Source organism: Rhamphochromis longiceps, linkage group LG12 (assembly GCF_057381845.1).
Source record: "Rhamphochromis longiceps isolate RC_006_pf linkage group LG12, R_longiceps_female_GT1.1, whole genome shotgun sequence".
NCBI lineage: Eukaryota > Metazoa > Chordata > Actinopteri > Cichliformes > Cichlidae > Rhamphochromis > Rhamphochromis longiceps.
This window is the reverse complement of record NC_140568.1, coordinates 18,776,893-18,921,071: the sequence shown is the minus strand read 5'-3', so window position 1 is coordinate 18,921,071 and position 144,179 is coordinate 18,776,893. Positions and strand designations below refer to the sequence as shown.

Below are 144,179 nucleotides of genomic sequence, written 5' to 3'. Positions count from 1 at the left end.
GGCACATTTTTGATCACAGATTGTAACAGATTATACCCCAGCTATTAAGAATTTATATTTAGAAGAAAGACAGGCTGAGTATTTTTAGTTTTAGCCTTGGCGTGCTTAAAATAATGTTTAAAAGACTATTTCCGCTAACATGAGTGAAACTGGCGAATGCTCGTACGACGGCTGCGAAGCCAGAAATGTAACTGGCTTCGAGGGGAACGGGGAGGACCGTATCCAGTCTGAGGGGAGACGACGAGCTCCTTCTCTTCTTCCCGGCCTCTGTGGAGCGCAGCCCAAAGCGGCTAGTGTTTAAACCACCCAACTGTCTTAGTGGAACCACAGCGCAGAGCCTCGTGGTGGTCTGGGATAGGGAGAGAGATAGAGCAGTGTTTGGGAGGGGGGTGGGTGCATTGGAAAGGGAGATGATGTGAAGAACATCTACCACACACACACACACACACACACACCATCCCTGCGTCTGCACCCCCTCTCATCCTCTCTGCATGAACCCCCTAAACAAACTCACACACATGCTGAAAGATGAATGTCCAACAAATGGAGGCAAGAGGTGAGTGAGGGCCGTATGAGAGGCGTATTGTGCAGCCCCCCTCCCGTCTGAGAGGCCAGTAATCAAGGGGGCCCAGTCGGCGGGGCCAAGGGGGTTATGGATGGAACGGGGTGACTGCTGCTGAGGTGGGGGCAGTCGCTGTCTCACTAGGATGTTATTTATTGGCTTACTTTGAATCCCCTGCTGCCGCCTGCAGTCTCTGTCACACCCACTGATCTTGTCCCCCCCCCCCAACGTTCTCTACCTCTTCCCCACATGAAGTATATTGTTCAAAAGCCTTCTGCTAAATACCAAGGAATCAAGAGTTATCTACCTTATGTGAACATAATTCCACCTCCACGGCAGCTGAGATCGAGTACCAGCCACCAGCGATGAAGATGGATGTATAAAGAGCATCACCTCTTACTGTGTAATATCCTCAGGTGAAAGTTTAGATACTTTTCAGCAACTGACAGAAACCTATCATCCGGAGAAATGCCATTAAAGATGGCATTTTGAAATAAACCGTCAAAACCACAGAGAAATGTAGAACACAATGCATCCGCCTTAAGCTCAGACCTACGGGGAAATTACTCCCAGGAAAAAAACACTTTAAGGTTTGTCATAACTCCAAAGACAGAGTAATATGCACTGCTGTGGAGAACTAAGTACCTCCCATGATTCAGTGGCTTGTTGCTTCAGTTCATTGACGTTTGCAGGCATTTGTTTATGCACAGCTCTCTTAAGATCCCGCTACAGCATTTCAGTCCGGCTGACGTCAGTGAAACATCTTGACGCTATAGACTTGCTGCTGTGCTTGGGATCATTGTCCTGTTGCATGACCCAATTTGGGCCAAGCTTTATCTGTGAGACAGCTGTCCTCACATTTGACCCTACATTATTTTGGTGTACAGAGGAGTCGACTCAATGACTGCACGGTGCTCCGGCAAAACAAGCCCAAATCCTCACCCGTCCACCGCCGTGCTGACAGCTGGTATGAGGTGTTTGCGCTGCTTTGTTGTTTGTTCGTAGCTGAGCTGCAATGTTCCTCTTAGAAAGAAGAAGCTTCCTCCCGGCAACCCTTCCAAAGAAGCCACACTTATTCAGCCTCTTTCTAATTGCACTGTCATGAACTTTAACATTTAACATGCTAACCAAGGCCAGTGGAGTCTGTGATGTAGCTCTTGGGGTTTTTTGGGTTTTTTTTTGCATTTTCTGCGAGCATTGCACGGTCTGACCTCGGGGTCAGTTTGCTGGGACCTGCATTCCCGGAAAGATTGCGACACTGTCGTAGCACAAACCGTTTATTTATTTACATATTCTTTTTCTGTGGAGGAAGCAATAGATTCACAACTGTGAATGTGTGATCTATCTACAAATGTGAGTCACAGGGACTTTTTGAATATAAAGGACAAAAAAACAAGATTCAGTAATTTAATCTATTCCTTTACTTTTTGGGAAACCTTATGCGTTTCATTCTACCGCTGATGGCTCGGTTTGTGTTTGTATAATTTATTTGTTCCATTTTTCCCTGAAGATTTTTTTTCAAGTTTAAAAATCTTTTTCCTGCTCTCCAATTCTCCAGAGTGACTGGGCAAAGTGCTATGAACTCCAGCTGTGTTTACGCACCTTGTATGACCCCTCCATTTGATCTGTACTTTGAGGAAAATACGAGACCACGTGAAAGGAAATAATCATCAAGAACTTCTTATTTCTGTGTTTTGTTCCCATGTTAAAAACCCAGTAAAATTAAGTTATCAGCTAAAACTTATAAATATGAGGTGCTCTGCAGAGGTTAGGGCTCTGATCATGAACCAGCCTCTCTGTTAAATGCATAAAACGCCCCTATATACACCCATTTGTATATTTGACCTGTTATCTGAACAACCAAAGTGCAAAGTACCACAAGTCACAAACAAGAGATCAGACATGGCAGCTTTTGTTTTAGAAAAAATAACCCTAACTGTGCTTTAGCTTTTCTTTCTGCCTCTCTGTTGGAGGCAGTGAATGTATATTAGAGGGATCCCAGAAGCTACAAAAATAATCTTCTCCCACACAGACGTGCCCAAGATGCTGGCACAGGAAACTGCAATTTGGCAGAAACGATCCCACACAATTTGTTTGCCTCCTGTGGCTCTTCATCGCGGGAGGTGACTGTTAGCGCAGTCGCTTCACAGCACAGAAGGTTCAAACCTCCTGGTCAGCTTTCTCCTTACTGTGTGGAGTCTGCGTGTTCTGCTTTCAGCCTGTGTGGGTTTCCTCCAGCTGCTCTGGCTTCCTCCCACAATCCAAAGACACGCTCTCCAGGTCAACCGGTGATTCTAAATTGACTTTACGTGTGGATAAAGAGTCTGTGCTTGTCTGTCTCTCTGTGTTGGATGGAGGTAGTATTAGGGATGGGCAGGTGGTCACTGCGTTACTTTTGCTGATGTTTTCCGCTACAATCCTGCAGCACATTTTCTGCATCTGCACAAACTCTTGCACCATCAGACGTATGAGGGAAAACCTGTAGACCAACTGATGGTGCAGGATAAAAATCAGGAAATCACAATGAGTGTCTGCGCAAAAATGTGGTAATCAATCTGCACTCAACAGAGCAACAGACCAACCGATCAATACACCCACTGAAAAAAGCCACGCCACAAACTGAAAACCACAGCACACAGCGTCAGTGTGCTGGTGTGAATGTGACCAGTAACCCACTGTAGGACTTTGGGGTGTCCTAAAACAAAGCATCATATTTATGGCACATTTCCTCCAAATATTCTAGATATTTGATCAAAATTACCCGTTTTATTTATTAGGGTTGCTATTTCAGCCAGGTAACAGCCTGGGCATCACTACTGGTTTCTTCATAGGCTGCTCTTTCATATAACCTGCACTACCTGTATACATTTCTACATTAATTAAACTGAACAAATAAAATTAGCCATTCCTTTCCAGTTCCTGTGCTCGGTACATGACAGATCTTTTCTTTCAGTGGAATTCTTTTCGTGGAATGATTGGAATGCCCCCAGCATGATAGGAAACATGTGTGTTAGATGAAGCAGTTGGCTGATTTTGGTTGTTGGGAGATAATGAGATAATGGGGTTCACAGTCACGTGGAGCGTACAGTACAGTGGATTACGGATGCATGATCCAAAAACACACATTCCAGCCGCAAACACTTGTGAAACGTAACACAGCAAGTTTGAGCAATGCAAAGGAACAGGAGCCATTAATCCGAGGATTATTATTCTGGTCTGGCAGGATCCACAATCTAATCTTCCACTGCCCCCACCATCAACCTCCTGGACAGCTACCATACTGAGGATTTGGGAATTCAGAAAAACTATACCTTATAACATTCCTGTTTCAAAATAGCTGTAAGCCTTGCACATGCAGCCAAAGTGCTTCAGGCTAGGGGGGGAGGGGGGCGGGTTGGCTTTAAGCTGCAACAGATTAACAACCAGCAGCATTTTTTTTAAGCCACACAGATGCAGGGACTCTAGTGATGGCAATTCCAGTCAGCTTTGGTCCAGACTGAAATATCTCAGCGAGTCTCGCATAGAGTACCACATTTTTTTCCTTCCCTGTTTCTATTTATATCATTTCTCTTCCGCTGAGGATAAATTCCCTGGTGATCCCTGGATATTTTTTTTCTGGGACACCATTAGCAGATCCAGCTCAAGATCAATGAAATATCTCAAAGTACCAGATGGATGTGTTCTAAACGCATTCATGGTTATCAGATGGTGCATCCTGGTGATTTCGGAGCTAATAATCACTGATGAGAATTCATAAAAAGCAATAATGGCCATCACATCTTCACTTCTCCAGCTGCACGCACTCTGCTTGAATCATTGCACATCACCTCACTGCAGAGGTCCTTTTTGAGTTTAAACGTGCTGCTGTGTTCCAGTATTATAGCTGATCCATAATGCACTCGATCATCACTCATTGCCGTTGTTGTGAGGCAGAGGCTGCACTGCTTCAGCAGGAACTGCTGCGGCGCCCGCAACTTCCAGCCTGCGAGCACGTCGATAACGAGCGGCGTGCCTCGCTGACAGAATCGTTTACTGCCCAGAGGGGTTGGAGACGAAAGTGGAGTGTGCATGCCTGCCTCTAACCTACTTAAAGCCTCTCGCTGCACAAATGGAAGTGTTGATATGCAACATGAGATCTCCTGGTGAATTCCTCCCTGCAAGTAGACTGACCAGAATAAATGTGTGAGATTAATGCCAGAGGAAGCACTGATGCGGTTGCTGTGCATGGCTGTGTGTGTGTGTTTGCCTTTTTCTTTGCTTGTGTCAGCATGTAAGTGTACAAAGATAATATTTAGCAAGTGTATCATATTTCAGGGGTATTCAGTGCACCACGCGGGCCAAATGCTGTGCGCAGTTCCTCTCTCCACATATACGGATGGCTGTTATGTAAAACAAAAAAGTGTGCAGGTATGAGAAAGAAATAGAAACAGGGAGGGGGAATGCTGTCCGTCCAGGGCGTGTACTCCTACTGTCAGCTGAGGAGCTATAGCATAGTTTCAGCTCCCTAATTCTATTTGCCTCTCAGGGGAACCTCCCCCCAAACCTCTGACACACATTTTTAAAGAGCTTTGTTGGGCAATTGGAGGAGGGAGAATGGAGGTGGTGTTGGTGGGTGGGGGAGGGGGGCAGTGTACTTCCAGCTCTTACTGAGCTGAGTCTGGAGAAGACATAAATCACACACGCACAGACACACGTACGTGCACAAGTCATGCTGCTTCATGAGGAGATGGAGTCCAGTATCTTGGTCAGGGGCCTCGTTCCTTGCCTGAAATGTTGGAAAGGGGCGGAAAGCAAAAAAAGGAAGAAGAAGAAGAAGAAGAAGAAGAAGAAGAAGAAGAAGAGGGAATGGAGAGAAGAGCAAGACATCTTGTCATCTTCTGAGTGCTGTTACTGGGTGTTGTGGTTTCCAGGACTGGGTTACAGTTTTTCCTGTGTGTATAATTACAAGGACACGGTGATTACTATGCTTATGTATTTATCTCAATCATGCAGAGACGGGGGTATATTTTGGTCGCTCCTTTTCTTCTTCTTCTGTTTTTTTAAAGCTCAACTTTAACTTGGTTTTCTCGTGACTTTTATACAGTTAGCTGTTTCCCAACATCCACCCTGCTTTGATTCCCTGCCTGTAGATTTTAGTCAGGAATCTCAGATGTTCATTTAGTACAGTCCAAGTTTTGTTGTTTTAATTTATCAAAGCTTCAATTTACAAAGCTGAAGCCAGCAGCTCTGTGGAGGACCCGTGACCTATACCAGCAGCAAAGCAAAACCAACACTAATCGGGTAATTGGCATCCTTTTATGCCCTGCTGCCGATGAGCCACACTTTGCTCATAACCTGCCAGAGTTGTTCCCACACTTTACAAAAAGACAATAGAGCATGTAAGCATGGTATTATTCTTCAGAATTAAAACTATTACCCAAAAGTGTCTATATACCCTGTATTTACATTAAAAACATGTAACGCTACAAATCTCAAAGGATACCTAAAAACCCCAATCATGTTTCCCACCCTGCCTCCTCCTCAGTCTCTCCCAGAGCCTTTAAATAGTGTTCAGACCCGCAGGGACACATTTGCCTGAACACCCTGGAGAAGACAAAGGAGAAAACAGGTGAGCGGTTGCGACACTACAAACCCACTTGCAGTAAATCAGCACCCATTTTTGCAATCATTGCACAAATAAATTGCCCTCATTTTTCCAAACTACGTGATAATCAGTTATAGTTGTGATTAATACTGTCTGGTTGTATTACAGCATCTGCTCACCATGCACTAAGCAGAGACAGAATCACACAATTTGTTAAACTTTACAGCAAATAAGCAATAAATATTTAAGAGTTTCTAAATGTGCAAATGTATTTCCAAACGTGCAAAGACCTCGTCAGACAAAAATACAAATTGCTGTAAATGAGTGATGAAGCGTCTTCATTACACCTATCTGAGAATAAGAGGGTCATGTTTTGGTCCTATAGAATTATATGCATGCAGCACTAAATCCATAACCTAAATCAGGTATAGAACTGACTGTATTAGCTCTGATTCTAATCTAACAAATGCTTTTAGAGTGTTTACCCTTCAGCGAGATAGTTGAGCTTCTTCTCCAGCAGACACAGAAGCTATTTACACACACCACCTATTTCCCTCCCACAGCCATTTCTGCGCTGCGCAGCGCCCCTCTTGTCTCGACACTCTGTCATAACTGTCAGCCTTGCATTACTAAGTGCACCTACACAACCACCGTGCGGGCGTTTCAGCATCACTTTGCTGAGAAATACTGATTATTACAAGCAGGGTATCCCAAAGTTTCAATGATTTAAGTGCCGGGGAGCTAGCACAGGACAGGAAAAATGCACACGCAGACACCTGTCATTAGTGTTTGTAATGTGTCTGTTCAGGACGTTATGTTAGTAAGGGTGATAATTGTGCTTATTTAGTAATATATGTCTCGACGCCAGCTTTGTTTGGCAGTGTTAGGGAGGCTTATTATGCTGTGGTGGCTATAACAGGAGAGAAATGCTCCTGTAGTCTGGTTCTGAGCTGCCAAATCATAGCATGACATGAACTGTGGCTATAATAAATTATTCTGTCTGTGTAATGCTCGAAGGCTTCATTAAAAAAAAGAAGCGCTACTGCTCCTTAAACTATTTAAGGGGTGAACTAAGTTTATATCTTAAAAATCCTGCTACTGTGGATGACCGCTGTGTAATCTGGTGTGGCTTGCATGCACTGAATAACACTAAATTGAACTTTGTTTCCTTTATAGAGGCACAGCTACATTTTTTATTGAAAGGACTAGAAGTGAGGACCTGTGTCCAAGCCTCCAAATCTTAAAAAGCTTAAAAAGGACAAACGGTGATGGAGTAAATAATATGCCTCTTGAAGTACACAACAGTAGTTAAATACCTCAAGGCCACACAAGCGTGCAGGTCCATTTTTTTTTTTTAAAGGATATTTGAGGGTGATATCTAATTCCAGTGTGATACCGAGAACAAGTTTGAGGTAAGCCGTTTTTCCAAACGTCTAGAAGGCAATAGGGGCCAACTTGGCCTCTCCTCGTTGTTTAAACAATCTAGTATCTGCTCAGATATTCATATTTAAATCTTAACTGGGCCTCATGATGTTTTATCGGTTTGGCACACTGTGGAAAAAGCTGCTCGTTCTCAGTTAACACGGCACACCCACAGTCCTACTTTTCATAATAGGGCGCTCATCGCTGGAGGAGTTCCTTTTACTTTCACTTTTCTTTAGTGGAGCAAAAAATGTAACCAGACTCTTAACATCTGTGACGAGGGGGGTCTTGGAGACATTCAGTCACTCGCCTATATAGTTTGAATTATCCTCCTCTTCGCTTTCCCTTTGCCCACAGGTTTGATCTTCCTTGCATGCTCACTGCGTAGCCCAAGGGAATCCTTTATGCATCCTTGAGCTCCATGTTATAATAGATGTGGCTGCTCAGAGTTAGTGATTTGGCCTAATATTGAACTTTTCTTGCGCTTCCCCCACGTGTGGGAAAGAGACCTTGACCATCACACTGGTGTAATGGATTGGTTTAATATCAGAGAAAACTAATTTCTTCTTTCTTTTTTTTTTAATACAGACACTACATTTCAATCCTGGAAGATGCCACCTCAAGAGACTCGCACCTATTCAGATGAGAAAAAGAAACCACATGTGGTAAATATTTATTTGATGCTGGTAATCCAATCACAGCTGCGGAAAAGTGCTTTTCATGCTGTATTTTTCAAAAATTGATCGCATTGAGTCAATCCCTTTTTGAGTCATTTTTGGCAAAAGTGACTATTATATTTCCTTTATTTATCTGGGTAAAAAGTGTCACTGACATTAAAAATGAATTTTCAAGAGCGATGCGGCCAAGATGGCAGCAGAAATTGCAACAATAGTAACATCAGTGTTCTATAAAGATATTTTTTAATGGGCCAGAAAAGACTGATTTGATTCTAAAGTAGTTACAATGACACAGAGTCATAAAGATGCTGCAAAACAAGTCATTTTTCATTTTATATCTAATCACTTCATAAATTCTGTTGACTATAGCCTAGTTCTTATTATAAGGAAAAATATTGCACTAATAAAAACACATAGAAACATCAGAAATCCCTCTTTGGCAGTTGATAGCTTTTTGGCACAAGACTGGCCCACTTGTCAACCAATCAGCATTCAACCAACGCACGGCGTCATCCACATTGAGCAATGTGCAGTTGGGACTTTGGAGGATGGCAGTTGGCTGAAAAACGCTTTCTGTAAGCTGTCCGTAGGCAGACACCTCTGCAAACACACACAATCACAGTACCATAAATGAAGCATCAGCCACAAGCCAACAGAGCAGTCCTCTGAAACCGCTGCGAAGAAACACTGGAGGGGAAAAGTGAAGCGACTATTGTGGGGGAGGTGAAGTGAGGAGGAGAAAGAGCATATTTGGTCTTAGCTGCAGTAGCTGATTCTAGACGGATATAAATCACTGGTGTTTATATGTTAAGCTTTGATCTGTTTATTCAGTCTTTTTTTTTTTATAACTTATTCAGATTTACTCTCGGTGAACAGGGGATTTATTCTGATTGGGCTGGTTTCTTCCTGCCTCTAGTATTTTCATAGCAGTCCACCCTTCACATTTATTACTAATATCACTCTGCAGTTGCCGAAACAGGATGTTAGTTATTCCATTATTCGGTTTACTGGATTAAATATCACATGAAATAACTTCACGGGGTGAAGTAAACACAACCCAAATGATTTCATCAATTGCCGTTCAGTGTTTGCACACCAGTGGACTCATTTGTAACTGCGTAACCAAAACATTCATCTGCTCACTTCCAGCCCGGTTTATCACACTTACACAATTGTTAATTGTTGTTTGCTCACAGTGCCGGAGCCTCAGCAGAATCGTTAGCTCCTTTCAGCGCTGTGCTGAGCAAATACTTCAGCTCGTTTCAGCATTTAAACTTAAACTGATACTGTGTAGAGCTTTGCCATATGTGGCACAGGGATCAGTGGTGTCCAGAGGAGGAATCCTGCCGGTGAATTTACTCTTTTGAATGTTTTTTCTCTTTCTTTCAACAACTGTTGGATGGATTAATACAACAATAATCAGTTGACAGCAAACTTCAAGTTTTACAAACAAAAATACTAGATACTAGATTTTCTAAAAGGGTCCGAACAGGGGAATGGAAGCAATGGCTCAGTTCATAAGGTCTGACCAAATGCATAATGTGGGAGCCCATGTAAGACTTTAAAACTATTATGTTTTTAAAAGTATTCTTGCTTTTATTAGAACAGTGGAGAGCAGCGTGAAGGATGAAGAGGAAGGAGACATGCAACAGGGAGCCACAGGTCAGACTTGAACCCAGGCTGCTGTTATAAGGCATATAAGCAGATGCTCAACCACTGAGCTAAACTAAGGTAGGCCCTAAAATAATACATACAGAGAAAAAACCCAACAATCATATAATCCCTATGAGCAGGCACTTGGGCGACAGTGGGAAGGAAAAACTGCCTTTTAACCGGAAGAAACCTCCAACAGAACCAGGCTCAGGGAGGGGCGGCCATCTGCCGCAACCGGTTGGGGTGAGAGAAGGAAGACAGGATAAAAGACAAGCTGTGAAAGAGAGACAGAGATTAAAAACAATATGATTCAGTGCAGAGAGGTCTATTAACACATAGTGAGTGAGAAAGGTGACTAAAGAAGAAACACTCATCATGGGAATCCCCCTGCAGCCTACACCTATTGCAGCATAACTAAGGGAGGATTCAGGGTCACCTGATCCAGCCTTAATTATATGCTTTAGCACAGCGGTTTTTTGCGCCATGGACCGGTTTATGCCCGACAATATTTTCACGGACCGGCCTTTAAGGTGTCGCGGAAAAATACAACAAAATAAAACTAGTACCGGTAATGAAAAAAAGAAGAGTTATTCATAACAAACGTGAAAAGACCGAGGAAAACCGAGTTAACGCTAAAAACGATAACAAAATAAAGCTGAAAACAGATAAAAACCCTGAAAACCACACATTTCACACCTGAGCCTCAACTCTCGCGGTACCAAACGACTCACGGACCGGTTCGAGGCCCGGGGGTTGGGGACCGCTGCTTTAGCAAAAAGGAAAGTTTTAAGCCTAATCTGTCTCCTAAATCCAAACTAGAAGCTGGCTCCATAGAAGAGGGGCCTCAAAACTGAAGGCTCTGCCTCCCATTCTACTTTTAAATATTCTAGGAACAACAAGTAAGCCCGCAGTGTGAGAGAAAACTGCTCTAATGGGGTAATATGGTACTAGAAGGTCATTAAGATGAGATGTGGCCTGATTATTCTAGACCTTGTATGTGAGGAGCAGGATTTTGAAAAAATTCTGGATTTAACAGGGAGCCAATGGAGGGAAATAAATATAGGGGAAATCTGCTCTCTCTTTCTAGTTCCTGTCAGTACTCTTGCTGCAGAATTTTGGATTAACTAAAGGTTTTGGGGGGAGTTTTTAGGACATCCTGATAATAGTGATTTACAGTAGCCCAGCCTAGAAGTATGCCAAAATGTATGCATTTCCTTCTAATGATGCTACCTAGAGGAAACTAATGTAAACACATCTGGTCCTAGCAGGGAACCCTGTGGAACTCCATAATTAACCTTAGTCCGTGCAGATGAATCTCCATTCATATGGGGATTCATATCGGTTTTCATAACTCCCAAGGAGGCAAGAAAAACTTCAAATCAACCATTTTCCACACCTCAGTTTGTTTGCAGCCTTTACAGTTTTTTACAGACGCTAGGACACATTTCCCAATACTTAGGTCACTTTTGCAAAACTCTTCACACAATCCTCCTAACTGACCGTCAGCTTGGCAAAGCAGTTCATTTCACATTCAAAATGCACTACAACTACCAAAACACTTTATTCAGGTCTCAAATAAACTCATTCTTCCAGAACACTAGCAAAGGTTGACAGCCGACAAACACACTTTGTCACCCACAAAACAATGACCTAAAAAACACTAACAACATGTAGCATTACACAGTGTTTTCTTGTGTAAAACAAGGACACATCTCTGTTTATAATTTCAATATATGTTACTGGAATGAATCAGACATCATGCAGAATTCGTCAATATTTGTTTATGTATTTTTATTTTTTTGCACTAAGTAATCCCAAAATACAAGAATTTGTATACACACCATCCACTGATACACATACAATAGTAATGCTAATCTACTCGGTCTCCTCCATTTGGCCACAGGTTCTCATCCACATCACATCTTATGTCATCTAGGGCAACACACCTAGGAAATAATATTCTGGCTGCCAGAATTGAAGGAGTTGAAAGATTGAAGGAGTAACACCTGTGCAGATGTTCATCTACAATGAGAATCAGCTGTGGCTGGTTAAACTGCATTTTTAGATTTAAAATATGTTTCAATAAAATATTGCTGTTGAATTTTGCTGTCTTTTCAAGTTTGCATTGTGTTATTGTTTTGGCCATAAGTTTAACAGTTTTGAAAACAGTATGTAAGCACATGCAAAATGTCCTGTACGTACAAAGATTTTTGGCAGTTGTTGCGTCTGAGTGAGAAAATAATTCATGAAATTTGAGAGATGTAGTCATTGAATGCATTTTGTGCCAAAACAATGATAACTGGTCCTCAGTTTAGCCCACATAGACTTCTGTTGTGCTCACTGTGTGAGGAGTTTTGCAAACGTGACCTAAGTATTGAGAAATGTGTCCTAGCGTCTGTAAAAAACTGTAAACCTTAGGCATGGACTAAGAAGAATTTTAAAACATTTTGCTCCTTTACAGAGGCATTGTATAAATGATACCAAAATGTCAGAGAAAAGACACCGCCTGAGACAAAAAGATCACCCCAGCACTCCTCAGTGCAATTATTTTAAAGCTCTCAAAAGAGCATTTAAGCATTTTATCAAGGAAAAACAACATTTGGAGAATATGGTTGAACAAAAGCAAGCAGAGGAAACTCAAGTGACAGAGAAGCCCAGAGAAATGCAGTGCAAACTCCAAAACATGGAAGAAATACATCAAGAGACGCAGTGCAAGCTCCTCAACATGGAGAAGAAAAACAAAGGGCTGCAAGTTATGTTTAATAAAGCGCTCCCAAGAAATACACAACTGCAAAAAGAAAAGAAGCAACAGTAGACAACAAACACAGAACTGTAGTGAAAGCTTAAGGAAAAACACCAAGGGATGCAGTGCAAGCTCATCACATGGAGAAGAAAAATGAAGGCCTGCGAGGGATTTTTGATGATGTGCGCCAAAGAAATGCATCACTACTGAAAGACAAGCAACAACTGGAAACATGTTCTCCAAGACTTTGAGAAGAAAATACAGAATTACCAGTATTTTACAACAAAGCAAAAGACAAAAACACTGAAATTGAGGACAAAAAACAAGAATATATCAACAAAAATGCAGAACAAAATCCAAGCAATGGTGAGCAAAAGACTTTGCAAAGACTGTATAACCAAGTACAGCACACAAACACTGAAATGGAAGAGGAGAAACAACAATAAAAGAAAAAACACAAAGACCTCCAGTGTACGTTTCATGAACTGCAGACATCAAGAGTTACTGGCCGTCCATGACAAAGTAGAACAAAAAAAAACAACCAAATGCACAAGAAAAAGAAAGTTCAAGAAGAAAAATACAAAAAAAAGAAAGAATAATTCACCTTAGTTGGACAATTGGACATAAATAAAGTTTCACTTTAACCATTTGCCTTCATTTTATGAAGAAATGTATGCGTTAGTGTTGACAAAAACAGGAAGGGGGTCAGTTGGAGCTACATATGAAGGCCTGCGATGTGTGGGGGGCTTTCACAATATGAGGAATAATTTCATAGATTGTGGAATTAATTCAGAATTAGTCTGGATCTTTGAAACACGTACCATCGCATGCATAAGAAAACTATGGATAAGAAAACCCCAAACACACAAAATGGAAGAATTATTCAAAGTTGGCGTATATTAACTTAAAATCTGACGCACACATCAACAGAATCTACATGTGTCAGAATGTTTTGGTTTGAGTGAACGTTTAAACACATTTTCTTGGTTGCAGCTGGTGGTTAAATGAGAATGAATAGAAATGCAAACGTAGACAGATGATGAAAAAATGACCCAAAGTGGATGTTTTTCACTGCAACTGAGCAAAAACCATGAAAAACATGATCCGTCTCTAAAAGCTTCTACCTGCCATCTGGGTGTCTCCTGAAAAGCAGTAAAAAATCAAAAAACTAAACAAAAAATATCTTGCGTGTAAATAGCGATCCATTCGGACTGTTTGAAGCACATTCTTCATCTCAATGTCTAAAAAAACTCTCCTAGTAGTACTTTTAGACCTAACGGTAGCTTTTGATACTGTCAATCATTCTATTCTTTTATCTTGTCTTGAACAGTGTGTGGGCATTAGAGTAGCTCTTGACTGGTTTAAATCCTCTCTGACTGACAGAAGTTTCTCTGTTAAAAGTGGTGTGTTTTCTTCTTCTGTGGCTTCTCTCTCCTGTGGCGTACCTCAGGGTTCTATTTTGGGCCCTTTTAGGTTTTCTTTTTTATATATTGCCCAGGCTGTCCATTTTTTAGAAATTTAGATCTTTTCATTGTTTTGCTGGTGACACCTAGATCTGTTTTCTATCAGGTAGCCGGCATAGTATAGCGAGGATGGGAGTGATGTGGAGTTTTGAAAGAGCTGAAGGTGAGAGATTGACTTTTGATTGAGACCAAATTATTGAGGAAATAGTCCAAATGTGACAAGATGAAGGCATGGATGGCTTTTTTAAACATCTGCTTGAAGAAAATTTAAACTTTTGCAACATTTCTTAATTGGGGAAAGCATGATTATCCAACCTTTGCAATTTGGAAGTGCAGAAAATAACCCGCTGCTCTGCCTTTACCTGAATATGATATGTTTGGTAACCCTCTTGACTTTCCATCCATCCACTAAATTTCTTAACCATTTATCCAATTCAGGCTTATTGTGTGCTAAAGCCTATAGCAGTTTTTGTAGAGTGAAAGGAGGGCCACACCCTGGACAGGTTGCCAGTCTATTGAAGGGCTGAACAAAAACGCACACACACACACAGATGCACACACACAGAGATGCACACACAATTCTGCGGCCTCCCCTCCAAGGCGCACAGAGCCATAAATCCTGTCACAGTTCCCAGACAAGTCTGGCCTTTGCTTGTCTTCTCTGTCACTCTGACTCATCCAGTGTACACAAAACTGGGGAGCCTGGACTTCGGCAGCTCTGTCTTCTCCTAATGTCAGTGGGGAACGTGTGCAAGAGAATGTAAATATTTGATTAAATATGTATAAGCTGGGGCGATGACAGTCCTTTGGGTAGATCCTGTGCATCTGTGAATGCATTCAAGCGAGCAGCTTGATCAGGAGCGATATGAGGGGAAAGGAGAGAGAATGGATTGACATTTCTCCTGCTAGAGCAAACACTGATGGGGCGATATGCGTGAGATAGCATATTTACATTTTACAGCCTTTGAGACTGAGTATAAAATGTCAGTCAACATTTAGTCACTGAGCCCGCTGATTCTCACTGAAGAAAATGTTTGCGCTCGGGAAATTATCTAATTTGCCCGTTGCACGACGGAGTCTTGTGCGTGATATTCTTGGGATGACTTGAACATGTGCAAGGTGTTAACCAGTTCTTGGATCATCCAGCGGCGGCTGACACTACCTCAAAAGAGCGTCATTAATTAACATGCCATTATCAGAGCTGAATGCTGGCTGGGGGAGATTAATGCTGAAAGGAGCTGCTAGTGGATTAAAGGTCACATCCTGTATGTTAATCAGCCAGCACCCCTGACCCCTGGAAGGAAACACAGTAGAATGGGCACATTATTGCCACCTGGCTGGGCACCAATCATTACCGGGATCAAAATGGGGGCCGTTGCTCTGGGCAGACACAGACAGTGAATGGATGGGATGCAGAGGTGCAAAAGAAAGGCTTTGTCATTATTAGGCCCTTTGCCCAATAATGACAGAAGAGATACAAATCTGCAAGTGTGAGATTATGGTTGAAATGTTGCACTTGCAGTGGTTGAGTCAATCCTTTATGTAGAGCAAAGGTCACAGAGTGCAATGCTGCTCCCAGGCAGCAAGTAGAACTGGTGTTGTGAAGTTACACAGCTGCACTGAGGCATGAGTTCAAGTTTAGGATATCACTATCACAGAGTTTTGGTTTTCTTTTCTCCAAACAATAGAATCAGTGTGCATCTTACACATAATCTTTGGTGTATATGGCGCAGTTTTTTCCCCCACTCCTTTACAGTCTCTATGGACACAAACACACAAAGACCCTGTTCAAGTCTGCTACTAACACGTTGCATCCTCAGTGTGAAAAAGCCTTGAGGACTTTCCAAGGTGGATGGATTAATTTCTGGGTGTTCAAGAGAGAACGCCAGCAGGCTGGATTGGCTCTTCTATATCATATTTCTGCAGCCCCCACACACACGCACACCTCCCACTATCCCACATCTGACACGAATCTCTCAGATCGGATGTGACTCACTAGCTCTGGCAGTGTAAGACTAAATTCTTCTTCTGTTACTCTCTCCTATAATGTCCACTCAGCTCTTTCCACTGCCTTTATTTTATTTTTTTCCTCTTGTAGTCACCCACAGCAGACTTTCGCATAGTTTTACAGGAATTTACACACAGCCAAAGCGAGACCTATATCATCAAATCCCTAAATCTATTAAATCCCTTTTCATTCACCAGAAGATGACAAAAGGCGTTTCGGCAGAAAGACACTTGAGGGTCTTTGCTAAAGGACAAAAATTCAGATCATGGGGAAAAAGGAATACTCGAAGTGGATGCTCGGGGAGCGACGTAGATGCTTACAGAGCAGCAGCTATTCTCAGAGGACCCGGTATTCCTGCATCAACGCTTTCCACGATGCAAGGCTTGGTTCAATGCTCGTTTGATGGACTATTTTCCCTCCTTCCTAAGCAGGGCTGTGTACATTTTGACCTTGATGTCAGCACAACCAAACAGAAGCTGCTGAATAGGATATCACCCTCTTCCTCAAGGACGCATATAGCAACATCCTCCTTTGTGTGTGTGTGTATTCATCTATTCTGTGCACATTGTTCTTTGCAAAGTACTGCTCAGATGTTTGGTTTGGTTTGGTTTTATTCTTATATCATATGTGAGCATGTTTGTCTTTTTTTAAATACATACAACAGCACAGGACATGGACATGTCACGTTGGAAGGGGGATAAATGGTGGTGGTGGTGGGGGGTAGTAAGATTTAAGTGAAATCAAATGACATAAGAATGCAGTATCAAGAACAACAATAATCATTATCCTGATATATATGTTTATCTACACATATATACCCACAAATATAAAAATGCAAAGCTGCAAACATACCGATATATATAATAGATTTACATACATACATATGTGCCGGCTTATATACACATCTGTTTACACACGGATACAGATGCATGTGTTTGGATATGCATATCGATACTGAACTTCAAGTTGTGAATGTCAGACAGAAAGCGCTTCTGTGAGTTAATGAGACATGTGAATGCTCAAAAGCGTTATAGAGCATTACATTAATATGCAGCAGTTAAGCTTTTTTGCTTTAGCTTTTTTGACCCAAACCGATTTTTTTTTTTTTAACCAAAATGTCATAAATCTCACTGAAGAGAAATATTACAAACTTTTATGGTTCTTTAAATCCATAGTGCCACCATCAGGTTAAGCTTTCCATTTCCACTTTAGTTTATGACCATATATATGTAATATGTATGCTTTGGGGTTTTTGCTAATTAGCACATATTAGCATACTAACACACAAGATGGCAAACATGACTCCATAACATTAACAGGAGTTTTGTTTGCCAGTATTAACATTTAGTTTAAAGCAGCATTGTGCATTAGCATAACCTCTCAGTGACACTAGTGTGGTTATAGACTGATAATAGTGCTGCATGCATTTGTTTCCACTGTACTATTAAAAAAGTGAACTGCCACCTAACCATGCAGTTCCTCACTGCTAAATACAGAACAGTTTTTATATATTTTCATATGTTGAGCATTAGTTAACGCAGTGTTGTTGTTTTCTTTCCAATTTCACCACTCAAAGTTCCTCTTAGAGCTGGTGAAGCTACAAAATAAAACTTCGCTAAAACATTGTACACTACCTACCCTGAATGACAAACAAGCTAATGTAACAGAAGGGCTAAAGGCTGGCAGGTACTAAAACCTGAGGGGAAACAAAAAGAGTAAGTACTGAGTATTACCTTTTTTCTACATTAGCTCTGTGAATGCTACTGTTGCTAATATTACTGGTGTAAATAGTAGACTGTTTGCTGAGACATTAACAGCGATATTAAGTTACAGACTGAGGTTAACATACTCTGCATCAAAGCTGTGTTTACTGTTTGCTTGCACAGCTAGCTTCTGAGAACACCTCACAGATGCTTGATTTTCAATCAGTTTGAAAGCAAAAAAAACCCATTCAGTTTTCAGCATGTCTGACAGTCCGGTAAGATCTGAGGGTTGAGGAATTAGAGGCGAATATGTCTTTATCTCTTTTGCTTTGTTTGCAGACAAGCCAAAAGTAAAAAATTAAAAATTAAAAGAAGAAAAGAAACAAAGATGCAGGGAGGCACGTTATAGGCACCTACAGATGGGAGTGGAAGTGTTAAATCTGTGTAGCTGTGTGGAGCAGCTAACTCAGTCTTCCACTGGCCTGTCAGGGCCTGAGTCCTGCTGCATTTCCCAGAGGAGCTACATCTGCATGTCTGGAGACGGTGTGTGTGTGTGTGTTAAAAGAAATGCCCCCTAAGGCTCACTGTATATTACAACACAGAGGTCGTAGAGTAATACGACAGATAAAAGTGTTCAGGGGTGAAATTCAGTCAGCTTCATTCTCTGAAAAGTTAGAGTTGCTTTCCCACTGCAAATACCTCATGCCGACGGGACGCGACCCTGGAGAAGTTCTCTTAGGGCAATTGTGAATTCTTGACTTGACACAAGGAGTGAAGTCCTCAATTTTGTGATCAAAGTCCAACGTTTACTTAGCTGACACTGGAGCAGCTGAGAGAGAGCGAAAGAGAGAGAGAGAAAGAGAGAGAGAGAGAGAGAGAGAGGGGAAAAAAGGGGGACTTCACAAGGATTTCATTCTGTGTCTCTGTGGTTTGAGTGTCGAGCTTCCTCCTTTTCAGCCACACTGCTAAAAAGCTACTCCCTCAGGACGACTTACTCAGCCTGCACAGACACTGCCACTATCTTGTGATCTCCCTACAAAAAGCACATGAAAGATATACAGACACGCACACAGACACACACACTCACATGCACAGAGTGAGGGATGTGTGTCAGAGATTACTTCAGTCACAGTATCTACTATTGCACTCTATTCTTATCTCTCCGCTGTTATCAACTCCCTCTAGACCGTAAGCACTGTTAACATTTCACCTCATTTCTAGTGTAAAACACTTCCAAGCCTTATTATCGTTGTCACGCAGCGTGTTTTAATTCCAAAAACCCTCTGTTAGACTAAAGAACTGTTTGCTGTGGCTTCACATTTTCAGTCCAACCTTTTGGGATCACTTTCAAAATCCCAGCACTGTTTATGGTACAGCACGATCTCGGGCATGAATGAACCTGTACTCTTCCAGTTTATCACCGGCATTGCTTATGAATTAGGTGAACCTTATCAATCATTTACGAGCCTCTCTGTGCTGTCATTTTCTTAGATCATAGCTCCCAGCGTCGTCTCGCTCAAAGAGTGTACGTTTGCACCTCACCGTCGACATGCAAGAAAAGATCCAAGCTGCTCCGTGTGACCATGTGGGAAATGCCAAAAGACTCCATTTCCAGCATGCATACAATCATGAGTTGGAGCAATGTGCTGAATAGTATTCTGTGCTGTATATTGAGCACCACCACTACCACCCGCACAGCTCACTGAAGTAACCCATCCCCCAGCTGAGACATTTATGTGACTACATTACAGCAACGTCCCATCCCCCCACTAAGTGAGCTTTTCTGAGCAGGTCCCTGGGGTGGGTGTCAGTGTGGAAAGCAGACCTTTTTCCCTGTCCATGGGATGTTATTGATGAGGTAAGGTAATGGATCCCCCTGCTGTGCTCACAGGGCCACTGAAGATAAATCAGACAGTGGGTAAGACCCAACCAGCCATTCCACCTATCTCCACACTGAACTGCCATTTCATTAGCTTTATTTATGGGGGTTTTGCACTCTTCTGAAGCCCTCCCCTCTCTGTCCTCCCACTGAAAATGCTGCTATTTCTCTTCGTCCTTTAGTGCTATGGCAACCTATATACACCCCCACCCCATTCTTCCTCTTCTTCTTTTTTTTTTTTCCATCGAAATGGTAGTATTCGACCTCCCACACATTTTTCCTGGAACTAGTGCTAGCCTCAGTCTAGTTTATGTAAAAGTCAGCCTACAGCCTGTTATCTCACAGTGGACAAAGGGCTGGAATGGAAAGTGAAGGACATCCTGGGCTTTTTACATTAGATCCAAGTCTATAGAGCTCAGCATTTCCTGCAGAGCTGTATTTGAGTTGGCTGATCAGCAGCAATTCACCTTTGGGCTTACAGCTCTCCATGTAACAACAACAACAACAACAACAAAAAGCAGCCACTTGAGTAAGAAAAGAAATTCGTTTTTGGACCTTGCTGGAAAGGACTAGTTGAACTCATATCATCATCACAGATCAAATGTAATATTATGTTTTTTTTTCTTTCAGAAAATGTGTCCAAAATTGGAAAGCAGGCACAATTCACTGCTCGAGCTGAACAAGCTCACTTCTACGCCCATGCCAGCAGAATATGACACTGATTCTTTGTAGCTTTTTCATCACTATTGCTTCTTAACTGCCAAGATTTATATCACAACTTTGATAGCACGCTTAGGAAAGTCCACAGCATCAGGAGCCGATTGCATCTGTACAAAGCATCAGTGTTATCGTTGTACGTCCTATCTGTTGATTGTAATGCATCCACTCAGAGGGCAGCTATCTATGCTGACTGATTTTTCTGACGAGCTTTACAAATGCCAAACCTCCATCCATATGCAAATGTATATTATATGCTAAACCATGTGTCTATCTACCTATGTACTGAAAGTGGTAAATGCAGTGAATCATCACACATCCTCCTCACATCAGTTTTCCATTGAAATTTTTTTTTTTTTTTAACTTCCTTTCATGGTGAACACTGATCTCATGACAGTCCTGCTGGAACATGTCCATACAAGGTCCACTTTAGTGTACTCCACATGAATCCATGCAACCTGACAGATGGTTGACTGAGCTAAGCTCCTGCAATTTTTGACTCGAGCCCAGTTCCATCGGTTGACTTGGACATTGGACAAGTGTGAATATGCCTGTCACGCCCACACCAGCCAGAGGAAATTCAAGCATGATTTGTCACATGAAAGCAGAGTGTGCATCATATAGATGTGTTTATACATATCTATCTATCTATCTATCTATCTATCTATCTATCTATCTATCTATCTATCTATCTATCTATCTATCTATCTATCTATCTATCTATCTATCTATCCAGCACTCTCTGTCTCTCTGTCTCTCTCTCTCTTTCTATATATATATATATATATATATAGAGAGAGAGAGAGCTGGTTATTTCAGTCAGGGGTTGAAATCACATTTCTGCCTTGCACAGATTTAAACTTGTACTCCAAACCAATATCTGTGATTTTGTTTTTTTAAAGCTGCTAAATTACATGGATGCATGATGTAACAAAGACACAGAGCACTATCCGACTTTGTATTACATGTGAGCGAGGCTGGAAAGATTCATATTATGTCTCAGCAGTGAGATTTAGTCTACACATGATCTTGATAAAAGGCAGGAAAAGAAAAAAAAAGAGAGAGAGAAAAAAGCGTTTGCTGGCTGTCGGCCAGGTGTGGACAGACTCAGGAAGTTAAGCCGGAATTCCAACAATGCAGGCAGTCGTTAGAGTCTTCAGCGAAGGTGCTGCCATTTCTGCTCTCAGTGCTGTCTTTGTTGTGGCGGCGAGGAGGCAGTTAGGTGAAATGCTGTGGCTGTGAATGCATTTCAGCCCTCGCTCTGAATTGCAAAAACCACGAGTGACGTGTGAATGATACAAAGCAAACAGTGGCATCAAAATCAGGCTCTTCTCTCACGCCTGCGTCCAGGGGGGAAAGATAATTTTCCCAGGCTGTTTGACTCGAGCCCAGTCGTGACAATAATAAATGCCGGCAGTGACAGGATGAATTATGCCTCAGCTAAAAATGTACATCACAGCAATAGGAAGAAGCTGGCATGTAATTACACCGGAGATATAAATAGCGACGCATGCCTCAAAGTATCCATCACCTTCATCTAGAAATCACATTAGAAATGGTACACTCGATTTCAATTAGAGATGTTTTTTTGTATTTTTTTTTTATTTCTATTTATTAGAACAGACACATTTCCCGGATTAACTGTATTTGAATCCAATTAGTTTAAGCCTAAGTGAACATTCCTTAAATACTACCCATGAATGCACTAAAAAAATAAAAATGCCAGAGTCTAATAATGTGTTTCTAATCGGCCACGGGTTTTTGAAGGATGGGACCATGCGGCATGAGAGTATTTGAATTTGTAATCAAAGCTGATCATTCAGAAAGGGGAGCTCCATTAATCTGGCAGACTCCGGGTGGCGGCCCATCTTTTAAGAAGTGCTGTTTTGATGAGGATTTTCCCTCCAGCCTCCTCTCACCTCTAAAAGGCTTTCTATGCTGCTGCTGTTTTCACCTTGTGTGTCTCTGTGTGCCTGCGATGCAAAATGTGCTTCTGGATACACCAACTGAAGCAATCTGTGTACAAATGATGTCACCGTGACAATGTCACACAAGTGCAAGATACACAACTTTACAGGTGTGCGGTTGAGATTAAAAAGCAGGTCAGCTCATACTGTTGATGGTCTGATCCAGAGGCGGAGGCAGACATTTGATACACCTGGGGCTTAGCCCTAAAGGGTAGTATGCATGTGGGATTGGGGGGGGGGTGTTGTTTATAGGCTCTGTTTTGAGTTTTGTTCAAAAGAGAATGACTTCATATAGGGAAAAATATATATCACTGATCCAGAATTAAAACAGGACTACAACAGCTCAAAATCAGGACTACTTAGGACTTAACCAAGACAGACCCAGAATCAGAACTAGATGATAGTAGCACTAAAAATCATCATAGACCTGCACTACACCTGCTCTTGTTCCTCTCTCCCTCTCTCTCCCTCTCTGTTCCTCTCTCTCTCTCTCAAACACCAACATCATCAAATATACAGTTGAAACCAGATGTTTAAATACTCTTCAGATAAAAACACTTTTTTAATTGTAACATCAAATCAGCATAATATATAAAATAACATCTACCTGAGCTTTTTCTTTGAAAGAAGCTCCTTATGTCCATTCTTGTATATCAGTGCATTAGTGAAACCGATTTATTTAGCCGTGGAGGGAAACAACTGAAAATATGAAATAAACACACATGTAAGCTGAGACTCTCTAAAGAAACAGCATTGTTGTTGTTCCACTTTTCATTCCTTTTCATTCATTTGTTGATTCACTCGAAGAGAAAGTAACGTAAAATTGGTCAAGTGATCAGTTTGATATCAATCTTTCGTGATTCACCGTCATATTTACATTATTTGTACAGTACGAATGATTTGCTTTGGTACCTGGTCGAACTTCAGTTCTCCTCTGTCTGCCTCCCTGCGCTTCTCCAACAGCGCACTCGCAGGCAGCAGCTGCCCCCGCCCCCTCGCTTAGTGCCTGAGCTCGGATCATACCAATATTAGGGGGGATTTACGCACAGTCATAAATTCCCACAGTGTGCGCTATGTGCTTCGAATATTGTGTGTAGTTTTTGTTTTATACAGTTGTCAGCCAGGCATCTAACTATGAAAAAATTACACTCCAAAAGACCCCGGGCTTCTGAAAAAACAACCCGGGCTTAAGCCCAGTAAGCCACCCCCCCGCTCCGCCACTGGTCTGATCTAAAAGAAAGGAGAACTGCACATTACAGTTCATTCATTTGTTATATGTGTCACTCCTTATTTGCAGAAATTTATCTGGTGATAGAAAGATGTGGGCTGAGAATTCAATGGAGTTGTGGCTGTTGTAATGTCATCACAGGATGGTGCTTAGTTGATGTTTTATTTCCTAGCCATTATGGATGTCTGCAGTGCATCTGCCAACTGATTGCCTTTAAAATCTCCAAAGTCTGCTTAGTTCATGCTCTCACCCCTGGTGGTGCCTTTCATGTGGGCTCTGGATCTACTGAAGCAATCCTTTAGTTGCACGAATAACTTGTAGAAAAGATACCCCAGAGGATCCAAAAGTGAGCTGCCGAATTTGCTTTGCATTCAGGAAAAAGTGCGCCCTGTCCAGATTTATCAGTTGTGAGAATTTGGAGAGAAAGGCAAAGAGAGTGTTGTGTCCATTTGGCCTTTGTCTGGAGCTTTGTTTAACATTATGAGGAGTCTGGCTGCAGATAAAACACAGCTGTTGACATCAAAACTGGCAAGTGAGAAACATTTGCACTTTATCAACAAGCTGATAAATTGGGCATTGCAGATCTGGGAGAGATTGTTCAGACAAACGGCTGGGTCCAAAAAACCCAGCTGAAATAAACAGTTATCTCTCCTGCTCTGTGATGGCTGAACGAAGAGATGGTGGTTATACTGATGGTTAGAGGGGGTCTCCCAAACTGCAGAGCAGAAAGAAAAACACAGGGAAGAAAGAAGAAAGGAAGAAAAAAAACAATCCCAACTGACATCATAGGAAAGGCTGCTGCTTAAATTTAGGGCGAGATAAAGCCTGGCTGGAGTGTGCCAGATAGTTATATGGCAAATACAGGTTGCCAAGGACTTGTCCAAGTGGAATAACACAATAAATAATCATAAAATTAACTGAAACTTACTACCATAGACTGTAAAAACCAGGATTACGTTTCAGCAGATTTTTTTTTTAAATGAGCCCTGCTGATTGAAAAACAACAACAACAAAAAAAACCCCACAAGGCAGCCAGACATTTTCCACAAAATCCTCTCTGTGACTCAAGTAGATGCAGCATGGGTGGTGACTTTTAGAAGCCAGTGTGAAGTAGAGAAAGCAGTTTCAGATCATTTGCAAGGTACCGGCTTCAGCAGAGTCATCAACTCAGTTCACAGCATGGCATGTTGTGATCTCCTGAATACTATCCTTCAATGTTAAGTCAGTGTATTCACAGCTTGTACTTCTCCATGGGAATCAAGCAGCACAGATGTAGACTTCCTGGAGTTTTAATGCTTGGGTTGACCCCCCTTTTTTTTGGAGGCTCTGGGTTCATAAAGGAGCAGGGAGGGGTGTAACTGGAGAGGGCCAGTGCGTTTGAGTCTAATGTGTACCAATAAGTCCAGGATAAGATGGAAATTCTTGTGGACTGTTTGTAGTGTGTTAGATTATGATGGAAATTTAAGCAGCTGTACCGTGTATGCTTTATACATATATATTTGTTAATCACCTAAATAGCACACCTACAAATCTATTTGGAAAATTAATCATAACATTTTATTTACCAATGAAAATGAGTCATGCCAAATTACTATAATTTTGAATATGCTGTGGGCATGGGAAATGTGCAGCGCTTTGAGTAAAGAGGAGGAGCGAGAGAGCTTATGGACCTATTGAGAAAGACAGAGGCGGTTCAGCCCTGCTATGGTCTCAGCAGCAGCAGCTCAGGGAGTAGTACTAGACCACTGTGTTGTGCAGGAACAGGCACGACGTATCCGAAAACCGCTAGCGGATTAAATGAAAACGAAAACTACTCTTTCATGTGGATTAATTCCGGGGAGAGACGTTTAGTCGAAGCGAGAAGACTTTTAAGCGAAATTGGACCGAGTGACGAGGATTTGGACGTTAGTCACAGTGCGATAACACCACCGAATGATTTCTTTTGCCCCGCCGCTAAGGTTAGTTAGCTTTCATTGCTCGCTGTGTCCATTGGTTTTTGGGGGGGGGGTCTGTTCTGCTGTTGGATGACGGGGTCCGGCTATTCTTTGGAGGAGAAACAGCAGTATTGACCTTTTCGAGTCTCTATGCTGTGCTATAGTTACATGACCTATCAGACCTGTATGAAATTAAATGTTTTAGCGGTGTTCGACTAGCTGGTTACCCATCTTGCCACAGTAGTGCTAGTTGGCTGGTTATTCCCAGCTAGTTAATTATTTTATAAATCCGGAACACGTGCTACATGGCTAGGCTAGGCTAGGCTGGCTAATGGCTAACCAGGGTAGCTTCCCAAGCTAGCTGTCAGAATGACCGAGTAGCCAGCGCCAATTTTATTCAGCTGAATTAATCATACACTGGTGGTGACTCGTTACTGACGCTATTCCACACACAACACGACCAATATCCGACAATATTAGTGATTGTCAACTTTTTACTATACGGTACCAGAAAATGGGTTCAAGCTAAGTCATTTAGCCTGCTAACTTGGCTATGCACAATAGCGCCCGGTTTGCGTTTGTAAACACTGGTTGTACATGAAGTGAACGTAATGCGCTGAATCGGCTTTAGCGGGGACGAATTGGTTTGTTGTCAGATGGCTGATAAGCTATATTTGGCGTGCAGTAGTTTTGTAAGCAGCTTGATGTCAAGTCTCTAAAAACAAAAGTAAAGAGGGACTGTAGGGAGTTTGCGTTAGTGTTTGGCTTCTCAACATTGCTGCTGAGTGAGTATACTTGCTGGAGTTGGACTGGGGTTTTTGGACCTCTGTGTATTCTCCGGTAAACTGCATTCCTGTCTCTACAGTCAGTCTATGTAATGATAGTCCGTCATAAAAACATTCTAATTTTGGTGGTTCTAAGTAGTTAATCGCTATTGAGACACACCTGTTAATTCTGTAAAGACTGAAAACACTTTGGTTGGATACCTAAGGTAGTGAGTTACAAATAGTTTAAAAGACGTTTTCCTAATATTGAATGCTAGGGAGGACGTTCACCTTGATGGTGTCCTTGTTGTCTAAAGTTATTTGTTCTATAGTGTATATCTTCAACTCTTGTAACACGTACTGTAGATAAAAGCCGATTATCGGCAATCAAATAATAGGCATTTGTCTTGTGAAATTTGTGTTGCTGTGATTGTTCCCTAAGAAACACAAACTCATATTTTGTCTCATATCTTACTTTTATGTGCCTACGTTTGAAACGTGTGGGAACACACAATTGCGAACATACATAGTGGTATGGTAATGTATATTTAAAAACTTGCAAACCTTAAACTGTAACTGTCTGGATATCTGGGATTAAATGATGTATTTACTGATCTGTCCTCTCTGGTTATAAAACGGGGTTTTCCCCTGGATATAGTTTGACCAAGTTGGTAAGCCACTTTGATGCACTGTATCACGGATGACCAAAGAGTCAATGCATTTTCCTGTTTCCATTAGTACATAGATTATGCACGTCACCAATGATAAAAATAGTGATCTGTGGTAAGACCACAGGTTTGAAGCAGAGCTAAAAAAAACAACAACAAAAAAAGGAGTTGGACAACAATATGATGAGTGTGTTTGTGTAAAGCAGGCAATGCCTTATCACAAATGAATGAAATGTGTTTCACTCAAAATCAATCAGTATTAAATGCAATCCATGTATTTATTTTGCATGTGTTATAGCTATTCCAGTGCCTTATAACGCTTGTGTGATAGGTTATGCTAAACAACTGATTGCTTTAGATTACTTCCTGTCAACTGAAACATCTAACTTTATCAGCAGGAAGTTTTCCCGTTAAACATCTGGTACAGTGCACAAGTCAAATTGGGACAAATTTCCATAATATCTAAAGATAGTTGGAAGATAAATAAAGGGAAAGACCCTCTGATTCATTTCTTTTTCACTCTGATATTTATACATCAGATCCCACCCCTCCCCCAACACTAGCATGGTTTAACCACCCATTAACCACCTACTGCTCCACATTGCTAATTAGCATAAGCAACATGAGCACATGGGTAGTTAGGATATTATGATGTATGTGTGTGTGTTACTGAAGCTATTTTTATACACATGCTCTTTATAGCAACAAGGAGGGTGTTTTGTTACTGAAAATGGCTAATCAGCTGTTTCGTTTAATGCCATTTTCACCACCAACGTTGGCTAATGTACAAATAATGTTCCTGCAGTTACCAGTAATGATGAAGCAATCCCTCAGTTTCTCCGCCATAGCTTTTATGTAATCTTGTGATTGTCTCATTCATGTAGTCATCCTTGTTTGTTTGCATTTACATTCATGTATAGGATTGAAGCCCACGCTGTTGTTAAAGTAATGACAGTAATGGCTGTGGCAGCAGGTCGGGTGGGGGAAATATTGCGCCGGTACTGCGTCATGACACCGTAATATGTTATTTCGGGGGCTTCAAGCTAAGTATTATTAGAAACAAATATCATTTTCCTAAGCTTCAGCCCTCAATTTTTCTGGACAGCTGCATATTAAAATCGGTTGGACTGGACATTTAATGTCCTCTAGTACAAATTCTGTGTGATGTTTGATTGCGCAGGTTGTTTAGCTTATTTAGTACATTAATGTAAAATCACTCAATATTACAAGCAGTTATAGTACTTGTAGACACTTGGTGTGTGATCAGGCAGGCTGAAAAGCTTTTAAACCTCCTAATAATCCATAATGCACTCAAAATCAAAAATCTAATTCTGATGTGAATCCTCAAAATTGGAGTCTGTATTGCATAGTGTCAGGATTGTAAAGAGTTAAATTTGAGTGAGGCGATATCTCCCCCTTTTCCAGAAGGGTAATGGGGGCAGGAGATAATCCCGTGCTCTGCATGGAGCCTCAGGGAGACCGTTACACCGCTAGTTCAATTTCTTCTCTTATTAAGAAACACAACAGAGTTATGAAACCGGAAAGGGGAAGTTCTTGCTCATTTCATTTTATTTCATTGTGAAAGATGAATCCTTACAGTAAATTCTTGTGGGAAGACAAAGCACATTGCATCGCCATAAATCAAAGATTTCCATTAAAATTCCAAATGTCTTTCTTTCATAATAATAAATGTCACAAGTTCTTTATTTTTTATTTATGTGACCATTAGCTGCCTCTGATATAGCAGGTAATCTTCCACAAACAACAAAATATACCATATACAGGAAGAGCATGTGCAACACATCTAACTCTTGTAACTAAAATCATATTCTAGATGAGTTAAAAATGGTGTTATAGTCAGAGTAATGTGAGCATTTGCAGTACATGCATAGTAAAAGACTGCCTCAAATTTGATTACATTTTTTTTTCTTTTTTTGCATTTGTTACATTTGAACTGTCAGATCAGTCTTGAATACACTCCAGACACATACATGGGCAGCTGGACACCTGATAACAAACTAATGTTCTGTTATACTACTTTGAAGTCAACTTGTTCATGCGTAGATATTGCAATGTACTGTAAATTTTCTATAGATTTTGCATGATTACCCCCCTAAATAAACAAACAAAAAACATGAACATCCACATGGATCTTTGCAATCAAATTCTAAACCTGAGTTGATCCTAGTGGACTTGTGGATGTAGAAAGTATATAATGAATGCTTGAGACTTGGGTGTAGTGCCTAAGCATGTTTTTAATTTGGGGAAATAAATATTAAATATTTGCCAAAACACCTCAACTGGGTGTTTTGGCAAATAGGCAACACCATGGTGGAGATGGTGAACCCAAGTGAAGCTATGCAAAATACCTTTTTGTAACTCAAATCATGACGCGTGTTTAAAAGATTTACAGCCCTAACCACGTTTCATTACAAGGCTTTGCCTTTTCCTATGCTATCATCATAAATAAGAATGTTTTTAATGGCTTGCTGGTTAAATATATGCTACACTGGCTCACTGTTCCTTCTCATGGTACATATTTGAATTACAGGAAAGTACGGCCTGGTTATAGTCCAATTTTAGTTGATATTTCTTCAGCACAGTGCACACAAGTTTTGAACTGAAGTCATAGCGGTTGTTTCTTCACATTCTGATAGTGGATTTAGCACAGCAGGCATATTAGGCAAAACAACGTCTGTCTATATACATCCTAACTGCTAGCTTTATATGCTGTATGTCTTCAGACTTGACCAATCCTTGTAAAAATGAAGAAATGTACAGATATGTATTCATGGACATGTATGAATGTATGTAGGTAGGCAAATGTAATTTTTTCTTGATTCGGACTCAGTTGAGTGTCCTTAGTGCTCTATAAGGATTTTATTTGGATTTTAGAAATGGTATTTGTGGTATGGGAACAACACTTGCCTTGTATTTGCTTTTTGTTGGCCAGTGTCAAACCATGCATATACATTCTTAATCAGATGTTAACAGCTTACTAGATCTGGTGACATTTGTCCACATGCAATCCAACTCATCTGTCTGCTTGGTGTGTCAGGGTTGTAAGCCACTGTTTTATATCAGCTAAAGCCTTGATTCAAATCTCTACCCGAATCTTGGCTATACAGGCCAGTTGGATGGGGAATTAAATCACAAGTTCACATGGTTTCTTACCCTCATAATGCAGCAAATCCAAGCAGATGTGACTTTTCCAACACTTAGCACTTGACACAGCAAATTAAATGTTTATTTACTCTAACTGCTGCACAAACAGAGTGATTATAGGGAAACGACACAAGTTTAGTACATGGTGCACTTCATGAACCCTCAAGTTTACATGTGGAAACCTAAGAGAGAAATATGAGGCAGTCTCTGTAAAACTGCCTCACAGGCTCTTTCCCTCCTCCAACCCAGTTTCCTTCTCACTGGATGAGTAAGTGCAGCTGTCTAGCATTTCTTGCTCACTAGTGGACTGCACCTGGTAGGTTTTGTGTGTGGAGAATGTTATGCATGACTCAGTGTGATAGAATATTATGATCAAGCACAGCTGGTCTGTTGCTCTGCTTCAGATTACAATCTAAGTGCTATTGAACTGGACAATGGTACCACCCCAGCTCTAGTGGCTACATGGGGGGGCCGAAGTTAGGCAGCTGTGCTATTTTTTTTTTTATTTTTTTATTTTTTGTGATTGCAAATGGAAAAACTTGTTGTGATGTGTTGTTCAAAGAAAATGTCTCTGATATTGGTTATCCTGCAGCTTCAGATTTCTGCCCTAATCATCTAAGTAATCTAATTTTAACATTTAGGCAGTTATAGAGAGGAGGAGGTTGGGCATGTTCTGTCTGCTGGCCTAGGGATTGAAAGGGTATGGAGGTCAGACCGATTCTGTGTCCATCACCTTGCAAAGTTTAAAAACGGGAGATCTATTCTTCAATCAGGAATTTGTGTTGCTTGAGAAGTAACCTGTAAAATTCCTCATATGTATAAACATTGAAAACTGATTGCCTATCTTGTTATAGTAGACATTTATTTTTTTTTTTTACACTCTTTAGGGTGTTCATGTTGACCTTTATTGTAAAGTAGTCTATCAGGGTTTTAAACAATACCTTATTTTTTGGCTGTTTGGCTTTTGTGTGTTTGTGTTACATACAAAGTACTTCCAGAATAATTTTGTGGTATATAGGCTGTAGATGATGTTGACAGTTGATATGGCGCTCTATCACTGCGTTAATGCACTACCTGTTCCTGTCAATTACAAAAACTGTATAAACAGCAGTCTAAACTGCTACTATTGTTTGTATTCATGTTGTGGCAGTATGCATTTCTAGTGGGGTTTTTTGGTATGTGGAAGAACACGTTTTATAAGCCCATGCTTTATCGTAAAACACTTGAATCTTAGGTTAGTAACAAGAATTTTTTTTTTTTTTTTTTTTTTTTTTTGAGCACCAAACTTCACTTCCTTTTGTTACAATGATCTATTACAGGAATCGTTGTATCTTTTCCTTTTTAGGTTAGCTTGCTCCTTTTTATTAAATGTCATGAGTTTCTCTTTTAGTCGGTGACTTTGAAGATTAGACATGACTGCGTTTTAAATACGAGAGAATATGATCAAATGTTTAATGTTGAGCTACTTAATTTACTCTTTTTTTTGTTTCATCGATACAATTATGAAGATAATTAAATGGTCAGAAAAGATACTTAGCACTTCTTATTGTGTTGTAAAACACCATCTCAAAACCTCTTGTGATACACCTGTGTTTGGATGCTGTTATTAGAAGGTAGTCATTTATTATTCATAAGGTGTTCTGTTTTGATTTCCCTAGCTATGAAATATTCTTGCTATTAAAACCAGTCACCCATATTTAAACGCTATAAAAGAGAGCCAGACAGCGGATTAGCAAAGATTAGAAATGGCTCTGTGGTAAGTGATTCACTTGACTCTCTTACGCAACACAGATGACAGCATGGTAAAGGGCATTACTCTTGTTTGTGTGTAGGCTACCAGTGTGGGTAGTGTTGCATTTGCCTCTCTGATTAGCCCAAGTTTTCTACTAAGAGTGTGTTACAGCGTTGTTATTTGTTTTTGTTTTTTTTCCCCCCATTAAAGGATGTTAGTTAGCCAAGCTGAGAGTTGGTGAACACATATCAGCTGTATTCCACTGTAGAAGTGAGAGGTATGAAAGTGTAATTACTGATTGCGTGTGCTTGTGTGAGAGGACTGAACTCCTGTCTTGACATGTACCTTGGATCCATGACAGTGCAGTTTGGAACAAATTAGTCCTTTTGAATGTGCCTGTACATCAAGCTGTTGATATGACATCTGGTCTTTGCTTTGTAATGTTTGGATTTATTCCCTGCTTAAATGGTTCCCTGACTGTAATTAATTCAAGCTTGTGTGTCATATTTGGGAGCGGTGTATTGTTTGTGCCATCTGTGTCAATACTGGAGGCATGTATGGACTTTAGTATTTGGCAATACATGCACGATGTCAGTGTACATGCATAGACACCTTGTCATGCACAACTGGAAGTTCTATGAAGCTGCTATCATGAGGGGCAAAAAGGCACTCGGGTTGCATGCTGCCATACTGAAGAACATTTCAAAGTTCTTGAATAATTAAGCAGCAGTGCAGGGGACGTAGGTCAGCTCAGCAGACAAGTGCACTCCTCAGTTTTATTTCCTGCTGCTTAGAATTGAGAGCTGAATGTCAGGTGGACTTTAAAGAGCCAATGGAGAATAAAGGGAGATTCATAAGTTAAAGCTTCATGTTATCATGTCCCACACAGCTGGGAAATAACTTTGTGTGTCAGTAACAGATAAATGATATTTTGTACTCTAACAGTAATGGCCGTACAACAATTTCTGCATAAAATGTAAACTGTTACATGAACAATTCCTTATCTTTACTTTGTGAACTTTACCAGACAAGTTATGAAGGCGGAGTTGGAGTATTGTTGTGCATTTTTTGACATTTCTGACCTGAATGAATAAGGTTTATCTAGACAACTTGAATTTATATTATTTAGTTCAGATTTTTGGATTTGCCTCACTTGTAGTGCATTTGCATAACTGTTAATTTTACAAGTATGCTCAAAGAATAAATGAACAATATAATTTAGCACTGTGATAGAGAACTTGAGTTGTTTCCAGTGGTTTTACTTACCTACTTACCATTGAATATCCTCGATAGGCCAGTTTTGGCTGATAAAATCCAGAATGCATGTGATAATACAACAGTCGGAAGCGAAAGAAAGTACCTTTATATCTCGGACATAATGCAAACACTTAGCAGAAGATGTAATCATTTAGCTTTGTCAATATACAAACTAAAACATGGCTTTACATAGCTTCCAGGTAGGAAACATCAAGCCAAATTTGAAGTGCCTTTGGCCTATTTTCTATCTGAATGCCACCAGATGGTGATAGCTGTGGTTGCAAAAAGACGTGTGTTTCTATGGAAGTATACGAGGAAAAGCTTTCGTATTTGACTTAGTAAACGATTTCCTGCTGAGTTTATGGTCTCAGTCTCTCATTTGGGGTCGTATTAAAAATTGGGTTTATCTTGTAAATCTTGGTCACACCGTTTTGAAGAGTAGAATTATTTGTGGTTTACTTATTGGGTCGTGACTTCTGCTTCACAAGCCGTCAACCAGCCAGCAAGTGGTTTCACAATCAAACCCTCCCCTGCCTGTCACATCTGAATTTTGAAACCAAGATGGCGACAGCAGAAATGCCAATCTTGAGGGTTCAAAACTAGACTTTAGCTTGGTTAGTGAGCTTCACTTTTAAAGACAAAAAAGCTGCTAATTAGTGCTACAAGACTATTAAAATGCTACACATGCAGGGCAGCAGTCCAGTGCAGTAGCTTGAATTGTCAGAGGAGAGGGACAGACATTGGTTTTCGTGGCCTTTCCTAGCACACCTGTCAGTCAAAGAAGCCATACAGATATCCAACTACCATGTATTTAGTTGCTTTACAAGGGGAGAAATAGTCATAGAGATCCAAGTTGCTTTTATTTTATATATATATATATATATATATATATATATATATATATATATATATATATATATATATCTCTCTCACACACACACACTTTCATTTTCATTTGTTTTGTATGTAGGCGTATTCCCGTAAACTCATTCTTAGGCACTTATTAAGATTTTTGTTGATTCTTCATAATGGAGTTACCAGAGAAATTACGTAAATTTTGCTTCCCTGGCGTCAGCATGTGTGAGTGAGCAGGAGGGGAGTATCTTTTAGATCCTCAAGAGTGTTTTGGTTGAGTGGCTTTGCTTGCATGATTACAGGGAGTCATAGTTGGCAGTGTGTGAAGGCCTGTGTTCTACACTGGGCAGCAGGGAGGGGGCAGGGCGAGCCTTATGTAATTTCACACAATGTCGCTGAAGCGGCCAGTAGCGAGGGAACAGGCAGGAAATCCAATAATGGCTCTACTGTACACCATAGACACAGCTGGATGACCACATCTGGAGGTTCAGGACAGCCAATCGCTGGTTCTGTTAGTCTCTCACCACCTCCTGGCTAGTCCTTTCCTGTCAGATTAGTCCATTTTAAAGTCTGTGTTGAAATGGTGACAATGATGCGTGTAGTCTATTGTAAAATACAAATGCATTTTTTCTTCTTCTTCTTCACATTCTTTTTACCTTATGTCTGATACAGCTATCCTAGTGGATTATTCTGAGTAGTTATATATTTTTCTTTTGGTTGTTTACTGTGGGTATAACAGTAGGTGAATCATAGTGGTTTTTTTTGTTGTTTTTTTTAAAACTACACCTTTATACTAATAGCTTCAGCATACCAGTCTCATAGAGGTTTCCCTTAAAGGTGTGTAGCAGAGCATCTCCCAAAGCTAAACTACTAACATGGTTTCAAACCTAAGTTTTACCTTTGGAAAAGGGGTACGTACTTTCAAACAGCTCTCAGGGATGACTTCCCTGATGGTTCTCTGTAGCAAACCTAGCAAATCTAGTGCTTCACTTAGCTTTTGGGCTAGGGTCCAACCCTAAATTGGCAGCAATACTGAACCCTAATACCCACCAAATCTAAATGTTTTAAGATTTATGAGAGTTCTGTAATTGGCTTTTCTTATGAGAACACAGTACTGGCACTACAGCCTGAAATAGACATCTAAGCAGCATTAATGTTAATAAGTGTAAAATATATGTGATGCATATGCAACAAATTAGGTGACCTACGTTTGACACATTTCTTTTCAGTGCACAGAATATCAAGGCTTTTAAGAATCGTATTGCATTGTATGGCAAGCATTATTTTTCTACTTTTCTTGTCAAACTAAATGGCACAGTAGGTTTGTGTTTTAAAGGACCTTATTTGGGTAGCATTACATTGGTTATTTTACCTAATAAGAGTCATATCAGTGAAGCTTCCTGTGCTGTTTATACTTGAATACTTTCATTTTCAGTCACGGCATCTGAAATAGCTTTGTTGTTATTTTTTTTTTTCTTTTTTTACTCATGTCTCATGGCTGCAGGTGTCTTTGTTTCTAATCATGCTGCTGTTAGTGTGATAGGCAGTGCTGTTCCGTCAGATTTAAAATGAAAGGTCTGACAGGCTGTGGTTAAGGGTCATTGTACCTCTTTCTATCAGGCAAATTACAGCTGTGTCAAAGTTGACTGTGGGTGTTCACACTTTTTGCACAATGTCTTCAGTTGCTGACTGTGTGTTGTGACCGCAGATTTCCTTTGTGAAAGTCAAGCAGGGGTAGGCTGCAGTGTTTGGGTAACTAGGGTAACTGCTTTCCTATGTGGCAGCTAGCAGTGTTATCATTAGGAAAGCTTCTAGCATCCTTGCACCTATTGCCAGATTAAGATCGAGTACATTCAAAAATAAAATGCAGATTCCGGCCTGATTTTCAGACATTTGAATGTTGACATCTTTGTATGTTATCTCTAGATTAACCAAATTTGCCACAGTGTGCGAAGTATACTTCACCTCTTAGCCTTTTTGTTCACAGCGCTTTTTAAAATAGACACAGAAAGCCAACATTAGTGTAAGTTTAACCTTATTTCAAGCTGAAAACTCTGAGCAGTCTTTCTGTTTTGATGACATAGGAGGGCTTCACATACGTGGTGGTCTGGGTGTTAGTGATAGATGGATATATCTTCATATCCCCATATTCATTACTAGTCCAAACATATTGAGATATGCCAATTCTGATGCACATTTCAAAGCCTAAATGCTGAACACACAAGAAATCTGTTTTTGACAATTTAAGCCACACTGGTGACTGCTTTGACGTGGTGTCTAATAGTTTGGAGCAGTAGTTAAGTAAATGTAAAATTCCTAATAAAAACCTAGCAGTTATTAATAAGTTTGGGTGAGTCCACTGTTGCGGAAAAGAGGGAATATTTTTCACAGGCGCGCTGTTCCTCGTGCTGCCTAAGAATAATTGAAAGCCTACTGATGTAGTACTTGTCACCTTATGAAAGCAACACCAGTGATTGTCTAACTAATGAGAACCGCACCAGCCTGAGTCTCCAGCTCTCATATTTAATTAATGCATTAGCACACCAGGCAAATACCCTCTTCATTGGCCAGATGCCGCTGATCATCGCATATCACACGGGTTGTCTGTTGGCACAAATCGTGCCTGTGTTCTTTTTAAAAAAAATTTTTTTATGGCTGTCTTAGATTAAACATGTACTTACAATAAGGTATTTCTTGCATCATGACCTCTTTACAGCATTGATTTTTATGTCGTCATCCTACTTTTTAATGGCAGCAGTCTACCTTGTCGTCATTGTTTTGATATTTCAGCCTGGCACTAGAAATGCTGGTGCACTTTGGTTTGGATCTTTTAAGTGTTTTTGTTCTGAGATTAACTGAAAGGTATTTACAATCACCTTCTCTCTTTTTCTTTTCATTTTACTTTTTGTAGTACGTCTTCTTCTTGGCGTTTCTGTTCATGACACGGGCCGATCAGAATGAATTATTTAAACAGTGAAACAAGGCAAAGTCATGTCTGGGAAACATCAGTGTCAAGAGAAACCTTTTTTTGTCTTTAAATATAAAACGAAGTTGGTGAGCTCACTTGGAAATAGTGTAATGATTTCCACTGTATCATCTTAGGATGGGCATTGACCTTCTTTATGTCTTTTGACCTTAAAAGATCTATTTGGGCCTAATTGTTAGGCTTCAGTGGATTAATTGCAAGGGCTCTGTTTCTGTGTTAAATTTCTGTGGATGGGGAATGAGGAAAAATGTTGGAGTAGAGCTGCATGAATGTGCAAGACTATGCTAAAGTTTCTCCAGATTTAGCTATAAGACTGCAGGTCCCCCCTGCCAAAAAAAATTAAAATAAAAAATAAGAGCACCAGAGTTGAAAAATATGAAATCATGTTATGACTACCACAAGATGTTAAGGGTGTCCAGTGACATTAACCAGACCTGTCTCAGATCACCTGATATGTCTGGGCAGTTCGTACATCTGAAATGTATTTTGCCAATAACCATTTGGTGCTATATAAAGACACAGGAAGTGCAAAGATGTGTGAACAGACTGGTTTTTCTCCTCTCACTGGATCAGCTGCAGACTGGTAAAGACCGAAAAAATACATGGACACACTCAGGTTAAAGTCCCGTTGAAACACAAGCTTACACCACTTGTAAATGTTAATACAGGAGTTTACCAAGACTGTAGGAGAGTGTGCTTTCAGTACCTGTAAGAAATCTTCTGCCATGTAGATAAAATGGTTTTGAAGCGTCTAATCAGGACGTCAGGGAAGCACAAGGTTGTTTTTGTTTTTTTGTTTTTTTTAGGTTAATGTGTAAGAGAATCTACTGTGTAATGGTAATCGAATTGGTTTAAAATTAACAAAAATGACAGTACAGCATCTAATTTGGATTCACAGAATTTTCAGAAGATGTAACATTTTTGTGATTTATTTAGTTATCGGAACGATAGAAGACATCTATCGGGATATGAGATTTTGGTCATATCGCACAGCCCTAGTGGCCACATTTTTCCTGTCACTTAGATGAATGCTGCTTTCACTCGCATCTCTTTAAAATACAGGAAGGTCCCAGAGAGGCACTCTCTGGGTGTCTGAGCCGGGTAGTGAGTATAACAGCCTCACCTACTTGTTGTTTACAAGTGGCAGCCAATCACAAGAAAGTTGGCATAAAGGAAGGGGTAAGGGAGCTAAAATGGCCTGTTTGAGATGGTGGATGAACTGAGGGGATACACTAAGACCCAGTTTAGGATAAACACAGATTACCTTGAACTGTAAATCATGCAAAGCTACTTCAGTTCAGAATAAACATATGGAGCTGGTAGTGAGCTTACTAGGTCTCTGCTAAGGATACAATTACAGCGCTGTATCTTTACATGGCAAATAGTTGTTTGCTTCTATTTTAGTATTCACAATCATGTATATAAAAAAATCCTTTAATTTTCTCAGGAATGAGGACAATCAATTGTGCTCAAGCTACAAAGTCTGAGCACACCGAGATTTGAATAACTGTTTATATCAGTAGAATGAAACTGTTGTTTGAAGTCTGCCTTCTGCTCCACTTGAAGACTGCAAGCCGTCTGTGTGCTCTGTGCTAGTATTTCCAAAGCCATTCCTAAAATGGAGAGGGAGGGTGGGGTGTGTGGGGGTAAGAGGATGAAATATTGGCTTGCACTGCTGAAGGTTGAGGCCCACTCTACTATGTGGAAAAGAAGAGAGTAAAAAGAGAGTGGGGAAGGAAGGCACGCTAGAGCGAGAGAGTGAGGTGACTGAGTTCATTTGCAGCATTGGAAGCAAGCCAACGACTTGCCTGTGGGTGTCTGTAGCAGTGCCAGTGCATGTGTTTAGCCCGTCGCCTGGAAGGCCCCTTTCGCTTCAGAGTGGATGTCAAAGATCACTCATTGTGTTGGTTCTCTCATCTTGATTGAGGTTTTTTGTTCTCTGCCGATCTTAGGGCTGCTCAATTAATCGAATTTTAATCACGATTACGATCTGGGCTTTCAACGATCATTAAAAATGACTGAGCCGATTATTAGCCCCTCCCTCATTTATCCGCGACACCTTAAAGGCTGTCTGTGAAAATATTGTCGGGCATAAACCAGTCCGTGGCGCAAAAAAGGGTGGAGACCGCTGATTAAGAGGACCCGAGGGAAGCTCGGAAAGCTAAGCAGAAGTTATTTGGAGAGTGACTGCCGTTGGTTGAAAAGAGAGTTTAAAAAAAAAAAAAAAAAACTTCAGTGGTGTTGCACACTATTTTATATTATTTTTTAAAAGTTATTGTTAACCCTTTAAAGCCGGTCAGAGCAGCACGCTCCGTTTTGCGTAACTATTGTTAAATCCCTGTAGAACCTGAACCGTGTAAGCTAGCGCAATAATTTGTTTTGCATATGAAACCGGAGGAGTTGTACTTACATCTTATGCCATCAGCTTGTCCTAGGTCACGGTTTCGTTCCACATATAGCTTTGCAAAAATTGCATAAAAAGCGCTTGCAGGAACAAAAACATAATATTCCAGAAACATGCTTTGCCGTTCCTATCAGCTGGTCGTAACACTTCCCACAGTAAAATGATGCACATGCTGTTTTCTTTGCAAATTTGCATCATAGGATTGTTTTTTGTTTTTCCTGCAGTATATAAAAATTGCTGTATCTCCAAAATAAAACTATGAAGACACTCAAAATTTCCTGTGGTGGGAAACTATTTTTTTGCAACTTTATTGTATTTAAAGTTTTGAGGGATAAACCTCTTAAATTTCTCCAAGTAGAAATATATGTAAACAAAACAAAAGCGATTTTCAATTTTTTTTGTAGTTTATTGCACTTTTTTGCAATTTATGTAATTACTATGGACTTAATGCATACATATTATTAAAATATGGGCTATAACAGTTGTATTGATGTATAGCAACTTGAAATGCTCCCACAAATGGCACTACAACATGTAAAAAAAATAATAATATAAGCTCTGGTGGACTTGGTTCTATGGTAGGTCTTAAAGGGTTAAATAAATATCGTCAAATAATCGTGATCTCAATTTCAGTGAAAATAATCGTGATTATCATTTTTGCCATAATCGAGCAGCCCTAGCCGATCTTGATACGGCCTGCAGACTTGTTTTCTCACTTCTCAGGGGAATCTCTCTGAACACGACAGTCATCAAAGAGAGGTTTCTGCGTGGGTAGGCTCATCTCACCCCGTTTAAGTCTTTCTGGCCTCTTTTTTTTGACCTTTTATTTTGAATAGTACACATTATGTCAATACAGTAATAGTGTCTTAAATTATTTAAGGGTTTCTGCTAAAGGACTTTCCCTCTGTGGTCTGTTTACTCAAGTCTGTCTGACCAAACAATGAGTGTGCACTAGTTTTGTGAAAATATTTGAAGCCACAGTTTAGACTGCGAGACACAAAGGCACAGTCTCTAGTTGGTGTGAGACTCTGAGCAGTGTTTTCCCATCTTGTGGCCTCTATGAGCCTATGTTTACAGAGCTCTGTTTCTTACAGTCAGAGCCATGTTCAGCCTTTCGTAATAGAGCCCTTTGCGTAACTGAAATCAAGTGACACTTTGTGTTTGTGACAGTTGAACAGGAAGGAAGGGTAGATAGTGCCCCTCTTTGTGCTGGGGAAAAAAGACTCAAAATCATAGTCAGACAATGGAGACTGGCACAATAGTACTCTGCCCAAAGTAGTGCTGTGATTTGGTCTCTGGTTCATTGTGCTATAAAAAGTTCTACTTTATTACCAGTTGCAAAGATTATTACTCAGCCTGTCCCAGCTGAGAGACTTGAAAGGAGCTCACTATGAGGAACTATAGCCAGTAGTTGCGGTTTGTCATGTGACGTCATGGCCACAATACTCAAGAGTTGTTCGCCATATTGAATGTGATACAACCACCGGCTGCTAGGGAACAACATGTATTCCCCAACTGGCTGGCAGCGGTTACTGAAGGCTTCTGGCTGTTGCTGGATTAAATCTATTGCTGCACCAAGTGATTCATTTGGTTGCTTGCAGATTGCAGTGATTGACTGTAGTTTTTAATGTTTGTCTGCCATTACTTGCTAACCTGCCAGCTTTTCTGGAGCAGCCCAGCACAATATCGTTGCCACTTTCCGTAAAATAGTGAACATTAATTTTTCGTTGTAGAGCCAAACAGCATATTAGTTTTCCTTATTATCTATTCTTTAATAATTTAAATCTAAAATTAGACTAATCTCAGTGTAGGCAAAGTGCTTCTTTCTATTACTCAAATTAATATTCCAGCACTAAAGAAATTAAGTACTGCTGCTCAGTTAACAGCCAGTAGCAGTAGTTAAGGCTCGATCTGTTAATGCAGTATTGGAAATGGAGGGTTCCACATAGGATATAGGGCATGTCTTTCATATGTGTGTCATCAATAAAATTGGGAAGTAACCAAATGAAACAAGATAATGTGTTTGTAGTTTCTGTTCTAATAGTCATTAATTTATCAAATCACTAAACATTGTTGCATATTAAAGTATGAATACATAGTTGGTATTGCTTATTTCATATGTTTAATAACTATTTATGTTTGTTGTTAAGTGTTTTTGCATAGCGTTTTTTAGACTAAAGTAAGAAACTACTCTGTGTCCTATCTTGTCGTCGAGCAGTGAAATGCATTTGGACTTGTTTTGAGCGTTTGGCTCAGTGACAGTGGCTTTCCCATTCAGTTTACAAAATTGCAGTGCACTTAAAGCACTTTGCTATCTTGTCAAGATTTCGATCAGTGCCCCTGTTGAGTGCCCATATTTCACCATGCCTCTTGTTGTGCGCCACACACAGCACTGAAACATGAGCTATGAGAGGGAGGCGTCATTAGCCAAAGCCCTGCAGAAATGGCAGGAGGCCTAATTTCTCTGCTGGCAGAAGTCACAGGGACACATGTCGCAGGCACTAGTCCATCCACTACTACTACTACTAGCAAAGCAGGCTTGTAAGTGTGCCTGAGAATGACGGTGAACATCATGTGGAGAGTGAAATCTCACAAATAAGACTATAAGTGTATCCATCCATCCATCCCACTGAGAAACAAATTATATATATATATATTTATTTTTAATTTTTTTAATTTTTCTTTAATTTTTATATTGCAAATATGTTTTCCAACATCTGCTATAATTTGCATGGTCGCTGTAATGAGGACAGGGCAGTTATTCCCTCTTTTTTATGGGGTTTTAAACCCAATTACAGGGTTGCGGCCAGTGCATTGCAAGTACTGCATGCTGCCACCATTTCTGAGCATTTGCATTGCAGTTAGCATGTCATTAGATGATTCTTTTTTTCCTTTACCTTGCAAAGTAATTTTAACTTATTCTTCTGTATGTCTGTCCTTGTGATTAACACCTGTTACCTTTAAGTAACAAATTCTCTTCACTTCCTTCCTTGTTGCAGGAGGTGCCTGAGGTCCACATATATGTTCATAATGATAACATATATAATATATTAATAATTAAAGTTGTCTCAGGCCTATGTGACAGACCTACCTATACCTCATTCTGTAGGTAGCACTCAGGGCTGTTTTTACTTGTATGTCCATTTTTTTTTAATTTTTTTTAATTTTTTTTTATTTTTTTGGGTCCATATATGCCATACTCCTTGTGGATGTGACCACTCTGGTTTACATAATGTCATCTGCAGTTAAAATCTAGTGGCCTGACTCCTGAGACCTACATCTCTATCTGGAAATGAGTTATTTATGTTGGTCCTAAAACCCCATCGCGCTTGGAGTATTTTTACTGGCTGGTTGCTTGTCTTGGCCGGTGTTGTCTGCAAGTCCTCCGTGTGTGGACAGTGGGCCATTCAGTAGGCTGTGAATGAGAGGTTGGGTCTAGCAGGTGCAAGGATTCTCACTTCTTTACTAAGGGTGGAGCAGCTGTGGTAGGGATGTGATGACATTCTAAGATCTCTAGTTTTTTTTGGATGTACTATCCAGAAAGCATCAAAGAGCTGTGCTTACAGCCAGTTTTGTGATTATTCTGTTGTTGAGAGCAATTCCACTGGCCTAACTTTCAAAACATCTAATCTTTTTTCTTTTCTTTTCTCATAGGTTGCAGGCTAAAAGAAACGGCCGATAATGTGCAGCATCTGCTCTACAGCAACACCCACTTCCTGCCTGTAGAGGAAGCGGCTGTGCCAGCATGTCCTCTCATCCCCAGACTGTGCCGCCGGGCCGGAGGACTGTGGACACACGGCACCTGCCAAACCCCGCCACTCTACCACTGCAGCTGCAACGGGCACACACGGTAAGGGGCCTTACACACAATGATTTTAATGGAATCACTTGTGTTGCCTTTTTGTTTTGTAGGGAAAAACATTTGAAAGATGAAAACTGTAGTTGTGGCTTGGCTGTTCCTACTTGGATATTTGGTAATAGAGCTGGGCGATATGAGATTTTTTCATATCACGATATGTTTTTTTCATTTCAGGCGATAACGATATCTATCACGATATAAGCCAAATAACTATATTTGTAAGATTTAAATGTGCCGTTGCTCACAAGTAAAATGTGAAATAATCAGCAGCTTGTTTTTATTTAAATATTTATTTCCCATAATAAGTTCAACAGGGTAGATGTACTTAAGGAACATGAGACTTTTTCAGATAAATAAAGGCAAATATTGCAAACTACACAAAAGGCAGCCGCTAAAGCGTTTAAGTTTCAAAATAGAACAAACGAAACAGACTAAATTGTCAATTCCACTTAGAGGCAAAATATTAATTCTAAAAATAAATCTTAGTTTGTTTTACAGAAGAACAGACAAAACTGACTAACTTTTGTCAATATCAAATAAACTGAGAACTAAAAGGAAATTCTCAATCTCTCCTTGTTGTATAGCTGAGCTTTTCAAACAGTTTTAACAGTTACTTTAGTCTGACAAAAGCCGAATGACGAATTAGCGCTTCCAGTCAGAGACTGAGGCTACGTCCACACGTACACGGGTATTTTTGAAAACGGAGATTTTCCGTTTTCGTTTTAAAAAAATAATCCCGTCCACACATAAAGGCAGAAATGAAGGAAAACGCTGCTATGAACATGCCAAAGCAGCAGGTGGCGCTAGATTCCTAACCGTGCAGAAATGTTGGCCAATCAGAAGTCTAGAAGCCTCGGTGGGAAAAAGTAAACAAAGCTGGGGCATAGAAGCAGAACCGAGTCGTGTGTGTGGAGGGACAGTAACTGTGTGTATTTGTAAGCATTTAAACACTGCAGAGAGTAGAATTAACAGTAACAGTATTGTAGAAATTAATTTCACCGAAACAATAACGTGGCGCACAGTGTGACGCATGCACCAGTTTATTGTATTTGCAGACTTGCTTTCGGCACAATTTACAGTGCATGCTACTCTATTTTTTGTCAGACTTGAAATAGCCGAAATACCTTCACACTACGGAACTTCTATGGCTCTTCCGTTCGACAATCTCTCCGGCATTGGAACCATCATCTGTTTTCTCTTCGGTCACGCTCGGTTGATTTTTCTAGTCGGCACACTCATTTCCTCCATTACGCGCTGGCTGCTTCCCAAACAAACACACGTGCGGCTTGGCACTTGTGCGGTACGTAACAAGTCACGCGACGTGACGCTGCGGCTGTGATTGGTTCGGCTCTGCGCTACTTAATTTGGATTGGCTGACCTTTTATTTATTTATTTTTTTTTTAAGAGGACAAGAGCGGCGAGGTCTATCGCGATAGCTTAATTTCTCTATCGAGTAAAAGTTATATCGCGATACATATTGTTATCGTTCTATCGCCCAGCTCTATTTGGTAAACAGGATTTTAGTCAGATCTACTGGAAAGGGCTTAACCCCAAAGACCCCCATAGGTGTTTTTCCAGATTACACTGCCGTAACCTGAAAATGGTCCCCTCATTAGATGTTTGAGTTGAAAGTTCATGTTTTTGTTATGGAGTCGGCATCAAGGCCTTCCGCATGATTTCCACCCACATCTCCTAATTATCAAGATTATGTTCTTCCACGCATCGTCGACAAAGCTGTCTGTGCTTGAAAGAAGAGGCCTCTGGCTGACGTAAAAGTTCATTCACTGACCTTTAGTGTTTGCAAGGCTTTTTTTTTCACTTGAATGACAGGAAGTTCCAAGACTTTAGGCCACCATTAGTTTAACCCTGCTGCTCCTTTATGTCATCATATTCATTGGACGATGAAAGTTGATGGAATGTGTGACATATCGCCAACTGACAGAGAGCTTAAGATAAAAGATAAGAAATTACAGGAGAACCAAGGCAGGAGACTTTTTTTGGGGGGAGGTATTTGTGGTTTTCTAACACTAACATTACGTGGTGTTCTAATGAGGATGGAGTTTCTATAAGATTTGTTGTCTCTGTTGTAGGATGTCGGACTGGTTGACTACCCCTCTCATCATAGCAGGGAATACAGTCCCCACCTCACCCAGCCCCATCGTCGTCGACCTTCTTTGCTTTCAGAGTTCCAGCCTGGAAGTGAAAGGTAAGGATGCCTTCTTCATGAATATGGTCTATCCCCTCACGAGGAACACATTTCTCTAATTTTGAAACCTACCAGAGAAGATTTCTCTTGGTCTTTTTTTTTTTTTTTTTTTTTTTTTTTTTAATTTAAACTGCGTGAGGTCACTGATTGCAATTGAATGTATGTGTAGATATAAAATTGGTGTCGGTGAATGCCCAACAATGTCTACTACAAAAAATATTTTAGGTTAACATAATTATAGCTTTTGCTGAACAAAAAAATGCTATTGATGTATTGTTACAGATCATTTCAGCATCTGCCACTGCTTTAGTTTTATTGGTGACACCATATTTTTATACTAGATGCACATTTCAATTAAAAAAGAAAGAAAGAAAAGTAATTCATCCTTAATAGTGTAATTTTAGAAATGTGGGACTGAGCTGTAGTAGTAGATGAAAGTCAGAGACTTTGTGGTGAATGGGGAAGATGTCACACATCAAGGGAGCGGCCTTTTGGGCCGCCAGCTCTGGATATTGGATGGATGGATGCTTATGTGGCATTGCCAAATTTGATGAATTTGTTCTTGTTGATTGCTAGCCACAGCCACATAGAGGCTTCTTGCAGACAGCATTTGTTATGCAGTATTATTCTGTTAAAGCCTGTGCCTGTTAACCCTCCCCCAGTTTAATCCTTATGTAATTGGCATCTGCAGCCGTTCTTCTGTAATGTTGTGTTAAACTGCTGTGCTGGGCAATGAAGCTTGCAGAGGTGGTTTTTTAAAAAAAAAATTTTATTTTTATTTTTTAAAAAAAAGCTTTTCTAATCGACCAAACAGTAAATTGGCCAAAGAATTGTATGAGTAGTACCTTGTCAATGCAGATGCAGGTCTTGTACCTGCTAATGGTCTTTATTTATATAATATAATCTCTTTTTGAGGATGAAACTTGATGAGTACTTATAAATAATTGATGTGCATGATATGAATTTTGCATGACGCACAGAGGAAGTCACAAGAATTTTTTTCCTCCTTCAGTTGTTTGGCAGATTTTCTTGCATGTATTAAAACATGCATGGAATACAAAATGTAGGCAGACTTTACTAGAAATCAGCTGACAGATATTACATCAGTCAGGAGTAGGCTGGGGTCTGTCTTTCAGTATATAAATCATCTTGTGTGTCTGACATGGCAGACAGCAGATGGCAAAATGATTCTGTAGCACTGTGGGGCTGTGGCATATTTTTTATTTTTATTTTTGGCTTATTTAAATGTCAGTCTGCTAGCATTATGGTCTTCACTGTATAACAGAGAGCTGTGCACTGGCCCCATTTAACAGTTATTAGCTTAGCCCGCAGTGCGGGAACATTGGGTCATGGTTTGATAAACAGATAAACACTGCACAGTTTGAATGCTTCCCACTAGCTTCTGATTTTCTGACTCTTCATTCAATCACTTGGCAGTCTCTCTGAGTTGACTCACTTGTGCCTTCTGCAGCTTTTACAGTGGCAATGAATTATGTTTTTAAGCACATAAAAATAACCTTCATATGAGAAGGAGAGATTACAGACAGGTAGCCCACATTTCTTTGTAGAAGCTGAAATAAACCGGTGGTCTTGCTGGCAGGCGTCTGGGGGTGGGGAAGCTTTCAGCTGAATATTTCAGGGCTTCAGCATTCCTTTAGAGATCTCAGAATTCAGACTGAAGCTCATTCAGAGTGTGAATAGTGTAATTCTGGCCTTTGGAATCCTTCAGTCTATTCTCTTCTGTGTGCTTGTCTTTTCACAAGTCTCGGTAATTCTGCACACCATGTTTCCATTTGTAGCAAACTCGGGGAGAAAATGTGAGCACTAATATGGCCTTTAGAAACTGTGCCATTCTCCAGAGATCTGTCATACTGAGAAACGGTTTGACAGATTAATGTTTTCTCTTTAATAATCTGGACTGAAGGCAGGAGGAAATGTGCTATTTTAACCTAATTACAGGTCAGAAAACCGTTGCAGTGTGTAATCACTTGTGAACCACTATGGCAGTTGTTTGTTTCACCTTCCTTTTTTACTCCTTGCAGTATCTCACTCACTCCCCCTCTTCCCGTCTGTGTGAGATCATCCCAGCTTCTTGAGAAAGGGAGCGAATACATTTTCTAGCAAGCATAACAAGATACTGAAGCCACTTAACACTTTATTTTCTGGACAGAACAGAGTGTCTAAACGTGTCTGGTGCAAGAATGGAAAATGAGTTTGCACCATAGCCTGCATTATTGTTGAATTATTCTGTGAAAGTAATCGGAGTCCTTTGGGCATATGGGTAGGTGCAGTTTGGCAGTGTTCGTAGTCTTTTTAAATGAATCCTTTGTATTGCTGCTCTTTGAATGCCTAGACATCCCAGTCTTTCTTTCATTCAAATGTGTTGCATTTGTAATTGCAATGCAGCCTTTTTTGATTAAGGCCTCTAATGTGCTGAATTACTTTACATACATTATTTCATTTGATTGTTCTGCCTCTACCTGCATTTCACACATTGATTTCCTAGAAACAGATCTTTTAAGTATTTGAATAAATGTGGTTGCTACGATATTTTGTAAATATTCTCCAGTATTTTTGGCCACTGGGCAACTTTATTCCGTAATGTGAACAGAAAAGTAGATGGCTTGCACATTTTGCATGAAGTTTTTGAGCTCCACCCGCCGTCCCCACTCTACTGTGCATTATCTCACTTTCATTCATCCCAGCTGTGGTGCATTTAGCCAGGAGTCAGTCTCTCTCGGTCTCTGTCTCTCTCTCTGTCTCTGTCTCTCTCTCTCTCTCTGTCTCTCTCTCTGTCTCTCTCTCTCTCTCTCTCTCTCTCTCTCTCTCTCTCTCTCTCTCTCTCTCTCTCTCTCTCTGTGTGTGTGTGTGTGTGTGTGTGTGTGTGTGTGTGTGTGTGTGTGTGTGTGTGTGCGTGTGTGTGTGTGTGTGTGTGTGTCTCTCTGTCTCTGTTAGCCTTTCCTGCACCGTGCACAGCTGCGTAGCTGCTCCTCTGGGGAGCAACGAAGAGATTGGCAGCCACACAAACGCTGTAGTGCTTTCACAACAACAGGCAGCAATCAGCATACACGATCTCTGTTCTTGGCATAATGGGGCCCAAGCCAGTAAGAAAGTAGTGGGGTGTTGTGTTGCTCCTTCCCTGTCTCTGCCATACACTCTCAGCTCTCACCTCCATGCACATCTTTCTCCTATCCTCCAGACAAATCCTCCCTAGTGAACAGATTATTCTGCACGCTCACATGGGAGAGAGGGAGAAAGAAAGAGAAGAGAAGAAAAGGACAGGGGGAGAGACGGAGAGAGAAGGGGGTGGGCTGGAGAGTTTGATGTGATTATGTAAGTGCCAGTCCTCTATGGAGATGAGGAAGTATTCGACTGAATGAGTGAGAAAATTGTGTCCGGGGGAGAAATCGCACACCATCTGGGCAATATTTTTTCCCTCCGGTTGCTTTTGTTATATATGTATCTCTATCTTTTGCCGTTTGCAGTCCATAATGTTTGCGACTTGTCTTTAAATTATATAATTTAAAAAAAAAAAAAAAAAAAAAAGCATAACACATTTCAGTCCAACATGCATGTCAACATTTTTGGATTATGTTAATGTCTTGATTGTTACACCACACCTCCAGACAGTGATGGGCTACATGTTCTTTGGCACATAAAGAAACCTCACACTAGGCCATTGTGGGTATTGGACCAGCAATTATGGTTGTGTTTTCCCTCTTCTCTTCAGAAGCTACTTCCATTTTGACACTGGCAGCAAAGTCACCGACATTCTGGCATCTGCCTTCAGGGCAGATTTGAGAAAACTGCTCCCCTAGTAAGAACAGAGATCCATTTACAACCGGGCTAATAAAACTTCCCACATCTAAGTAGCGAGTGCAGTTAACATGTGGAAACTGTCATTTGACTGCACACCAAGGCCCCCTTTTTACTGGTTTCCCCAGTGTATTAATGAATTTAATGAATGTGAAAAGTGTGATTTATACTGCCACTGCACATGCAGCATATCATGATTAGATCGCGCCACATTGTCTCTTAGTGTAAGTAAGGCTCAAACATCCAGAGCCATTGTACTGTTGGTGTGCAGTATAGGGAGTGTCATAGTTTCCTCGAAGCTTGAAACAAAGCCTTTTATGACTTTTGTATGCAGTGGCCACACACAAACCCCACAAAGACCTTCGGTATATGCTGCTGTAAATGTTAGTGTTACAGTGAGTCACCATTTCCAATTTTCTTCCTTCCTTATTTTTTCCACTTTCCAGTCCTGGGTAACCAATTGCATGCTGCCATATTACAACAACAAAAAAGGCAGTCAGTGATTATTTGATGATGATTCGGTTTGAACCAAGCCAAGCCCGCTGACGCTTGTGTCAGCCTTGAACACAAGGATTTAGGACAGCCTGATCTCAGGCTGTAACTGTCAACTTGTTTACACGTGACTTTTTTGTTGTGGTCTGTATAAATGGGATTTAATTAGGTCATCGTGATAAAACAAGCCTGCTCTGAGTCTTGTCTCTAGCCCACAGGATTAGTGTTGTCCTCTCAAATTCGTTAACTGATGGCGTAATTTTTGACCACGGACCACATCTCTCTTAAATGTCATTTTTATTTCCAAAAACGTGAAGGAGAAAACGACAAAACAGGAGTGTCAACGCTTCAGGGTGAGCTGAGGCTAAAATAATAAACAAAAACTAAGCTAAGCTCCGATGCCCATGTACATTAACTCACAGAAAAAGAAGAGAAAACAGCACTTCATTCTCAATACTCATACTTAGGCGTTCAGGGAAGCAAGTGAGCCTCTCTCGCCATTGGTTCTGTGGGCTCTGCGTATAGGGTGGGTTTACAGGCTGGAACCGGTCACCCAGGAGCTGTACATCAGCACACCAATCACAGATGAGCACCTGCACAGTCGAATTGCCATACATCTGCAACGTTAACAGTTTCCATAATGCAGCGCGTTGTTCGGAAACTAAAACAAAGACAACAGTTGTAACAATGCAAAATGAGATTGTTAAGCATTCCAACACTGGCTCTAAAACCTGCCTATAATGTTGCCATAAGATGGTCTGCTTTCATTCTGCAATTATATGGGGTCAAACTGGCATTTCCGTGCAATCTATTTCTGATTATACAGCAATTAACTGTGACAAATCAGTGAAAATCACATGTGTTGCTGTTTACATAGTTAAAATGTGAATTTACTTCTATTACATTTGCGGTTAGCAACCTTCCTTTTATATAAGAACTTGAATACAGAACACAACCAGCTGGCAGCCAGTGGAGAATAAGTTGTGCTTATTGATAAAGACTCATTCAGACTGATGGTAACATGTTTGCATTCTGCATTTATAAATTAGATGGCAATTATTTTCATACCTTTGCAGTTACACTCAGAGAGTTTCAGTCAGTCCAGTTTGGACTGTAACTGAAGCTTGAAGTTCTCTTCTTCCATGGCTTACTAACATGCGGGGTTCAGTGCTGGGTCTGTTATTTCGTTTTGTTTTCTGTTTTCTTGTGTTCTGTGTTATTGTGGGCGCTTTACATTGCAATATGAAGTGCCTTAAGGCAACAGTTGTTAGGATTTGGTGTCTTAAAAATTAAACTGAATTTTCTTTATTTTCTTCTTTAGTGGGTATCATGAGTATTGTTGCACAGATTGTGGACATTGTTTACTGGGTTAGATGACCCATCTTTCTCATATTCAAGAGAAAATGGTGCAGGCAGACTAGCATGTTCTAGGGAGCAAGCTCATATTACCCTTATTTTATACATACTTTACACTGGTCTCAGTGGATTTTAGAATTTATTTCAAAACGCTTGTATACAGACCACTAAATGGTCTAGCTCCAGCTTTGGGCCAATGTGTAGTTGGTGGCATTTAATGTAAATTCTCTGCGGAGTCTGCATGATCACAAAACATGGGCAAGCTTTTGGATTGTTCAACATCTACCCTCACAGTCTATTTATAAAATATACATCAGTTGAACCCAAGTGGATGTGGGAATTATGAGGTTTTAAAACTGAAGAGTAGCGGGACAGAGCCTTCACTCAGTGGCAGTTATGGAGTAGTCTTTTGCTCTGGTTTTATGACTGCCAACTTTGTAAGTTTTTGTTTTTTTTTTTTTAAAGGAGAGCAAGAGATTCTGTTTGATATTAACTGCCTTTAATTGTTTACTGTAGTTCTATTTCATTCCGTGGTTTTGCCTTGCTACTAGGGCAGCACGATTTTGCATAAAATGAGAATCACGATTTTTTTGGCTTAGAATTGAGATCACGATTCTCTCACGATTTTCTTTTCCAGTATAAATATTTATTGCACTTATTAACTGCACATCAACTTCGTAACAGTTGAGACTAAACATAAAAAAAACAAATGTCTCACGTTTTGTTGTTGCCGCTAAATGTTGTACTGCTTGAAATTCCGTCTCCACCGTTGCTCGACACTGCGTGTATAGAGCAGGTAGTGCAACAATAGAAAAATAGTTGTGGGACGGCACTGTGTAGCGTTTGTCTAGGGTGTTGATCATTTTCCTAAATCCCTCGTTTTGATGGGAGTCAGGTGATAAGTAATAGCCTCTAATTTCTTTGTGCCTGCGGGAGTTCGACGGGTATAGGGAAGCGCTGTATAAGGTTCCCGTTATTGATGTTTGGGTGGTTGACCGGGACGGATTTTCTCCTGTCACTTTCTCGTCATCCCTGACGTGCTCTCCGTTGTTTTTTCCCCTGCTAATTTTAGCATCACACGGCACAGCTTCTGGATCACGTGGTATAAGGCTCCGCCCTTGTCATTTGTTGAACAGGAAGAGTGAGCGCTTGTTTTCATGCAGAGTACGTCCCGGATCAAAATGCGGCACAATCGTCGTCGTCGGCTTTTTTTTTTTTTTTTTTTTTAAATCGTTGTCATTTGGAAATGAGATCGCACATAAGTATGAATCGAGATCGCGATTTTCTAACGATTAATCGTGCAGCCCTACTTGCTACTATATTTTAATTATCTGGTATAGAGCAGGTTTTATTGTGTGTCTCTCCAGTAGTTGTATTTATTTTTATACTGTTCTGTTGTAGAGCACTTTGACTTCATGTCTGTGCAAATTACCTTTATAAATAAGCTGTACTCACTTAACACAAAACCAACAAGGCACTAAGTCACCAAGACATCTTTAAGTGCCCTTTCGTATGTGGCACCTGGACTTTAACACTATCATTGGTCCTGTGCGTTTCAAGATGGAGTCACTATGTCTGTGCAAGAACAAGATATCAAGGAAAATGTTGCTTTTCATCAGTATCTGTTTTTTCCTTCTATAACATTTTGTACTTTTTCTTATCTGCTGCATTTGTTTTTTTTTTTTTTTTATGTCTTTTGCAGAGGACAGGAGCAGCATATCCGCTATGAGCACATCTACCTAACAGAGCCCACTGGCCAATCAGAGGTGGAGTATGCAGATATCAAAAGGCCTCGTTTAGAGATGGGACCAGAGTCTGTGATGAGGCCTTCATCCCACCGCCCGCCATTGCCTCTGGGAGGGCCTGAGGACATGACAAAGGTCAGTAGTTGGTATGAAGTACAGTAAAAGTGCCAGCAAGCGAATGAAAACAAAAAACATTCGTCCTTGACTTTGCTGCTAATAACAATAGAAGAAAGCCATGCTAAATGCAAAATACAGGGCTAGATGTAAAACAAAGTTTTTCAATTAACACAATCAGTATTTTGGGAGTTTGCTGTATTACCAAAATGATATTCAACAATTATGATTTTCCTTGAAAAATAACACACACACACAAAAAAATCATCCTAGAAATCTGTTTTTTATTTGACTCCTTCAGAGCCCCAGAGGATGTTATTAGACACACAGCCGAGGTTGTAGAGAGAGATTCAGCATTGTAGCTAAGCTGGCTCTCTGTGAGCAGCAGTAGGAAGACTAAGGTAGTTGTGAAACAGCAATTAATAAATAATAGAGCTGACCTAGATTTCAAAAGACTGAGCACGAAACTGTGTGAACTACAGATCAAAATGACTTGCTTGTGTGTAGAGCTGCTGATGAGGAGGTGTTCCTGATTTTACACAGAGTGCTTCGAACTGCCAGGGGAGGCAGCCAGCCAAGGAATGGTAAATAGATACAACAATAACAGACGGCACAGGGGAAAAAAGACAGACTCTTAGGCTAGCAGGGAAACATTCAGGAATGCCAGCAATTCCCCCTTAGAGCGGCAAGGGCTGGAAACCCATTATGTAAGTGATGTCAGATGCAGTCACTGTGTGGAACAAGTGCACCTAATGCTACTGAGTTAGAAAGGGAGATGCGGCTGAAATGAGGCAAAGGGCAGATGTAGGGAGATGCAGATAAAGGGTAATAGAGGAAAATAAGAGTAAAAGGCTAACAGTAAAAAGGGAGTAGGCCAGTAGTATCAGACAAAGCTGATGGTTACAGCATGACTCACATGGACTGAGAATCAGAGGGACAAAGGCAGCATGTTACAGTAAACCATTGTTCAATCATCCTGAATTTGTGGTTTTTGGAAAGAAAATGAAATATAAGGGAGCATAAGAGTGAGACATTAGGAGAAATCATCTTTACAGGGATGATCTCAGAGTTCACTGGCCTTATATGGCTTAAAAATGAGCATTGCTGTTGATGTTATGAAATATTTATGGCACTGAAGGAATTCACATGTGACAAAGCTGACTAATGCACTTTCTTCTCTCTCTCTCTCTCTCTCTCTCTCTCTCTCTCTCTCTCTCTCTCTCTCTCTCTCTCTCTCGTGTCTTTGAAAAAATCTGAATGACAGCCATTCTCTCCTGGCAGATTAATGCCGGTCTCCCGTTGGTGCCAAAGTTGTGTATAATACAGAAGTGCACTGCGTGTGCTGTGGTTTTCCCATTGAGAGCATTCAGTGACTTTACTTGAGGTCTCGACAGTACATGGGAAGGAAAAACAGTGTCATTGCTCCACATGATATTTTTCAAAGGCATACTGGGTATTGGAAAAATTTGTTTGAGTATTTTCTTATAAGGTTTCTGCTTCTGTTGCGTGTGTGCAATCCTTTTATTCTGAGGTTTATCACAGAAAGCAGTAATATGTTGGTTAGCTTGACGCGCCTTTGATAACCGGGATTGCTTTGAAGGAGGAGGGAATGATATGATTTGGCTTTTGCACACGTGGTGGCATTAGTAGGATTGTGTTTGTGGGCTCTACCATACTCTAAGCCTTGCTAGCATCTGTGAATAAATAGAGTGGTTAGTTGTTAGGGCATCCAATTAAACCAAGTGCTGTTTGGCATTGGTGTTATATTAGGTGCAAAGTATTATAATGACATTCACCTTTGACATATGTGAAAGTCATGTTTCAGTCACATCGGTTTCAGTAGGTTGACTCTAGCACTTTCTCAATCTAGAATTGAGAAAGTGAACTCTGAACTTAGCACGAGAACAGGATGTCTAAGGCTTCACATCATGCTGAAGAGTGTGAAACGGTTAAGCTATAAGCTATACTGGACTGGGCTTAGCAATTGAACTGTGACCTTTTCACACAATGTCAAAGGTCTAGGAACTCTTGACGTACCGCTTAACCAAAGAAAGGATAGCGTAGGGAGCAAAATCAGAGGGAGAAGTTGATTTGAAAAATGTAGTTTTGTCATATCATCGAATCCCATCTGGATAAACAAGGTTTCTAACTCAACTATTTCGTTTGCAGCTGTTGAAAGTTATTATAGTTGAGAGATGTTTTTTGGACAACATGAGTATGTCCTGTAGTTTACTGCTATATATGGTGAGTGCTTTGTTAGGGCTATCCTAGGATTTCATCATTAAGGACAGCGCCTGAGCATCCTCTGGCACTGACATTTTCAATCACAGCAGATCTGCAGGGCTGTAATGCCACCTGCCTGGTCCAGATTAGCCTACTTACGTAACCTTCATTTCAAACGTTTAAAAATAACACAATACAAAACCCAAGTTGGATAAACACTAAAATGTGTGCATATATTCAAAAAGTAGGAACATTCACAAGCACCCAGATCTTTGGCCCAATTGTTATTGAGAAATGACAGCCAGCTGTTTTTTTTTTTTTTTTTTTTTTTTGTTTGTTTTTTTTTTTTCTTTCCTTCCTCTAATAATTGTTGATGTATTTTAGACATAAAAAAAATGCATTGCTCTTGTTCAGGCAGTTATAATAGTTTGAGTGTACAAGGGTGTTTGTCCACATAGCCAAAACTTTGGTGTAGAGATCACACAATTTTTTTTTGTGTTTGTGTGCACAGAGAATAAAAGTACTGTAGAGATTTTTTTCCCCCTCCCTGCTTCTCTCTTTTCCTTTGGCTGCAAAAAATGCTGTGAATACTTGTATGAGGCACGCATTAAGGACTGGTATTTCCATTACGGCAGAAAGCCAGAAGAGTAACAGTACGGAGGCTTGACATACTGTCTCTCTATATAGCAATAAACTAATATCATTAACGTAACACACTTAACTCTGTCAGTTCAGTGTCAAGTGGTTTTCTAGTGCAGTGACTTCAGACGAGCTTTCACAGTAGCTCGCTGCACTCAGCGCTGTGGGGTGCTAATATTAGCTGCTTGTGCTGTTTGAAAGCCAATCTGCATAGCAGTCCCTCTCTTTGTGTAGCCAAAGAGCTACAGAAATGGATACCAATGCAGGGCCACAAACGCTGCTCAGTTAATGGAGATACCTCTGTTTTTTTTTTTTTTTTTTTTTTTTTTTTGGACTGACTCACATCATTTCTACTTTGCTGGTTAATGAGTATCACCAGAATTTAAACCTCCCGCACATCCACTACCAATCTGATATCTCCCAAAGTGTCGTCACAGCAACAAAAATGGAGTGAGTTTGTATTTTTAAACAGTCTCTATTGTGCCTAAATCTGGTGAGAGAATCTGTGTGTTCACGGAGCCAATGTGCTGTCATTTATTCACTGGCATGTGCTATTGATGTAAAAGGGTACACGCACTGTTTGGATGATGTTTCTTATAGAGTGGCCTTGAGAAATGGAAGGCGTGGGAGGAAACCTACAAGGTCGTTCTCTATAAAGAGCTTCTAGCAACAGCTTTTATGCTTGTTGTTTGTGAGGGCTCTTTTTTCTGACCTTCTGGCTATAACATTGTATACACGTGTCACACTACAAAAACCCCATTTGCTTCATTCTTACATCTTTTATATGTTTTACATCTAATCATGACACTGTGCTCTCTGTTGTGCTTCTGTAGGATCGCGGAAGCGCCATTGGGAAGCTGGAGCCCATCTCCCCTGTAAGTCCTGTCCATATTGATCCTGACTTGGAGCTGGTTCCAGCTCGGTTCTCCAAGGAAGAATTGATTCAGAACATGGACCGTGTAGACAGGGAGATCAGCATGGTGGAGCAGCAGATTTGCAAGCTTCGCAAAAAACAGGTGTGTAAATGTACAGTTCTGCTCTTAACTTTGAGGATATACTGGTTACAGAATGTTGCCATCTTATTAATGTACTAGCGTCACAAAAGTGTTGTAAGCTGATTTTAATCAGTGGGAACGCGTGTTCCAAGAATGTATTTGCCAGCTAGGTTGCAAAATAGTTTCTTGTACAGCAATGAAGAAAAAGCTTCACATTCTTTCCTTTTCAGTCAGTATGACACATTTACGTCTCATATTCAAGTCAAGTCAAGTTGGCTTTATTGTCACTTCAACCATATACAGTTAGTACACAGTGAAGCGAAACAACGTTCACTCCAGGACCAAGGTGCTACATGCAACATAAATTTACAACATAAATTAACAGAAAACACTAAACTAGCTAACTAAGAGGCCTAGTTAGCTGGCTAGCAGAGACAAGACAGACTGACCTAACATAAATTACAACATAAATTAACAAAAACTAACTATCTAGGGAAGCCTTTTTTTTTTTTTTTTTTTTAAACAGACAGCAGACAACAAAGTGCACGTGCAAATGTGCAAACAAGAGCAACAAAGTGACAGTGTGACAAAAAAAAAAAACACAACGTAACATAATAATAAGGTTTTGTGATGGTGAGTTGAGGTAGTGGAGGAACAGTAAACATTCCTTAGTGTAGCAGCAAAAATTAGGAAGTAAAGAAGTTAGTGCAAAAAGTCCAGTAATAATATTGTGCAAAAGAGCATTTACAGGTTGGTGTGTACGATATTGGTGGTGTAGGTCAGTGTGTTTGCGCTTGTGTTGATTAGTCAGTCCAGTCTCAATGTTTTGAGGTAGTTGAGTTAAGCTGAGTGATTGTGTGTGTGTGTGTGTGTGTGTGTGTGTGTGTGTGTGTGTGTGTGTGTGTGTGTGTGTTTATCAGTCCAGTCCCATTTTGCTGAGGAGACGGATGGCTTGTGGAAAAAAGCTGTTGCACAGTCTGGATGTGTGTGCCCGAATGCTTCGGTACCTTTTTCCAGATGGCAGGAGTGTGAAGAGTGTGTGAGAGGGGTGTGTCCGATCAGCCACAATGCTGGTGGCTTTGCGAATGCAGCGTCTGGTCTAGATGTCCTCAATAGAGGGGAGAGAGACCCCAATGATCTTCTCTGCTGTTCCCACTATCCGCTGTAGGGTCTTGCGGTCCGATATGGCACAGTTCCCAAACCAGACAGTGATGCAGCCGCTCAGGATGCTCTCGATATTGCAATCATTGTTACCTTCCTAGATTACAAAATATAGTTTCATTAAACTTAAAATTAGACTGTAAATAATTATGCAGGGTTTCCCACAAAAGTGGATTCTGTTTGTGATGGTAACTGCGTGGTGGGTTGCCGTGTGCATGTCGCTTTTACCTGCTCTTCTAGCTCCCAAAACAGCATATTGGCTGCTGCCCTCTTCCTTTTCCTCCTCCTCATAACCTACTTCTTTCTTCATTAGCTATCTCTTTCTTTTGCTACTTCTGCTGCCACAGCAACCCTGGAAATATTTTAAGCACATTATGGTACATGATAATCACATGGGGGAGACATTTCTGCTTTCATTTAAAGAAAATTCTATAACCATTTAAAGATTTTGGGAAAACTCATTGAGTCTTTAAATTTTTTCAGTATCCATGTGAGTTAAGTTAAACATTCCACACATAATCAGTCGTGCGGGTGAGATATTTTGTGCGTAGAAGTTCAGTAGAAACTGCTGTGATGTCATTCATGTGCAGTCATCCTGCATTCATGCTAATAAATCACACTGAAATTGGGTTAAAGAAAAAAAGTACTGAACTGTTTGTCGTGCTTGTAGAAGACGTTGCCAGCACTTGCATGCGCCTGTGTTGAGTTTTCTTAGTGTACTGTCGTGTTTGTTTGAAATAATTGGTTTTCCAGTGTGACTTTCCCTGCCAGGCTTCAGTTGGCATCAAAGCAATAAAGTCTTAAATAGTCTTTGCTGTGTTGTAATCACCACATTTGAGCTTGTAGCTGTTTTTTGCTTGGTGTGCAGTGATTATATACACAAACTACACCAGGCTTAGTTCTCTTCACTATTTAATTTGGGACAAAAGTAAGTTGAAAATGTATATGGAGCTATATATAACAGCTTCTCTGGGGGAGGAGTGAGACTATGGTGAGGTTTTGTGTTTGTCTGCACCACTTGTATGCTGACCACACCACTTCCCCTTTGGCTTCCTTCCATGATCAGTGATGAAATCGTATGGTCAAGCTTGTTCTTTTTACTGAAATTGTTCTGTCAACATACATGTGATAGTTTGTGTGGGGTACGGTTTTAACCCTGTGAAAGTGTGTCACATGTACTCCCGGAGACACCTGCTGTAACGAGAGCTACCACAAAATAGGGTTGAGTACTTTGCCAGATGTTTATATGTTTACGTGTCTGTGGTTTCTGTTTATAGTAGCGTGTAAAAGCCTTTATTCACCGCTCACTTTTTCATATTTTGTTATGAAAATAGGAAAGATGTGTAGGATTTATTGAAACATGAAAATATGCGTGGAAAGTATATGACGCAAAGAGAGTTTGTACAACTCGAACAAGCTTGAGGTACAAGTGGTATGACCACATTTATTCTTCAACATAGCCTGAACTCTTTTAGGCAGGCTTTCTACTTTAAGTAGTCTTCAGCAATAGTTCTCCAGGCTTCTTGAAGGGACAGTAAAAGCTCTTCTGTTGTGTTAAAATGATTTTGCATTGCTCTCCGGTTTCCTCCAATTTTTAAAAGGCACACTGCTGGGATATGCCGAACTTTTACTTAAGTTTTTTGTGCAAAAAACTTAATTTTATGTTTGACAAACTGGATGCTGGTAACAAACTGACTAAATATGTTCTTAAAATTGGTTCTTCGCTAAGTTGTAGGTATGACACAATACTGGTTCATCCATTGAGTTAAGTTCCTGGTTTATGCTTGAGTGATTCATAGGTCTGTGCTAAGTAGCGGGAGTGAAAAAGCAGCAAATTGAAAGACCCTCAGAAAGTCATGAGAGCTATTGCTCAACAGTACTTTAATAAAAAGAAATACAAGAAAGTCTGGGTTGGAAGGAAAAAATACAAAAATGAGAGTGGCTCAAAACTTTTGCACAGCGCTCTAAGTAATGCAGTCAAGCTGACAGTAAAATGATGGCCCTGACATCAGAGATGAGGGTGGTCTGAGACCTCATTGGTGTCACCGCTGATGTAATCTCATCACAACATGTCCTTTAGTTTGTCCTGTTTTTGCCACACTAACATAAATCAACTATTGCTGTAAAATTTGCTGGCATGAACAACACGACTGCTGAAACTGAGAACTGCCTCCTTTCTCTTTTTTTTCCAAATTACCACAAGAACCAAAATGAAGCCAGCTATTGGATTTCAACCTTGGTGTCGAACCTTTTTAAATGATGGAGAATCTGAACTCAGCTGCTCACCAGCATAAATCAAGATCCCTCCCCTCATCATCGTCGCTTAATACACACAGTATTTTTTATGGATATTTTTACAGTCCGGCTCTCTTCGAGCATTAAAACATCTGGACTAATTAGGTGGCATGCTAAAACTTTATTAAAAGGTTTTGGCAGAGTTGGTGAATGGGTGGCGGTTAAGGTTTAGGTTACAGCCAGCATGATTCATGTCAGCCAAGCTCAGGATGGCTGTTTTATTTTATTTTACTTCATGGTGGGTTTGAACAGGGAAGGGGGCTCTCTGTGGGGATGTCTGTTTGCCTCACCAGATTCTTATCCAGGGCTATAATGGCAAAAGATGATCCGTCTTATACTCCTCTCAAGTAGATCCTCTGGAGGCTTCCTTTCTCCCCTTTCTGAAGCCCCTGTCAGGAGATCAGAAGGGGGAGTGGGGAGGGGAACGTGGCTGACTTAACTGGTAGATACGTTGTATGGTCAGCAGCACTTGGTCTATTCTTCCAGATAACTTATAGCTGAGTACACTTCTCCAGTTTCTGTCTCCATCTTTCAGACCCATAGACTGAATCTTATTGAAATAAGGTAAACAGGAAGTAAGATCTCAGCTCTCTTTTGTGTCTTTTATAGACTTTGGGAGGGTGTCAGAAATGCAGTGTTGGGGAGTAACGGAATACATGTACCGCCGTTACGTATTTAAAATACAAAATATGAGTAACTGTATTCCGTTACAGTTACCGTTTAAAAAGGTGGTATTTACAATACAGTTACTTTGTTGAAATAAATGGATTACACGGCGGTACTTTCCTGTTTCATATTGTGGCGGGTCAGGACTGTTTGGGTTTGACAGCTACGTTCTGTTGTTCCAGGTGGCAGCGTTACGGTTGCCATGGTTACAGGGTGACGCTCTTTCTCTGCGTGTTTCCTGGGTGAGAGAGTGGCCTTTTGTTGTTGTTGTGCTAAGCTAATAGGCAGAATGCTACATGCTCTAAAGAATGTAGCCTCATGGGCAGTGTAGTCCGTGCTGCAGGGAGAATGCACTGCCATACCCGTTATGTGTCTGTGAGCGCGAGGAGGGAGAAAAAGGCGAGTGGAAAACTACGAGTTATCATCGAGCAGAAACAGGAGCTGGAAGCATGTAAATATAATAATAACCACTGCAGCCAAGAAGAGTGCCTGACGAGCCCAGCTGTAAGTAAGCTATTAAGACTCAACTGTACGCTGTGTTCGTGTTTTCCTCCGAAACAATACCGTATTTCCCGGACTACAAAGCGCACCTGAATATTAGCCGCACAAGCTAAAATCAGGGGAAAATCCTGTTTTGTACATACATTAGCCTCACCTGACCAAAAGCCGCAGGTGTTTCAATGTTGACTTATCATATGTAAGAGAATATGCACAAAGGGAATTGTCAGGAAAGAGATGGCTGTTTGGAGACACACCCCTTTTATTAATATTTTGAAAAACAAGTTATGGGTACATATTTGCACATGTAGTACATAACAGTAACCTACAGCACACCAGAAAAATAGATTCGGACTACCTTTTAGGCTCAGGTGCAGTGACACAGCTTTAACAAGAAGAAAAGTCAGTCATTCACCACCATCTTTCTCTTCTTCCTGCGCACTAAAACCACCAAAGTCCTCTCCTCCAGTGTCGGATACAAACAGGCTCAGGATGGCTTCGTCATCCACTCTCCGCTTCTCTCCTTCGTTGTCACTTTCAAAACCAAAGAAATCCTCATTGTCAGTGTCGGAGTCCTCCTCTCCATCATGCAGCAGTCCAGCCCTTCAAAATCCGTTGCTGATCGTGGATGTTTTCACACTTTTCCACGCTGTCAGAATCCACCGGTGGAGTTGGGCATAACTTGCTTTTCGCAAGTTTATCGCCGCTCATCATCCACGCCTCCCGCTGAACGCGTAGCGCTACTTTGAAGTTTGTTTTTCTCGCTACTTCGTACGGCACTACGTTGCCTGCCTTCCGTTTTCAAAGTCAGAAGGAAGTGGCTGTGTCCACATGCTGCATATTGGTGTCATAAAGTGTGGGCGGATTAATTATCCTGACTGGTACATTTAGCCTCTTCCACATATGGGTAGAATGCACAGTTTGAATAGCAGTCCCCCTTTGGTTGCATTTACACTTTGCTTTTCCATTTATGATTTCTGCTTTTCTTTCTATAAACTGGTTAGCTTCTTTCTGAATGCCAAAATGCTCCACAGTAGTTTCCTTAAGTCCTCTGGTTCTGTAGTGTAATCACAAGTAAAGCTTGGTCACCTGCCAAGATGACTAGTAGGTTAAAGAACTTCCTCTGTTCCAGTATTTGTCTGGTGTTGTTTTTCCACATGTTCATGTCATTATTTCTCTCTTTTCTGTCTGTCTCTGTCTCTCTCTTTTTTTAGTCAATGGATGTTCAAGCTACACACCAGGCATTGGCTCTGTTTACAAGCTGTTTTGGTAACTCTTTGATTAACTAGACCCTGGGGTGCTAATAGCTATTACAGTAAATAGGACAGTTAATGCTGTCCCTGTTGGAGAGCTAGAGAAGGACAGCTGATCTAATGCACACTGTCTAACCTCACAGCAGAAACCTGTGAGCCGCAGGTCTTCCTTGAAGTCCAGGGCCCTATTTTAAGCATTAACTGTCATCTTTGTTTACACGCACGTTACAGCAACAGCTGGAGGAGGAGGCCGCAAAGCCCCATGAGCCAGAGCGACCCATCTCGCCACCACCAAGTGAGGCCAAGCACCGCAGCCTGGTGCAGATCATCTACGATGAGAACAGGGTCAGTGGAATACACACACACACACACACACACACACACACACACACACACACACACACACACACACACACACACACACACACACCTTGCATTTGAAATAGTTTCACTTCATTTTGACTATATTTATCAGCACAAGTAAATAATAGTGGAGGAGGGCAACCGTTTCCTCATGTTTGGGTGGTTTTTGGCTGGTGCACGATAAGCCCCTAAATTAAGTTGTGCTGTCCTCTGAACATTCTCTGATGTGTGATGTATGCTAATTTTGAGATGAGAAGCTGCTCAGAGTTTGAAAATAGTTTCTGTAAGCTAATCTAAATTGCACAGCAGGTGTAGCTTTAAAGAAACCGCATAACATACAAGTAGTCTATAGTACTTTTGTGATTTTCATTAATACACTTACACCATAATCAAAGTGTGTGTTGCTCATGGTGGGTTTATACAGTCTGCAAGAATGTTTCTTTTTCTTTTCATTGTGATCTGTCGTTTTTAAATACCTTATTTGATTAAATTCTTGAAAAAAAGCCCAACCCTAAATTGTGTAACAGAGACGGTGAGTGTCACAGATGCGTCTCATACCTGTTCTCTAGTCTTTAATGTCAGGCAAGGCAGAACGACTTCCTAAAGGTCAGCATAGCAAGTATGATGAATTTACAGGTGTATGCATGCAAAAAAACCCAAACAAACAAAAAACATACACATATCAGGGAATGATACAAATGCACTTGTGTCTTTTATGCAGGTCTGTTTATGCAAATTCTCAATTCTTTCCAAAAAGAAAAATGAAGCAAAAATAAAAAAATTCATTAGAAAATGTGGCCAGTCTTATTTATTTATTTAAAAAGTCCAAATCAAGGCAATAATTATGTGCTGCAGAGAATGTTGTGTACAGAAGTCTATATTTGAAGTGATTCTCTGTGCTCTCGGTCCCTCTAGTGGTTGGAAGGAGGTTTGCACCTCCATTTTTTTTTTATTATTATTTATTTATTTTTTAATAAAGTGGCATTTTAAGAAGGGAAGTCCTCCTTTCATTTCACTGTGCCCCCAGATTCAGGAAAAGAAGCTGGATTTAGGAACAGGTAAACAACTAATTGTTTGCTAACAAAGCAAATTTCAATATTGTCAACATTTCTGGCACATTCAAGGCACCAAAAATGAAGAATTGATCGTAAAGGTGTAAATTTTAACCCTGATTAAATGTCATTCAAAACAAAACAAAAAACCCAGTTCAGGGACACTCCCCCCCCCATCTTTGCTTGTTTTGAATCATCATGGGCATGTCAGTGTAGGGTCATCCATTCTCTGTGTTATTCAGAGTCCGTGTATGGAGGCTCCAGTAGCACAAAGTGACGTGTTGGTCGTAGCCCATGTCTTTTACAGCTACGTTTTATGTCCTTGCCTTTGGCTAAAGGCGGTATGTCGGACCGTTACACAAAAAACAAACCGACAAATCTTGGTATTGTGTGTCCTGGATCTGGCTGCAGAGCAGAACATTTTTGCGTCATTTGTTTGCCTTCAGGTTTTGTTTTTGTGCAGAAGCTTGGTTTTTAGAGAACAATAATTTTCTGCTAGTTCATGGCCACAAATGGCATTAAAAGCCCTTTTAGGAGAGCTGGGGTTGTCCTTCACAACTATTACTGTCATCAGGCACAGCCGACTCAAAGCATTTCTGCGAAATAGCAGGACATTGCTTAAGAGTTATCTGGATGTGTACAAATCGCTGACTTGTAGCGTTACCTCTGTAACACTTCCCACTTCCCTCTCACTGACTTGGTGTACTTTGGCCTACTGCCGACCCTCCAACTTGCTTTTGCTTCACCCTCCCTTTCTATAAAAAAAAAAAAAGAGCTTTTTTTTTTTCTTTTTAAATTTATTTCTATTTGTTCTCCTTCTCTATGAAGGAGTCTTAGGGCCATGTTAAGAAATTATTCTATGTTTTGAGAATAAAGTCAAAATTTTGCGATTGAAGTCAAAATACTATTTTAGCTAAAATGTAGAGATTCCAGACAGCTTCTATACCCTCTACAAAATGCCTGGTGTTGATGATTTAGTAAAACAGATTGGACAGCTGTCTTATCTTGTGATACAACACGCATCCTTTTTATTGCACAAGGGTGTAACCATTGATATTCTTGCTATTTCATATTTTACAAATCAAGCCAAATTTTTATTTCTGGCTTATTTCCCTTCTGGCCAGGTGCAGCTTTCTGCACCATCTTTTCAGTGTCTTTATACTGTGTTTATGTGCTAAAAGAGAAATTTCCTTGTAACTAAAACGGAAAATGATGTAAGATTTCATGAACTCAACTACACAAGGCATTGTTTAGAGGGTCTTGAAACTGGAATCTCCACATTTCAACTTTTTTCTCAAAAGAGAATTTCACTTTTATTCAAGATAATAATTAAAATATAAAGATGATGATCTTAGAAAAGTGAAATTTAACATAATACAGTAAGATATTAAATGAATCCAGGTATTGTGATCTGAGGCAGTAAAGATATCATGCTGAGAGAAAACAGTTTTTTCTGGCTTGGTTTTAAATACTACATGTGAATGAGTGTAAACTCTACTCAGCCCAGAGGTGATAATACACTTGAAGGTGTACGGTTGCTTCTAGAAACGCCAGGAAATCTTAGAATAACTTGTACAGCCCCATCTTTTTTTGCAGACAACAGTTAACAGTAAATGGCCTGTTCTAGATAGAAATCATTTACGCCTGGCAACATCTGACTCAACGGCTCCTGGAACGTGCGTGCGTGCGTGCGTGCGTGTGTGTGTGTGTGTGTGTGTGTGTGTGTGTGTGTGTGTATTAATGCACTCAAACTCAAAGCACACAGAGCTGTGGAGGTTAGAGCTTGCGCACTCGAAATTTTTTTTTTTTTTTTTTTAAAAGCAAATGATATATCCTCAAATGTTTGCTTTTTTTTTTTTTAGAGGTTGCAAAATAACTTGCATCCTTTATGTCCCTCAGCTTTGGTGCTATACCCAATTTCAAACAAAAATAATCACTGGTAGGTGTGTGCTGAACACCACCTTGAGTATGTATTTTAACATGTCGCCACACACAGGTGTGTATTTAAGCATCTGTCTATTATTACTTCAGCCTCCGTGTACCCTTTTGAGCTCATGTCTTTGTGTTGTCATTTGTTCCTGCTACACTCTGCTCAGCTTTCTCATTCAGGGTTACAGCCTCATTTCTGCTGACAGCCCCCCAACTCTGGGGAAGGCTCAGCTCGGTTTCACTCTTCTCATATTTAGAACACGGACACAAAACACAACAGGAAAAAAGATCCTGTGTTACACTGGCTTGTGAAACTTGCATTGAGCTATGCTAAATTCTTTCATTATTCTGTGTTAAGTTTGCCCTCTAGGCTTTATCTTTTCGTACCTGTTTTTTTTATTTTTTTTATTTATCCCCCCCCCCCCTTATGGGAGTTTCACAGGTTTTGTGATTGTAGTCACATTACACCCCCCCCCCCCAAAAAAACAAACAAAAAACCACACTATTGTAGTTTTAGTTTGAGCTTATGACCTCCATCCATCCATCTTCATCCGCTTTGTCCGGGGCCGGGTCGCGGGGGCAGCAGCCTAAGCAATGACCTGCTGGAGAAAATAGTTGATTTACAACTGCGCAGCCCTTAAGTCCAGTGTGCTACCACAGGGGAGTGTGATTGAAATAATGGAACCAGCTTCTCCGCTTCGGTTGTGTGATGGGCTATCTGTGGTAGACATGGATCGAGAGAGCAGTTATTAAAAGCATCGTCCCTCCCTCATGAAATAAGCAGAATAGTCTTGTCTGCTCCCCCTCCTCACTCTTTATCTCTGAACATGCCATTTCAAGTATTTTCATCTGAATGTGTGTTTCAAGCGGTTTGAGGTCAGAAATCATGCAGTCTTGTTCTCAAATTCGCTTAAAGTGTCACAGCCAGGAAATGAATATAAATCCTTGAGTCTCCCAATTCCCCTGAGGATGAAAGGCTGCTTTTAATAATTGCTGCTCATTAACTGCTTCTGTAGTGAGCAAGCTCTCTGAGGCAACACTCTGCAGCCTGTTACACCTACTCACTGGTGACGAGCAACAGGAATGAGGAAAAACTCTAATCAGACTGAAGGAAGAATAATAACATCCCGATACAGTATTTGCATTTGAAAGATATGTATGCTGTGCATATGTAAAGCATCAGTGCTTCTGCTTGCATTCATAGTAAGGGGAAATGCACGGTAGTTTTAAAGGTAGGACCTGTGTCATTTGGATTCCCTCTCAGGTGACCTACTTGTCAGCCTGTGTTGACTGAAGCTGAGCTGTGCTGAGCTTCTCTGGGGTCTCACTTTCAAGTCTGTTTGCATGAGTCTTGTATAAACTTAGGAGAAGGTCCCCAAACACCTCCTTTGCTACCTCTACAGTGAAGAAACATGATGGGAGGTGAAGCGTGTAGGCTCCATCACACACCCACCCATTTCTCCCACATGCTCCTCTCCATCCACCACCCTTCTTTGTTTTATACTGCCAATCCTGTCTGTAATAGCCCTTTCCCATTAGTACCTACTTAGGGTTTTCCATTACGTGATAACACCTGATACCATATATGCTTTTTTTGGGTACCTACTTGACCGCGGTTCCAAGCGATCCAGGGCGACTGGAAAATATGACATCGAAAAACTGTGTGCCACCAATTGGCTAGTCAGAGGCATCACACGATGAGTCATTAGAGCTTCTGCTTCATGAAAATTGAAACCGCCGGTTTTAAAACCAGGCGACAAGGGAAATGGCTACACGGAAACAACACGGTGGACACGAGTCTGAAAAATGCCGCAGGCCGCCCTAGTTGTCGTGTTCTTGTCGCATACAAATGACGTCACGAGACGTTCGGACGCGTTGCTATAAAGACCCCGCGCCACCTTAGGCGGTACTCGATTGTAATGGAAAACAAGTCGAGACGGGTTGTACCACTTCAAGTCGCGTTGAGGTAGTACTAGTGGAAAAAGAGCTGAAGCCCAGGCAGTTTAGATTGATCATTGAGGAAAATGAACTGAGATGTGAAACGGAGTGTGCAGCGTGCCACCAAGGAGGGGCTGTTTGATTAGGCTTACATAGTGGAATAAAGAAAAGCATGAAAAAGCACTGAGAGGAGCAGTCTGGGCCACTGCTTTCAACATTTGTCTAGTGGAGGGAGCTAAATATAAATGTATGGAGGAGCAGAGCAGCAGAGAGGTCACCCCGAGATGGGGGTGTGTGGGTTTTTTTTGTTTGTTTGTTTGTTTGTTTTTTGTCGTCTCCCCCCCCCCCTCCTTTTTTTCCCTTCTTTTTTTAACTGCCCAGCTTCATGCCCCAAAACCCGTCCTCTTGTTTTATGGTCCCTGGACCAGGAATTTTGTTTTTTAAGGGGTTGATGGCTGTAGGTAGCTCGGAGCTTTCTCTGTCTTTCATCAGATGTCTCTTATTAGATAAGTACCAAAGCCTTGTAGCCCCCACCCCTCCTTGTTCCTTGTGTTTTTTTTCTCTTCTTTTTTTCTGCTCTTTCTCTCCCACTCATTTTTTGTTCCACTCCCACTTGCTTTCCTGCCCGCCTGCTCTTCCTCTCTTACCTCTCTGCTCAGGGGTGGTGAGTAATCTTTTATTTTTTATCTGAGCGAGAGAGAGAGAGAAAGGGGAGAGGGTGCTGAGGCAAGGAGCTGCGGCCCAGCTTCAGTTAAAAGCTCTAATAATAGTCAACGCATCCATCTCTCCATCCAGCCGGCAAGAAGTGGTGTAGCCTTAGTGATCAAGTTAGCATGTTCATTGCGTTGCCGTGGTGATGGCAGAGGTGCAGGCGGCCGGCTAATGTTCTACTTGTGTTTATCTTTGCTCACTAGAAAAAGGCAGAAGAAGCTCACAGGATACTGGAGGGACTGGGACCCAGGGTAGAGCTGGTGAGTAGAGACTTTACTTTATCTCACAAGTCAGTTTTAGCATTTCCCTTTCTTCCCCCCCTGTGTTTTTTCACAAGGTCACATTAGAGGGACAAAGGATGCTTAGGGGAGAGGAACAAGCCTGATCACATCATGACCAAGTTCTTAGGTTAAAAATAATGAAGTGAAAACATTTGTGTGCTATCTTAAAGCTCCATTAGGTGGTATGTTAAATATTTAATTTTAAATAAAATGACTCGCATGTTGCTTGTTCTAGCAGTCGTACTGAAATGAGTACTTCTGCTCCTTTATACATTTCCAGACTACTGTGTTTTTCTTCATCTACATCCTGATATACTATGTGTGGCCATCTGGCTGTCCATACATCTTACTCCCACATGCATAGTAGCACACTGAGTGTGTCCACTTGGCTTTTTAAGTTTTTTTTAAAATTTTTTTTTATTTTTTAATGAGCCTATTCAAGAGCCCACGCAAAATACTATCCCTAGTTTATTTGTTTTATGAGTGAGTTCGCTGGATTGAATTATATCATGTTATCGGTCTTCTGTCAGTCACAGCTTTGTATCAGTCTTGCTAACCTCTTGAAACCCTTAAATAATAAATTTCTAAAAGCTGATATTGCATAGATCCCAAAACTGCAACTTTCATCACGCGCTGAGCAAAATTCACTGAACCAGCAACAAAAGAAGACCGAAATTATATTTCACTTTTAAAAACTGTGACATGAATTCAGCCTTACCTTTGCTTTTTTTTTATACCAAAACTTTAAAAGTCGTGGCTATCTCTCATTTCCTGAAAATCTCCCACAATGCCTCAGACCCTTTCCTGCCAAAACGTTGCCATTTTCCGACAGTTACAGCGATTGAATTTAACAATGGTAAGTGTTGTGCTTTTTGCATTCACTTGTATTTCTCGCCCTGCAATTTCTGGTTGGTGGGGTTGATGTAAACGTTGTGAAAGTTACTGTGATCCTACTGGCTCAAATGATTAAAAGGAGGGGTCAGTCATGCAAATCGGCCAATAGAAGCCAAAGTTACTGCCCCTCAGAATTTTCAGGCCCACAGATTATCCATTACATTCATGGAAGGCCCATTATGCACATGTATGTGGGCAATTCGTCAGAAAATATTCAAATACAAGAAATCTTTAGGCATGTAAAGAAAGTTAATGCTGTTAATACCTAAGAAATTTCAATTTTCACTCACTGTGCCAAATTGCAATACGCCTGGCTATGTCTTCACTAAAACCTCTGCAACTTTTCTCAGTTTCACTCCGCAGCATTGCAGCTATTGCAACTTTCACCATATGGATATTATGCACACATAATATCCATATGGTGATTCATGATTTTCTGGAGTTTTGTATACTGCAGCATATTTTCAAAGGTCTTTTTTTTCATATTTTCTTAAAAATATATAGATTTTTTTCTTCCATCCTCAGTTACTTTGACACCTGTATTTACACCTCTGATAAGGTCTCACAAATTTTAGCTTTGTTTTGATACTAAGATTGTTTATCCAGAGTGTATGCAGAGAAATACTATATTTATTTTGGACATTTTATTTTTGAGCAGTAACCTCAGGAAAAACCCTGTGGTTTAAGGTCATATTTTATTTTATTTTATTTATTTTTTTGCTGTAAGGTGAGAGTCATATTCATGACATGTTGGAAGGAAAAGTGACATATGACCTTTGTTTTATCTGTTATACAGTTGGAAAAAAATGGCTTTCTGTTCATCAGCTTTTTTTCCCTCCATTCCAGCCTCTGTACAACCAGCCATCTGATACCAAGCAGTACCATGAAAACATCAAAATGTGAGTTTGTCATTATATATGCCTACACACTCTTATCACTAAGTCTTTTATACACAAACACTAAAATACAGGTGTAACGTATTGAATATGTTAACTGACATGGGACCTCCTGTGGGATAAATGTCACTTTAGAGCTCTTGATGGACATGTTTTTATATAAATTAATTACAAACGGATGTATTTAAAGATGTACACCGATTTAGCCAAAGCGCTAATCCCACTGACAGATTAAGTTTTTTGTGTCAGTGTTGTGGTTTTTGTGTCTTTTTTTACAATCGCACCTGTCAAGCAATAGAATAAATTAAGCTGCGAGTGAACACGAAGATGGAGGAGAAAAAGGCAGCTTTAAAGATCCAAGTGATTTTGGCAAAGACCGACCACTGAAAGTGGTTCAAAAACTGGTGAATTAGCGATAAGGTCATTGGTAGTCAGTGTGTGTTGATGCACATGGGATTGAAGAACTGCTGCTGTTGACCTCTGTCCTAAATGGTGAACATCGGTGTCAGAACTGGATCCTTCAACAGTGCAGGGTGTTCTCTTCTAAATAATGATTTCTTTTACATCATGTGGATGTTTAGGGCCACTTTTTCCCAAATTAGCGAAGAGATTTGAAGAAGATCTGGTGAAAACAGTGTTCATCTGGGAAAACTGGATTTTGCTTTAACCTACCAAAACATTAGATGCTTTCAGACCAGAAAAATATATACATTGTTCTAATTACCTAATATCCCTTTTTTGTGTCTCTGTGTGTCTGCACTTTAAGAAACAGGGACCGATAGTCTTGCTTCTAGCACAGCACAAACCTTTGACCTACCTAAGTGTATGGTTGGTTTTGATTCAAGAAGTTGATCTTCTTGAATCAAAACTAACCATACACAGCCCTCTGGCAGAAACCTGTGTTTAAAAAAAACAAAAACAAAGAACAAAAGTCAGTTTTATGGTAGGGAGGAAATGCAGTGCAAATTCACTTGTCAAGAGAGATGTAAAAACATTTGCTTGCATTTCCTGTCAGCTTGCAGCCTGTCGTAACCACACACAGCGACACAATGTACTGAGAAATATTATGAAGCTGAATCCGGATTACAAGAAAGTCAAAAGGCCACAGAGACCAAAGCGGAGGAATATAAGTTGCTATGGTTGACTGGTTCCTGTCTTTTGGTGTCGACTGGCATATACTGGTAATGTAGGCACAAAGGATTTGTTATTCAAGCTTTTGGAAACCATCATCAGTGGCACCAGGACCTGCAGTTTGCTGGTAGAGACATCTGTTAAGGGTTAATGACTCCCTTTATACTTGGTAACATATAAAGAAAATAGTTAGTTTTTTTTGTTCAAATTATGTTCAAATTGAGTGCTTTAAACCATGGATGTAGTGTCAATTCATACTTCTCCTTTCCAGATATATTATTATGAAACATAACACACAACTTAAATCATAGTGTTCTCTGTCTTGTTGTTGTAGTTGTTGCCTTACCAGCTGCTAACTGGTTAATATTTCACCCTGCTGATCTCACTGCAAAGGGTCTCCTTTGCAACTTATCGGATATTAAGGATCTGCTGCTAAAGTCCTGGGGAGTCATCCTCCTTGGCAGGTCAGAACTGCTTCAGCAGCACAAGGAAGAGGTGCAGAAGACTCAGGAGCTAGTTTTAATGTTGCGACTGATTGATGTGTAATCAGTGTATACAAGGAATTTGAAACCATGATAGTAAAACGTTAAGAGCAACAACACCTACATAATGTAAATGAGGTCCACACAAGGCAATTCCTGTTATATTCTGTTAATTTAGCCTTTGTTTTTGTTTTTATTATAATTCCAACGATTGAAACTTGGTAATCTTAGCAGCCATTAATCCCTGCATTGGTTTTATATTGCCTCAGTGTGAGAAACTAGCTGCTTTCCACCACATCCCATATTTCAACTATCCTTTACCCACTGGCAGACTACAAACAATGACATTTCAGAGGGGGATGTGAGATAAGCTAAGTAGTGAGACTTGATGGAATTAATGTGTGTAACAATAGGGAGGCTAAGGGGTTAAAAAGACAAGCAAACACAAAAAAATGCCTACTGGAATAAGAGAGGAGCAGAAAGTATACAATCCTGTGTGGCACTGCCATGTCTGTCAATATAGCTTATGTCTATCTGTAATCTTTTAAGGACTGTAATTCACAGTGAGACACATCAAACGACTCTGGGAGGGTGTAGTGGCTCGCCTGCACAGTTGGCACTGTAGTTTGGGCAGTGGCGCACCACAAGATGTGTCTGACCTCTTACCCGCACACTGCTGTCTTCACCCCTTTTGATCCCTTCATCGTTTGATCAGTATTATTGCCTCAAAGCAATTAACTGAAAACTGTCTTCACTCTCTTCGTGTTTATGTTATTAAATACCAGTGTGTCGCTTTGAGCCTGCACAATTGACTCCTTTGTTTTGTTAACTGGTTTGATAACCTTGGTATTCATGTTGGGATAGGCGACTAGTAGTATCTCTGTGGAGCTCTGTCTCCATCCTAGTTCATCATCTCAGTGTATCATCACACAGTAGTAGTAGTGTCACAAAGGACATTTACAGATATCCTTTTTGTATGCAGTTTACTGTAACGGCAAATTCTAATTATGAGGTTTGAAAAGTTTTTTGTTTTTTTTTCTTAGTGTGGTGGCACCACTGTAGAACATCTGTCACAATTTTGCATATAATGCGTCTTTCAGCCGTCATGTTTTAGAGGTATAATGCCAAATTACAGTGTTCTCCAATATCTCAGAAATGGCACCGGCTTACAGCAGGACAAAGGAAACCTTTTGTAAGTGTTCAGGGCTGCTAATCTTTCCCTTTGCCATCTGGTGTCTAGAGGACAAAGCCATCTCTGTCCTTAAAGAGCTTAATCTATCAGTCCTGTTTTTGCCATAGTGAGTTAGTTCTCATCCATTATAGGCCACACTGTGTGGACATCTACACTATCTAGCTGGATTTGGCAGCTTTTATCTTTCCTCAACCCTGCTGCAATGCCACAGCTCAACATGTGTCTGTGTTTGTATGTGTGTGTGCGTGGGAGTGTTTTTGTAGGTTGGGGGTTGAGGCTCTGTAGATCTGACTTGGTTTTGGTACTACAGATAAAAAGTTGGGAATGCGAGCAGGGCCATCGTCAGCATTTATATCTCTGCTTACTGAATGCTATCGTGCTATCTTTAAATTTTCACAAGAGTCATACACCCCTGTTAGCCCACTTCCTAGTTTTCCGTCCTTGTCCATGACCTGAAGGACCCTGCGGCTCAGCTGAAGTGACTAATGTAGAATAAGATTACATTAATCAGTGGGGAACGTGACCTTACAAGTGACAGATTAAGTGTCAGGAATAAAACTCTGTCTTGCAGCAAAGAAAGAGACAAACTGAGTGGCTGCCTAAGGAGATTACTGGCCCTGACCTTTATTTGAAGCTCTGTGGCTGGCTGTTCCCAGCACAGACAAGTTTTATAAGTTTGGCTCCCCTCGCTGTCCTTTCCACCCAGAAGCAAGTTTGAGTTTATCGAGGGGTGGCATACAAGGACAAGCATTGTTTGTGTTTATGTGAGTGTGTGAGAGTCTGAGAGAGAGTGTGTGTTTATGTGGTTATTTTTGTATTGAGAAAAGAAGTGCCGCACAGAAGCTCCTGAAATAATAGAAAATGTACCTGAGGATCTTGAGGACATCATAGGCTTGGCTCCATTATGTGAGAGAAATATGATGAAAGCCAGAGCAGTGTCTGACAATGATTGGATCCCCCTCACATGTTCTCACCTTATTCTTTTATTCCCATCCTTCTGCCCTCTGTTTTCTCCTCTTAGAAACCAGGCGATGAGGAAGAAGCTCATCTTATACTTCAAAAGGAGAAATCATGCTCGTAAGCAGTGGGTAAGTATAGAACTTCACATTTTTGACTCTCTGCTGGCCTTAGCCCGTGACAGATGACTAGTATGAAAGTGGGCCAGCTGCTCCTTGAAGTGCGTGGCCATTTTAGGCATACAAAAAAAAAAAGGTTGTGGGTATGATCTGCTGTTGGTACTTGCACTGTGCTCCTGGGAAACAATTGCTCTCAAAACCAACCAAAAAAATAACCCATGTTGTCATCTGAAAGTATAATTTTGAATTCACTGTACACTGTAATGAGCAGTGTACAGGGTTACCCAATGCTCCAGCCTGCCAGGGCCTGAGTAAGACTGAGCTAAAGAGCACGACTATAAATAAAGCTGAGATCAATGGGGTGAGTTCTGATGCTAAAGCCAGGCAGCCATTGTAAAATCAACTGACTTGACAGGAAATCATTATTTTTTACTGACATTTGCGTGTATCCAAAAGTAAAAAATATATGATGAGAAAGTAGCATCTAATCTCTCAGTTGGTGCCAGAGGAACTCTGTCACAGCATATTCTGTATTGTAAGTTGATGTAAGAAAGAAAAAAAAAATGGTTCAAATGCAGCACCTCATCAGTGTCACGGTGTCCACTCTTCTCAAAGTGAGGAGCTCCTTGTGGGCAAAGTGAAGGGGGACGTTACATTGTAATTTATGAGCCCGTCGAGGGTCGTGTCTCCACCAGGGTTAATGGCCTGCTTTACAGCCTGCCTGTGAGGATGCTGGGAAAACAGTTGGCTGCCGTCTGCCGGAGATTTGACTCGAGGCTAGACTCCTCGTAGAATACCAACACGTCACTTTGCCCCCTCTGAACACACAGGGGTGCATGGTAGGATACACCCAGGAGACGTAATATGAAAAATCATTTTGTTCTTTGAGGGTTGCCGTGTGTTTTAAGGTTTCCTGTCAAATCTTCAGGAAATGCATCTTCTCAAACGTAATACTCCTCCTAGTTCAAATCCAATATGGCGTAAGGATCATATTTAAATAGATCCACATTAGACTGAGCTCGTTTTGTTTCTGTGATCCTTCAGGAACAGAAGTTTTGCCAGCGCTATGACCAGCTAATGGAGGCTTGGGAGAAGAAGGTGGAGCGCATTGAAAACAACCCACGGCGCAGAGCCAAGGAAAGCAAGGTGCGGGAGTACTACGAGAAACAGTTCCCAGAGATCCGCAAGCAAAGAGAGCTGCAGGAGCGAATGCAGAGGTGGGATGATTTGTTTTCCCTACCGGCACAACAGACACTGTTAATGTAACAGACTCAATCAGTTTGATTTGTTGCCTTATTACTGCTGCTCTTGTAAAGCGTTAACGTGGATTTGTTTCATCATGTGATGTAGGTAGCTCACTGCCAGCAGTGTGTGGGTAGATTTGAATGAACGGGTCTTCTTTTTTTCTTTTTGTAGCCGTGTTGGGCAGCGAGGGGGTGGGCTGACCTCATCTGCAGCTCGCAGTGAACATGAAGTCTCTGAAATCATTGATGGAATATCAGAGCATGAGGTAAGCTCTTCTCTTAAAGTGGCTTAGCCCCTAGACTTGGTCTTCATGTGCATCTTGTATTTGTAAGTTCTTCCCAGTCAAGCTGGGAGAAATGTGATTATGCCTTAATATGTAAATCTGTATATGTGAGCGTTCACCTATTTCGTATTAAATATGTGAAGTTTGTGAGCTTAAAAATTGTCTATATGTTAATTGCTGCTGGTTTAAAGGTAAGTGCAGCTCAGGCCAAATATTGATGTGTAGCATTTTAGCTTCACTGCACTTTGGATGTTTTTTATTGCTCTTTTTTTTTTTTTTTTTTTTTTTTTTTGGTGACGCCTGCAGTTACTGGTGGCAGTATTGATACCAGTTTAATGCTGCACCTCACACAGTTATAGGTGTACAAAGAGAAAAAAGGACCAGAAAATCTGTCAGTAATTGGCCTTTCCCATCATCATGCTGAACAATCATCTTTTTTTTGGTTTTGTTTGTTTTTTGAAAGACACAACGTGAGTCTTTGAACAAAAACTTGCTGTAAAAGTGAAAGCTGGTTACCTTGCTAAGAAGTCAGAGGTGTGCTGTTGCCTGCAGCACTTCATCTGAACAGATCACTAGCAGTTCCTCCTTGTTTCCTTACTCTCTGTCATAATTCAAACCGATTCACTGACAGAGCAGTGCCAGAGCTGCTGACATAAACAATGCATTTGCTCTGACTTCAATATAAGTCAACTTGTGTTTTGTTAGGTGAATTTAAATGTGAAAATACTACAGTGGGAAATGTTTGGTTTGCTTCGGCTATGATAGTCTTGTCATCAGCTTTCCAGTGACTGGAGGGTTGCATGTCTAATCGACTGACAATAAATAATCGCAACATTGTCAGGAATAAATACATCTTTAGAGTCCTGACTTCGGTTCAGGAGATGAAGCTTGTAGTGAGGAAGAGGATGACGCTTTATCCAGATGCCAGGCGCGCTGTCTTTCTTTGTATTTTCACTTTTTTGGCAGGCATGAATAAAAATTTGCCTTCATGGCACTTTTCTCCTCTACCTTTGGTGTACTCTGTATGTGACCAGTCTCTAGCCACATGGATAAATGCAGTTAAGCAGAATGACAATGTAGATTTAATCCTCGCCTATTTTTTTTTTTATTTTTTTAATTTTTTTACATTTCTTAGCATATAACCCTTTCAAAAATATGCCTCAGTTCACATTTCATTCCAGTAATTCAGTAACCAACATTTAAACATCCTCTGTGCAAAAATTTATGTTTCTAAAGTGAAACAGTGGAAAAATTACAGCACTGTCAATACATGAATATCCAGACGCTGTACAAAAATGTCCACTTTCGGCACACAATTGGACACCATACCATTGGAATTTTTTTTTTTTATGTATTAAAGAGCAGAAATTAATTAATTTTATTAACAGGCCTAAAAATGCTTTTTTAAAAAATATTTTTGAAGAATTAACCACACATTTACATGGTAATGGCCCTTTTCTGCAGTGCGCATAGAGCGTTTGATTGGCCTGGCTGTAACTTTGGTTTCCTTTGGTCAATTTGCATGATTGGCCCCTCTTTTTAACCGTTTGAGCCAACAGGATCACAGTAACAATGTCACGTTGACATCACTTCAACCAATCTAGAAGATAACCAGCCTTTCTTTAGCCTGATACATGAAGTCTGAAGAAATTCTTGTTTGGTTTTGTTTGTTTAGCAGACTTCTGCGCATTTACGTAACTGCTCGTTTAATCATGGCTTGTTTTCGGTGTGTTTGGCGGTTATAGAAATGGTTTATATGACATTTTTGCTGAGATTCAGAGCTTTCTGTGGATACCACACATGTCTGGACTTACATTTCTCACCTGTGTTATAACCAATTAAATGTGATCTCCTCCTTTTTGCCCCGGCACCGGGGGCGTGGGGCTTAAGTGGTTAAAAAAATGACCAACTATACTTTTGAGGCCACCACAACCCAGAAGCTAGCACAGCTGCTTTCAGCTGGAATGCTCTCAAAGGCTTTAGGAGTTTCTGGCAGTTTCTACTGGCTCTCTCACTGGTAGTCTTACCTCCTTTCTCTTTGCTTTATGTGCTGTGTAATCTGTACAGTTGACCCATAGCCTTAGCTTCAGTAATCATAGTTCTTGCCCGTTACACTCTGTGTAATTGTTCTGCGATGAATCTAAACCTTCAGGCAGAGAATGGGGAACTTTAGCATGGACTTCAAAATCACAGCTAAGTAACTGCCTGGAGATTTACAGGTTTTGGGAAGAGTTTTAGTATTAAAAATATTTTGACATTCAAGTGTTGTGGGGCATTTAAAGTACAAAAGCTAATAATTACTCCAGTTGAAATGAAATTCAGTTCTCAAAGTGTGTTTTCAAATTGAAAATATAGTCACTGAAAATATCACAGACCAGTCACATGCAAAGTACACCAAAGGTAGAGGAGAAAAGTGCCAAGAATGCAAATTTTAATTAATGTCTGCACCTTCAGACTCACGATATGAAGGATCACACCTATGTTTTATCATCTGAGACAGGGTCCCCCTCACCAAAGAAGTGAAAACACAAAGGAAAGACACAACGTGACTGGCATATAGATAAAACGTCATCCTCCTCCTCATCACAAGCTTCATCTACTAAACTGAAGTCTGGACTCTAACACACAAAAATATGCACAAAAGCTCGTACTTATTCCTGACAGTGTCATGATTACTTATTGTCAGTCGATTAGACTGCAAACCTTCAGTCTTTGGAAAGCTGACAACAAGACAGTGCTTTTCATTTACAAACCAGTCCTGAGGTTTTGGTTCTTTGTTACGTTGCAAATAATTGAGTGATGGGAAATAAGTCTGTGAAGGAGAGCTGCTATTAGACCTAGCATAACAGAGCCTGTTGAGTCACCAAATCACACTGAAATTCTGTGCTTGTTTTCCAAATGCTTCAAACATCATGTGCTACCACACAACTTTTTAAGAGAGTGCATGTCTGTATTAGCACTAGGCTGTATGTCTCTCTGGAGACCAGCCCCCTCACTCCAGGATGTTGATTTCTCTGTCTTGTGTGGGTTTGTGGCACGCGTGGACACTAGAACACAGAGAAGCAAATGCGACAGCTGGCAGTCATCCCTCCTATGCTGTTTGACGCTGAGCAGCAACGCATCAAGTTCATCAACATGAATGGGTTGATGGGTGACCCCATGAAGGTGTACAAGGACCGGCAGGTTATGAATATGTGGAGCGATCAAGAGAAGGACACGTTCAGAGAGAAGTAAGCTCCTTTCCTTTGATAATAACACTGCTAGAAACAGAAGCTGTTGGACACCCACAGCACAGCATATGACCAGACTGTTGGTTTTCCTTCATCTTTACAGGTTTATTCTGTTTTCAGATGCTGTATTAACTTTCAGTTCAGCTCTTACGTTCATAAAATTTCCTGAGATTTGCTTTTTATATAACATGGCGAACTGCGTCTTTTACTCCCTGTGAAACATGTGTGACTGAGAAAGGGTCAGGGAGTTGTTAGTAAGGAAGTGACTCTTCCTCTTTCGTGAGAATTGAGAAGAGGCGGTTCAGGCAGCCAAATCAAACCCGTGCTGTAAAATCGTCAACTTTAAAGTTTGGCCCCACATAAACTTCAGCTTCTTCTTCTAACAATTCTGATCTAAAAGAAATACTAAGTAACCGGTTTTATTTATTTATTGAAATATTTATTTATGTAATAGATTTTAGATTTAAAGCAGGGTTTTTGTTTTTCTCCTTTTTTCTGTTCTTTTTGTTTTATTTTTTTTAGGTAAGCTGAGTCATAAATTCTCATTTTCTTTCTGTGTGATCGCTGATGTCATCCCACCCCCAGGCACTCTCTTCGTGGTATTTTGTGACTTTCCAGAAATTACCATTATTTTGGATTCATTCTGTTGCCTTTGTTGTGCTTCCACAGGTTCATCCAGCACCCCAAAAACTTCGGTCTGATTGCGTCTTTTCTAGAGAGAAAGGTATACTTTTTTTCTCCCTCTTCACTCCTTTGTTTTTGTGTCATTCCCTTTTTTCAAGGCATAAGAAATGACATTTGTTTCATGTTTCAGACGGTGGCAGAGTGTGTGCTCTTTTACTACCTGACCAAAAAGAATGAGAACTACAAGAACATTGTGCGAAGGAACTACCGACGCAGAGGAAGAAGCCAGGTATTTTCATCTTTGAGGCTTACACTTCTGATAGATTCTCTGCATTGTGATTGAGTTGAGATAAGATTGTTTTTGTGTAGAGCACATGGGGTACTTTATGTGTAAATATGGCACACTGAAAGACTTAAGTCCCTTTAAAATCAACTCAGAATGAGGCTGATAATGTCTGTTGTAAACACAATCATCATCTCACCATGTTAAACCATTTTTCTGTAGTAGGGTGACGTTATTCCTGCTCCAAATGAACTCTGTTATAATGTATCTAACCGCAGGTGCTAACTTCATGGTGGCACTAATGAAATGGCACATGTAGGGCGACCTTTTCGTATGTTTATGAGCAAACTATGTCATCTTTCCTGAAGAAACTGCTCATTACCAGGCACTTTGCGACCATATCTCTTGATTAGCAGCTAGCATTTACAGCTCACTGTCACAGAGGGAGGTATCTGCAGAGGAGGAACAGAAAGTGCATTGCTATACATCAGGATTGCTCCAAATGGTAACAGATTATTTTTGGGGAGAGGAGAAAATATAATAGGAAATGACTTAATATAAATGTTAATGTCTTTCCAGCTTCACAGAGTCCAATCTTTTTCTAAGTATTGTAGTGTTGTGTTGAGATCATTATTAATTTCACAGAGCGGGAGAGGACATTAGGGATGCTGTGCAAATGGAGAAAAAAGAATTAGCTTCTCTGTGTGAAAGGTGCATTTTTAAATTTACTCTTCTCCCTCCCTAACAACAAATGCTAAGTAAGATTTTGCCAATTGTTGTTTGGTTGTCAGGAGCTACTGAAAATATGTCTATTACAGAGATACACATTGTTTACATGGTTTGGGTGAGCATTTGCTCAGAATGATACTGCAAATACCTCAAAAAGAGAATATGAGATCTTAATTCTTGATGAAGAGCCGACTGATCATTGTTAAGCAGTATTTATGGTTTTAGGTCGAGCTGCGTGTCAGTGCTGTGAACTCTAACCATAAAAGCCCAGACAGGCAGGAAACTGCTGAGGAAGTGGTTCTGGGTGCTTCAGGAGCAAGAAATGTGCTACTGTAATTTCGGAACTTTCGCATCCTCTTTGGTTTTGCCTATGCTAAAATTGAAGCTGCGTAAATCTTCATTTAGGTAAAGTGAGATGCATTTAAAAAACAATAAAAGAAAGCAAGGTTTTAGAAATGAGGAAGAGTGGAATTTCTTTTTTTTTTTTTTTTTGGTTTCATATTCTATGTTTAAAAAAACAAGAAAAAAACACCACCACGAAGGCCAGCCTGACACCGTCGGCTAGGAAGTCTCAGACTTGGGTTCTGCCACCAAAATTGCTAAGTCATTCGCTGTTTGGAAGCAAGCAGAACATGCATGAAATCGGAGAAGATAAATTGTGGTTAGTAATGCTAGAAAGATACTGGAGTAACCTACTCAAGTAAAGCTGTTAACCACCGACTGCTTCTTTTTATATTAATCTGATGGGCAGGATGCACAGGATTTTGACAAAATCTGAATGCCTCTGCGTTTGCACACTGAAGCGTGTGCGTCAAAGATGTGCAAATTGCAGGAGATTTTTGGGTTGTTTGTTTTTGCCAAACTACTTGGGATTATCTTTGTAATACGGCACCTCATTGTTGTGTTTTTTCCTCACAGCACGGTCAGCAGCAGCAGCAGCAGCAGCAGCAACAACAAGTGAACCGGAACAGCCAGGAAGACAAGGAGAAGGAGGAGAAAGAGAAGGAGGCAGAGCGGGATGAAGAGAAAAATGACACTGAAGACAAGGAAGATGGAATGAAGTGAGTTGCCATTAATTAAAAAAAAAAAAAAAGAAGTCAAAACTATCCAAGCAAGCTTTTAGCACTGGGAGCTTTAAATTTGAGAGCACACTGACAGCTCAAAGAAAAGATGGAGTTGAGTGGGTGAACCCATACAGCTGGAGTAATTTTTCTTACTTGATCTTTTTCTCCAAGTCGCAATTTTTCGAATTGTTCCATGTCAGGATGCAGGAAATGGAGTTGGGGTAATTTTTGGCTATTGGGAGTTGATCTGGAAATGCAATCATTCTGTAACCCTTGAGCTCTTTCTCCCTCACCTCCAGCCAGACTTTCCACCTACAGCAATTTTGAGCTTCCATTTGCTCTCCCTAGTAGAGCAGCTGTTTTCCTGTTTACGTTCATCCCTTTGCAAATAGCACAAAGTCTCATTTTTAAAACTCTGTGCTTATTTTGTTAGTCTGAGTTGTTTTTGGTGAGGAAAATAAGCCGTGTAATTAACCTAGCTGGGTGCAGTGTTGAAGGAGGGGGTGTTTTTAGGCACGGTGCCACTGAATGAGGCAGAAACGGTAGGAATTTCATTGCATTCTGTTGCCTGAAAATTATTAGATAAATCCATCCCTCTGCGTGTGTATTTAGGCACTATATTATGTTGTCAGCTGAGAGTGTACACTCTAGCAGTTTCAAGCAATGGTAGGTCATATTTGCAGATGTGTCAGACTGCAGGAGGATGATGATGATGAAGCGTTGCCGGGTGCCCGCCTGCTCTGAGGCGAGGCCAGGGGACTCCGTGACTCCCAGCACACCCCGCTGCCTGCCTGTCACCCCTGGCACAGCTGGCTTGCCTATATTTAGTGTGCCACCAGCTCCCCTCAGCAAGATTAATGGAGCTGGGGGAAGATGAATGGAGGAGCAGAAGGTTCAAATTCAGTGGCTGTCTCCTGGCATGCCATTGTGCAGACACTCAATAAATTATCCTGGAAATAAAAAGAATGGAAAAAGCAGCGTCTGCATACACGTTCAAATTTTTGATTTGAAGTTTGTTTCATTCTGAGGTATTTTTGCCCATCCTAGGGCTGTGTGATATGACCAAAATCTCATATCCCGATATAAGACATCTATCGTCCGATAACGACATAAATCACAAAAATGTAATATTTTCTGTAAATTCTGTGAATCTCGGGCAGCTCGACTTGCGGGAAGTGTTTCCAGCTGCGCGTCATGTAACTGTAGTCAAGTGTTCTAACAGATGCGTGAAACTATACATTTTTAGACATAAGTTGTAATGGCCGCCATTTTCTTTGTTATTTACTTTGAGTATTTATTACACAGCGTGGTGCGGGGCAAAGCCTGTTCTAACGTTTGAGTCTAAGGTTTATTTTTTTAGCACCTGGCGACTCTTTTTTTTATTTCTCATCCGGAAATAATCTGCTCTTTCACGTGATTCTCAACAGGATCTTTGGCTTTATTGTGAAAGGTTTATGTGGAACATAAACAAGCGGACACGCGATGGTGTTACCGTCGTTGTTGCTAACGACAACGCATAAAAACAGGCGCTTGTCCGTCCGTAGTGTGGTTATATAAAATATAAGAGAAAGAGAGAACTTTAAGAAATGAATATAGCCACTGCAGTGACCATCAAAACGATGAAAAAATATTGTTGTAAACAGTTTATTTTGCGACCCACGAAACAAACGATAGCGTAAAATGAAACGATAGACGTTTTTATATCGTCATCTGATATGTATCGTTATATCGAACAGCCCTAGCCCATCCTCATTTGGACAAACATGTCCGTGTCCAGGATTGGGACAGTATACCCACGCAAGTAATTGCATCAGGCATATAAGGTCATTATTTTTGCATATCAGAAAACAGTCCATTAGTTTCATTTACCTGCTTCTCTGTCCACATATTGAATAATGTACCACAATTTCCCAGTGTTACTTCAGTGAGATGCTTTTTCTTGGTCCTGCTGTTTTTTAGCGTTGTAGTATTGAAATGTGTCACAGCTCCTGTTTGTTCAATATTTGCATCCTATCATTTGCATTTTTTTTTTTTTCAGAAATTATTATAGTCCCAATAAATATTAAATAAAATTTATATCCCTGATGAATATTTGGAACCATTTTTTTTAAATCTTGAGTCATCATTTTGTGATGAACTTTGCCTGCACAAAACTCACCACAGATCATGCTTGTAGTCTGTTCTTCTGCAATAAAACACTTGATTTCAGTTTCAGACTGAAGCCATTATGCTGTTGAATCATACCCCCCACCCTACCTTTGTTTTGTTTTGTTTTTTTCTTTAAAAGACTATTATCAGTGCCTCACAGTGCTGCCCAGAAATTAATGTCCCGTTTAATAGACCCGACCATTCAGCAACCCGGTGCATTCTCTTGCTGACTCTGTTGACATTTTCCAAATACAGGGACGACACCTCTGGAGAAGATGCAGAGGACAAAGAGCCTCCCGTGGCTATCAAGGGTCGACGAACAGCCAATAGCCAGGGACGCCGCAAGGGCCGTATAACCCGCTCTATGACCAGCGAAGCAGAGGAGACCTCAGCACCGCCACTCAACAATGAGCTCGGTCAGTATCTCTTGCATTGCAGCAAATTGGTGCAGATTTCTCCTCTCTCTTCTTTCAGTGTTAAAAAAAAAAACAAATTATCATATGACTTAAGCCACGCTGAACTCTGTAGCCTTAGAAAACAATGTAGGTAAACAGCATGATAAAATTGCTATTGGACTTATATACAGATGTAAAGACATACTTTATTACAAAATCATTCTAAATTAACCCCATAATTTTTAACTGGATGTAAAAGATTAAGATGGCATGCAGGAATAAATTGTGTGCATTTGTTAACAGCAATTGAACAAGAGAGAATCTTTACAGATAAATATTTGCCATCATCACTCAGCACTGAGTTTGGTCACCTTTGATCTAGTTGTGGTCTTTGGTCCCGTACCACAAGAGTGCACTGTTGATCCTTTGTCTGTTATTCGTGTTGTCTTATTCAGTCTTAAACTCATTACTTTTGCCTGACTGTCACTCAAACACCATAAAAAAAAGAAATCGTAATGGGTGTAAAATGTGGCAGCATTAGGTACGCACACAAAATCCTATTGGCAAAAGATGAACTATTAATAAAGGACTGTGTGTCAGCACTGTCCCCCTGCTTAGCTCTGTTTCATGTTCTAACAGATGGTGTGTAAGCTGTGCACACACAGACAAACTAGCTTCAGGCTAGGATGGCATTTTTGATGTTTCAGCATTTGTGCATACATGCTGCAGGTGTAGTCACAAAGAATCCCCTGGTGACTTGGGCTGTAGGGGCTCTCAGTCAGCAGCCACACCCCTGCCACTGTTTGCTCCCTTGCTAGCAGAAGTGCTAGCTGGCCCAATGTGCCCTTCACAGGTCCATATAGAGGACACGTGAGCACAGACTCCTGCTGCGCTGTCCTGTCATGGAAGGCCAGGGACAGCCTGGCTTATGGCCTGTGCAGCGAAAGAAGCCAGTTGTTATGTCTATAATCATTAACTGACTTCTCTCCTTGGATTTCCTGCTTCCACCATCTAAAACAAACAGTCCCTAGCGACCCATGCTGCAGTGCTTCACTAGCAAGCAACTCAAGCCTCCCTCCCCCTCTTATTCTTTTTTTCTTCTTTAATTTCTCTCTGTCTTTCTTCTCGTCAGTCACTCCCTAACAGACATAGTGACAACTCCCCACTCCCCCCTCCACCTCCTCCCGCCTTCTCTAACTTGGTGGTTCTCCTTTTTTGTCTTTTTTTTTTTTTTTTGTCTTTTTAAAAAAAATTTTTTAACAGCCAATCTTGAAATGAATGAGAGCTCTCGCTGGACTGAAGAAGAGATGGAAACTGCCAAAAAAGGTAAGACACCTTTCTTTTCTCATGTGAAGTAGCTTTATTGCATGTTTTATGTATTATAATAAACTCGTCAACGCAAAGAATACTTATCAGCTTCAAGCACTGTTCGAAAGCATAGACAAGTGATGTGGCTGTGACTTCCTGTTGGTGTGGTAGCAACCACCACGTGCTGCTAGGTTATGTCTATGCATGTGTATGTCAGTCTGCCTGAACGGAGTCTGCTGCTTTTTGGAGCCGTTTCCCTGTGTCTCTGGGTCAAGGCAAGCCTGTATTTTATCAAGGAGGCTGTAAAGTCTGCCCCTTATCAACCAACCCCTGCGAATACGGCAGTCATTAACGAATGCGGCTGTTTATTGTCTCTCACTGAAGATTACTGGCTGATTCATAAAGGTCACTGACATTCTGTCAGTTTTCCTTGCACCTGCACTCTCTGAGTATGCTTTTAAAGTTGTTTTTTTTTTTTTTTTTTTGGTTTCGTTTTTTTAATATGCAGTACATTACCCTCATTTGCTGATTCAATGAGCCCTTTACCTGCAGTAATGTTTACTATGCTTTAAAAACACGTTTACATATTGCAAGAAAAGGTGAGTGTGTGTGTGTGTTGGCAGTGACATTGCATATAAAGATCTTTCTTTACTCTTCACAATAAATGTATCCTTTTTCGATAACTTCTAAAATAGTGGGCAAAGTTGATCAACTACCTCTTTGTAGTGCTAGGTCTTCTGCACATGATTCACTGGGTTTCACAAGGCGGCTGCTTTGTGGTAATTTATAGGTGATGTGTCATTGTGCTTTGTGCGACTGGCAGGCCTGTTTTTGAATGTTTTGAACAGCAGATGAGGTGCCTTGCAAACAACTATCAGAAGCTCCAGTGTGATATTAAAATCCCATTTAGTCTGCACCTGCTTTGTGCTTTGTGTCCCGTCTCCTGCAAATTGCTACTTGGGTGTTTGTGCAGGTTTGTGTGTTAAGAGGTTATTTTGTGATAACTGGCACTAGCCTGGCTCGAACACGGTCCTGTGTAGTAATCCTGGTTAATGTCTTCAGTTCCATTCTCCTGCTGTAGGATTAGTGGGGCACTCCATCCAAGAGGATTAGCCTGGCAGCTCTGTGGGAGCGGTGCTTCTGTGAAGGGCTTATGTAACCACAGAACCCCAGCTACAGTACCAAGGGCTGAGGAGGAGGAGGAGGTCGTTTTATCATCAGTTCTAGCAACAACCTCCACACCTGTCAAAAGGGATTCCCTTTCCAAGAATTCAGACATTCCAAGATCACAACCTCCGTCCTCCCATTTCCTCAGTTGCGCTTTAGTTTTGAATAAGCTTGTCAAGGTGCTTTTCCGCAGCAGGTGCTTGACATGTATATGTTTTAAAGAGGTTTAGGTGTCCCGATGCTAATGTGTTTATCCCTTTGAGCTAACCAGATCTGAATAATGGCATTTATAGTGTCTGGCTGGGCCTCACCATTCCTGCGTGGCAGTGCCAGCCAGCAGTGCCTTCGAGGATGGCATGGCCACACTTGGAGATGGATCGCCCTTGTCTTCCCCAGTCAAAGATTGGCACCTCAAACAAGAGATGAGCAGGCTTTGTAACTCTGTCTTAAACCCACCACCCTACGCCTACGTGAATGTGGGCACATGCAAGTAATGTGTAGCAAAGGCTATGCCTGTGTGTGCTGGAGTGCGTACCAGTCTTGGCCAGCATTTATGTAAGTGTGCTAATCTGCCAGGCTTCGCTTGGGTGCGGGCAGCCAGGCAGCTGGATAATAGGCCCAGCTCTGCATGCTGGAAGAACCCATTTAAAGGAGCAGCAGGTAGAGAATGCCATATTATCTTTTCTCCCTTTCTCCTCCGCCGTTGCTCCAACTCTCTCTCGTTCTGTCTCTCGGTTGGGAAGATGGCAACAGCCCAGATTGGCAAGAGCTGTGGAAGATTTGGCAAGCGCCTCTTTCCCCCACTCACTTTCTCTCTCCTCTCACTGTGTGTTGTTATAAACTAGAGAGGTCACATTCAAGATGAAAAGCAGGTCAGTCAGGAAAAATGTGAAAGCCTTTATGCTTTCTCATGGTATCAACATCAACTCCCTCTCTCACCCCTGCTGCCCCCACTCTTCTCTCTGTGCTTACTCTCCACTTCTATATCCTTTCCCTTTCTCCATTGTCTCTCTGGCTCAGTGGCTCTGCTTTCTGTGTTTCCTCGCTTTCACCAGGCTTCTCTCTCTCTCTCTCCACCCCCCCCCCCCCTCTCTCTGTTTACTCTTGGACTGCCCGAGTGTATGTTTGTGTCTGTGTGCTAGAGTATTAACGAGAGAGAGAGAGAGTTTGTACTCACTCATGCGGTTGTGTGTGCATGTGTGTGTATGTGCATGCCGCGGTGCCTGCTGGCAGAGTGAGGTAGGGGGAGGGACAGACCGACGGAAAGAGGGAGGGAGGGAAAAAAAGAGAGATAGAGGAGAGATCAGATGAGGAGAGAGAGGCTGAGCACATAGAACCGCCCCACAGTCCCACTTTCCTGTGGAAGTCTTCCCAGGCGACCGCCATTGGGGAGAGGAGCGACTGAGAAGAACAGAGCAGCACTCACCGAAGCACAGGGAGGACAGAGGGAGAGGGAAAAGGAGGGGAGAGGCCAGGAGCATGTGCTGGTTTAGAGTATGTCAACCTGACACCGGCTCATGTATCGAGCCAGCTGGCAAGAAGAACACTGAGACTGAGCTGTTTTCATCTCCTCTGCTCTGGATCCGGAAGGCCCAGCCCTGAACAGCTTCCCTGCTGGCCCTCGAGAGATCAGACCGTCTGATAGCGTTATCCAGAGCAGGGGCACGAGACGACGACCAGAGCGACAGGCATGTGACAGACAGGAATAACCACTTTCTGGCCGCACCAGGTGTTGATTGGACTTTATCTGGGAGGAGCTAAAGAAAATACGATGTCCTGATTGGGTGTGAGGCTACCACCTGTTTCAGTATTCTTACAGCTGATTGGATGTATGCTACATGTGTGTTGCTCTGAGCAACTGAGGCCCTGAGCCAACTATAACTTATTGGGATTGTGCTTTGTGTGGTTTGTGTGCTTGCGTGTGGCGGATCAAACTGGATATAGCTAGAGGTCATCACAAAGTGACCTTTGACCTTCAGTAAATAAATTGAACTCTTTAGCACTTCAGCTTCACTGCATGCTGCGAAGAGTTAATCTAACTTCTATAAATGTGCTTATTCTTATGCCACCGTTGTTTCATGGTTGGTGTGAAGGCATATATTTTTGTGTGTACTCTTATCAGTTTCGAGGGTGTATGACTTGTAGGGCAGTCCACCCCCTCCCACCCACAGACTTTAAAAGGTTATTAGGTATCAGCAGTCACGTGTCTCAGTCCTCATGGAGCGAGTCAGGCCAACCAGTCTTTTCTTCCTGGGAGAAGCTTTTCTAGCAATACCTTTGGTGGCAGCAATGAATATTTCAGCTGAAAAACCTCTTCCACTTTAACAGTTTCAAGGTGCGCTGCCACTTTTAGACTCCAGAAGCTCAGACATGAAGATCACCCAAGCTTGTTATGGCAGCTCTTTTTATAATAGTATTAATAAATTCTCAGCCGAACAGTGAATATTATAGGTCTTTCCACTTTTTCTGCATGATTCATAGCTTTGCTAGCCCTTTTAGCTAGAGATTTTTTTTTTAAATTACATTTACACACTGTATGTGTGACACAGCACTTATGTAGGTGCTAATGTTAATACAATTGCAACTATTGTGCGAGTGAAACACGACTGTGCAGTTTTAAAAAAAACTTTTTCATATTTAGGTGGCATTTTATGTGTCGTAATATCAGTGTTATAAGTATCTCTGTACACAAAGTCTTATGAAACATTTCCAGGAAATGAGACTTGTAAACAACTAATAGATCAGTTTTTATTGCAGATATTACTTAGTAATAGTCTTATCACTAACTACTCAATCCAGTGTTGGTATCAGATTCAGGCTTTCAGATTATTATGAGAGCTGAACTGATGGGGCTGTAAACAGCTGTCCTTTCCTCTCCTTTGGCTCGCAGCTCTGCGTGTCGTCCTACTACCTCCATTAAGCGATGAGATGCAGAGACCTCTGAACCCATGGCCAAGGTTATCCCAAGACGTGTTGGCTCTGTGCCTGTTAATAACACCCCTCCCACCCACCAGCCCCCAGCAACCTTTTGAGAGCTGTCCTGTTGCCAGGACCTGTCAGGCTGGCACAGGAAACAAGTGGGTGGTGTAAGCTAAGCCTCTTACAACACACTGTTAATGAGCTGCCTTTTAGCTAACAGCAGACTCTGGGAGGGGGGCGCTGGAGCAGATTCTATGCTATCTGTATTTCTCATTTACTTGTCTTTATGCACTGAATGCTCTCTGCATATCTTACTATAGCACATATACACACTTTGTGTGCGTCCCTACATTCTTGTGTGTTTCATGACAGGTTGATCTATCACAGCCCTGGCCCAGCGGGTGCCTGTAGACTCTTGTGTAAGGCCCAATCATGTGCTTGACTGAGTAAAGGACTTGGGTTTCTTGGAAGTGGGTCACATCAAAGTCAGTTAGAATATGACACACAGTGACCCCAGTGGAGTGAGTTAGTGATGTCATTGGTTTGACTGGCGGTTTACCTACCACTAGCACGTCCCTCTCCTTTTTGCTTTATCAGTCTCTCTCTTTCTTTCACTCTCTGTCTGTACTTTGGAAATCTATGTTAATAAGCCATGGTGCTCCTTGCAGAGTGGAACAGTGTCTATGTTACACTGTGGGTAAAACTCCCAGGCTGTGCCGCAGTTTAGACAGCTGTATAGAGACGGATGTTCCTGGCTATTGATTTACAATGGCAACGCTGTACACTTGAAGAGATTAGAGATGGCGTTGATAGTATATAAGCCAAAATAACCATTAAATTTACAATCGTCACAAGCAGTGCACTTTGCACAGCTTACATCTTTTACAGCTGCAGAGAGAATAGCAGATCATCAAGGGCCACATCCACACGTCTGTCTCTGTATGTCTATCCTAATCCCTCTGCCTGTCCATCTGTTAATTCTAGGCCTTCTCCAGTATGGTAGGAATTGGTCCGCCATCGCCAAGATGGTGGGATCAAAGACCGTGTCACAGTGCAAGAACTTCTACTTCAACTACAAGAAGAGGCAGAAACTGGATGAAATTCTGCAGCAGCATAAAATGAAATCGGTAATCAAAATGACATCCGCAAGCCTTTAAAAAAAATAAAATGAATTTTATACTTTGTGTAATGTTATACTGTAAGATTGCTTCTGTTGAGTTTTTTTTTTTTTTTTTTTGGGCTTATTTTCACCCAGGAGAAGGAACGAAAGGCCCGTCGTAGAGGCAAAGCCTCACAGAATGAGGAAACTAATGCCCCATATCCAGCAGAGGAGGAGGAGATGGAGGGTTCAGGAGCCAGCTGCAATGAAGAAGAAGCCCCCGAGGATGGAGAAGGTATATCAATCCTTATGCCTTGATTTTAAGCCTTCTATTTTGTCTACAAAGTTGTTTGTATTGCATTGAATGTTCAGGACAACTACAGCCGAACTACAAACTAGATTGCATACATAGACTTAATAACTCTCTTACAGTTTAGTTATTAATGGTTGTAAATGTAGAATTTATGCCAGAGTTGTTTTTTTTAAATTGCATTTTATTCTACACAAACTTTATAAAGTGGCATCGTTTCATATGACAGAAAAAAGTGTTTGAGCAGCTCACGTTGGCTTAAAGAATCATGGTTTACAAATGGGAAAATGATCATGAAACGTTGCTGTAGTTTGTTGACAGAAGTGTACTGCGTAGACTGTACTTCCTCAATAGAGCACTGAAGTCCTGGGGGCTTTCATCCATCATTCCAATTGGTTTTGTTTTCCCCTTATTGTACAGTGAAACCTGATTAGGCAGAAGACTGGCACTGCGAAAAATCTTCTTTAGCAGAAAGAGATAAGAGGAAAAATGGAAGAAAAAAGGTGAAGGAGATAAAACATTTGTAGTACAAACCTCTAATTTGTTTCCTTTCGAACCCTGTGTCCCTGCCAGGTGGAGCCAATAACAGCTCTGACACGGAGAGCCTGCCCTCGCCGCACTCGTCTGAGGACAGCAAGGCTAAGGAGGAAGCCTCAAGCAAGGCAAAGGGCAGCTCAAACACTGGCGACAAGAAGGAGGACCTCGCAGACACAAGTCAGGCAGGGGATGAGAAACCTCCAGTCAAGGAAGATGCAGATTCCATTAAACAGGAGATTAAGACTGAAACAGGGGAGCCCAACAGAGACCAGCTGCAGCCAACACCGCCCAGTGATGCCACAGATACAAAACCTCCCACTGCAGGCACGGAGGAAGTCAAGAGCTCCAACAAGAACTCCAAGAAGGACCATGCGGCCAAAACTTGCTCCCATGGAGACAGTGACTCTAGTGCCACTTGCAGTGCTGATGAGGTGGAGGAGACGGACAACACAGATAAGAACAGGTGAGGGTTCGTAGCAATGGATATAGTGGATAATGGTAAATGGTAATTTCCCATTTGTTTAAATTAAAGCAACAATTTTATACAGGCACAACATTAAAACTGTGACCCGTGAAGTGAATATGATGGATGCTCTCTCTACAATGCAGTATTCTCTTTCATCGCATTTGTTTCATGACTATGGGGTAATGCTTCCTCCCTGACCTCATCAGAAGCTGAAATACTATTACGCCACCTGCTATAGGCTTTCTCAGTGACACCCACATAATGGGGTGTGACATAGCGTGAGATGTCATTCAAAAACCTCTTCTCTCTTCTCACGGAAGCCTGTTGGCAGCTGTTCTTTGGGTACTAAGCTAACGGCTCTAGCCGTACCCTATTAGGTAGCAATACTGTATAAAATAAGTAGCACTACTTTTTAGTCTGCGCTACCCAAAGAACAGCAGTATTCTTCCCTGCACATTAGTTTGGTGGCTGTTTAGCCGATTGTCAGGCCCACCAGCATGTCTATGGCTAACAACCTGAGTGAAGTTGGAAATCTGTCTCTCTGCAGCAACAAGAGATACACACCCAGTTTGTGTGGCATGTGTAGACTGCTGAGGCTGCCTTGACCTCCCCCCAAATCTGTATCCATTGTATTCCTTTATGACACAAATTGTGCCACTGCAGGCTCGCTCACCAGGCTAACCTGCAGGGCAGTGTCCCTTTGGTGTGTGAGGCAGCTTTGCCACAGGGAAAAGTGCTAATACCTAAGGACTTTTATGCAGAAGCACACTCTGAGCCAGTAGCTAATTCTTTCCCATCACTGGTGGCAGACTGACGATGTGAGGGCTTTTCTCTATTAGAGCTATCCTGGGAAGCGACGCTAACAATGATGGAGATGAGTCAGCTGATTCAGAACTCCTGTCTTCTAACTATAATTTCCAACTCCCTCACTACCAACTAAACCTCCATCGCTGTCTACCTTATAGCGCAACATACAGGACATGTGCAAGCACACAGCTGCTAAGATCAACATCCCTTCAGAAGAGGGTAAGATAGCTAAACCAGATACCACTATGTGGGAAGAAATATTTGTTACATCCGACAATGTCCTCCAGTTCCAGAAAGTGGGAATATAGGCTACTGGGAAAGCCATGGGGCTAATGGTTCTTGTGGGGCGGGCATGCTGGCTTGGGCTCCCCACCCTAATGACAAAGGAAAAAGGATTTCCTTGACACCTCTGTCATCTGCCAAGGCCTCTTGGTTGCAGCACAGGCAGCGTCTCCCCCAGCATTGCATTTTCAGGATTCCCAAAGTACCAGCCCCTCAGGCTGCAGCTGTTCTCAAGAATAGGGACATTTGAGGTTCTGATGAGGTCATGCAGGAGGCCCATAGTGAGAACCATCAGCACTAATCAGAGGACCAGGCTTATAGCCATAACCCTGAATTTTACAGGGACATCTTTTCCCTGGTATTTATGTGGTTATTACTTTTACTGCTATTTACCACCCACCTAACACTGTTGCAGATCAACAAAAATGGCTGTACCTTAATGTCCTCCAACAGAAAGCAAAAAACATATCAGAAAACCATCTCGAGAATATAAGAAATACCTCTGGACAGTGAGCCTGTTTCCAAACTCTACAGACAATGATGCTATCAAACATCTGTTGCATATAAAAGTATGAGGCACAGTGGCCTAATACCACAGCAGCACCCAAACACTCCAATATCACCAATGCCATGCAGTCATAAGATACAATGATGCCATGTTCAAGCTCCAAAGGCCTCAGAGCTGTTCTGGCATAATAGGGACCTACACAGTATTAGGCAGATTGAGTGCTGATCAGTGTATCCCTTCCCTGCTTTATTTCCCCTGTTTACATCGTTATACCAGTTTGAGAGCTTTGTTGTAAAAAATCTTCTGGTTTTTGAGTTTTCTTGGGTATCTTACATCTCTGTTCTGACACAGTAGACATAAGAACACAAAGCAGTGAGGGCTTTGAAGTGGTAGTAGTTGCCTAGCTACACTGTACAGCATTGAAGCCATATTTGGCAAGCTGTGTTTGTGTGTTCATGTACCACAGGTTGCACTTTTCTATTAGCCAAGGATTTTATTTGCACATCAGTATGAAAATGTGTGTGTGTATATGTATATATATGTGTGTGTGTGTGTGTGTGTGTGTGTGTATGTATGTATGTATGTATATATATATATATATATATATATATATATATATATATATATATATATATATATATATATATATATTTTTTTTTAAAATAATAATATTAATAAAACATGTCGTATGTGTCTGTGAATGAGGCCGCTAGAAATTGGTGTCAGAGTGCGTAGGAGAACTGATTAGTCGTGTTTGCACGGTACTTGTTCAGTTTTTTCCATGACAGCAGACTGCATGTACTGGCAGAGCTCAGGGAAATGCTGCCCTCTGCCAAGGCAAACAAAAGGGGGGGGGTTGGGGGGGGGGGGGGGGGGGTCGTGCATGCGTGGTTCTGTGCATCGATTTGTGTGTTTAACTGTAATTCAGAGTCTGTTGTGTTTTTTGACAGATGTGTAATACATCAATATGAATCTTTACTTTTTTCCCATGGTCTCAGGCTATGTCAGCACACATCCTACTACATTAGTGGGTGGAAAAACTAAACAAGTGATTTTGTATGCTCTTCTTTTCAACCTCTTCTTTACTCCCACTAACTTATTTCTCTCCGTCTGTGTAGAATGATGTCTCCACGGCCAAGCCTACTGAACTACACTCATGATGGGGTCATATCATCCCCACTACAGAAGCCCATGGATCTGAAACAGCTGAAACAGAGAGCAGCTGCTATACCACCTATTGTGAGTTGCTAATTTTAAAGTTGCTAGCTTTAGTTCTTGTTTCAAACAGTTACAGATCTTTTTTATGTATTTATTTATTTTTTATTTAATATGACTCATGCAGAACTACTTTGCTAGAATCCAAGAATACACATATGGACTTGATAATGAGCATTGTTATTGTGTCCCTATAAACCTTTATGTCCCTTTTTAAGTGAAGAGCATCGTGGCTTTCCCAGCCTTTGAAAGTGTCTTCGCCACATAAAACTGATGAACTCACGCACTCACAATCTTTCATTGCAGTTGTGAATCCTATCAAAGTCTCTCTGCTTACAAGGCTAACACCATAGTAGGTGAAATTGTTAAGTCATAACTGTATAAGATAAGCCAACCAGATGGAGGATAACGAGAAATGAGATAATGACCATTAGGGAAACTTTAGCTTGTCAAGAAATAAGAGATGCGTCTTAGCTGACATGCTTATCAGATATTTTATGTGGCTAACCATATGTCAGCTCCTGGATAGGTGTGGGCTTGTGTTATATGTGTGGCACATATGTAACTCTGTTATTTTCTTGTCGCCCTGTGTGCAGATGCAAGAAGCCTCGGTGCACGGGGGTCAGCAGAGTGGGAAGGCATTACTGCCTCCCCACGCTTTGGCACTGTACCAGCAACAGATCACCATGGCTCATGGGGAGTCCTCCCAGGAGGTCAAGCTGCAACAGCAGCAGCAGTTTCCAGGCCAGCCAGGCAAACAGCAGCCTTATACCCCACAGGCAGACAGAGACAGGGAGGCTCTGCACAGCAACAGCCCACGTGTTCGCCCGCGCAGCCCCTCTGCCGGCGAAAAGGATGGTATGCACACCTCCATCACAACAGAAACTTCTCTTATTGCCTAGAAACTATATTTACCTGCTGAAGTTGCAAACACAAGTTCTTCACAGTTTTAGGTTTTCAGCTTGGATCCTTTTTATCACTGTTCTGTATGACCTTAGTGTCACTCCACTGCAGGGTGTACAGCTTGGTGTTTTATGAAAACAAGATTAGAGGATTAATGAAATTATTTTTTTAAAATGAGGTTAATGAAAATGCAGTACAACATGCTGTTCTAGTTGCATTTGATCTAGTTTTACTTTGTTGGTCCTTGCTACATCCTGTAACCTTGAGTCTGTGTACTCTAGTGTTTAGGGCATTGAAGTGTTTCTGGGACACTCAGGGAGAGGGAACTGATAAATGATCTGGTATTGCTATTGACCCAAAAGGGAATACAGTCTGGTTCAGTGCAGTTACTGTAAGCTTGTTGAATGGACTTTTAAAGGTCCACACAAAGAGAGGTCTTTTATAACCAGCATGTGCACGGCAGCTGTGAACTCCAAAGTCCTTTTTCATTCATTTATGCTAACATAAGGACAGATATAAACATGTATTCCAGCTGATATCTATTGATATTTTTCAGCATTTAATCACCGTGTGGGGGAAGTAATAGTTACAAGTAAGCGCTTGTGGGGATTTAAAAAATTGAGGATTTGATGATTGTAAAAATGCTGTGAGGATTTAATGATCTGTGGTGTGCTTATGTCCATTCAGAGCAATGAGAAGCAGTTGCTGCTCCTCCTGCAGGGATTAAGTAGGTTCATCCATTGCCTTTTAACTTCTCCTCAGCTGGATTTCACTTTAAATATTAGCACTGGGATGGTGTGATTGTATTAAGTAAGGGTACTAATTCAGTGGCGTGTCACTCTGTCTGGGAGGTAGCATGAGATATTCTTTGTAATTCTTATGATGACATTGATGAAGGTGTGGACAGTAGTGTGTTGGTAATGGCCAAAGGACAACTTCTTGGATTAGTGGATAACCATTTGTGTGTTGTTACCTGGTCCTGACTCTCCTTGTGTGTCACTGTTGCAGAAAAGCCCCCAGCATTCTCTCCACACAGTGAAGCTAAGAAGCAGGCGCTCGGCCCTGATGACCCGAGGACCTCTAACTTGGGGCGCTCAGTTCTATCCCCTTACCCTGTGTCCCCACGAGACATGTCCAAGAGCACTCATGACCAGCACCTGATCCACTTCAACTGTGAGCATTCTCTTTACATCAGCGGTCGCCAATCCCCGGGCCTCGGACCGGTACCGGTCCGTGAATCGTTTGGTACCGGGCCGCGAGAGTTGAGGCTCAGGTCTGAAATGTATGGTTTTCAGGGTTTTTATCGGTTTTCAGCATTATTTTGTTATTGTTTTTATCGTTAACTCAGTTTTCCTGGGTCTTTTCACGTGTGTTATGAATAAATCTTCTTTTTTTCGGTACCGGTACTAAGTTTTTTTTGTTGTATTTATCCGCGACACCTTAAAGGCCGGTCCGTGAAAATATTGTCGGGCATAAACCGGTCCGTGGCGCAAAAAAGGTTGGGGACCGCTGCTTTACATAATCTTTTATCTGTACTGTGAGAACATTTAGCAAATCCATGTCTACTTAACTTGCTTTTTTAAGCCTTTGTCTAAAGATCACTTGCTCAAATCTCATTCTCACAATCTCATCCATCTGCCAGCGTTCCAGCCATCAGGCCACCCCTCACTGCCGCAGGACAGCGGAAGGCTAGCAGCAGTGAGACCGCTCACAATGCCAGAGCCTCCACCTCTCATTTCCTCCTCCAAGCCAGGAGGCTCTATCACACAGGTACAGCACCACACCAATAACATTAAGTAGACATAGTTTGAGAGTAGAAATCATGTAATTGTTTTGATCAGTGATCCTACATATTGTTCTTATGACCATGTACATTTTTTTTTAATTAAATAAACAGGGCACACCAGTACAGCTGCACAGCCCAGCTCATGGGTTGGACCATGGGAAGATGCCCTCCGCACCGATGGGGGTGCCTTGGATGGATCAGAGGAAAGGGGGTGAGTAAATCTGGCTGAGGGGATTGATACTCTCTCATTATTGTGCCCTGCCCCTCTCAGCAAGGTCTGTCTTCAAAATGAGATTTTACTTTCAATGAGACTTTTACCTGGATAAATAAAGGATAATAAAATTGTCCCTATTCATTTTGTTCTCTTTTCTCTCTGTAATCTAATATATAGCAGGTGGTTTTCCAATAGTAAAGCAGGAACAGCTGTCCCCTCACAGCTCGTCCTCCCAAGCTGATAACCTGTCAGCCCAAGGGCCATCTCATGATAGTGCTGCTGGACGTGGTGGGTGCTCTGTCTTTTCCCACTGTTTTACTGCCATACTGATTACAAGCAATAAGCCACAGATTCTGAACAAAGTCAAATCATGACTTGCTTTTTATTCCAACACACCAAATTGGAGTGACTTTTCTAAATGTACTGAATGTAACCTAGGCTAGACTTTCAATCTCTCTCTGTCTGGTCATTCATCTATCTGTTTATTATAAAGTCAGTGGGTAGTTGAGTTCACTGATGTTGGGAAAATGTGAAGATTGAGAGAAACTGCCCAAATCTGTATGTGCAGAAGTGATTGTACTCGGTGATGCTTCAACTTTTTCTTTTCGGGTGGTCTTGCAAAACAGTTTCAAATATTTATTTCCAGTTAAATGCATTCCTCTTTTTTACTCTTAATGTGACTTTACATGTTGGATTATAGTGACAGCTGTCTCTCTCTTACTGTCCTTAAAGCGTCTATTTCAGCTGTTCAGGGGGGTAGTATCACTAAAGGCATCCCAGGGACCAGACTGCATCCTGATTCCCCAATTCCCTATCGAGGCGGCTCCATTACTCAGGTGAGTGCTGACCGCTGAAGTAGTCCTTGTAATATAGCTGCTATACTGGAGTTAAAAATGCTCCAGTATAAAGTTCAAAATTGGTACAAAAGTGGAGAGACAAACTCTATTCAGAAAATAACAACAGGCTTATTTGTATTTTCCAAAGAATTTTACTCATGTAAAGGTTCTTGTTGTTTCCACTGAAAATACTCATAGGCTGTTGGTTTGATGATGTAACCTACAGATAATCCCTGACCACTGTTACAACTCTCGTTGCAACAGTCTCCCATATGTACAGTTTGTTGGGTGGGGCAATCCTCGTGTTTGTTAATAATATTCTGCTGACTCTGTTCTAGTTTGAGTTGTGCATTACAACACAACTGGAAAACTGTTCTCTTCCCCTTTTCGAGGAACCTCCGAGCAACCTTTCAAATTCACTGAACACGCTTATAAATAATTCCCCAGTATGCAGGTTTAGAAGTGACCTGCTTTTGTTTGACATCATAACTAGCACGTACGGCTAGGATCTAAATCAAATCAGTTTCTTAAGTCAAGCTTAAGAGTTCATTTTTGTTCCTAGGTGAAGATATAAGGAGAGTGCTTTTCAAGCGGCGCTACTCCTGTGCAGTCCTCCAAAATCTCAATTGCACATTGCTCGACATAGATGACACTGTGCATTGGTTGAATGCCGATTTGTTAATAAACAGGCTGGGAAAGGGAAAGGAGTGACAGCAGAGATCTCGAGAAAATCAAAGATAGGGGGAAAAAAATACAACATGAAAAGCAAAGACGGCTTCTGCAGGAGTCTTTGTATGTTAAAACTTTGCTCTTCCTTCTGACTGATGGGCCAACAACAGCCCACGGTCTTGTTATGTCACACATTTTTGACACTGCCTCCACCTAGCAAGGTGCATGCTGGCTCCAACTCAATTCCAACCACATGATTGATGTCATTGACCCTTTCGTGTTATATCTCAAAACATGAATTGGCTTTTATTGACTTTAACCTCCTAGGATCTGGTGTCCACATATGTGGCCATCACATTTTGGGTTATTTAGACCAAAATACTGAATTTTGCTCTACAAGGGCCTGATTATCCACTTATGAGGACATTATACTGCTACTGTTCTATCAAGATTTTAAACGAATATGCTCATATGTGGCTCTCATTTTTCTTAAAAACAAAAATAAGGCAAAAAAAAAAAAAATCTGGTAATTCTTTGTTTTTACATTCATCGGGCCCCAATATGTCCAAATATCAATGAAAAATTAAAAAAGCATGTAGTGGAAGAGTTCGGGTCTTAGGAGGTTAATATTGACCATGTCTCATATTTCTGTAGGGGAGAATTTTTTTGCAATAATTATCTTTATTGTTTTATTGCCCAGCCCTAGCTCACCATTTCCCCTTGTAATACTGAACTGAAACTAACACTGTTAAATTAAGTCAAGGTTCATAGTGACAGCAGCATGTACAGCTCATACACTGACGGGCCACGCATTGTTAGCAGTACTTCATTGGTTCATTTTGATGCCATCACTGGTTTCTGCTCATAAAGTTGAAGGCTTTATGTCTTTATACCTGCCACAGTCAATTTTAGCAGCCTTCATGCGTCTGAGCTTTGTCCTTTTGATGGAAACGAGAGCAGCAGAGCTGGTTAGAGGTCATAAGGCTGGTGGATTTCCGTGGTGCTGTGACATAACTGCAGCTCTGGGTGGCCCCGTCACCTTAGCAACAGGTACACAATGTACCGCATCTGTTCCCTCTTTACTTTATCTATTTACTCTAGGCGCGGGCAAAACCAGTCATTGATATGCCCACTGTAATATCATATCCAGCTGCCATACTGGCTTCTATCTGCTGTTGTGGATTAGTAAAAGGAGAGATGGCTGAAAGTGTAACATCTCCATTGTTAGAGGGATACCTTTTTAGTGTGCAGGCTACTGTTCAGTGCACGAATCCATATAGCATTGATGCCTCTTCTTAAAGGGTAGGTGCAGGTAACTTAAGTCAGCGCCATCTGATCCTATAATAAGAAACCATGCTAGTCTGGCCTCGTCCTTCCTCAGTGTCTTCTTGGAAAAGCTGCAAGCAACACAGTAACAATGTTCCCTAAGCTACTACTTTTCATGTCCACTTTAGTGACGTGACTCAAGTTGTGTGAGTGGGTTCACTTGATGATTCCTCTGAAATGTTTAACCTCAAGCTGTACTTATTTTTAACTTAGTGTTTTCCTTCTTTGACATAGTTGAGTCTGATTAGACTCAAGAACAGTCAGCTTAAATTTCCATAGATGTTTGTTCACTTGTTTTTCTTGTTGTTTTTAATTAGTGGAGTAATTGTAAATAACAGTTTAACACTCGTGATATAAAGTTTGTCATTTCCGTAACATTTTTTGTTATGACGTTGGCACTGTTTAGTTTTACCGAAATGAGGATTGTTAACCAAGTCTGCTTGTAGTCAAGGTTGTCTGCTGTCAGGCTTCACTGTCATTTGTATATCAAAATCCTAATCAGACTTCTTTTTTTTTTTTTTGATTCTCTGTTACAACACACTGATGGTACAAAGTACAGGTCTCATTTCTTCTTTTTGTTTTCCACAGGGGACGCCGGCTGATTCGCTTTATAAGGGAACCATAGCGCGACTAATGACTGAGGACAGTGCCAGCCGAGTTGAGAGGGAGCGCGATGAGGCCCTGTCTAAAGGACATGTGCTCTATGAGGGCATTAGTGGGCACATTCTTACATATGATCGTAAGTAGCACTTGGCCGTATTGTCCTACTTTTTGCTGTGTTGCTTTTAGTTAATCTTAGAAATAATATTGATTCAAATTGCACATACCTTAAGAAATACTGTCAGTATATTTACTGAGATCTTTGTCATTTATAGGCTCAGCATCCCAGACTCCTAAAGATGAGGGCCGAGGTGGAGGGCAGTCTGGGGAAATCCTGGGCCTCAAGCGTCCTTATGATGTAATGGAAGGAGGCATCTCGAGGGGACTGCCTATGAGGGAATCGTTGTCTGCTGCCAACTGTGAAGGTAACAGATGACATATAGAGGTTTGACTTTGATTGTTTATGAAATAACTCACCATAGTCTTACACCTTACCATTCCCTCCTTGGTCCCTCCACCTCAGGACTGATTGGACGAGCCATGCCTCATGATAGTGACAGTCCCCACCATGCCTCTTACAAGGACTCTCATCACATCCGTGGTTCCATCTCACAAGGTAGCAAGCGGTTTACTTCCAACGAGATTTTATTTTGAATTCTCATTTCATCCTGGTGAAGTACTTAAAAAATGTCCTCAAGCAGAACATACATTAAAGGAGAATGTTAATGTAGCCTGTGTTTTTGGCGACCCCAGAAAAGACTGATGCTGCTTTACCAGTCACCATTGGTTTTGTGATGGTGCATGGTTAAAGGCGTAACAGGTTATTGATTGATGTAGTCCGTGTTCTCATTTCATCTGACTCCACTCCCAGAGCTCCCTCCAGTGAACTGAAAGCCACATTTTTCTGTTGTTTCTTCCTTTACAAAGAAATGGATAGTGCTAGCTGACCTGAAGTTATTTGCCTAAAGAGCAGCAAATTAAGCAGATCTCGAACCCCAGATTATTCAGCTAAGCTTATAAAACCTTTGTGTCTGTCGCTCATGTTTCTTTATCCTTTGGCTCACGTATGGCTAAATTATGAAAAGAAATGAGAACACTAGGCTTCCTGCTCTTGTTTGAAGATCAATAATAGTCATATATTAAAATTTCAGGTATACCTCGTCATCTAGATCAGGATACCTACATGAGGAGGGAACCTAAACAGATGAAAAGAGAGAGTCCCCCACCTCGTGGGCCTGGCTCTTTGTCTGATTCTATGAAAGGCCGAGAGACCATAGTGAAGGAGGCTGGGCGCTCTATCCACCTCATTCCCAGGGAAGAGCTCCGACAGCCTGGAAAGGAGGGCATCATTGTACAGGTACACACTAAAGATAATGCTAATGACACGTGTAGAGACAATCAAACACTTCATGCTTGCTAACTGAGTTAATTCCCATTGTGGTCTCTGAAGGGATCGTCCATGAAGCAGGAGGTGGCTAGTTCAGGGAAACGTCATGATGTCCGCTCCATCATGGGCAGTCCCTACCACGGTACACAGTCACACCTGGAGATGCGTACTGAGAGAAGCCGATATGAAGACGCACCTAAAGGGCGCCCCAGTGCAGTGGTCAGTACAGCTAGTCCCATATCGCGCTCTTCTCCACTGACGCTGGGGTCAGAGCAGGGTGGCAAAGCCCATCACAGCCCAGTGGGCTACGATGATAAAGGAGCCTTAAGGACACCTTACCCTGGATCCTCACATCGTAGCTCCCCACTGTCCAGGGAGGCAGGTCAAAGGCAGCATGAGGGTAAGTATATCACATGCTAAAATGATTGAGAGTTTGTAATTTAAACGAAAAAAGAATCAAGAAGTATATGAAAATGCATAAATCGTGTATATGTGTGACAGGCATGTAAAAGAGTTGTTCTGTACTAAAAATTATTCTGTTTCCTATTAATTTTTTTTGTTTTTTATTTCCCCCACCAGTTTCCAGTAAGAATCTGACTCAGGAGCGTAAAGCCACACCAACGCCCAGAGAGATGACTACCACCAAATCACCACTTTCCACTCTTCCAGATCAGCAGACCCTGTTTCCGAGTCTGGGACATGAAATGTACCGTCACATTTCCTTAGCTTTTGATCCTGCTGCAATGGGTCGTAGTATCCCAATCGACTCAGGTACTGTGTCCATTATAGTGTGTACATGTTGCCCCCATCCTCATTAGAGAACAGTTTAATCATCTGCAAGGCATTTGTGTGATAATGTGATGAGAGTTTTACTCCAAGTTGAGTGACTTCCTGATAGATCATCTTCTTGTTTATACACAGCAGCATACTACTTGCATAGGCCCCTTGCTTCCGGCGCTCCATACTCTCCCCACTACCCCTACATCATCCGTGGCTTTCCTGACACCGCCGCCCTGGAGAACCGGCAGACGCTGCTCAACGACTATATCACTTCTCAGCAGATGCATCAGTGGCCCGCAGCTGCTGCCATGGCTGCACAGCGCTCATCTGACATCATGAGGGGCATTCCATCACGTGACCAGGCTGTCCCCCTGCCCTACCCTCCTCGGGGTAAGGGCAGTCACTAACTGAAAGTGCAGTCAAGTGTGCTGCACCTGCACTACGAATACAAATAGGAGTATGAAACAACAGCAGGGTGGTTGTTATTAATAGAAGCACCTGCAAGCCAAAATTTAATGTTAGTGCTGTTCATGCTCGGAGTTATTTAAATCAATTTGGTGGACAGTTTATTTATAGTCAGCTGATGTACAGTAATAAAGCAGCATTTGATTTTGTCATCACACTCTGTGGGAGAGTCTTATTGTCCTTTATTATGGCATTTTCCACGATTTTCCTACAAAAACAAATAAATATAATAGAAAAAAACTGAACTGCATTAGTGGTTGCTGAAAATTTGTCATGTAGGATGATTGAGGGAGCTGCCAGTCAGACTATTTTCCAATATAACGCATTGAAGGAACACATCTTGACTCATTTATTACTTTGTCTTAGAACACTAGAGCAGAATCTATTAAGGGTTTATGTTTTAGTAATTTGCTTCTGCTTTCCCATTTATCTGTCAGAAATATAGAATTTCACATAGTCAGTCCATCATTTCAGATTTAATAAATATAAATATCACATTCCCTCATAAAACATTTGCATGACTGTTGACAGCCTCTCATTATTTTTATGCCCTGTAATCAGCTGACCCTTCTCTGTCCTCTAGGGATCATCGATCTTTCTCAGGTATCACACATACTGGTCCCTCCCTCTCCAGGGACAGTGGATCGCATCCCTTACATCCCTGGGACGAGCACCGGCTTCCCTGGCAGACCTTACACCACCTCTCCCATCTCACCCGGTACAGTTAATTTCACTCTAGCAGACTCACACAATAAATATGTTGCACTCTTTTTATTTCTAAAGTTCTCTTTCTCTCCCTTTTTTTGCATGTGCAGTTGGCTCCTCACACATGAGCAAAATGCAAGGCACGGCCTCATCTTTAGAGCGTGAAAGAGACCGTGAACGTGACAGGGAGCGGGAGCGTGAAAGTGAGAGGGAGCGGGAACGGGAAAAGGAGAGGGAGCGCGAACGGGACCGTCAGAGAGATCGGGAAAAGGAAAGGGAGCGCGAGAGGGACCGCGAAAGGCAAAGGGACCGGGAGAGAGAGAGGGATCGAGAGCGTGAGAGAGACAAGGGCGGCTCTATTGGAAATGTGGAGCATGCCCCCATCTGGCGACCAGGTGTGGAGAATATGGTGTTCTTCATTTTTATTTAAGTTACGAATCTAGTTTGGAATTTGCAAAGTTATACGAGTCTGTTTCTGCTACTTAGGTACAGAGCACAGCTTGTCAAGCAGCAGCAGCGTAAGACCTGCGTCCCAGCCGCACAGCCACCAGCACTCCCCAGTGTCGCCTCGTACCCAGGAAAACGTCCAGCAGAGGCCAAGTGTCCTGCACACTGGGGGGAAAAGTCTTTCTGTCAACGAACACTCCGGCTCATCTGTGTTACGGTAAACTGAACTTTAACACAGAAAATTTGAATAAACAGATAAAAAGTTGTACGCGCTTTTTGTTTGTTTGTTTGTTTGTTTGTTTTTATAAATACAATTCGCTTTTTTAAATGTGTTTGCTTTGTTAGGTCCATGCCCTCAGGGTCATCCCACTACCAAGCTTACCCTAGCCATCTCCAAAGGACAGGTGTGCTTTCTGAGGCCTACCCAACTGCCATGGATTTAAATGCACCCAAAGAGCAGAGTCGCGATGCAGGCAAAAACAGGGGAGGTCTACCCAAACATTTTCAGGACCAGCATGGCCCATCCAGTAAATCTGACCCCAAGCTGTCCAGCCCCAGCCCAGGTGGACTATACCCCGGGTCTTATACCTCTGCTTCAGGCCGTCCCCAGCACCTACTGCCTCTGCAGTCAGACAACCCTCCTGGCCGTGGAGAAAGCGGTACACCTAGTAGGGAAAAGACTCAAAACAAACAGATGTCCATTCAGGAACAAGAGCTCCGATCACTCGGTAAGACCACCATGACTGCGGCCAACTTCATAAACGCAATTATTATGCGTCAAATTTCTTGTGAAACGGGGATGCCAGAGATGGGCTCGCTTGTTGCCAGCAGCGCCACTAATGGTAAGACGCTCTGGATCCCAGGGGTCCCCCCTCATCACCCAGACCCACTCCCCCGTCAGTGTGTGGCCTATTGCACGCTGTGGTGGTTGGCATTATCAGATCAGCAGAATTCATTTACATTTTTGTTTCAATGCTGTAGTTGTTGTTTTTTTTGCCTTTTTTCCCAGTTTCTCCCTTTTATAGACTTAAAGTCCACCAAGGGTGCCCTCTGGAAAGCCTTACTTCTAGCTTTCCCAAATTGGACAATACTTGATTAGATTAAATTTTTAAAAGAATTTGGCGAGCTTGAATGAGTTTTGATAGTGTTTTTGTGAAAACTTGATTTTTCCAAGAAGATCCTAGGTGTCCTTTAAGGTAGCTAAAGCTGGTGGGACATTTAGGTTGAGCATCCTTTGCTGCTTATGTTCATTTTATTTCCTAAGAGGATGTGACTTGAATTTAACATGTGGCACCCTCCTCCCTGTCATTCGGCTGCTTACATTAAGAAAATATTTCACCACAGACAGTTAGATCATCAGAGTAGTATTTTTATACCCTCTGTTCAGTAAGACTGCTGTAATTCAAACATATGTAACTCAGATGAAAAAGAACATTGAAATAGAAAATTGGTCTGATAGTTTCATTAAACAGGAAAAGCATTACCATCCACCAAACTCACTCCCTGGGGTCCCAGAGTGCACCAGTGTTGCAGAGAAGGCAGGTGGGAAGGGGAAGTAACACGGCAAAGACTGGAGACACTTTCAGCGAATCAGGGGGAGGGGGTACTACAGCTTCTGGCCTTCCAAATCTGTGCATGTTCCTGTTTTACTGCTCACTGTAATCTATGCTGATTTATTTAGGTTTTCTTTTTTTTGGATGTTGCGAGCTAATGTACTCGAGAAGCATGCTTGTCAAAGCTGATGAGATGGTTGAGCTAGATGACAACACCAGGATGATGTTGTTCACAAAACAGTAGATGGATCCACAGAGAGAAATACAGGTGCTTATAAAGCTGCTGCTGAAATGAACCCAGTCTCTCATGTGTTTTCTAGCTAACAACAAAAGGCAGAGCTTGCTGTCCCCACAGGATCACTCATTCCCTCTCTGGGATTCACAGAGTCAATCCTGGTCCCCTCTTTCAACTTACATCATCCTCTGAAATGAATAATGTAGTGTAAGAGTTGTGTAAGAAAAACACGTAGCGAGATATGACACACAAAGGACACAAAGTCTTGAAATCCATGTGCTGTAGTGCTCTCGAGAGCTTACAGGGAGAATGTTTTAGACCCTCGACTGAATGGAGTTTCTGGAGTTAGGTTTTGTACTCTAGTATGATAGTAATAGCCTATTTCTATTCATAACATGCAGTACACACTTTTTAAGTCCCTCAAGTGATATAAAGGAGGATGTAAAAGTGTCTTTTTGAACTTCTTCATTTCAGTTACTGATGCAAAACCTGTCAATTTTAGCACCATTTCTGGTCAAAGATGAGTTTGCCAAGGCTGTATGCAAAGTGTGCACTGAAAATATCTTGAGACCTCTTCACACTTACTCATATTTAGATATATTTTCTTTTTCTTCTTCTTCTTTTATTTTTTCCAAAGCTTGCACCTTGAGCCTACAAAAGTCTGGATGAGTGTAGAGACATCTCAGGAAAAAAAAATGCTTGTTTTCTTTAGGACATTCCAAAGGTTTGGAATTATGTCACCTTAACCTGAAAATCCAAACTAATTTTTAAAGTGTGTGTGTGTTTTCTGGATTCGACTCTTAGCTATGACACACGGTCTTTACCGTTCTCCATCTGAAGAGAGACTGTCTCCAGGCCAGCAGCCCCAGTCCCCTTGTGTCAAAGGCAGCCAAAGGGTGGTCACTCTGGCACAGCACATCAGCGTAAGCCCTCTCAACTACTGCATAAAATAATCTAATAATTAGAAGTGCTTTATAAAAGAAGTTGGCGTTTGTATTAAAGCAAATGCATGCATGTCGAATGTGTTTAGTTTTCGTTAGAGTAAAATAAAATCCTTACACACGGGTCTCCTGATAGAGTTTATCTCAGACAGTGTTGTGTAATGTCTGATGTTGATAATCTTCACCCAAACAGGAGGTGATAACTAAAGACTACAGGCAGAGCCAGCAGCAAAGCTACCACGGTTCTCCTGTCCTGGACTTGACCCGTCCACCCAGTGCCTCCCAGCCCCCTCCCACTTCACAGGAGTCTGCTCAGGGGACCCGCTATGCCGAGGGACCTGGTGGAGAACGCAACAGAGACCGGTAGGAATCTCTGTTGGGTGCAATTAGTGCATCTAACCTTTTGTCTTATCTTAAATAAGTGATAAAAAGATTTTTATGTCATAGAATATATGTAATGGATAATCAAAGTTATGATATTCATGCTGTTTTCCAGATCTCCACCTCAGCCTAAAACATCACCTGTCAGTGTTTCTATTGACGGCATCGAACCGGTGTCTCCTGCTGGAGCCAACTCTGAACCTGAAGTCCAGAGAGGAGCCTCCTACCCCAGCGAGCAGGGAGAGCAAGGGTAAGTTTGGATTTGGGTTGGAGCAGCAGCATGAAAATCAAGAGTCCGCTCCAAAAAGTCCATTATGAGCACAGTTTATTTACATTTAGCACCACTAATTAGATTATTTCACTGAGCAAATTCTGTAACACAATGTCAAAATTTAGGTCCTGGTCATGAAATAGTAGCCCACTGTTTTGTGCTTGCATATATACTGTACCTGTCACATGTGTATGTGTAGTTTAGTCATGTTTAAAGGACAGTGACAGACTCTGACATTGGATTGTGGTTTCCGGAGTTTCTGCTCCAGATAACAGAGTTGCTTCTGGGTTAATAAACCTACTTTTTATTTTCTTCAGTCAGAGAAATAGGAAACTTTAATGATTGCGTATCTGTTTGGCAGCCTTGTTGCACTGAAAAAGTTTTTACAACCGAAGTGGGTGGCATGATTGTCACGTAATCCTCTGGGCCATAAATTGTGATTGCCAGGTTTCAGCATTTATTAACAACTGATTGTGCTGTGTTTCATCTCTGAGGTAGGAGAAAGGAGGAGCTTTAACGTCAATAAAGAGCATCTGCTCCTTGATAAGGTGGCATGACCTGATGCCTTGAATGTAGCACCTTAACTGTTTAGGAAATTCTCAGTATAGAAGGCAGGTACCACAGCTGAGTACAAAAAATGTGGGCTTGTCGTCACAGCAGTGCACACCAGTAGATGGTTGGATAAATGAGTGTTTTTTTTGTTGTTGTTGTTGTTTTGGAAGTTTTTTGCAATTTTAAAATGATGAAGCCCTTATATTTAAATGTGTGCTTATTAAATTGTCTTGTCACAGGAGTCGGGTTAGTTTGTGTCTGTGTGCATGTTGACATCATAGTACTTTCTCTTCTACAGGATGGGTTCCCACTCTCCTCCAAATGCCTCCCAGCCTCCTGCCTTCTTCAGCAAACTGACTGAGAGCAACTCGGCTATTGTGAAATCAAAAAAACAGGAAATCATCAAGAAGATGATTTCAGTAGTGGGAAGTGAAACTGATTTCAGTAAGTCTGACATCAGGACTGGTCTTACCGAGTGCTCAGTAGTAAACAATGTTATTCTAATTTAAATGGAGCGTAAATAAGAAACCCTGTTTACACTTTCAGATGCTGGTCAGCCTGGAACAGAAATCTTCAATATGCCAGCATCTACAACTGCAGGTAATCATTTAAGCCACATTGCTATTAATAAACAGCAGAACAATGAGCGAACGTTTAGGCCGAGATACCCGTGCCTTCTTGATAATAATGGATCGGCAGCTTTATCTAAGAATTGCATAACTGGCATCATCAACAAACAAAAATAACTTTGCATTTTCATAAAGTCAAACATTCAAAATGCAACTTGCGCGTGATCTTCCTTTGTGTGGTTAATACAGGGTCTGCAAGAGGCAGATGCTACATGAGTGTGAAGTAAAATAAATGTAGAAAGAAATCAGTCATGTTGATATTGTTGACCAAGTGCAGAAATTTCATTTTAGCTCTGTTTTGTTTGAAAAACCGGTCTTTGTACTTACACAACTACACCACATTTGATTTAGGTTTAAGAAGATTGATGTCCACCACCTTGGCAGACTTTAATCTGTCATGGATCACAGCTATCAGCTGCTCACTGGGGAACAGTGCTAGCTGCATGTTTTCAAGTTCTGCTCAAGTGTGCTGCAGGTGCAGTGTAGGCTTGACTTGGTCTCCTACTTGTTAGATATGAGAAAATGTATGAGAGCATCTATACATGTTACCTTTACAGTTTAAATTCCTCCTACAGTCTCACCATCGGTGAGGAAGCGTTAGCTAACAATCCATTTCTGTGTGCAGACACAAAGCTCTGATTTGAATGCTAGCTTTGGCTAATTACCAACCACAGTACTTAAGACTGTATCAGCAAACTGTGCTCTTGGAGACTTGTACTGTTACGCAAAGTCAGTTTTGTGTACTTTGGCACATCACAACCGTGCAAGAGGCAGCCACGAAAGTTTGAAGACGTGCAGTTTAATGCACCGCTAGAATCAGTCAAAGATGGGTGTGGTTGGAATGGGCACATGTCTGAGAGCATTGTGGGTGGTGGTGGGCTCCATATCTCTGTGAGACGATCATCTTCTGCAGTTTTATGCTAGCCTGTGAATTCCTCTGTTGCTTAACTTGAATTTAAACACATAGTTTTCATATAACTGGGCTGACAATTATGACTCTGTTTACTGTTTCTGAAAGTGTTTAACAAAACAAACAAAAAAAATCCTGAGGTTTTTTTTTGTTTGCTTGTTTTTGCCATAGCTGCAGTTTGCAACTGAAACAGTAGTGGACTGAATGAATATGTATTTGCCGTAGTTTCCCTTTCAGAGCACAATATTTAGGAAGGAGATGATTTAAACTAACCACAGAAAACACTTTACTGCATCAATCTTTAATGCCAGGGGAGGAAAGCATGTCTTAGTTTGTGCCTGACATAGCTGTGATATATGACACTAGGAGTGCTAATTTATTTGGAATGCAAGTGGGAGATGTTGGCAGTATTGTAGGCACAGGTGGATTGTTCAAGAGTGTGTTGCCTTTGCTTTGGCTTGGTCCTGCAGAACGTTTAGACCTGATCCTCACACATTTCTGCTGTGTAAAAAGGCTGGTATCTTAATGTAACTGAGCCAAGCTTGAAGTGAGCTGTTAGGAGGAAAACATTACCTGATACAAGAAGTATACATGACAGAGATGTATTACAGGCAGCAAAGGTACTTTTAGCAGTAACAGAGTTCAGGTTTTGTCATATTTCTACAGAATTCAGTGCATAAAGAAAACCTTTAGTCAGCACACCTTCATGTATATATACTCCTCTCTAGTAATCAGTCATAGGATATTCAGATTTTGCTGAACTCCAAACATTACCTGTCAGGTTGTGACAGAAGAGCACGCTTTTATATCAGGGCAAATATTTCTTCGGCTGTCGATCTCTGATCTAAATTGCCGTGCTGTTACTGAAGAGGAACACATGCTTGAAATCTGCGCTTATACTCTGTGTGCATTCCTTGCTCTCTCAGCCAGTCTTCTAGATTTTGCAAATCTATCACGAATTTAAAAGGATGCTTTGATTCTGGAGTAATTTTTTGCACTAATTTTGTTCTCTGAGTCAGTTTGGTTCCAAACAGTGCATCTCCTGCCATTTCCTAAATACATTTTTAAGGGTTTTTTTTGTCTTTTAATCTTGAAGATAAAGAACAAGTTTTAGTAAGTCCATTAGAAATCTAAAACCAGGACAGAGTTGGAAATTGGCTTTAGTAAACGCTGAGTGGAGTTTTCTGGTTTCTCCACAGTCCTCTGCGCTCTAATACAGGTGCTAACAAGTGTGAACTGAAGCTGCTCAGTGGTTTTAAATTTAACAGGTGTTTTGCATAGTGGCCTACACCAAGGCTTTGATTGCTCTTTCAGTAACGAAGGTTCTTGTTGCCAGAACATTTATTTTTAACTTAACCTGGTTTCACTGCCTCTGCTGATGTGCTGTCTCTTTTTGTGTGTGTGTGTGTGTGTGTGTGTGTGTGTGTGTGCGCGCGCGCGCGTGCGTGCGTGGAGAAGAGGCTGCAGCTCAACCATTTTTTTTTAATTTTTATTTATTCACTCAACGCTACATCTGTAACTGAATTTAAGTACAAGTGTGAAACACTCAGGCTGGTGTATACCAACAAGTAGAAATCCTGTATTTTTTGATATCTTACTCTATTCACTGCTGATGCTCTTCGTCCTCCCTAACAGCGTTTTTACATATTTTTTTACTTTTCTGACCATTTTGCATCTCACTGTTGTGATTTTCGGCCAACTATTAACCTTTATAATGATCTCTTCTTTCACAGTACCTGTAAACATCCGCCAAAACCCAGCCCCAGAAACGCCTGGAAACTCAATAGGCCTGGAGGCCATTATAAGAAAGGCTTTGATGGGCAATTATGATCAATCTGAGGAGCGCTCTCCATCCAACGCTGCTACCCCGCTGAGCTCCGGTTTGTCTGCAGAGGGGCGAGTTGAAGACCCTTTGTCACAAGGTGCCAACACTTAAGAAACCTTCATACGTTATCTGGTTTGGATTTGAATCCAAAGGTTCAAATTTTACACCTACACTATATTTTTATAGAATTTGCATCCGTGCCATCTGATCAATGGCACCTTGCACTGTCCTTGTATCATGTTACCTAATGTTTGGCATATATATGGAAATCTCTGTGGCCAGCATTTCTATTTATGGAGTGGTGTTTCTACTTAAACAGATGTCTCCATTTTAACAATTGGTCTAACATGCTTCTCATCTATAGTAATAAATATTATCAGTTAGCTGAATTATATGATCTGTTGTGCAACCGTACCGAAGTGTATTTTTGGGTTAAAGCAAGTTTTAAGTCATAAAGGAAGCACTATGGAGTTCTCTGTTTGTTGCCTAAAAGTTACGAAATCAACTGGCTGATTCAGCATACACATCACACATGTCGATGCTCTTGTCATTATCAATACACTGATTGCAACCCAAGAATAGAGCAGCGGTGCTTGGTAATTTTCCTGAAATGACACGGTTTAGCTCTGTCTGTAATCTTGTTTACATTGATTAAACCTGCTCCTGAGTACGTTAGGCGTTACTGATGTGTTGCTGTGACAAACAGAACCATACACGTAAACATTAATGTTGGAAGCTATAGTTTATGTGGCCAAAGGTGGCTCAGAATAAGCATCTTTAAACGGAGTATACTGTAGACTCAGATCGGCGCTTGATCTCCTTTGTTTGCAGGAGGCACAAAGTCCTCGAAGGGTAGTGGACGCTCTAATGGGCGCAAGGCAAAGTCTCCAGGACCAGGGCTTTCAGGAGGTGAGAGACCTTCCTCAGTGTCCTCGGTCCACTCAGAGGGAGACTGCAACAGGCGAACCCCGCTCACCAACCGTGTCTGGGAGGACCGGCCTTTGTCTGCAGGTATAAACCTTTGTGACACTGATTTCATATGAGATCCTGTAGGTGCAGTGTGAACACTTGCTAACAACTCTTTGGTTTTGCTCTCTGCAGGTTCAACACCAACTCCGTTTCCATGCAACCCGCTGATCATGCGTTACCCCAGCGGACCGATGCCTGCTCATTCACCCTCCTCTGGCCAACAAGGGAGCCAGGGACCAGGGTCCGGACCCGGACAGGGTCGCCCCTCCTGGGGGGAGGAGGAGCACAAACCTCTGCTTGTGTCTCAATACGAGACCCTGTCCGACAGCGAGTGACTGGAAACGGCAGATTAAACAGGACCTGCGTACGGTCACTCACCTCCACAAACACGGCATCCGCAGACCTTCCCACACCATTCCAACACGTATTTCCTCCATCAGTCATCGAGAATGGATCGCGTCCTCCTCTCATGCACCTGATATGCCAAACAGCGACGAAGTGGAGCACTGCTGCACCCCCCGTGCATGCATGTGTGCACGCACGTGTATGTATGTTTGCGCTTACATGTTATGCATTCACTCCAGGACTGCTCCAAAGGACAAATCACTTTTTCTTTTTTTTTTCTTTTTTCTTCTTAATTTACTACTTTTCCTCACTGGCCTTATTGATATACACACATGGACCTCCACCCTTTGCGGGTATCCTGGTCTAATGTTTTTACACTTGTGTGGAGGGGACTGAGATTGTGTCGTTGGTCCAGTCAGGAGGCCGATGACTGCTGCTCTAGTGACAGATGATTTGACCTGAGAGCAGCGGCATGCACACGGATGACCCTCTCGTATTTCTTCATGGTGAACTCCAGGTGTACGTGGCTTGAGCACTGCTACCACTACAAGAACACAGGCGAGGGTGGACAGGAGGAGAATCGACGTGTTTGTTTTTTCCTTGGGTTTTTTTCTTTTTTGTTGGTTTTGTTTTTTTTTTTACTTTAAATTCTGTCAGTCCAGTCCTGTGTTTGGTGAGCTGAGACCTTTAGTACATTTTGATGGTGAACTTTTGATGGTGTCATTTTGTTGTAAGGATGTATCTTTTTTGCGGGGGGGGGGGGCAGGCAGAGATTGTTATGTGGGTGGGTCATATCATTGGTTTACAGGGTAAACATGCTGTTCGTTGCTGATGTCGTCACATAGTGGGGAGGGCCCTGGAGAAAAGGCAAAGCCCTAGTTTGACTTCAGGAATCCATGTGCGGAGAGATGATTTGCCAGATGGATGGCACTGAGACAAGTGACACTCTCACTGTTTTTTTTTATTTTATTTTTTTTATATATATTAACCATGTCTGTGTTTTTTGAAACGGTTTTTTGGATATTAAGCACTTAGTTGTCAATCTGTTCACAATGGCATTTAAGAAATTGTTTCCTGTGTCAGGTGGGAAAAAATAATGGACCCAAGAACTGCGTAGAAAATCCCACTGTGGAGGTCTCCTTCAACATCTGCTCATTTTGTTCTTTGGTCTTGCCACCTCTATTGTGTAGCTCCCCCGCACTCAAAGCGACAATCACATTTCGGTGATCGATGACTTAAGCCGCTTCGAGCCAGTTTGCAGACCAAACTTAAAGCTGCTTAAAGGCGAATTCCACAGCATCACTCGAGTTTCCTTGCATTAAAAAAGTTGACTTTAAAGAATTAAAAAAGAAGCCATCCTTCTATGACTCTTGGTCCATGGCAGTGTCGGGTTCCTCTGGCCTGCTAGAATCCCGATCTGACCTCTGACCTTTTGCTGCCCAGAAGAGGCACTGAGACTCGACTCCTCATCCAGGCAGATTTTGTACAGTTATGAGATATTCTTAGTGTTAAGTGCCATTTATTTTACAATATACAGTACTCAAGTGACGCACAATTTTTCTTTTTAGCCCCCACATGCCGGGATTTATACTGTCCACACAGGGAAATGTAAAACAAGAAACAAACAAAAAAATAAACAAATGAAACATCTTTTTTTCCTCCCTTCCCAATCCATCACTGCCTTAGCTTTTAAATGTTTCACTCATTCGATTTGTACACTAAACAAGACAAAACTGTGTCAAACGACTGCTTACCTGGGCCTGCATCAGACGCTTTCTTAAACAACAGACCTATGACAAATTAATTCAAGTGTACTTCATTGCAGCTCCTGAGTTTGTACGAGTCAGAGGAGGTGGAGGGGCGAGGCGTTCAGAAGCATCCTGGTAGTTTTTACACGACGATTTCTCACAATTTTAGCACATTTTCGTGCAGCGTTTTAAAGGTCACCCTAACTCTGTAAATTGATGTGAAAAGCTTCTGTTTTTCCTTCCCTGCCTGGGACTGGGAAGCAGCGGCAGTAAGCTCGTAATACTCGCAACACAAACATGACTGTTATAGGACTACCTCCTCTCCCTCCTTCATCCTACCTTGTTGACGGTGAAGCATCTAGCTGGCCTTACCTGCAAAAAGCTCATCTCAGCTGTGTTTGAGGTCTCTTTCTTTTCTTTCTTTTAGTTTTTATTTTAAAGTTTTTTTTCTGTCAAGACTGATGGATGGTTTATTTGATCAGGCACGGCAGAAACAGTTTCTGCGTGTATATCACTTATCCACTGATGAAATTTAAGAATGTGACGCTAAACAGACTAAGCCATATCCAGCTGTTCCCTGACTAATATGTTTTTTTGTTTTTTTAAGTATACTAAAAATGAATTTTAACATGTATCCAGTTTGTTTTTTGTTCTCACTGTTTGTTCAGTGCACGCCTGTTTCATTTGGAAACCAGATTAATCATTCAAACCTAAAAGGACAAAGGTGATTGCTGATGGTGTTCCCTGGACTGTCCAGTGGGGGGGGGTGGGATAGGGACGGGTGGGGGATTGACAAACAACACATTGTTCAACCATTTTGTGCATTTTTTTTTTTATTATAACCCACTGTATAATAGCAAGGATTGTATATACAACTGAAGAGATGTAAATATTTATGTGGCTTGCTTCAAGGTTGGTATTACAAGAAAAGAAAGAAGACATATTCACATGGTTAAATTCTACATGCCCACCAGCAAGCTTTGTGGATAGCAGTGTAAAAATGAAAAACAAAAGAGACACTGCCTTAATGTTTAAATAAAAAGCTTATTGCCATTCATGGTCTCAGTCTTGTTATTTATTGGCAGGGGCTTTGATTGAGGGGCTGCCATTTTCCATTTGTACTTATTACTGGAGCCTAAAGTAATGGCGGTTGATTTACAGCAGGGGGCAGTACAAGCAAATATTTCAGTTGCATGTTGAATGTCTTGTTGTGAGGTTTTGTTTTTCTTCTTCTTTCTTAAACAGAAGAATTGAAGAAAATGGGTCGAGCTGCATTTTAAATTTAAGTTTGCAGCTACAAAGTAAAGCTGCTTCATGTGCTCTGCGGAGATTTTGCCGAATTCAACAAACCCCTGATAAAACCTAAAATCAACCGACCAGTAGAATGCAATTTCACTTTGTAATCATATGATATATAAGATTTGAGAGTCGGTAAGCATCAGCAGCACAGTTCCAGTTCAATCTGCTATATAATTATTAGGACTGACAGAAGAGACTGTGGTCACAAATGCATCGTTGGTGTCTGAGGTTAGAACTGGCAGACTGCTTTGAGCTGATAGGAAGGCACCGGTAACTCCGATAACCACTGTTGGACCCAGAATGTATACAGAAGAGCATCTCTGAAGGCTGGATCCGTTCCGCCTTGCATCTGCAGCTCAGGCTGGTGCTGCTGCTGGTGGTGTTAAGATGCGATAAATCACTTCTTTTACACCACACAGCACAGCCATCCTGAGCATTGCTGGCCGTTCCCATCCCTTTATGACCACAGTGTGCACATCTTCTTTTGTCAAAGCTCGCATCATCTCAAACTGGTTTCTTGAATGTGAGAACAAGCTCACTTTACTGAAATGGCCTCTCCAATTAGATTTCAACCCACCTTTGGGATATGGGTGGGGCAGGGGATTCTCATCGTGGATGTGCAGCCGACAAATCTCCAACTGTGTGATGCCGTCACGTCAAAATGAACTAAATCTCTGAGGAATGTTTCCAGCACCTCATTGGGGGACTTAAAATTGATAACAAATCAAATTTGAGGTGAAGTTTGAAGTTTCACAATAAAGTGAGAGTATATTTACTAGGGGTGCAACGATATTCGTATCGATATTGAACCGTTCGATACAGTGCTTTCGGTTCGGTACGCATATGTATCGAACAATACAACATTTGTAATTTATTTTATCAACTTTCCTTCTGACGATGCTGTCTGTGTTGAGCGCTCAGTGAATCTGCGTTCGACTACTCCGCCTAGGCTGCACTGTCGAGCGCAGATCCACTGAGCGCTCAACACAGACAGCATAGTCAGGAGGAAGAGCGCAGGGCAAGCTAGCGAGACAGAAGTTAAGCTCTCCTTGCAAGATGGACCTCCCCCACCCTCATTCAGATCTGGCGTTTGGAATTATTTTGGTTTTCATGTGACGTATGACCCTGAAGGTAAGCGAGTCATGGACTAAAGTAAAACAGTATGTTGGATGTGCCATGCAATGCTTAATTACATTGGTGTGAACTAGTGTGTTAGCGCAGTTAGCTCGTTAACGTGTTGGCCGTCTAGCCCCATGCACGGGGCGATCGGCGGTAGCTCGTTAACGGAGATTTGCCGTGTTGTGGCGTTAAGGTCATTTCAACGAGATTAACCTGAAAGCACTAGTGGGAACACAACGAATATGACTGCACATTTACGCCGACATCATCCTAGTGCAAAGACAAAAACAACAAGCATGCTACTAACTTTAGCCGAGTCATTTAGACAGCTGTTAGCACATGATTCTCCTTATGCTGCTGAGAATATAGCCCAGAAGAAGCGGATAGTATAGCTTTTATTTTGGAAAGAGACATTTCTCTGTAATAAACTCTCTTTTCCAAAGATGAGTGATTCCTCAATCAGATACAGGGCTTGTAAAATCGCTAGCCCGACGTCCCGGAGCTAGCGATCTTTCCAGCCGTCTATGAAAATCTCTCTGCCCTGCCCGTCGGGCTATTGTAGGAAAAATATATGTCAATGCTTTTGCATTCTTTCAGAAATGTAGCTGGGTAATTATGTCATTGGCATCGGTGAGCCACTGTCAATATGTGACATATTGAAATCGCGTTTGAATTTGCGCTTGTTTTTTTGCTTTCACTTTGCAATGACAGCACTGATCTGTGAGTGATGATAATTTGTGCACCAATTCCTCTGACATCGTCTTATTAATCGTTAGCTTACTATGCAAACATGACAAGTGAAATCTCCCGCAGCAAGCTTAAACATGTGAGAGGTTGATCGCGCAGAGAATCGCTGAGCTTATGTGAGTCCGTGTGTAAAAGTAGCAGTATATATATTTTAGTTCTGCTGAGCCAAATAAGACAGGTCGGGGTGAAGAAGTGACAGCCAAAGAAAAGCTTACCACAAAACGGAGAAGTTATGACAAATGAGACTATAAGGCAAAAAGAAAGTGCAGCTTTATGGTTTCATGGACAAAAGAATTTCTGTGGCTGCAATATGACGAGCTAAATAACCAGGGCTGCACATAAGTGGTCCGCAGGTGCGCATTCGCTGTCAAAATAAAAAACGCGCACGAGGGTTAGGGTTAAATTTAAAAACTGTACTTTTGAGTTAAAATATATATTTATAATTTTAATAAATGACAAATTAAAAAGGCATGAACATTTTTTTGTATCGAAAAAATATCGAACCGTGACACCAAAGTATCGAACCGAACCGAACCGTGAATTTTGTGTATCGTTGCACCCCTAATATTTACCTGCTTGTGGTTTTCCTATTTTGTCAGCCGTCCAAAATGGCTCAGATATGGTGGGGCATGCTCTCACTACAACAAGCCTCTAGTCACAATGATAGTTTTTCTTTTACTGAGATGCAGCTATAAAGTAGTTCCTACAGGAAGCTGACACTAAAAGGTTGTAAGCACCATGAAGCCAGCTGATAATAATTACATTGTATTCAAGAGGAAGCAGACATTTCCACAACTATTGATGTCTACAAAAGTAGAACACACACTAGAAACCAAGGTTATTATCGTTAACGAAAACTAACGAAATAACGAAAACTAGAAGTGAAAAAACATTTTCGTTAATGGAAATAAAAATAAAAAAGGAAAACTGTAATGAGTGTTCACAAAACTAAAATTAACTGAATTTATAGCAAAAATGTGTTTAGTTTTCGTAGATGTGTGCGTGTCATACAATAGTCAAGGGAGAAAATGAAGTTTAGTTTCCAGATTTTTGTCTTGCTATGTCTCATTATGCCAGCAGGTGGCAGTACGTTAGTCGAGTCGTCTGTGTTGCTGCTCCGTCCACGCGCAGAATCATGTCAGGAAAAGTCGAGAGAAAGCGCCAGAGTCCAATTTGGGATTACTTTGAATATGACTGTGTTTTGGATAAAGCAAGTGTCTTGTAGTGGAAAGAGACAAATTATGAGGGACATTTCTAAAGGGGAAAAAAATCCCACAAACCTTAAAGTGCTCTTGAAAAGCTCACACAAGAAGGCTAACCTAGCTTACCTTGAGAAGGTAAGGGAGCACACTCAACCCTCATCCCCAGAAAACAGAAGCTAACCCCAGGCAAGGCAGCGTGATGCATCCCGAGACAACAGGACGGGGATATCTACATAACCGTGTGAGTCAATTGCCTTCAAAAAGTTTATCAATTCACTTGAACCAAAATTACGAACACCCGGTGCTGCAAGAGTTAATAGTCTCATTGGGGCCAAGATATACATTTTATAGTTGCCTGGTATCAATGGTTGTTCATCTGCCTTTATTTATTTATTTAAAGAACCCATAGGTGGGAATGTGAGTTGTCTGTCTCTGCGTGTTAGCCCTGCGACAGACAGGCGACCTGTCCAGGGTGCAGGGTATGGTAGCTGGAATAGCAACATACCCAAGGATAAGCAGAAGAGCATGACTGATATGACGAAACTGGGATTTTGTTACACTTAATTATTGCAAACACAACTAAAACTATAACTGAAACTAATCAAAACTAAACTGAAACTAAGGATTTTCAAAAAAATAAAAACTAAACTAGCAAACAATTGGTAAAAACTAATTAAAACTGATATAAAATTGAAAATCTGAAGTCAAAACTAAATAAAAATAAAAACTAATGAAAATTGCAAAACTATTAAAACCCTGCTAGAAACAAATAGAGGAAAAACTGTATTCTAACATTAATTTTGGGGTGAGCCTTCCCTTTTGGTGGTTTGTTTAAAAATAATAAATGTACAGTTTGGATTAACACACTAAAAGAAAAAGCTTTTTATAGATGAGGTCCTAAATGTGAAAGTGCGGTCAGGCCCCGTTTGCTGCCTCGCCACGGGAGAGACGGATGAGGCGCCGAATGATGATGTGGGCTGCAGCAGACTCCCATCCAAAAACCCGCACCAACACTGGCAGCAGCAGCTTATGTTATTTTTGCTGCAGTCTGATATTTAAAACCAGCCGAGGATGAACATGCGGAACGATCGCCACCTTGATTTACAGCCTCTGCTCTTGGACAACGCTTTAAAAACATTAACATTACACTCTGCCTGATGGACAGGCCTCGACTCTATTTTAATGGGGTACAGTCTGTCAAATAGAAACACCTGTTTCTGTTTCCCGTGATCACAGATGAGCAACAAAAACAACAGAAGTAAGGTTTGGGAACTGCTTGTCTTTTATTCCATCAGGATAATCATCTTTTGTTTTAAATTACTTTCTTCGATCAGAATAACAACAATGATTGGCGTACAAAAATAGAAAGAGAATTGCGAAGTGCCTCGATACCACATATACAACAGGAAAATATTTTACAGTAACAAAAATCAAGTGTTAGAAAACACACAAAGGATCTCACATAAAGCCACCAAAGTATTACACTCGACACTGGTCGACTGTCTCTCATTATCCTCTGACATTTCACAGGCTGTCTCTGACATTTCTCGCACCATCTGCACATTGCAAAACTCGTAACATCTTCCCGAGGAGCTTTGTTTTGTAGAAAAAAAACCGTCTCCTGAACAATTTCCTCAGCCGCTCTCTATTTTTTTACTTTGAAAAGAGCAGATCTGCTTGTCTCGTCTCTTCTCGCCCTTTATATTTGTTTCTTCCTCTCTAAAAATACCCCCATCTTACAGTACTGATGCACTGCCTCGGCTTCGTGCACGCCTTACTTTTCCGTTTGACACTTAACCCGGAGGCTATTTCAAACTGTGAAAATACAAGAAAACCTAAACTGACAATCAACAACACACACTGGCAATGACTTAAAATTGATACCTAAGAAAATTTGAGGTAAAGTCTGAAGTTTCAATATTTGCCATGTTCAATAATTAAAACATGTACATATATTTATATTAGACACACATAAAGAAATAGATGAAACCCTCAATGGAGAAATGTGGCGTGGGTTCACTGCTTCACTTTTGTGAGTTTTTGTGCTACCATGGATCTGAAAAAAGGAAATGCTCAGTTTATTCTAGACTCGCCTAGTTAATTAGATTTTATTAAATAAAGTCTGCACATCGGTGACAGAGGTTTGATTTCACAGGCTAGTTTTTACTAAATATCTGATAAACAGAAACAGTGCTCTGTTTTCTTAATTAAATATTACTTTAGCTTAGAGCCCGACTGATACCGGATTTTTAAGACTGATACCAGTATCGGGTGATTTAAATATCAGATATCCCGATTTATCGGCCAATATTTTTTTTCTTCTCAGACACAGAACTTTCTCAAAATTCGCAGATTTCCTTTCCCCCCCAACTTTTCACATTTTTCCTGTGTAGTTATTTATTTACTTGTCTGCTGACTGCTCACATCAGCTGGTTGTGGAGTTTGATCCAGTGCCCTGCCTGGAGGAAAGCTGCAGACATAGTTTGCCCTCTGGTGGACAAACTGTGCAACAACAACCACAACATGAGTTCAACTTAAGAGCGTTTCTCCCGTTTCTTCCTTGCTTTTCAAATGTGTTTATCACAGATAAGTCTGCTAATATCAGCTGACAGTATTGGCAGGACTCTAGTTTAGCTTGTTGTGTAAGACTGGCTTTTTGGAAGGTATGCTACAAGTTGTGATTCGACATCAGAGATTAAATCGATTATTATTCTTATTATCACTTAAAAGTATGGACGGTTTTACTCGCTAAGGTATTCCTCAATCTTTAAATGAAATCACTTAACGAGTTGTCTTTCATAGTGTCCGCTGCCACTGAATGTGGAGCAGTGTTGGCAATAACACGAGGAACAGTTAAAACAGATGTAAGATCACTGCACAGAGTGAATTTGGAAAAGCTTCTTGTTTTGTAGGCCTAACAGAGAAGCAGATGAGTGAGCGCCACTGTACAGTTTGTTCTGTACTGAGAATTATGACGAGGGAGTGTTACATACTTCAATCTGATTGTTAAAAGTGAACTGTTTGAAAAAGACGGGGGAAAAAAGGGAATCACTGTTGAAGGTCCTGATCTCAGTTATACTGGAACTACAGATGATGTGGTCCTTTACCCACACTTTAATTCACTTTTTAAGCATTAAACTCTTAATTTATTGCTAATTTATTTATTCATTTTTGTTTTGCAGCCCTTCAGCACCTCCTAGAGAGCAAACAAGGACCAGTCACCAAAACTGCATCGTTGACTGCACTCACCAGCGCGTTTGTTTTATATGAACAGCTGTCGTGGTCCGACACAGTTAAATATAAGGCTACAGAGAGTTTTTACGGAGATCCCATGTCTCCTCATATATCCTCTCTAACTGTGTTGTTTTGATAAAAGCCTTAGCTCTCTCGATCAAACTGCACAAGCTTGAATTGAAAGTGTCCAATGATAAGCGAGTGCGCTGCCTCAGTGTGCAGTCTCACTCAAAATGCTCTTTGGTCCAAATTTTCATACGCAGTCCTGAAATTCCCCCGTGCTGTGCCAAAAGCCCTTGGAGAGAACTGTGATATATAGAAAACAAGTGCAATAAAGCCATTATTTAGAAAGCTTTACATTGTGTGTGACTGATTTTTCAAAGGCTCGGCTGAAATCCAAAACACGAGTCATTCTTGATTTTTCTCTATATACACAGATATCTACATTCTGATCATTGCCATCACTGAGGTTGCAAAGGAACCCGAAGTAGTGCGAAGGCCACTTGTCAGCGTTGTAATTAAATAAGACATTAACCACCGAAGCGCAGCTTTGAGCTGCCAGAAACCCAGCGCCCTTCCTTTTAGAGACTGCAACAGTAGAAAATCTAAATATAATCAGGTTATTAAATGCCACTGCAGTTTCTTCCATGGCCAGTAAAGGTGAACAGAGCAGGGTTTTCATGGAGTCCAGATATTGCTTGAAGTATTTCCCTCTCAGTGTGGGCCTTTGTGAGTTTTTTTGTCCTTGAAATAAAAAAAGAAGAAAAAAAGAGAAAAGAACCAGGACAATCACCAAATAGCTTTTGTTCCTGTGCAGGCTGATGCAGTCCAGACCCTACAGGTCCTCTGTGTAGATGATGCAGGGACTAGTATCCTCACTTGACTCCAGTTTCACTGTGGAGACATACCAACGGCGGGAGCCTGTGGCGTTGTAGTTGAGCGTGGTGCGGTAAGTGTTCTTGGCATGTTTTGGGTAGATTATGGTGGTGCTCTGGTAGCTGACGGGCCTCTGCCGGGGCTCCAGGTACACCTGGGTTTTGTAGCTCCTCCAGGTGCAGTTCCGCACCGCCACCACCGTCTCGCTGAAGGACGTAGCCGTGGGAACGGGGGTGCAAAACACCCGGTCGCGGTAGTGCTTGTCGGAGTCGTACTTGACCTCAGAGTTACACCTGAAAACGACAAAGTGGCTGTTAAGAAACTCACGTGAAGTGGATCAATAAAGAGATGAAAGAGGATGCAAAAACAGTGCCACATCTTTACATGCGCCCTTACTTGATTTCCTTCTCTGGTTTGGGGTTGACCTCGATGCTTTCTCCAAAGAACACGGGGTGCATGCGAGTCTTGGGGTCGGTTCCCGTGGAGTTCAGCAGCAGGTAGGGCAGCTGTGCAGAGAAAACACAGGTTACAATCTCACATATAAGCAAACAATCATCCCAGATAAGAAATCCCAAAAGAGCCAGTTCAAATCACTGGAGTCCCCACCCTGTTTCTTCTCAACCTCGCAACAACTCTCCTTTTAAAAGGTACAGGCCAGTACTACAACAATTAGACCAGAAAGACGACAACAACACTTTCACTCTCCAGCCTGTCTTTATCAACAGGAAAAGCTGTAAAACGTGTTAAAATACATTTAAAAGTTCAAAAACGTAGCCCTCCTTTTCCTGCCCTTATGTTCCAACATCCCAGCTCTAAGGAGGTTAACACACCCACACCACTGCTGGTAGAGATGCAGCGTGTTACTCAATGTGCTTTTTAAAAAATGAGTTTAGATTACAAAAGGTTAGCTGCACTACCTCACATGCATTAATTATGTTGATTGAAGACATTTTCTTTTAATCCATTAACAAATTTGTCCCCATATCCTCCTGAAGCTAAAGCTGACTTCTTACTGAAGTCAAAAACGCTCCAATCAATACCTGTACAGTTTATTGGCTATATGTTACTACACAGGGTTGTTCACGTTGTTATGACATGTGGATTACAACACTTCTCTTCCAAATATCACGCAATACAAATTTGAAGTATTGTTTTAAGCACACCCCCATTATTTGGTTTTGTTGTATAATTTGTCTGTTGAAGCTCTGATTGTGACTTGACCTCTGACCTACAAGACTGGCCCCCTCTGGAGCCTTCAGTGGACACAAAAGCTGGTACAGCAACAATGCAACGAACCCTTTTCTGTACACGTGCGATTAAAACTCTAACCCCGTCTGAATCAAACCACTCCACAACCGCAGCTCTGCTCCCTCTCACATTACACAGGAGAAGCTGTCACATGCTGCGGTTTGGACTGCACATGCCGCTACAGGGGACGAGCAAGAGAAGGCCAAGGGCGCTGCAGATCACCGCGAGAAGCTCGTCTTACCTACAGCCTACCATCATTGCCGCGCGGGGCTGTCTGTACGACGGCGCCGCGCTTCAACAGCTGCCACGCAGCAGCGAACAAAAAGCCGAACCTCAGCCTGGTTCGTTTTTCTGCTCTGTGACTTGGAAACAGCGCGCGAGGGTCTGATTGTCTTTCCACCGCTGCTCCAGCGTGGAGAGCATTCCAGGTATTTCGCCGCAGACGGTGTGCTCTGGCAAGGTCTGCAAAGCAAACAGTTGTGAATGGAGGGGAGGCCTCCTCCAGGCGCCGTATCCCCGAGCATGTACACACAGCACAGCACCCCCCACCACCACCACCCCACTGGAAGCACATATCCACGTAAGAAGAAATAGTGTGCAACTGAGTAACCCACACAATGCCGAGCTATGGAGAGAAACGCCAACCCAAACACAGACTTCCAACTGTAGGCTGTTTGTTGCAGCAAAGTCTGTGTTTGTGTGGATGTTATCCAAATATCAATAGTATTGATACCAGTGCTGGTATTGGTATCGGACTGATACTAGCCCGGTAGGATCGATACTTTGTTTCTACTTTCTGAAGCCCAGATTCTACTTGGCTGCAGACACAGACACGGACAGCTGGAGAGCTGACAGCCGAGTAGTCTCCAAAAACATCCAGTTTCAAAATGCATGTTGTCTAAACTAATTATTATGAAACGTAAATAACTGCATTGTCCTAAAATCATGACACGCTGCTCTCCTTTACATAAGCTACCTTTATAGATTTGAAGTATTGGTATTAGTATCGACACTGACCCTGTATTCACTTGCTATCTGATCGATACCAAAATTTGCTGAATTGCACAGCAGTAGAGGCATTAGAGGCAGAGCCAGGCTCATCAGTGTCCCACAGCAAGCCAAATGTAAGAAAAAGTCATCTGTCTCCTTCCTGTCCTTCCTGTCTAATCCACCAGCAGCTGGAGCCACCTCCTTGAGCTGGACACGTCCACAGCCTCTGAAATACACGCGATTACACGACCACGCATGTGCTTTTCATGCATCCTGTCGCTCCTGTAAATCTCTTCACACATAAAAAGATGCAGATATAGGAATAATTATCCTGCATCTGCATGAATTTGAACCACGTTTGAAAACGGACGAAGCTGGCTGAGCATTTATCTGTGTTTAATTTGAGAAGTGAGAGGTCATCAAACACTTGTGCAATGGCCTGAGGTCGCTTTAGCGAGCCCCCCTCGCCCCCTGCACCTTCGAAATAGAACCAGAGGATTATTCTTAGGTAGCATACAAAAACAACACAGAAATAGATTTGGAAGGAGTAAAAAGACAACAAACAAACAAAATTCGGCGCATAGTTACACCTCCTTTCATCCTGCCAGCAGATTTATACTCAGTAAACTTGGGGAAACTGTTTTTTAGATAGAAATATTTGACTCTTTTAATTCAAACAGGCTCACAGACAGAAGCGGGAGCAGCTCCTTTCTTTAAAAAAAGAAAAAGAAGAGGGAAAAACCACAAAGCGGAGGAGTCACTCTAATCCAAACCTCCAGAGGATTAGATGATCGTTTTTTTTTTGCTTCACGTCCCAGCACACACCAGTTTCGTGCACCTCCCAGGATGCAGCGCTGCATTTCTGAGGCCTCTTTTGAAACACTTTAAAAGCCACCTCAGCCTGTGCAGACATGTTCTTAAGACTTTTGGAACTAGGAGTGACCTGGAAATGATTTTCAATCAAATCAGCCTCGTCATGTGATTCACTGCAGGACGTGCCAATGAAAAGCGTTTGCCTTGAAAGAAGAGACAATGTCTCATGTTATGTTGCTTACCCAGCAAAAAAATAAAACAAAAAACAAAGTATTGCCTTAAACTGCAATGTCTGACTCATTTTGCACATTTGTTTATCATATAGGCAGGAAGCTATTTAGGATTTTCAGATAAGACAAGAAACAGCAAAGATCAAAAAGGCTATATAAAGACAGAGTTTTTATTACTTCCACATTTAAACTCATTGTGAACAGCATTTAATGCAGAAAGATGCTGGCTTCCAGATGTCCAGATGTTTTTTTTTAGACTTCAGTGATCTTTTTGGTGATTTTTGAGGTTCTTGGATACCCTGCAACTTCATTTTGATGCTTCTAATTCTATTCTTTTTAAGGAGCTGGGCTTGTGAGTGTTCAGAGATTGAGCAGGACTAGCAAGATATGGACAAAAATATTAATATTAAGCAAGAGATCAAAGTCAGAGTAAAATAGCCAAATAAATGAGTGTTTGAAATGGACAGTTTTGCACCTGTAGGGGACTGTCTGTACATATTTGTGCTACTGACTTTTCTAAATCCCCCACCCCCCATGAGAATGCAACATGACAGACTGTGAAGGCTAATACTGCACATAGCTTTAGGATAACAAGCAAAACAGGTTGAAGTACTGCCCTAAAAATCAACTAATTTGAACCAGCAGGTTTCAAAAAGAGGGCACTGACCTGCTGCTGACGGTTAATTTACAGGATTAAAAGTCTGGTTTTCTGTCTACAAGTTTACAGTCGCGATCCTGTAGCAACAGCAGACTCTGAGTAAAAGCCTGATCCAAGGTTTTTCATATGCAAATCCTCAAATACCATTATTATTTTGATCACATTTGACTATTTACTGATTTGCTCAGCCTGCCACCTTCATTCATGCTGATGAAGTAACAGTGTTAATAAGTGTCATCGTTCTGAGTGAATTCTGGAAAGGACCCCTGGGAGTCCCTGGGCCCTAATTTCGTAACAGGGTTAGACTCAGGGCCCAGCTGATGCACGAGGCTGAAAAAATAAAAACGTTTTACTGTATTGTGGAGGGCCCAGTAGCAAGAGTGCAAATTCATAAGTTTGCAACTGAATTCCAGAAACACACACACGCACTCATAGAGAAAGCAAGAGAGAGCTTCCAGATGTTGTGTGAGGGGGACTGATGTGAAATCTGTTCCTGGCCAAAAGCTAAAATGACTTTCAGGTTTTCAGTTTCTCTTCCTTCAGCGTCATTACTGAAGATGAACTCCTTTGTCCTTTAATTCATTGTGTCACTGAAGCATCTGAGTGCAAAATTGGGCACAAAGAGCAGGAATAAGTGTCCGCTCTCCGCTCACACGGCGGTATTAAAACAATAAAGTGCAACAGTTTGTTTCTTACCAGTTTCCCTTCTCTGCTTTCCTTCTTATAATATCCATGATGGCTTTCGACGGGCGTCGTGCAGCTGCCCGAGCGCGACTCGATCAGAGCCGGAGAAAGCGAGCAGAAGGGCGGACTTGGACTGGGGGGCAAACCCGAATCTGGACTGTCGAGCAGACCTTCCCGGTTCTTTCCTTTGAGGCTGTCATCCATCGCTTGTAAATGTAGGTGCCCCACCATTTCTGGGACGGCTCAGTTATTTAAAAAAAAGGAAGCCCAGTCGCACTCACAATACTTTTTTCTTTCCTTGAAGCGCTCCTGAGTCGAGCAGAAACAATCCTGTGCGAACTCTCTCAAGAAGACTTCTGCAAGTGAGGAAAAGAAAAAAAATCAGGGAATGACATTTAACCACTGGCCACAGGCTTTGGACAAAACCCTCAGATTGATATCAGCTCAGCTTCAAACTTTACTGTACCTGCTCGGTGTCAAGTATCCACTTTAATCCGGAAAGATATTCCAAATATGCGCGAAGAAGTCCGAAACAAACACACGGTAGCCACGGACTCAGCTCCAACGTGAAATATTATGTGATTTATAATTAAAAAAAACCAACCAAATAAACAAACAAAAAAAAACTATGTAGTAAAACTCGCGCAAAAAAACAAGGAGTCGACAGCGCGTCTGGCACCGAGCTGCATGAGAGCTCCTCTGCTCTGACCGTGTGTTCCAGTATGTGTGCGCCCTGTGTGTGCGCGCTCTTCACTGGAGAGCTCCCTCTTAATGATCCTGCCAGGCTTTTTTCGGCCCCCCCTTCGTACCTGGATCTAGTCCAGCCCTCATGATCTGGATCACTTCCATGTACAACCGACAGGGGCGAGCACATCCTCCCTGCTCCTCCCGTACACTTTGGCTGGTGTGTTTTGCGAACCTGCTGACGCGCATTTAAGCAAATTATCTAATTTCCTGACTGCTGCAGTCGCCGATCTGCTTAGATATATTATAATTAGTAGGTAGGGACAAGTAATTAATCATCCGCTAGTAACGAGAACAGATGCTGTGATGGAGTCGTTTTATAATGTTGGCGAAGAAGAAAAAATTAAAAACAAATAAGTATAATAAGCAAATTGTTCTGGCACTTGTTCAGCGTTTGCACTTGGTTATAACTAATAATTAATTGTAAGTTAATGATATACGACTTCAGCAAAGCAACCCTTTTATTAATTATTAGCACCGTTTCGTGGCAATTCATGTAGTAGTCACAAAATGCGATTTTGTGCGTCTATGAGGATGCATGGATATTCAGCAGGACTGTTTCGGTTGGAAGCATGTTTGTATTTTTTGGAGACCTCACCCAAATAGTTTTGTTGCCTCACCCTAACCAAAGAGAGAGCGAAAAAAATGTAAGCATAAGAATAAAATGGAAGAATTTCTGACAGTAAATTCTTTCCCATTCATTTCCCCACGAGGCCTCGCTTCCTGTCTCTGGGCATTCATGTCATGAAAAAAGTTCAAAAGTGTCATTAGAAACGAATAAATATATAAAATTTCAACACTATTTTAGATCATTTTTTGGAGATTAAGTTGTAGGGGAGACCGGGGATAGTTGTAACGTGGGTCAGTTGTAACACTTCCAATTTCTCCAATCAGGGCTAAGTTTCAAATGATGTGACTCATCCTGTGCATGCCCAATTCAGTTCTGCTATCACATGTGAAAAATCAGCACATTTTGTCAAACACAGACAATTTAACATGAAAAAAAGTAATTTGTATGCCAAAAGGTAAGTTTTTCTACTTTATTTCAATTTCTAATAGCATTATCTGCTTTGCAGTTAAACTCATCAAACTTAAATTATGTTATTTGTATGTCTATGGGGATATATTCTATGTAGGTCTTTAGCGCTAATGTTTTAGCCGTTGGCTGTAATGTTAGCTAGTTCATGGCTATAGGAGTCTGGGTCAGTTGTAACAGCAACAGTCTGGGTTAGTTGTAACAATAATGCAGATGTTACAACTTACCACACTTTTACTTTAATTTATATTAAACAAGTTGGGGCAACGACATCAGCAGAGAGAGGTTCACTGGTCGCTTTTGTATATGCGGTTAATGCCATTGGCAACACAATTCCTCCACTGTTTGTGTTCCCACACATACATTATGCAGACCACTGTGTCAGAGATGGACCAGTAGGAAGTACTGGTAGTGGAAATAAATCAGGATGGGTGCAAGAAACAGATTTCCTCATCTTTCTGAAGCACTGCAAACCACACCAAGGTAAGCCATGATAAAAAGTAATGGAATTGCGATGCTGGTGAACAACTACATTTTTTCAGCTTCATTGTTATGTTCAAAATTGGTGCAAGAGTTGTAGGTTACAATGCCCACTGAGCCAATGAGGCCAAACTCAAGGAAGACCAACCAAAATTAATGAAATATTCAGTTGCAGAAAATTCCATAATTTGTCTTTTTTGGGGGGCTGGAATATGTTCAAAAGCTAGATTTCTGCATTCTGTCACACACACACATAGTTACATAAATGGCTCTAAGTGCATTCATGTGTTGAATAAACAAAGATTACATGTTAATATTTTGTCAGTACCCTTATTTCATTGTGTTACATTTTACCCCAGGATATGTTACAACTAACCCAGACTATGGGGTTAATTGTAACATTTCACTCTTCGTGTTTGAGACCATACCATGCAATGGGTAATTGTGCTGCAGAGAAAATAGCTGCACTATTTAATAGCAGAGACATGTAAATACTTTGCATTACATTTTGAATCCACTACCTTAAAAGAGCTTCAATTTACAGACAGAAATGTCAAAAATGTTACAACTATCCCCGGTCTCCCCTATTTGGATAATATGTACTTGTGAATTGGTCATTTACAATTAATACATGCTACTCATATTTTGCAAATCAATAAATCACTCATTGATTTATGACTGAAGTTAAATAAAAATGCGTTTAGAAATTCTCCTTCATCATCTGCACCATTGCCAGCTTATTTTGTCACAGGCCTCTGCAGGGCCCAGTAGCCATTCATACATAAAGAGTAACTGGTGTAAGTCCTGTCTGTGCACTGAGCAGTCAGCACTGTAGTTTAGTTTGCTGTTAGCAATGTTAGTATACTGGGTGTTATCCATTTTTTGTGTTACTGCTGTGATTCATCAGGTTGAAACTTGTATTGCTGACATTTTCTTGCAATTTCACCAACATGAAAAGATATTTTTTCCAAGTGTATTTTAGATAACTTCAAAAGTCTTTTTTTCCCACTCCAACCCTTTTCAAACACACAATGCCGGTATTGTTACAATATTTTTCCCCATAATCTTGTTTTTCACTGTGAAACTTTCTAAATACTTTCATGCTAAAGCTTTATAAACTTTTTAAACCAACCACAACGCCGACTTTTAGCCTTTGAGACTTGCATATAATGTTTAGTATCCTTTATAGCTTTAGAAAAAAAAGACCTCTCTGAATTTTAAGTCCCAGTTAGGTTGAAGATGAATAAAACCCTCTTCATGTGAAACACATCAGTGCAATCTTAAAGACAACCTTGGAGAGAGGATTGATGGTGGGGTAAGAATGTGGGATATATTTTTGCAACTCTTTGGAACCTTACTAATAACTGAGGACCATTTAAAAGCCACACTCTACCTGAGTATTGTTGCTGACCATGTCTATCTCTTTATGAGGATAGTGTACCCATCTTCTGATACCTACTTACTGCAGGATGACAGTCCATGTCACAAAATTCAGATCCTCTCAAACTGGTTTCTTGAACATAAAAATGAGCTCCCTGTACTCAAACGGCCAATAGAGCACCTTTGAGACGAGGTGGAATACGAGAGTTGTGTTGTGGGCGTGCAGCTGACAAATCTGCATCAACTGTGAGACTCTACCATATCACTATGGACCAAAATCTCTGAGGTATGTTTCCAGCACTTTACTACATCTATGCCATGAAGAATTTCAGCAGTTCTGAAATCAACAGGGGGTCCAAGCGATGTATCTAACAAAGTATTTTGTGGATGTAGACATGTGTAGGCATGCATTTGCAAAAAGGAAGAAGAAAGAAGTCGGACAGCTAAACAAAATAGAGTTATCTACCATCGTTTTTGACACAATCTGTTTTGAAAACATGCTCTGATAAGACCTGAAACCTCCAAATATGGAAAGCTTTTCACACAAAGCTATTCAAAAGTTCCCCAGATATATTCAAAGATAATCCTGTCCCGTCAAGAAGCATCCTTGTGCCAGTCGTGTTTAGTTAAGTGAAGAAATGCTCAGTCAGCTGCTTTGTTTAAGCAGTTTGCTTTTGTTTGGAAAGCATTTAGTGAGGAAAAGAGTGATTCATTATTTTTCAGGAGATCTGTGTGTCTGCGTGTCTAGCTATCCTTCCTGGTATATTTCAGGACTGGGTGGAGACGGGTGGTAACTCTCCATCCAGCAGCAACCAAATGAGTTGCTCTCACACACACACACAGACACAAACAAAGCAGACCTGAGTGAACAGGCAGCAGTCACTGTGTCAGACAGAGGAGACTGAATTGAATCCTTGTTGATCATTCCCTCGACTAACATCTGCACTCTCTGTTCATACTCTTACAAACAGCAGCTCTGCCAAAAGGGAAATCAGAGCATAAATAACAGCCAGTGTAGAACTGCACAGACTCTTAAGTGGCTGATTGTATCTTTGATGGTCCAGCAGCTCTTCATGGTGATTACCACAGATTTCCAGGAAATCATGCATGATGGTTTTTTCCCCCTCCTTGTTTGTTTTTTCAGTTCTCATAAAAACTGAGATAACTCTGTGTTTGCCTTTGTTGTCTGGAAGATATATTTAATGGCATGCCTGTTAAGCCTGCACAGCTGTAATCTTGTTTGCTGAGAACTGTTTTCCCTCCTCCATGTATTCTGTTTGGAAGCCGCAGCAGGAAACCGTGGAGAGAGGTTTTTACTAGCATTCCCCGCATCAGGTGTGTTTTTGTATCATCGTGTCCATCCTTAAGAGCCCAGTGATGCTGATCCTCAGACATTCCAAGGATTAGTGTGGAGATCTGGTACAGATTAGCCGTAAAACACTGGGACCCAGATGATGAGCACTTTCGTGGGTGCAGGCATGTCTGTGAGCATGCCGAAAGGAGGAGTTGCTCAATTGCAACCTCAGCGAAGGATAACCCAGAGAACTGTGAAAATAACAGGAGTGAGCATGGTGGAATTTTATCTTGGTATTTTACACATGGGTCGGTTTCTCCATGCTGCACGTGGACGCATTGATAGATCAGTTCAAACCCACAATCAGCCTATCTAATTCTAGTCTGCAAGTGAATATCTGAAGCTGTCTTACATATAGAAATGTGGAATCGAATAGTTTCATGAGAACTGGGTTCTCAGGTTGAGGTATGGACTTTGGGTCAATGCTGTAGATTTGCTGCAGTGCCGGTTGCATGACAGTCTTGGAAAATCTTTAGCTGTCAGACAGATGACCTTATCTTTGATTATAATACTTTTGTATTCAGAGGAATTCATTGTAAAGTCAATGACTACAAGGTGTCCAGGTTCTGTGGCTGCAAACAAGCCCAAATCATCATCCCTTCACCACCGTGCTTGACAGTTGATATAAAGTGTTTATGCTAATTTGCTGTGCATGGCATAACAAGGTGTTTATGGTCAGACAGAAGTCTTGTGGTTTGTTCAAATTCAAGTTTGTAAGTCGTTGCAAAGGCATAAACTGTGAGATAATAATAGTATAACTAAATAGCAACCAGAAAACCTTGTTGTTATTTGGATGAACTGATTGCAAAGTTATTAAACATCCTCTTTAGAAACATATTGATTAGGTTCTTATAGACTTTTATGACTATTACATTAATGTTGTTTTGTGTATCTATGTTACAAATAAATCTGAGACAGTTTGACACAGTTTAGCTTCATTTCTAACACGCAAACACAACATCAGAGCTCATTTCCTCGGCATATTTCAGTGCCCATTGTTTGGTTTTACAGGTTTTACAAAGAGGAAGTTAGTTCAGCTGACAAGAAGGAGGTTACTTTATGACCAAACTGAATGTATTTTCCATGTCCTTCATCACATGTTCAGGGAGATGATTAACTCCATTATTATGTTTGGGACGGCAATTTGCATACCTGTTTTATCCTTTCAATTTATTCAGTAAATGTTATTTAACAGGCACCTTTACCATTTTGACCCAATTCTGTTGGAGCTGATTGAAGAGTTCTGCAATCAATATTCTTCCTGAGTCTCTGAGTGCTTGGAGATCCCAGGAGGCGTTGATACAGACACAGTGGGGAAGGAAAGTCAAGCTGTCGGCTGATGATTCATTTTTTTAAGTACTCCATCATCCTTCCCCCTCACAGGGCAATCATTCCTCACATCCTGCCACACACACACACACACACACACACACACACACACACACACACACACACACACACACACACGGGAGAACACAAACATGTTTGCATAGAGTCAGAGGCTCGCTCTCTTACACATTCCTGATCTGCAGAAATCTCTGGCATTCTCTCCGCAGTCACACAACCCTGCCAAGCCAGCTGTACGAACTGCACCAGAGTAACAGCAGGACGAGGAGGGGGGTTGGTGTAGGTGTGTCTGTGCGAGTTTGTTTGCATGCAACAACAGAGCAACAGGCATTTAGCCCCCGTGACCAATTTTTCACATTTTCACTGTGACACCTTTGAGACGCATATTGTCTCGAATGTGTGCAGCTCACTGTTCGTGACGGGGTGTGTGCCTGCTTCGGCGCAGCCCTCAGTGTAAACAAGGCACAGAGGGGCAGTTCCCAGCAGGACGAATATTTTGAGCTGACGGGGACGTCAGAGTTGTTTCCACACACAGACTCAGCTGTGAATCTTCTCCATGTTGCAGATAGGTGACCATTTCTCCAGTTTGCCTTTCACACAGTATAGACGTAAACGGCGGCTGCTCGTTCAGCAGACTCATGTGGCCCCGCTGCACCTCTCCTCTGATAGCCTTACCCCTGCCCGTTTGAAAAGAAACAGTTTTTGACATGATGATTGATGAGCCTGGCTGACTTTCAGTGTGCCATCCAAACCACAGAGTTCAATGTGAAATGCACTTCTCAGGAGCCTGGCTGCATCTGGTTTTATTAATGTACAGAGACTTCCTCTATCTCCACTAAATCTCTTCTCCTTCCATTCTTTCTAAACTCTTTTTCTATATAGATGGTCTGAAATTGGAATATTTCTTTACTAGGGGTCAACTCAAAGATACCTCATAAAGCTACAGAAAAATGTAAACAAGAGGTTCAAATCTGGAGCGTCAGTCTAGCTCTGTGTGGATTTTCCCCCCACAATTTCATGTTGACTTGATGTAACAGGGTGGCCCTTAGCGGCTGGAAACACAGTGAGATGGACCAAGGCAAATGTAGTGGAACAGAAAGCATTTATTTGCCATACAGCTCTCCTTACAAACAATCCACTCATCAAGCTTCTTCACAGCACAATCAACCTTCTCTAATGACAACCAGCAGCCTTAAATATGTTCAGCGTTCACACACTAAACTATTATTCCACTCTCAGGTAAATTCTTAAATGCCAGCCTTCCACCACAGTATACAATATACCAATTTGAATAAATAAATACATTTCACATTTTTATATTAATAAATATTTCACACTTTAATTTTGCACCAAACCCAATTTTATAAAAACCCAAAAACCCAAGCACAAAAAGATTCACCACACTCTCTTAACCCATGGTCTCTCCTGGAACCTTTAAATGGTGTCTGGACCCCCAGGGAACATGTCTAAAGTAAAAGCATTTAGTGTAAAATTCCTGTCAACTCTAAAAGGAGGAAGCAAAAGTTCAACACAATGGCTCAATACGTAGAAGCAAGCTATCGGTTCCGCAGTTATGAGTCACTGTATTAACAGCTAGAGCAGAGGTGGGGAACTCCAGGCCTCAAAGTCCGGTGTCCTCCAGGTTTTAGATCTCACCCTGGGTCAACACACCTGGATCAAATGATTAGCTCATTACCAGGTCTCTGGAGAAATTCAAGACATATTGAGGAGGTAATTTAGCCATTTAAATTAGCCATGTTAGAGCAAGGACACATCTAAAACCTGGAGGACACCGGCCCTTGAGCCCTGGAGTTGCCTACCCCTGAGCTAAAGCATGGGTGTCAAACACAAGGCCAATGGGGCCAGAATTGGCCTGGCAAAAACTTCAGTTCAGCCCACTGGGTGGCTTTGGTAAATGACCTACATACATTTTGGACTTTTTACTGTATGCTTTATAGGTTTTACCATTTTCCCTATTGATAATGACCTCCCCCATGGTCAATCATACGACACCAGAGTAGTTACTATAAAAATGCTTGTAGTTTTTTTGTGAGCTAACAAAAGCTTTCTTGTGTATAATTCCAGGACAGTGTGGCCAATCAGCTCCCTTTTCTTACTATTGAAGCACAAAGAGTCGTGCTGACAGATGTCTCATGTACTACAGACTTACTGTTGAAATTGCACTTCTCCTTATATTCAGATATCTGTGGTATTCGGGTTGTAATTAAATTTCACATTGAGAGAGAGGGCGGATTCATGAGTCCAACCCATTTCACATCCCCACATCAAAGTGAGCTGTAAGGCCCACAATGCAAAATGTGTATGACATCCTCGATCTAAAGGATGCTTTCATCAATCTGCTGCCGGTACAAATGTTGAATGTACGCAGGACCCTAAATCATACCCTGATGTATTGTATCGATCTATCCATATATACATATATTGCCTTGAGCTCTGTCCATTGGAGAGTCTTGTTTTTAGAGGAAGCTACATGAATATGTCTTGACTTGATCTTGGACTGAGCTGATTAGTGTTTGTGTTGCTCTGTGCAGTCTTGCACATTCTGCTACCCCCTTACTTGGACTTCCCCGGCGCTCCACAGCTGTTGGCCTTGCATGTTAGCAGCTCATCCACTCTCAGCTGTAATCAGTGATTCACCTGCACTCTTCTTCCTCTGACATCTTTGCTTTGTGTGAACAGTAAGTAGGTAAACACACGAGCTGACTTTTGTTTAACGTGTCAGTTACAGCGGCTAACTGTGTTTATCGATATACTCCATGATGCAGACTTAGAGCATTGTCTTTTATCAGCACACATGCGGATCTATGTTCTGCTGAGGTAATTGCATAGTGACAATTTAAACACGTGTAACGTCATAAAAAATTGACATTGTGCGCAGACAGTCGATAGTCAGTCTCTGGCTTATAGATATGACATGCACATGGTCCACGTGAGTCACAAAACTCTGTAAGACAAATAGCAGGGAGCAGGAGTGTCAGTGGTATCCACCCTCAGAAAAAAGAAATGCGAACAGAGATACAGTCTGAGCTTTGTGACACTCTATTGATTTTCAGTGGCATTTATTGACCGAACAAGGTGTGCAGTGGTCACAGGGAGAGCTGGGCTCAGCGGGGGAGCAAACACAGCCAAGTGAGTGAGCCAAAGAAGACAAGAAAAGGTCACGGCATGTGTAAAGGACAGAGCGATAACAGCTGTTTATGTTTCCTGTCCCATTCATCTCCATTCATCTCTACACCCGGCCCTGCGCTCTGTGCTCTGGAGGCATAAACAAGCCCCGCTCCCGGGCCGTGACAGGAGCCTTGCCTATTTGCTCAACATGTTTGCACAGGGCTGCGGTTTGGGTTCGAGCGTAAGCTGTGCATAAGTAACGAATCAAACGCAACAATTTGAGACTGATGTCAACGACAAGCAGCTCACCACAGTAACATGATATTTATTACCACACAATTAGAACAAAGCAATTTAGCCCAGGTTGTAGGAAGAAGAAACAATCTGGGACTTCCTCTTCAGTGACGCAGGGATTTATTCTCTACAGTTCATTTTCTCCAGAGAGCTTCTTTTCCTCTGCTGCCTTGGGGGATAGTTTAAACTCTCATCTCAGAGTGATTTGTGCTCCAGTCACTTCTCATGACTCGTCTCCTGCAGGCTGACAGCCCCTCTGCCATCAGAGCATGGCTGCGCTTCCCATGGTGCTTTGTGTTTGCCTTCTAGCCTGCAGGAGTGAAATGACAAGCGAGGACCACCCATGTGTGCTTTTGCCTTACTGTTCCCCAGTTTGAGTTTGTGCGTGCGCGCATGTGTCTTTGAAACCATAATCCCTCGTTTATGTTTGCATGCTTGCACCCTGGGCAGCATCATGACCCTTTATTTTGAAAGGCTGACATGAAGACTTAAAGAGATCACACCGTAATAACTGATAATTGACTCTTTTCTTTTTCATTACATAAAGCAAACACTTATTTGACAGGTGGTGTAAATACGCTGTTGTTCTGGGAAAGTTAGAGCCAATCGTTTTTGGCTTCATCGGTTTACTTTTAATCTTCTCAAAATGCTCGCTTAAATGATGCGGCACTGCTCGAGTTTAACAATAACCTGTTTGTTTGTAAGTGACAGTTAAATGTTCCCTTTTTTGAACACGTGGCTTGGAGCGGACAGCATGATTTGACAGACCCTTGCCAGATTTTTCCTACTTAACACTGTGTGCTGCATTGTAATGTATAATATTTCTCATTGCCTCTGTCAAATGCAATCAGCATTACCATTACTCTTTCTCTCCTTTTCTCTCTGAGCCTTAAGGAGGGCCAGAACCGAGCACCAGTAACAGGACTTCCCTGTAAAGTTCGGGCAGAGAGTTATTCATGAGCTGCCCATTCTCCAGAGGTCAGAGGACCTGCTGTGCAGAACGGTTTGCTGCTCTCTGGTGACAAAAAAAACACACATCTTGACTTGGCTTCATTGTTGGGGTACAAACTGTTCTCCATGTGTATCTGTCTGCTGAATGACTCACATGGGTTTCTAGCTTCAAGCATCCTGGAAAGAGGGTAAAGAAATCTCATTTATAGTGACATGCTTTTCACATGCTGTGGAGCTCAGTTATTATAAAGGATTATTAAGTATCCATTCATCTATCTAGGCAGGGTACACCTTTGACAGGTGGCAGTCTGTGACTGAACTCACACATAGAGAAAGACAGCAATTCATACTCACATTCACATATAGTCAATTTAGACTCACCTGTTAGCATAATGCATAACTCTCACAGACAGAGTGAACACACAGAAGGACTGGGTGAGGAATGATTATGCTTTAAAAAGCTGGGCATGGAGGTGTCACCTGAGACCTGCAGGCTGGGCAGCGAAGCCGGCGTCTAAAAAGTATCCAATGAACGGGCCACAGCACATGGGAGAGGTCATGCGTGATTCTGACAGCTTTATTTTGATCTACTGCTCACAAAGAGAGGACTCTGACTGGGAATCCAATAATAGGAGAGAACTTCATAAAGCGCTCTATGAAGGAATAGTAGAGCATTGCAAGGATGTTGTTTAAAGAGTTTTCTCAGGATACACTCCCATTGCTGGCATTTCCTGAGTCTTCTCTGTGTTGGTGTTGAATTTTAGTTGTTTTTCAAAGTTTGGCCCCAAATACTTTTACTCATTTACCAGTTCTACCTGTTCCCCTTGGATGGTGTTTATGATTATATCAGCCACTTGCCTCTTTTTTTTTTTTTTTTTTTTTTTTAAAAAACAACAACATCAAGACCATCTCTTTGTTCACATTAAGGAATTTGGCCCTACAATAAATAGAATAAAAAGAAAGGGTGAGAGAACACAAGTCTGTGGGGAACAAGCTGAGTTGTTGGTTACATAGATGAAACAGAATGAAGACTTTCTGGGGAAGAATATGTGGCTACATGTGTTAAATGAAAAAAAGACAGATCTGCAAACAGGAGCCTGGTTGTTGTGTTAGAGGTTTCCAGGGACTTGTGAATGGTGTCCATCCACAAGAATCTTCAGCCCCTCTGCTGCTCTTCTTTGGAATGGGAATAATCAGGGATTGCTGCCATAGCTGATACATCGATGGTACAGTGGAGCCATTGATAGAATTCAGGAACAAGAGCAGGAACGCCTCTTCCTAGCTGCTCAGCACAATCTTTAAACAGTTCTTGTTATCTGGCCCAGGTGCTGAGTTATCTTAGGTCTTCTTGAGTGCTTCTGTAGTTATTGCAAGGGCTGCGTCTCCAGGTTTAAGTGGGGAGATGGTAACATTTTAGTGGCAATTACTATCTTGCTCAAATCTGATGTGAAAGGTCATTAAGATTTGATGCTGGACTACTGCCTTCAACCTGAATAAACTCGTGGGAGGACTAGGTTGTATTCACAGGTGCCAAATTCTTCAAATCCAGTCAGGCAGAGCGAAGAATTCTGCTCTTAAATTTTTGCTCCACTTTATCGCTGCATTTATGTTTGGCAGATTTCTTAAAGCACGCCTGGCCTCTCTGTTCTCCTTTTTTATCAGCTTGTAAACCAGAGAAGAAAACTCTTTTTCTTCTTGAAGGTTTGGCTGTGTTCTCTTGTCACCTATGGTTTATTATTAGGGAACACTGTAATCTTTTCAGTAGCAATATGCATTGTCTTCTTCTTCTTCTTTTGGCTGCTCCCTTTATGGATCACCACAGCAGATCATACACCTCCATCTCACCCCCTCGTTGGATTCCTCCACTGTCACACCAACCCTCCACATGTCCTCCTTCACTACATCCATGAACCTTCGGTGTGGTCTTCTTCTTTTCCTCCTGCCTGGCTGCACAATCTTCAGCATCCTTTGTCCTATCCCTCCTCTGCACATGTCCAAACCATCTCCACCCTGCCTCTTTAACTTTGTCTTCAAAATGCTCAATATGAGCTGCCCCTCTCTTGTACTCATCTATACATTCTGGTCACTCCCAATGAAAGTCTCAAAGTTTCCAACACCACCTACTCTCTTTTTGTCACTGCCACCATCTGCAAACCTTGTAAACCTTCCCTTTCTTAGTAGAAATGAGGTTGTCTTGTCCAGAATTAACATCACAACTGACCAATAATGTTGTTGTGATGTCGAGTACCCAAATGTCTGCTGGACGCAGATCGAATGTTTCCAGCACCTTGTTGAATCGGTGCCATAAAGAATTAAAGCAGTTCTGAAGGCAAACGTGGTGTCCAACCCAGTCCTGGTAAGGTGTAGCTGACAAAGCTGGTGAGTCTTATAAGACTTGGACAGGTAGAACATTCATCTGGACTTTGGACCACATTAATACTGGGCAGGTAAACTGGCACTAAAATGGATATGAAGATGAAAAACAGGAAATAAGCGATGACGGTGTACTGAACACAAATCTAAACACAAGGTTAAGTGGTAATTTAGGACTGGAAGCAACGGGCATAAACATTCAGTGAATAGCAGAGGTAACTCAGAGAGCTTCTCAAAGTAATGACAACCTTTCAGTAAGAAAAGCACAAAAAAAAATCCAAATAGGCTTTTTAGATGAAAATTTTAGTCAGAATTAAGAAAGCTCCTACCATCATACTGCTGACATACACGGATGTTAATGTGCCACTATTTGTACACAGAGGGGTGAGTTGAATCTGCGTCTGTTGCTCTTACTCACTCGTCTCTGTCAGTTTCTTTTACCTTTGCTTACATTCTTTCTCCTTCACTCAAAGTCACCCAGTTTCACCCATTCAGTTAATCACTCACTTACTCATGCACTTTCTTTCTGGCATGCTTGAACTCCCTCACATCTTTTTTGTTTTCCCCTCTCCAGTCTGGCATTACCTCGTCAACAAAGCGCTGACCTTTGAACTCTCTGATTTCATTCCACTGCCTGCCTCTTCCTTCCCTCTCCACCTTCCTGGCCAGGTCATGACTTGAGAAGTGTGCGGCTGTGTTTGGAGATAGTCTTGTGAATTACTGTTCATATGTCAGCCTGTGGTTTACAGCACGTGTTGAAATTCTCCTTTGTTGTCTGACAGTGGCAGAGTGCGGAGATGGTTTACAGTTGCATGCGGGGCTGGAGGTATCTGGAAAAGCCTTGCCAACATGAAAGAGAAGCAAATTCCTCATATTTTCCCCCCGTTACATTTTCAGCACCGAGATCCAAAGTAAAAACCATTTGAACACCTGGGAGAATTTACCCTGCCAAAGAGCCAAATGGTCAACTTACCATCCAGTCCAATAACAGCGCTTCATCATTAAATGGAATTCTTTAGAAAAACCAGACGCAGGCTGTAAAATTATTAGATAATTGATCAAAGCTGGAAGTGCCTCAAGACTCCGGTTAATGGTAGACTGGAATCAGACTTGTCTATAGTGACACATGCTGACTGAGGTTGTTTTTTTCTGCAGCCCCTGTCTGGCTTCTGGCCTCAGGGAGGGTACATCTCTGAGCTGTTGCTTAACACAGCTGTGGGTAAACAGGCTGTGTTTAGATGCCCGTGTCTCAACCTGTAGACACGCGAGGACGCAGAGGCGCAGAAACCGATACAGAGTGGGTGTGCTCGAAGTGCCACACCAAAAACTCTTGCCACAACTTGTTAGACTGAATGAAATTGTACTCTTGCACACCTATAGAGCATAACATGCACGCATCTTTTGCACACTGCAGAGAGATGTAGGGCTTCTAAGCAGGGAAAGTAACAGCGTTTAATCCTGAGTGGTATGTAATCTGAAGCCGGTTTCGCTAAAAGAGCTCATTGTCAGAAAGCGGAAAAAGTAAACATCATTTAAGGACGTTTTTGTGGGGGATAACTCACTGAAAGGCAATACTGTACACAGGGGAAAAAGAAATGTCTGTTTCATACTTTTACAGAAACTGTGCCATTGCAGAACAGTCTGTAAAAATAATTGCATTAAAGATAATTAGCATATCTGAAAACGCTTTACAGTGACCTCCTATTAAATCAAAATATCAAAAATTTCCTTTAAAACAAGGTGTGTGTCTTTCCATGTATAATTCCACCAAATTAAAACATATTAACATCGACCATCATATTAACAGACCACAACTGAGTATGTTACCTACAGACAGCTCTAATCACAGTCAGTGACTCTGTCATTACTCACATCATAGGCTGATATCACACTGAAGATTAACAAGCAGCTATTAAAAACCTAAACTGGAGCAAATATTGTTTTTTGACTCATTATTGGGGAGGTGAAAATACATCCATCCATCTTCTTAACTACTCATCTAGCTCAGGATGTCCCTGGAGTGTATCCCATACTTTGCTACCCCTCCCCCCTCTTGTGTTTAGTTGTTTACATATTATTTATGTAATATGTTTACATATTATTTATATTTTCACCAGTTGTTGTTTTTGTTGTTGAGAATTTTAATTGTACTTTTTGTATAATAGTTTCTCAACAGTACTTGTTTGTTTTTAATTTGTTAACTAGTTTGCGTGCACTTTTTAATTAAGATTTTTCTAAAAAAATTGATAACATTCATTTTC

At 41.4% G+C, this 144,179-nt stretch overlaps 2 protein-coding genes across 5 annotated transcripts; one reads left to right on the top strand and one right to left on the bottom strand.

The window, feature by feature from the left end:
* Positions 1–25,324: 25,324 nt before the first annotated feature.
* On the top strand, positions 25,325–116,778 carry ncor2 (nuclear receptor corepressor 2). Of its 4 annotated transcripts, none has more exons than XM_085425045.1 (46): positions 25,325–25,564; positions 43,026–43,221; positions 45,321–45,436; positions 52,803–52,980; positions 56,655–56,837; positions 62,921–63,034; positions 68,886–68,942; positions 70,704–70,756; positions 74,580–74,646; positions 75,679–75,851; positions 76,051–76,144; positions 79,214–79,392; positions 80,062–80,116; positions 80,207–80,305; positions 81,947–82,089; positions 84,496–84,656; positions 85,899–85,961; positions 91,014–91,156; positions 91,285–91,423; positions 92,012–92,438; positions 95,157–95,277; positions 95,850–96,111; positions 97,165–97,329; positions 97,799–97,926; positions 98,054–98,153; positions 98,337–98,444; positions 98,889–98,992; positions 101,576–101,726; positions 101,863–102,012; positions 102,111–102,203; positions 102,739–102,944; positions 103,038–103,374; positions 103,554–103,745; positions 103,899–104,144; positions 104,803–104,937; positions 105,035–105,319; positions 105,411–105,588; positions 105,717–106,099; positions 107,964–108,082; positions 108,294–108,463; positions 108,597–108,731; positions 109,603–109,748; positions 109,851–109,904; positions 112,577–112,765; positions 113,500–113,679; positions 113,770–116,778. In XM_085425045.1, the coding sequence occupies exons 2-46, from the start codon at positions 43,117–43,119 to the stop codon at positions 113,970–113,972; spliced, it is 7,089 nt and encodes a 2,362-aa protein (XP_085281171.1). In that variant the 5' UTR covers positions 25,325–25,564; positions 43,026–43,116; the 3' UTR covers positions 113,973–116,778. The 4 variants fall into 4 exon arrangements, with proteins under 4 accessions (XP_085281171.1, XP_085281170.1, XP_085281169.1 ...); XM_085425044.1 differs by having other exon boundaries at positions 103,896–104,144; XM_085425043.1 differs by having other exon boundaries at positions 98,334–98,444.
* A 4,585-nt stretch (positions 116,779–121,363) lies between these two features.
* rflna (refilin A) lies at positions 121,364–129,593 on the bottom strand. The gene is made up of 4 exons (XM_085425037.1): positions 129,297–129,593; positions 128,843–129,186; positions 124,604–124,713; positions 121,364–124,500 (listed from the first exon to the last, which is right to left on the bottom strand). Exons 2-4 carry the CDS (start codon positions 129,059–129,061, stop codon positions 124,167–124,169), a joined length of 663 nt encoding a protein of 220 aa, XP_085281163.1. The 5' UTR covers positions 129,062–129,186; positions 129,297–129,593; the 3' UTR covers positions 121,364–124,166.
* Positions 129,594–144,179: the final 14,586 nt, after the last annotated feature.

Excerpts from the sequence above, each read along its gene's own strand:
- rflna (XM_085425037.1), bottom strand. The coding sequence starts at position 129,061 with ATGGTGGGGCACCTACATTTACAAGCGATGGATGACAGCCTCAAAGGA. Across the intron at positions 124,714-128,842 it reads AAAGCAGAGAAGGGAAACTG|CTGCCCTACCTGCTGCTGAA; the intron begins GTAAGAAACAAA and ends TTCTCTGCACAG. Across the intron at positions 124,501-124,603 it reads AAACCAGAGAAGGAAATCAA|GTGTAACTCTGAGGTCAAGT; the intron begins GTAAGGGCGCAT and ends TGTCGTTTTCAG.
- ncor2 (XM_085425041.1), top strand. The coding sequence starts at position 43,117 with ATGTCCTCTCATCCCCAGACTGTGCCGCCGGGCCGGAGGACTGTGGAC. Across the intron at positions 98,154-98,333 it reads GATGGATCAGAGGAAAGGGG|CAGGTGGTTTTCCAATAGTA; the intron begins GTGAGTAAATCT and ends TCTAATATATAG. Across the intron at positions 112,766-113,499 it reads TGAAGACCCTTTGTCACAAG|GAGGCACAAAGTCCTCGAAG; the intron begins GTGCCAACACTT and ends CTTTGTTTGCAG.